This window comes from Hemicordylus capensis, chromosome 4 (assembly GCF_027244095.1).
Source record: "Hemicordylus capensis ecotype Gifberg chromosome 4, rHemCap1.1.pri, whole genome shotgun sequence".
Classification (NCBI taxonomy): Eukaryota; Metazoa; Chordata; class Lepidosauria; order Squamata; family Cordylidae; genus Hemicordylus; species Hemicordylus capensis.
This window is the reverse complement of record NC_069660.1, coordinates 189,217,334-189,361,512: the sequence shown is the minus strand read 5'-3', so window position 1 is coordinate 189,361,512 and position 144,179 is coordinate 189,217,334. Positions and strand designations below refer to the sequence as shown.

General features: G+C 44.2%; 1 protein-coding gene across 2 annotated transcripts; it reads right to left on the bottom strand.

Moving 5' to 3' along the window:
* Nucleotides 1-38,641: 38,641 nt before the first annotated feature.
* BASP1 (brain abundant membrane attached signal protein 1) lies at nucleotides 38,642-128,240 on the bottom strand. 2 transcript variants are annotated; one of them, XM_053248536.1, is made up of 2 exons: nucleotides 128,104-128,240; nucleotides 38,642-40,379 (listed from the first exon to the last, which is right to left on the bottom strand). In XM_053248536.1, exon 2 carries the CDS (start codon nucleotides 40,368-40,370, stop codon nucleotides 39,630-39,632), a length of 741 nt encoding a protein of 246 aa, XP_053104511.1. In that variant the 5' UTR covers nucleotides 40,371-40,379; nucleotides 128,104-128,240; the 3' UTR covers nucleotides 38,642-39,629. The 2 variants fall into 2 exon arrangements, with proteins under 2 accessions (XP_053104511.1, XP_053104510.1); XM_053248535.1 differs by lacking the exon at nucleotides 128,104-128,240 and adding an exon at nucleotides 127,603-127,841.
* Nucleotides 128,241-144,179: the final 15,939 nt, after the last annotated feature.

The window sequence follows — 144,179 nt, the reverse complement described above, 5'->3', positions numbered from 1 at the left end:
CCTGTGTAGGGATCGTACACAGGTACAGTTATTTACATGTTATGTTGAACATGGGTACAGCAAGTATGCTTCCTGTCTGTATCATGCATTTGAGAGGCCTGTACCCAGGTTCACTTTTTAAATGAATGCAGGTAGCACAACTTAATGGTGCAGTGGGAAAATGGCTTGACTACCATGCCAGAAGTTGCAGGTTCGAATCCCCGCTGGTATGTTTCCCAGACCATGGGAAACACCTATATCGGGCAGCAGCAATATAAGAAGATGCTGAAAGTCATCATCTCATAATGTGCAGGAGGAGACAATGGTAAATCCCTCTTGTATTCTACCAAAGACAACCACAGGGCTCTGTGGTCGCCAGGCGTTGACACCAACTCGACGGCACACTTAACCTTTAGAGCCATTCACACAAAAACATGCATGAGTATACAGACATCTGTACACTCAAACGTGTCTAAATAGGGCTATAGTGATGATGCACTCCAAACATAATTTAGAGTTCAGCTTAATTTTTCAGACATCCGAGAAATTAAACTGGTTACTCCAGATTAATTCTGGAATAGACTTTGCAAGTTTGTCCCATCACTAATCTTCATGTGTCCACTCACTTTTGCCCACTATCCTCCTCCTGTGTTTAGCAGGAATTAGACAGTTAGGGAATTATCAGACACTTTGCCACATCATGCTATATGATGTCGTACCCATGAAAGCAAGAGCTTTCTAGGTTTTTTAAAGGCAACTGAGTTAGATAGTGGCTTTTCTTCAGTTGCTGAATATAGATAAAACTTTAGCAAAGGAACTCAAGCCTGGTGCCCAGCTCTGCCCATCTTGGTGTCCCTGCTGCACCTATAGTTTTTGGGGGGTTTTAAAATCTATTTAGCTTTGGCTTCAATAGCAGTTGGGTTATGTGCCTCTGTGCTTTTTAACTGTGCCGAAACAAGCCCACTCTATCCTGTCTCTAAAATTGGGCATATTGGATTCCTTGGAGAGTATGCCTGCAGAATTCATGCAAGTTGGCTGGAAAACAGTGAAGTCAGAGAAAGAAGTATCACAGATTCTCCCATTGAAATAATGGAGAATGAACGAAAAGGACTGATTTTGTGATCATATACACATTATGTCAATGAATTAACAGCACAATGAATGAGGCTTTCAGCAACAAAAATGAATGGAAAAAACATTTTTATGTGCACATCTGTACAAACTTGCTGTCCTTTTCTGACAGAATCTGTCCTTTTCCGTCCTGATCCTCAAAAAGGCACCTATGTTAAGGTTTCACAACATGGAAATGTGTTTACTTTGAAACAAGAACCTAATCAGTTAAAAGCCAACTAATTTACTAAACATTTCTGATTGATTGATGGCTTAAGTCTGAAGCACGTCCAAGAACCTCTCCAGATATGCTGCACCCATATTAAGAAAGTTGGGTTAGTACAAACAATAACATGCAGGAAATCCATTCTACAGATCAGGTTAGATTATCTCAGTGGCTCCTTTTTAATGTTAACATAGTTACTGAAGGTATGCCATTATGCAAGATGTCAGCAGGATAATACTGCTGGCTAGGGGAGATTTCTTTATATAGCCAAGTCACTTTCTGTGGACCAGACATTGGAGTATCTGTTAATGTTATAAATGTGAGTGGATGGAGCTGGACAGATACGGAATCTTCTTATACACTGATATCATATTTACCCACAATTTCAGATTATCCTCTGACTAGCATTCCATGAGGTCACATAGCCACTGGGAGTGGATATAACCTCAGGTACCAATCTGGTTAAATGAAGCTTTTTAGATAGATAGATAGATAGATAGATAGATAGATAGATAGATAGATAGATAGATAAGGAGCCTTCTCCAGTAACACACAAAGGAGTTAGTACATTTTACCCCACACTAATCAAAACTTCATTCTTAGAATTCTGCTAACTGGGTGAAGAGGCACCTTTTTAATGTGGTGATTCTCTTTATTTAGCAGGGGGAGAGTAACTGGCCCTATCCACCCCCAGCACAGTTCCTCCAGTGACTGTTGCTGGTGTCTGTCTTATGTTTTCTTTTAGATTATGAGCCCTTTGGGGACAGGGATCTATCTTATTTATTTATTTGTTTATTATTTCTCTATGTTTATCTATATTTCTCTATTTGTTTATTATTTCACTTTGGAAACTTTTGTTGAAAAGTGGTATATAAATAAATATTTGTAACATTGTTACACATGAACTACTAGAAGCTAGGTTGCAGTGCAATCGCCAACCTGGACCATACAAGCAAGCCTTATGATATCAGTGGAACAATAATCATGACAAGAAGATATACACAGTCCAGATTACCTCTAGGGTGTTCAGTTTCTGTTCTGCTGTTTGTCCATGCAGCATGGGGATCAGGGATACAATTTGCCTGAAAAAGTTCGAAGTCAGATTTCCAGGTGATGCCCATAGCTCAGAGGTGCAGCATGCCTGCGTGCCCAGATTCAGTCCTCATCACCTCTAACTGAAAAAGAATCTCAACTAGGAGGTTCAATAAATAAATAAATAAATAAATAAATAAATAAATAAATAAATAAATCTAAAGCAAGCATGGGATACGTATAGCCCCATCCAGCCTGCTACAGCTTTCTGTCCAGCTCCTGCAGAAAGACCTCCTTGGTTTCCCCACTATTATCTGGGCTTGAGCACAAGGGGGTCAGGGAGGAGATGGAGTAAAACTTAAAGAGATCACACACAGTTTTCAGGGCATTTGATGCCTATCCCTATTCTAAGGTGTTTGTTTCTTCTTGGAGGATTTAAGATTGAGCATATCATATACTAAGTCAGACCAGATCAGTACTGTCGACACTGACTGGCAGTGGCTCTTCAGGCAGAATACGTTTCTCTGTAGAATACAGAAGTGAATTTGTGGTTGCAGGTGGTTTGCTGCCTGCATAATATCAAAAGGAACTGCCTAACCACGCATTTCACATGCCATTTAGTGTGGTAAGGCCAGCTAGCTGGAAGAGCATTCTGAGGAAAAGAAGGTATGCCCAAGGGAGCTAGTAAACCACTCTGTGAACCCTCCATCTTCAGAATGCCGGTATATGAAGAAGTTTCCAATGGCAGCAGCTGATCTATTGCTGATTATCAGGGTGGCTGTTTCACAACCTTGCTAGATTATCAGCTGGGAATCTTCATCGCTGAACCGTAAACCTCAGACTTTGAACATAACTCTTAAAGAGTGGGAGGAGAAAGTCTCCACTTCAGCTTCCTCAGTTATGCACTCTTCCTCTTTCTCTCCACCACTTCACCTCAGGAAAATGCCCAGGAACAACACGGCTGTCATACTCCCCAGTGATTTCCTTTCCTCACAACAGGCAGTAACAGCTCCAGTCATATCAGCTGCCCTTCACCAAACCTAGTTTAGAAGGGAATAGTATCCCCCCCCCTTCTCATTCCCGTTTGCTGTCTTTCAGTGAGACCTCGGCCTTTTCAGCTCCCCTCCACTTTCCCAGTGACACTGCCAGGGAAAGGAAGCAGCCCACAATCCTAGACCAGGGCTGCACAACCTGGGCCCTCCAGCTATTCTTGGACTATGACTCCCATCATTCCCAGCCACAGTGGACAATAGTCAGGGATTATGGGAGCTGTTGTCCAGCATCTGCAGGAGGGCTGAAGTTGTGCAGCCCTGACCTAGACAGAGAAAGAAGAACCTATGATATACATGTCTGGGAAGATGGTCGTCATTCTAAGGCCATGATGCTGAAGCAGCATCCGTGAGACACAAGCAGTCGGAGACGAAACCACCAAGCTAGGCAGTGGCAGGAGGGGGGGCAAGAAAGGAAAGAAGAGGGGCATCCCAGCAATGTGAGGTGGGGGAAATGAACAGCATGCCCCAGTGGAGTGAGGAGGAGCGGTGGCCCCTGCACCCCTCCCCATGCCTGCACCTGAGGCAACTGCCTCACCCTGCTTCATGGAAGGGCTGCCCCTGAATTCGCCCCACATACATATTCGTCTGCTATAGGTGCTGCCACTGGATGGTGGTGAAAATATGCAGCTAGAACTCTCGTCTGTGTGGTAACTCCCCTCCCCCCCCCGGTTGGGGCAGCAGTTGCAGCAAAGCAAGCGAAACCCTCCCCCCTCTCCACCCATCCAGTTGACGCTCTCACTCACATGGCTGCTTTAGGTTTGCTAGCCACACTAGGTGTTGCCCAGCTTAGGGTTGCACTGAGCAGCCCTGAGAATGGATGATAATTTGCACATAACTCTGAGTATGCGTGGCAATGCTGAGCACCTGGAACAACCCAGGGGGCATCGCCCTGACAACTCCTCATTTCCAACCACTCCAGGATGTCTTTCTCTTTGGACAACGTGTCTCCTTAAAAATCATCTGGATTGGTCAGCTGACACCTCCAAAAGCCAACTTCCTTGTAAAGTAGAAATATATGAGGCAAAAACATTCTGCAAAAGGGACTGCAGCCCAGAATATTTTGAATGCTTCATAAAGCTTTTTTCCATTGGTCCTGGAGGCCTTATCTAATCAGGCAGAGTTTCCACAACAGGGGGGGGGGGGAGAGAGAGTTGTTTTAATTTGCTAAATCACTGAAAAATTACCCAATGAGGCTGTGCCCATGAGCATCCCTGAGGTTAGGGCAGCCCTACATGGGTAGGGCTGATTTTGTGCAGTGCCGGGATCAAGGCCTATCCTGGCACGGCCTCCCCCATAAGCCTGAATTTTTAACCTGGGCATTTACCTGGGTTAAAAATGCCCTTTACTCCAGATCCGGAGTCATGTATATGCTTGGACTGTATGCAGCCCGAGCATCCATAGAGTCAGACACCTGGGTCCCTAACTGCACCATGCTGCTCGTGTGGTGCATTTCAGGATTTCTGGAGGCTGAGACTCGTTTTCTCAGCCTCTGGAGATCTGCACTGCCAGGAGCAACGTGGATTGTGTGTGTGCTGAAGAGGAGCATCCAGATCATCTGGTAGGATGGTAGGTTCAACCCTGCTTTCTGCCCCTCCCCACACCTGCCCTCCTCACCCAACCAACGGTCCGTGTGCTCAAACTCATTGAGTAGCACTGAGGGCAAGCTTGTAAAATGCTTCTTCAGACACCCACAGGCCAAATACTAGCCAAATACATTAAGATTAGCCACAAGGCAACTCTACAATCAGAAGACATACTTTTTGTTACTGTAGCAAAATACAGCAATACCCCTCCATCATGTAGGGGAAGGGACAAAAGTCTGAAGAAATCAGACTACAATCAAGCTGTGAGAGTTACTGGTCCCTTGTCAGTCTATTTTGCTGCACTAAGGGAAAGATGTCTATGAAAATGTGCAGAGGTCACTTCATTCTGTCTCCTCAGAGCCCCCAATCCTGCCTTGACAGGTACCCCCGCTAAATGGGCAAAGAGGCACCTTTTAAAAGTTCTATTTAGCTGGGGGAGAGCAACTGGCCCTATCCACCCCCAGCACAGTACCTCCAGTGACTGTTGCTGGTGTCTATCTCATGTTTCTTTTTAAATTGTGAGCCCTTTGAGGACAGGGAGCCATATTATTTATGTATTATTTCTCTACATAAACCACTTTGGGAACCTTTGTTGAAAAGCGATATATAAATTTTTGTTGTTGTTGTTTATCACAAACAAGATACATAAGATCATAAGAGCAGGAGAATGATTTGTGACTAGAGAGTAGATTTACCTTGAGTATATGGAGCCACAAATATAGCTATCTTGAAAAGAACAAGTCTAGGCTGCTAAATGCTTGCCATTTCATGAGATCGTTGCTTTTTTAAAATAGGAAACTGCCTCCTAATATAATTTCCTTATGCTGAGAGAAATTTGCCTCAGTCTACAAGTGCTAATAGGTACAGACAAGCAGCTTTCCAGAGTGCTCCATGACAGTGGACTGCTGCACCACCAAGAAGTGGTGCAACATCCCTGGGGTCCTAGATTTCCCCCTTTTCTCACTTTTAGGGATGCAGCGACTGTCTGGGATAGGTAGATACCCACTAATCTACCCTGAGACCTTACTGTCAATAATGGAAAAATTGCTTGCAGATCCTGTCAGTCCTATAGGTCCGCCCCTTCTCCTTTAATGGTCTCCACCTCTCTTTGCCCATGACCTCTCTTTAAATAAACAAATAACACAAGAAATAAAAGTACCTCTGAGCATCTGTAGAGTTTCGAGCATGCACAAACTTCTGAAGTTTGGGGAGACATCCCCCCACCCAGCCTTGTCCTGTAATTATTCTTTTAGTCTTTATAATATAATGAAGCATAGTTACCACTGGCCCCATTTGACTGTAATGGGAAACCAAAGGTGGAGGGTCCTGAGGTTGAATTTCTTGTACATCCAAATGTGTGCAACCGCAGTTCAGATACAAAAGCAACCCAAGGTTTCCCTCCCCAAACTTCAATTTGACCCTTAGTTTTGCAGTGAGTTTCACTGCTCCTACCTGAGGTTCCATTCCAGGATCATTACTTCTGAATGCTGCATGCTGAAGTAACCAGAGTCGAGGGAGCTAGTTCCTCCCTCACTCTGGCTATGATTGCGAGAGCAGGTGAGGAACAGGTGAGGGGACATGGGTGGGGAAGTGGAGTGGCTGTGGTCTATAAGGATAACATCTCCCTTACCAGGGTCCCTGTTAGGGTATCAGACCATATTGAATCTGTTTACCTGAGTTTGGAGACCAGGAATAGATTGGGACTTCTGTTGGTGTACCGATCGCCCCACTACCCAGTGGAATCCCTTACTGAGCTCACGGACTTGGTCGCAGAACTCACATTGGAGTCTCCCAGACTCTTGGTGGTGGGGGACTTCAATGTTCATTGCGGGACCAATCTGTCCGGCGTAGCTCAGGAGTTAATAGCGGCCATGACAACTATGTGCCTATTCCAAGTGGACCGACACATATTGCAGGTCACATGCTTGATTTGGTCTTTTACTCCAATCAGGGTGGTGTTCCATAGGTGGAGACTCCTGCGATTTCTCCATTGTCATGGATAGACCACCATCTGGTTAAGGTTGAACTTACAACCACTGCCCACCTCCGCAGGGGCGAGGAGCCTATTAGAATGGTCCGCCCGAAGAGGTAATTGGATCCAGCAAGATTCAAAGAAGCCTTGGAGGGATTCATTGTTGGCTTTGCTGGTGATCCTGTTGATGCCCTGGTTGGGAATTGGAACAACTTGCTCACCAGGGCAGTAGACACAATTGCTCCAAAGCGTCCCCTCTGACCCGCTTCAAAATTGGCCCCTTGGTATACAGAAGGTCTATGGGGGCTGAAGTGGCGAGGTAGGTAACTGGAGCGCAAGTGGAGGAAGACTCGACTCAAATCTGACAGATTGCAACATAGAGCACATCTAAAGATCTATGCTCAGGCAATACGTGCGGCAAAGAGGCGGTTCTTTTCTGCCTGTATTGCCTCTGCGAGTTCATGTCCAGTGGAGATGTTCAAGGTTGTGAGAGGATTAGTATCCCTCCCCCCCCCCACACACACACTTTGAACAAGAATTTGGAGTCATAAGTTACCGCTGCGATGCGTTTAAAGAGTTTTTCCGCAGATAAAATCTCTCGGATTCGGGCTGACCTAGATCGAGACTCCACAATTAATTTGATGTCTGAGCTTGTGGTGCCCAACAACTCCTCTTATGTGATTCAACTGGTTCGGTTTCAGTTTCTGACTCCTGAGGATGTGGACAAGCTGCTTGGAGCGGTGAGGCCTACCACTTGTTCTCTTGACCCTTGTCCAACATGGCTTGTTCGAACTAGCAGGGAGGCTGTTAGACAGCCTGGTGGAAATCATAAATGCTTCTCTGAGGGAGGGCAGGATGCCTCCTTGTCTTAAGGAGGCAATCATTAGACCTCTTCTAAAGAAGCCTGCATTAGATCGTTCAGAGTTGAGCAATTATAGGCCTGTTTCCAACCTCCCATGGCTGCGCAAGGTAATTGAGAGGGTGGTGGCCTCTCAGCAACAGGCGGTCTTGGAGGAAACTGATTATCTAGACCCATTTCAAACTGGTTTTCAGGTGGGCTATGGGGTGAAGACTGCCTTGGTCGGCCTGATGTATGATCTCCAATTGGGAATTGACAGAGGAAGTGTTACTCTGTTGGTCCTTTTGGATCTCTCTGCGGCTTTCGATACTATCAACCATAGTATCCTTCTGGAACATCTGAGAGTGTTGTGGATGGGAGAAACTGTTTTACAGTGGTTCTGCTCCTACCTCTCAGACAGATTCCAGATGGTGTTGATTGGAGATTGTTGCTCTTTGAAATTTGAGCTTAAGTATGGTGTCCCTCAAGGCTCCGTACTTTCTCCAATGCTTTTTAATATCTACATGAAACCACTGGGAGAGATCATCAGGGGATTTGGAGCTGGGAGTTACCAGTACGCTGATGATACCCAGATCTACTTCTCCATAACAACTTCTTCAGGAGTTGGCATATCCTCCTTAAATGCCTGCCTGGAAGCAGTAATGGGCTGGATTAAGTAGAATAAACTGAAGCTGAATCCAGATAAGACGAAGGTACTTATTGTGTGGGGTCAGAACTCTAGAGACTATTTTGATCTACCTGTTCTAGATGGGGTCACACTTCCTCAAAAGGAACAGGTTGGCAGTCTGGGAGTGAGCCAGCATGGTGTAGTGGTTAGAGTGCTGGACTAGGACCGGGGAGACCCGCGTTCAAATCCCCATTCAACCATGATACTAGCTGGGTGGCTCTGGGCCAATCATTTCTCTCTCAGCCTAACCTACTTCACAGGGTTGTTGTGAAAGAGAAACTCAAGTAAGTAGTACACTGCTCTGGGCTCCTTGGAGGAAGATCAGGATATAAATGTAATAATAATAATAATAATAATAATAATACTTCTGGATTCACACCTCTCCCTGGTTTCTTAGTTTGAGGTGGTGGCCAGAGGTACTTTCTATCAGCTCTGGCTCATATGCCTGCTGCGCCTGTTTCTCGAGATCAATGACCTCAAAACACTGGTACATCTGTTGGTAACCTCCAGACTTGACTTCTGTAATGCGCTCTATGTGGGGCTGCCTTGCTACATATCCGGAGACTTCAGCTGGTTCAGAACGCAGCAGCCAGGTTGGTCTCTGGGTCATCTCGGAGAGACCACGTTACTCCTTTACTGATGGAGCTACACTGGCTGCCAATAGGTTTCCGGACAAAATATAAAGTGCTAGTTAACCCTAAAGCCCTAAACAGCTTGGGCCCTGGGTATTTAAGAGAGCGTCTTCTTTACTACGAGCCCCACAGCCCATTGAGGTCATCTGAGGAGGTCCGTCTCCAGTTACCACCAACCCGTTTGGTGGCTACACAGAGAAGGGCCTTCTCAGTTGCTGCCCTGAGACTGTGGAATGCACTTCCTGCTGAGATACGATCCTCCCCATCTCTGGCAATTTTAAAAAACACTTGAGAACCCATCTTTTCGCCCGAGTTTTCTCAGCTTCCTAAATTTTTAGGTTTTAATTTCTGGTTTATTTTAAAATCATTTTTAGTTTTTGTATATGTTTTTAACTTGTTTTATGATATTACTAACTGCCCAGAGATGAAAGTTTGGGGCGGTGTACAAATTTGATAAATAAATTTAAAAAATAAATAGATAAATTGGCTGAAGAGTCTGTCCTTCATTCCAGAAGGAAGCCCACACAGCCAGTTCCCCTGCTCTCTGCAGCCTCCCTGACTGCATTTAGGGTCCTGCCAGTTATGTACAAATGTGGACAGGTAACCGCGTGGGTGGGCAGAACCATGCAAATGTGGTGACTGTCTTAGTGAAAGATTATGAACTGTGATGCTATGTTGATGCCTCAGGAATGAAAATGCTTTGTAATAGGCAGCTATGACAGTTATGAATATGAACACGATGAATATACCGCTTTTCCACAAAAGTTCTGAAAATGGTTTACATATAGATAGATAGATAGATAGATAGATAGATAGATAGATAGATAGATAGATAGATAGATAGATAGATAGATAGATTTGCTGGTCAATGACCGAATAAACTTATAGATAGATAGATAGATAGATAGATAGATAGATAGATAGATAGATAGATAGATAGATAGATAGATTCCCTATCCCCAAAGGGATCACAATCTAAAAAAGAAACCTAAGATAGACACCATCAACAGCCACTGGAGGGATGGTTTGCTGGGGATGGATAGGGCCAGTTGCTCTCCCCCTGCTAAATAAAGAGAATCACCACTTTTAAAATGTGCCTCTTTGCTCAGTTAGCAGGGGCTAACTTTGCTCAGTTAGTAGTGGATCTGGGAGTTCACCACACACATATCCACAGTGCCTTTTAATTCATGGGAGTCCAGAAAATGGAAGTGTTATGGATAAAGTAAAATTCAAAAGGCCTTGAACACAGGGCTGTGCTCAGAGATTGGATCAGGAACCCTGACAGTAGGCAGGGCAATAATCCTTTCCTTTACATTTATATCTGAACATGGATTCCATCCTGAGTCAAAATCCTTTGGTCCCTGAGCATATTACTGTTCCTTTAGATTGGGTCATACACGTATGCTCTCAACATTCATTGGGTTTAGCATCAAGAGTTGATTTGCATGTGTGAATGGGTCATCCAGGTTAATTTCCACAGGCAGAACTTCATAACACCAATGTGATGTCTTTGATAGACTTCAGAACTTGCATGAGAGAGACCTGGATTCATGTTCTTACTCAGTTATGAAGCTGACTGGTTAGTCTTGGGCCATGTGCTGTCTCTCAACCTATCTTAGTTTTTTGTGAAGTTACCTTCTGTATGCCACCTTCTGCTTCTTCAAGGAAGAGTACCGTACAAATGTGATCAATAAAATCAATGTCTTTGGTGGAACATTTCACACTTTCAATTGAAAGAAGTCAAATGCGAAGAAACCAGGAGATAGACATATAACTGGTGCCCTCCTTGCAAATGTACCCTTTTCTTACAAGTTATCCAAATGGTTGAAAATGCTAGTGAACAAATGTGCAACAACAAAGTGGCTGGTCTATTTCTCTTGTTTCCCTTGCATTAAGCAAAACCACACATTTTGCTTTGCACACTCTCTTGATCACACAGTGTATAAGAAACAATTGCTGCTACAGTTGTCTTCATATCTTCCCAGGATAATAACTGTTTTACATTACAGTTAGCAATTTTTAATTTGCCCATTAGTAGTTTCTAGGGAGAAACCAAGTGTTAGGCTAATGCACGTTGGCACGGAGCTGTGAACTTTCACAATGCAAGCCTGTGCAATTATGGTTAAGACTCTCTTTAACGAAGTGCATGTGCTGATTGAGTAGAACTGGTACAGCAAGTTGCCAACTTGCCATTATTAACTCTGCAAAAAACAAAAACCTGAAAAATTCCTTCTTCCTGGACACTGCTGATTGCTGAGCAATCCATGCTCTGTGAGCTGTTTTGTGCTCTGCTGGGCAAAGTAGTTGCCACACGGAAAGAAAATGTCCTGCACAATTCAAATTTGCATATTAAAAATAATAATGTAAACCCCAACATATATGTGTAGGTGTAATTTTAAACAATCAAAAACATGTAAAATTCACGAAAGGGTTTTATTAGAGATGGAGAAAAAGCCAAAGGCGTAAGAGTTTAAGGGACCTGAGCACCTAAGGATCACCTTTGCACACTCAGTTCTACATCTGAGGTGACCATGCCTGGAAATGTGGGGCAGTATCTACCAGAAGCAGGCCCTTTTCTGTAGTGGCCCCAACCCTGTGGCACTCCTTCCTGTTGGAGGCCTGCTTAATCTGCATACTACTCTCCTTCCATAGTTTAGTGCAGAGGTGGCTTTTTCACAAGTTGCTTAGCTTGGGATGAAGGCATCTGTTGTTTCTGGCTAACATTCTGCACAGTGTTAGAAGTATGGCGGTTGCCTCCTTGGAAGAGGCTGCATCAGAGCTCAGTCCAGAGTGCTGCTACATTTTCATTGCTCTTTCCTCCCTCCAAAAGTGCTTTTTGACTTCAGACAGAGGTCCCTGAGGGTTGCATGAGGGAACGAACAAAAGAAAATTGGTGCTGATTTAAAAATCTTACACTGTCTTTCTGGAAGCCTACTTGCTCCCCTCTGTTCACCTTGCATTTTTGTAAATAAATAGATATTCTGCTACCATAAGTCTCCAGCACTCTCTCAAACTGTCCTTGAGCAGGTTTGGTTGTCGGTCCCCAACACACAATGAGGATAGAGGGGATGCATGTCTCCTCTCTGCCAGCTGGCAAACTGTCTCTGCTCTGCAGTAAAGTGGATAGTGGAGTATCTGAATTGTGTCGGATTGTACCGTTGTAACATTTTAACTTTGTGGGCATGATGCACCAGGGTAAGGGGGAGACATGTGCACACTTGCTCTTAATCACAGGTTGGCTGGTTAGTCAGATAACAATTTTCTGAACCATCTTCTTGTAAAGGGCTGGCGTGAAACCTGCTACCCACTCGAGAAAGTGGGGCACTTAAACCAAATGCAAAATAAAACAGGACTTCATATAATGATAATACACTTTATTTGTTAGCTGCCCCATAACAAATTGTTCTCTTGGCGGCTCACAATACAGCATTAAAACATGAAATAGAAACACACAACACATTAAATCATAACAGATCAAAAGGTGGGGGAGAAAATACAGTACAAAATACAATACAAAGTAATTTTAAAACTTTTAAAATCAGTTAAAAATCAAAATTGAAAATCAAAATTTAAAGTCTGGTCTGGATATATAGATCTGGTCACTTTTAATCAGTGAAAGATGTGCAAATCAATTCGAGCTTGAATTGATTTGAGCTTGAAATGGGCCTTTTCAAGTGTTTTGAGCTCAAAACAAAATGCCCTTAAAATAAAGGACCTGTTCTAAATTCAAAAAGAAACAGCCCTGTATCGACTCAAAACATTCAAGTGTTTCAAGCTCCATTTTGAGGCCTGTTTTTCCAGGGAGAGCTGGTCTAACAATTGGGGTCAGCAGGTAGACCACTCCTCGGAGGTGGGCCAATGCACTAAGTCTGGAGTGAGAAACTGGTCCACCCACTGACCACAATTGGTAGACCAGCTCTCCCTGGAAAACAGCCCCATTTTTCCAGGGAGAGCTGATCTACATATTGCGGTCAGCAGGTAGATCAGCCCTCCTTGCCAACCTTAGCGCATCAGCCCACCTTGCAAGATTCATCTACCCAGTAGACCAGTCCTCCAAGGTAAGCTGATGCACCAAGTCAGAGCCAGCATGGTGTAGTGCTGGACTAGGACTGGGGAGACCCAAGTTCAAATCCCCATTCAGCCATGAAACTAGCTGGGTGACTCTGGGCCAGTCACTTCTCTCTCAGCCTAACCTACTTCACAGGGTTGTTGTGAGGAGAAACTCAAGTATGTAGCACACCATCCTGGGCTCCTTGGAGGAAAAGCGGGATATAAATGTAAATAAATAAATAAATAAGTCTGGGGAGGCGGGCTGGTCTACCCATCAAGTAGACAGTGCCTTGGCCCACCTCAGAGGACTGGTCTACCCACTGACCCCAATGGTAGACCAGATCTCCCTGGAAAAACAGGCCTCAAAATGGTGCTCAAAAGACTCAAGAACACTTAAAACATTTCGAGGTTGACTAGTTGAAACAGATGGCTTGGCCGTTGTTTCGATGAATTTATTTGAGGGTTTTGTGATTCATTTCGAGCTAGAAACAAATAGCAAAATCCGTTTCATGCTCATCTCTCTAATCAGCTGTATTTGATGGGTATAAATGTTGCGGTAAATATTTTATTCAGTTTTCCAAAATCAGATGATGAAAAGCTGCTATAAAATCCCTGTAATCTGTCATTAAGATACTGGATTCATGCTGAAGTAATTAGCATGCAGCAAGCAGTTGCAATCCATACTCAAATGTACAATAATTAGGTCAGTGCCAAGGCTCACAACATAATTCTCCAGCATCCAGCAATTTGTTGTTATTTATTATTATGTAAAATTATATTTTTGAGAATCTTTTTCATGCAGTTGTGTTAAACATAATTATGCTAAAGTGGAGGTTAAACGTTAGATTAATTCCTCCTAGTGGTGTTCTACAGATCTAAATTGTTGTTATGATTATTGGCTACTAGCTACGGTTAAACTCCACCTGCTCAGATGGGAGTGCAGTTTGGCAGTTGGGCCACTTCACATGTCACACTGAACCTGAAGTTTGGCAGAGTTGCCAGAGCCCCGGGAACAACTTCTACTGTCGGGAAGGATATGTCAACATTGGGCAAGTTATCCCAACCCACCATTTTTGGCATATTCTACCCTATTTATGGTATGGAAACCAATGTCTGTCCCACACTTCTTGATTATAGATGTTGGGTTCTGGACCATATGTAGAGTAGAGGTGTGCAAGAATCAGATTTTGTGATTCGTTTCAAGCTTGAAACAAATTGTGAAATCCTCCGATCAATCCATTGAACCAGCGGCCATTGCCATCACCTTGAAAAGATGTGAGTGATTTGGCCATAGAAACAATGGGGAACACAAACATCCCATTGTTCCCCATAGGTAGCTGCTAGGGACAGCAAAGTGGGTTGTGTGGTAGGACATGATGAGTGCTACCTACCACCCAACCCACAAAAGAAATGGGCAAGCATGAGCTTTTAAACAATTTTTAAACTTTTCCTCAAATCCCCCAGAAGATCCTACCCATGGGGAACGATTGGGTGTTTTGAGTTACCCATTGTTCTCTATGGCTGAAACAAGCAGAGTGCACACATTTTGCAACCCTGCCTTGAAAAACACTGCAGAACAGAAGCACACAGTCCCTCCCAACACAGAACACCACATTTTGCCAAACACAATCTATATGTGACCAAAAAAAGAATCACTGACAGTAATATAAACACAAATTGCTCTCTCCCACATAATTATGACTCCTTCAGCATTGTGACTGCTGCTACAGCAGCACCCTTAGCAGCAAGCATAGCCATAAGCTCAGCTACAGCAACTTCTTTAGCCACATTTTGACTGAATACACCCTGCAGTGCAGAATACAGATTGCAGAGCAGACCAGTGAATGAAGGATCCTTCCCTCTGATTACTTGTCTCCTACACTGGATGCAAGCAGCATGATATGTATCATCAGGGCGGAGCTCAAAGTGGTCCCGCACCAGGCTGCTATTGGTCCGGGACTGTTTCAGTGGTGGTGGTACTGGGGCTGCTGGTTCCTTCTAGAGGCCACTGCCCTCGATCCAGGGCTGCGAAGGTTTAGGAAGCAGAAGTATTTTATCCTGCTCCTCCTCAGTCTCAGATGGGGGGGGTGTCTCACTGCAAATGGAGATTGGGGAGGGTGGAGAGAGTGATCTGGCTGGGCTAGCAGCCAATGACACCTCCTCTTCCTCTGCCATAGGAAGAGCTTCTTCCCTGACAGTGGAGGACCTCCCCCGCAACTTCTATCTCAGCTGCCACAGGTAGCTGCACTGCAGGAACAGGCTCTTCTGGAAAGGAGAACCTTCACACAAGCATATCAACTGGAACGACTCAGGGAGTAGGTCTCTCTTGCTGTCACCCACCGACCAGAAGCATCTCCCCTTTCTCTGCCTGCCACTCTGCTCCTGGTTCTGTCTCACACCCTCCTGGACATCTTGGAGTTTTAAAAATTGAAGCCCTAACTCTGATTGTGAGGGGGGGGGGGGAGAGAAGAAGCACCTTTAAAATGGGTATTTTAAAAGGGGTGTGTGGGGTCAGGGTGGTCTATTTATGTCTTGTGTGCCACACACGGTGCTATCTATATCACTGGAGAGCCCAAACAGAAGTTAGAAAAATTTAATTCCCCCAAATAGAGAAGCAGGCTTCATGGGTGGGAGGCTTTTCTTGGAAGGGAGTGAGAAACAATGGGGTAAGTTTAAGGGAAGGGGAGGGAAAGGGCAGAGGAACACTGTGGCTTCTCTAAACCAAACCAACCCCTTCTGTCCTACAGTCCTACTAAAGGTAAAGGGTGCTGTCGAGTCGGTGTCAACTCCTGATGACCACAGAGCCCAGTATCGACCTAATCCCTCCTTTCACCAAACTAGGTCCTATTTAAAGAACTCTGTTCTATAACCTGACCAAGGTGGAGGTGGGGCTCACCTTACGGCATCTTTAGCTGGGGGCTTCCGGCATCTTTGGCCAGAGTCCGCCAGGTGTTGCTCTCAAATGCACTCTTGGGCTGAGCAAACAATGGGACTCAACATCTGGGGGGAGTCCCAGTCAGGCAAAGACTCAAAACAAAACAAAATGGGGGGGAGGGGGCAGAGAAAGCCTGGCAGGCTGGGCACCAGACAGAACACACCAGTGTACAAAAACAAAAAAATGAATCCAGGCACATAGCAGCAGCAAAGGTGCAGCTTTGGACTGCAAAAGAAAAATTTAAAAATCAGCACAGCACCCCGGTTATTAAAGCCACTGGGGGCTGGCTACAAGGAAGGAGAAGAAAATCCACAGAAGTAGAAAAAATTAAAAAGCGGCACCCAGTTAAAGCCACTAGGACTGCTGGTACATTTTTTAAAAAATTAGGGGGAAACTCAGCACAGCACCCGAGTTCTTAAAGCCACTGGGGGCTGGCTACAAACAACAACAAGAAGAAATCCAAAGAAGAAAAAGAAATTTAAAAAGCAGCATCCAGTGAAAGCCACTAAGGCTACTGGTACAATTAGAAATAAATTAGAAAAACAGTGAAAGCAGTTGTTCAAAAGAGAGAGAGAGAAGCAGGCACTCACTTTCTGTCTCTCATTGGGCCAAGCAGGCCCCAAGCCACCACTCTGCTGCTGTGGTGCTGCAACCTCTCTCCTTCCTCTGTATCCTTTCTCTTCAAGTGGCACTGGAACACCGTAAGGGCTCCCTGCCTCCCAGGCCCTTCAATATTTTTTGAAACTCTCTCCTTGGCCTCCCCATTCCCTACTCCCTCCCCTTTGCCAATGGGGGCACAGTTGCCCATGCCAACACTTGATTTGAATGATAACAAGCCATCCAAGAAGCAAGGAGATCTCAAGCCAACTGGAAGCCACTGCCAGAAAACCAATCAGCAACTTGGAAAAACGGGACTCAAAATGGTGCTCCAATCACTTGAATTGATTTGCCCTGCAAATGGCACCCCAAAATAGGAATATGGAGGAGCAGCGTCTGCCATAAGGCAGCAGACAATTTTGGGAACTCACCCCTTTGCACATGCCTGCCCCTCTTAAGATGTCTTTCCAACAACAATACTTGCTGACCAGTTTTACGGTAAACATCCCCTGCTAACTGGGCAAAGAGGCACCTTTTACCGTGGTGATTCTCTTTATTTAGCAGGGGGAGAGTAACTGGCCCTATCCACCCCCAGCACAGTACTTCCAGTGACTGTTGCTGGTGTATGTCTTATGTTTCTTTTTAGAATGTGAGCCCTTTGGGGACAGGGAGCCATCTTATTTGTTATTTCTCTTTGTAAACCGCCCTGAGCCATTTTTGGAAGGGCGGTATAGAAATCGAATTATTATTATTATTATTATTATTATTATTATTATTATTATTATTATTAAAACTCTAATTGGGGTAGCTTCGAGTCAAACTCAAACCAGGCCCTTTATTTCAAGGGTGTTTCAATTTGAGTTCAAATAACTCAAAACAGACTATTTCAAACTCAAAACAATTGAACTGAATCGATTTTCACATCTCTAATGTAAAGTAGAATATGCTAACATCGACAGGTTTGGACAACATGCCCAATGTTGGTATATCCTTCCCAACTCCAGAGGTTGGAGGCTGCACATTCCTGGGGCTTTGGCAGCTCCAGAAAACTTCAGGTTCAGCCTGACGTGTGAAGCCATCTTTTCAACATAGCCAGCAAAGGAAACAGAAGTCAGTTTTGTCATTCATTCATTCTTGTTTCTATACCGCCCTATCTATCAGCTGTGGGCGGTTCACAGCAACAAAACAAAGACATTGTCATTAAAAACAGAACAATAGAAACCCAAACTAATACAAAACAGTTTAAAACAATTGAAAAACAGTTTAAAAACATTTTATAAAGTTTTAAAACCCTGGAAGGCCGGACCAAAGAAACAAGATTTAAGGGCTCTCTTAAAGGCCAGTTATATTGCTAAGCCATGGATTTCTGCAGGGAGTGCATTCCACAAGCTAGGAGCAACTGCTGAGAAGGCTCAATCCCAAGTCACCACCAGACATACCAGTGGGTGGCAAGTGGAGGCAGACCTCCAGATGACCTTAATGTGCAGTGGGGATCTTGCAGAAGAAGGCACTGTCTAAGGTCAACAGACCTAGGCCGCTGAGGGCTTTAAAGGAAAAGGTAAAAACACTTTGAGCCGGGTCTTACGATCAGTGAGACCCGGTTCATAAGAGTGAGCGGGGAGAGAGGGCTAAGCCCGCTCTCCCCGCTCACGATCAGAGTGGGAGCCCTGGGTGGCTGGAGCAGCTGCCCACACGATTGCTGGCTCCATGACGGAGCTGTTAGGGGCTGGGGAGCTCGGGGGCCACATGGCCCCCGGAAGCTCCAGTATGCCCTGTACGTGTGCACAGGGCATACTGGGGAGACCCCCAGAGCCGGGAGGCGGCTTTTCACCTCCTCTATGGGGGTCTACTCGTGAGTAACCGTGGCTGTCTTTGGTAGGATACAGGAGAGGTTTACCATTGCTATCTCCCGTGCAGTGTGAGATGATGCCTTTCAGCATCTTCCTATATCACTGCTGTTCCTATATAGCTGTTTCCCATAGTCTGGGAAACATCCCAGCGGGGATTCGAACCAGCAACCTCTGGCTTGGTAGGCAAGTCATTTCCTCACTGTGCCATTAGGTGGCATACTTACCCCCAAAAGAGCTGCCCCTGGGCCATCCTACAACTCCAGGAAGTAGGGAGCCACAAAACAGCACACCTTCTGCAATCGTCGTCCAGAATATGAAGGGCTTCTAAAGCAGCATACTTTCAGTGATAAAACATTGAAAGAACAGTTAGGAAGGCATCACACACCGTGAAAGGTTATTTGGGTTTAATGGGGACGTAAATGGTTCTTTTATACTTTACTGGCTCAGAGCTACTGGAGTTCACTTTTTCAAACAGGAAAATGCTAGCTTGGTAATATATATCCCTTTAATGCAGAAAGAAAAAAAATGAGGTGCAGCTGACAAAGTTGGGCTAATCCGATCGAGCAGGCAGGCTTAAAACAACAATGTGTTTAGCTCACAGACATGTGATATCTTTTGAAATCTCTTCAGGGACGTGTCAGTTGGTTATGTGCTGTTTCAGAATCCAGGGGTTATCAGAAAATAAAAGCATTGCTCTTTTAAACTCGTGCTGATATGCATCAGCATTCGAGTCTTTAACCTCTGCCAGCCACGTGCACTACAGTAACATTTGACTTGCGTAGTAAGTAAAATCTCTGTGGATCATCTCCCCAGCACTCTAAAGTCAAACCACATTAGTAAGGCAGGAAAGCAAAACTGTAGTGATCGATACAATTCACCCACAATGGACTTCAGTGGTTTTCAGAGGGCCCTTTCCACGTTGACTACCCTGCTGAGGAGCCCTCTGCACATTTGCCACGAAATCCCTGCACATTGTAGAGGCTTGATCAGGACGCATCCATTTCACACAGTGCTGGCCACGCCCTTGTGCTTCACCGTCCCTTTGCATGAGCTGAGAGTGCATCCTAGAACACTGCTCGTGTGGAGAGCCAAGGAGGGTTTGGCGGGGAAAGCAGGATTGGCCTGCTCTCCCCACACATGAGCACTCCGCCATCCCTGGGCAGCTGCATCAGCCACCCACACGATTACTGGCTCCATCACAGAGGCAGTAGGGGTGGTGGGGATCGTGGGCCGCCCAGCCCCCAGAAGTCCCAGGATGCCACACACAAGTGTGCAGGGCATTCTGTGGAGACCCCCAATGTGGGGAGGCTTGTTGTTGCCTCCCGGTCAGGGGTCTCCTTGTGAGTCAGCGTGGCACAGAGCCCCGGTGCAGCAACTCATAATCAGAGAAATGGGGTTAGCAGAGCACTCGCTCTGCTAACCGTGTTTTAGAGGAAGAGGAATTAAGCGGGCTAGCCACCGGGCTCGCCTGCAAGCCCGGTGGTTCTCACAACCTCTGGAAAGCGGGCTGGCTTTGCCCACTTTCAGGCGGTCGTGAGAATAGCCTCAGTCAATGCAGCTGCAGATTTCAAAAGAAGATCAGTAGCAGTGGGCAAGCTGTGTTTCAAGGGAAAGTGTCTGCTGTTACTGATCTATTAACTGGTGTCCTCTCTTGCAGTCAAGAACCCACAAGGTCAGTAAGGCCAGATGAGGCAGGGCAGTCAGGGTTGCTGTGTTATAGTTGCTTCTCTCACAAACACAAAGTGATCATATATAGATTTAACCAAGAGTTTATTCAGAAACAACTCAATTTTCTCTTTCTCCTATCCCTCCCTTTTCCTTTCTGACTCCACCCCCACACTCTCTATGGGATCTCCACTGGGACAAACCTCTAAACAATAAAACAACGAGGCTATTCACACGAGCGTGCAATACTGGGCTAAGGGAGCCCAGCCCATTTTTGCATGCTCCTGTGAACCACCAGGATCACGCCCAATCCCGGTGGCTACATGGCGGAAAACCTGCTTAAGTAGCTTCCCTCTAAAATGAGGTTAAGGGAGTGAACGCTCCCTTAACCTCATTTGATCATGCTGAGGCTGGCACACTTGGGGAGGAGGGAGGATTCCAGTAATGCACCATGCACTTGTGCGGTGCATTATTGGGACTCCTGGGGGGTGGGGCAGGGCAGCACATGGTGGCGTGTCCTGGCACCCTGATCCCCGGAGCTGTCGGGCGAGCCACAGGCGAGCCACTGCTCATCCGGGCGGGCAATCTGCCCACCCTGGAATGAACAGAAGATTGTCTGCAGGGAGGGTAAGTGAAAACCGCTCTCCCCGCAGACCTCCGCGGAATTCTTCTCATTGATTGTGAGAAGAGCTCCACTAGACAGAATACAACAATTGCAGAACCCTGGAGAACACAAAGTGAGCAACTTCTTCTGACAAAGGCTGACCTGTTTCCAGTGCTGGTATGCAGACTTGGGAGAGTGCAAGATACTTGGCATAGAAGATACAGGTCCATTGGGAGGCTTAGGCTCAGGCTCAGTGAGTTCCAGTTCTGACGGCACAGGTCTTGGAGTTTCTGGCATCGGAGTCTTCCAGCTGACAGACCTAGGCCTGGTGCCGGGCCCTAAGGATGGGGCTAGGTGCAGGGCTGGCTTTTCTTTGCTGATTGCTCACCCCTCCAGATTGGATTCTATGCTCATGGCAGGGGGTCATGAGACCCGGATGACTCCTGACAAGCTTCCCAGCAATGATAGTGTTCGCTGGAATACAGCTGGAATTAATGTCATTCAAAGCCTTTCTTGCTGTCTTTTAAGCAATGGGATGGTCCATTCAAAGTCATTCTACTTGCTGTGGATGTTCAGGTTCTTAAAATGATTGTTCAGTTTAGGCTTCATTCTAGGGATTTGCAAAACATTTTGACTTTAAATGTTTCGACTCGGAATGGGCTGCTTCAAGTGTTTTGAGCTCAAAATGAAACGCCCTTTGAATAAAGAGTGTGTTTTGAGCTCGGAACAAAATAACCCCATTTTCATGTGAAACATTTCAACATTTTGAGTGCCATTTTGGAGGCCTCTTTTTCCCTTGCTGATTGTTTTTCTAGCACTAGCTTCTGATTGGCTTGCAATGTCCTTGCTTCTTGGTTGGCTTGTTATCAAACAAATCAAGCATAGTCATGGGCAACTGTGCCCCCAGTGGCTGGGGGGAGGACGAGGAGGTAGCCCAAAAGGAAGGAGTTTCAAAACGTATTCAAAGTGACTGGGAGGCACTTATAGCGTGCCTCTCTTGAAGACGATACATCAGGAGGAGAAGGAATTGAGGAAGATATGATTTTGTGGTTTTCTCAACATTGAGTATAGTATGCTGTGCTATTGCTGCTATAACTATCTGGTTTTGCTGGGTCTCAGATTGACAAAGGCAGAATTTGGGTGCCTCCTACCTTCCTTGAGTTGTGGTTTGGTTGGTTTGTGAGATAGTGTTGTGGTGAGAAATGGACAATGATGTGTGTGTGTGTGTGTGTGTGTGTGTGTGTGTGTGTGTGTGTGTGTGTGTAATATCTCTTGGTGATTGCTGTGATGAATGTCATGTCTGGCTTTGATATCAACTTATGCTTCACTCACTGTTCTGATCTGCATTGCAAGGTGTACTCAGTCAAAATGTAGTTGAAGTTGCTCTAGTTGAGCTTATGACTATGTTTGCTGCTAAGTAAGCATGTTGCTTTGGCAGCTGTTGCAATGCTACGAAATAACATAAAGAGGCGGGTCTCATGATAACATAAAGAGGCGGGTCTCATGATTTTGGCAGACTGTGTGACTAGCCTCCTTGAGTCATAATTGTGTGTGAGAGCAACTTGTGCCAATAATGTTACTGCAGTGCAGGCACTGTGGCTGGCAGTGGGTTCTGGGTCAGTGATTCTTTTCTTTTCTTTTCTTTTCTTTTCTTTTCTTTTCTTTTCTTTTCTTTTCTTTTCTTTTCTTTTCTTTACCATTTTTGGACTGTGTTTGAAATGTGTGTTCTGTGTTGGGAAAGACAGATTCCCTTTTACTGTGTGCTTCTGCAGTGTTTTTCAAGGCAGGGTTGCAAAACAGGGATGTGCATGAAACATGATTCAGAAACCGAATTGCAGCACATCTCTTTAAAATTGAGGGGCTATACATCCCCTTTAAAATGGAGGAGAGCCTGCTCCTTCTCTGCTGGCTGCCACTTCCATAATTACAGCGCTCGCCCCAGCTATTCTTGCACACCAGTAGAGTGTCTTCCTGCTGCTCCCGTGCAATCCTAGTATGCACATGGCCTTCACACATTCATGACGGCCATTTGCGTGACCATGCAAGTGGCTGCTGCACATTAGGCAGGTTACAATTTTGTTTAAAATTGCCCATTTATTTTGTGGGTTGGGTGGTAGGTAGCACCCATCATGCCCTACCACCCAATCCACTTTGATGTCCCTAGGAGCTACCCAAGAGGAATAATGGGGTGTTTTGACTTTCCCCATTGGTCCCTGTGGCTGAAACACTCGAAAGGTTTCAAGTTTTGTTTAGTCAAAACAACTGGGTTGACCGCTGTTTCGACCACGTGTTTGGGCCATTTTCATTTTGTTTTGAGCTCAAAACAAAATGCAAAATCTGTTTTGTGGACATCCCTACAGCATTCCTCACAATCATAGTGATGCTGGTTAAAGAGTTAAGTTGGATTGCTGAATCCCACGGAACTGGTTGTGAGAATGCAATTTCCCAGGCAGTCCTGGTCACACAGCTGTGGTTAAACTGCTTTGAACCAGGATAGATAACCAGGATCAGTTAATTAACTTAATCACTGAAAAGTTAAAATTATATGGGCTTGTCAATAGAATTTCTACTCCCCCTGGGCTATGATAATGCCAGGGTGATCCTTAAGCAGAGCATTATCGATATGGAACACCAGATAGATTTAGGCTGGGCATCAAGCTACAGGCGGTTTGCAGCAGTAAAGCCCTTGCAATTGCAAATACTAGCCAGCTACCTTTATTATCTAACATATCCAACCCACAGAAGAGTCCTGACACTAGCCCGGATGGATGTGATGCCCTCTGTAGTATTAGAGGGTAGGTTTAGGAGGGCCCTTTATTTGGAGAGATTGTGTCCTTGTGGGAATGGCGATGTTGAAACAGTTGGTCATGTGTTTTTGTATTGCTCTTTTTATCATGGTTTGCATCTTAGATTTATTGCTGCTTTTGTTTTGGGTCCCCCCCCCCTTGTCCTCTGCTAACTGAGGAAAGAGGTACCTTTTTAACGTGGTGATTCTCTTTATTTAGCAGGGGGAGAGTAACTGGCCCTATCCATCCCCAGCACAGTACTCCAGTGACTGTTGCTGGTGTCTATCTTATGTTTCCTTTTAGATTATGAGCCCTTTGGGGACAGGGATCCATCTTATTTATTTATTTGTTATTTCTCTATGTAAACCGTTTTGGAAACGTTTGTTGAAAAGTGGTATATAAATATTTGTTGTTGTTATTGTTTATAGATATCCAAATAACTCCGATGAGTTTTATATAAACTTATTTCTCTCTGATACATATACTGATGTCTCGTATCTGATAGCCAAATTCTGTACGGCTGCAATTAAGATCTGCACATGGTGTGTTGGAGATGGTTGATACAGGCTCTTAATTGTTTGTGTTGTTGTTATCTTATTCCATTTTATATTAATTTCATGTAATAGTTCTTAACTGTATATTTTATGTGTATACACACACACACACACACATTTGTGTCGATATTCACTTTAAATGACCCTCATGTCATAGATCTGTATATTGATCTATGATTGTAATAAACTGAATCTGAAATCAGGATCAGATCCAGGTTCTCTATCCTGGTTCAATGTGAATTAACCACAGTGGTTAATGTGCTGGCCTGGAGAAGGAAGGAAGTGAAGATAGATACAGAGGCGGATTTAGCCATGGACCTTGGGGACCAGGTCATTGGCCTCCTGCCTCCTGGGGGACCTCTGAATGATCGAGGGGCCTCCCAGAGCCCTGCTGCCCCACCTGCCGCTGAGTTGCCATGCCGCTGCCCAGCGCAGATATTGGTATCTCCAGCACCAAAGGGTGGGGGGTTGAGTGGCGAATGGGGCAGGCCTCCCCCTGCGGAGGCGGCCTGTCCAGTGAACACATCTGCACAGTGTGAATATGGAACATTGCATGCCAGTGATATAATGGTATGAGACGTTCCATATTTGCACGGTGCAGGCACTCCCACTGGACAGGCTGCCGCCACCACCACGCGGGAAAGTCTGCTCCGCTTGCTGCTAACTCCCCACCGGTGAAGATGGCAAATATTGGCGGGCAGCGGCGCAGTGGTGGGGCAGTGGTGGGATGGGTATGGTGCACGGGGCAGTGGCGAGGCTCTGGAGAGCCCCCCCCAATCAATTGGAGCGCCCTCCCCAGAGACAGGAGCAGCGGCAGTGGGGCAGCAGGAATTTATTTATTTTTATTAAGGTGGGCCTTGCAGAGGTGGGGCTCAGAAGCCCTTCAGGTCCAGGCTGCTTTTGGACCTAGATGCACCCCTGGATGGATGGATGGATGGATGGATAGATAGATAGATAGATAGCTAGATAGCTAGATAGATAGGAATTATGTGGTGGCTTTGTTACAACCCTCCTCCCCCATGTGTGCACTCCTGGGGGAGCAGAGTGCCTTGATTTAATTTTTTTTTTTTAAATGTAACTGTGCCTTGGGATGAAAAAAGTTCAGAAACACTGCTATATTCAGCTATGGAAGGACTTGCCACACATGGGTGGCATACCTTGACAAAATGCAAGAAAGCTAGCTGTGATGTCTGTTGTTATTTCTCCCGTGTCTGGAAAGTAGCAGTGTCCAGGTGCATCAAGTTAGCTCCTATCAAATATCTGACTTCATATGAAGACTGCCTTTTGAAAATGTACTAGTAGTGTTGACCCAAGATAAAGTAGCAGAAAACCAACAGAATTAGTCCATGGATTTGCAGGCCAAACATTTTCTTTCTTACTTTTTACAGTGTTCTGTGTTTTCGCTTCCAAGGCCTTTTATTTGATGGCATGAACAGCTCCTGCTCAGCAGATATTGGTATCTAGGGGCAACTTAAGATTTAAATTTTAAAGAAATTCATGTCTACTCGGGGGGGAAAAACACATTTCTTTGAAACTGGACATGTGATCATATTCCTGAATCAGACACATTTCCAGTCTTCCTCCTTCAGTGCTAAGATGCATTGGGTCACAAAGGAGAAATGTGGTGGTTATTTTTACTCCAGTCTTCACACAGTCAGAAGACTGCAAACTGGGGGACTTTCCAGACAGTCAATTGTCTAGAAAACCATTCAGCAACTAAATGTTGTTACTCACTGAGCATTCCTGTTCTGGTGTGGGGGCGGGGGGGGGAATCAGATTAGCAGGAGCCATACCTCTAGCTGCATACGCACCAACTGTTTCTGTTTCCCAGAGACAATTCATGTTTTCTGGAATCTTTTCCTGATAAGTCACTGTCACTATTTAGGGGCTCTTTTTGGTTCTTGGGGATGCCTTGTTCAGTGTTGTTCATGTGAGGTGCTAGCTGTCGATGTCTAGTTATCATTGTTGCTAGATGTAGATGTCAAGTTGTAGATGTATTGATGTAGATGTCCATCTATATCAATTGATGTAGGTGTATTGATGTAGATGTCCATCTACATGTATTGATGTAGATGTCGAGTTGCTAGATGTAGATGTTGAGTTATCATTCTTGAGGCTTCAGCTCCCTCCCTGGAGTCTCTAGCAATTCAGTCAAGTGGGTGGATGAGTGGGTGGGTCATGTCACGCCTGCATGTAAATAGGTGCACAGCACTAAGGCACTATGCAGCACACGGCATAAAGTAGGTGGAATCCAGTCTTCAGCAATGTGTAATAGTAGGTGGGGGGGGGCAGCAAGTCTTGGAATGAGAATTGCTTATTACCAGAATATCCCTATTTTTCCCCATGAAATGTTGGAGGGTGTTATTATAAAGTGTACATGGTTAGGTTTATCCACACACCAACCAGTGTTCCCTCTAACAGGGATTCCCAGATGTTGAGGCAGGTCTCACGATCCGTGAGACCCGCTTTTGTTAGAATTGCGGGGAGAGCGGACTAAGGGAGAGCTTTTGTTAGAACTGCGGGGAGAGCGGGCTGATTCCCCGCAGACGAATGGACAGGGAGCCCTGGGCGGCCGAATCAGCCGCCCACATGATGGCCGGCTCTGTGATGGAGCCGGCGGGGCCCCCGCAAGCCCCAGTATGCACTGTGCAAGTGTGCAGGGCATACTGGGGAGACCACCGAGCCGGGAGTCTACTCATGAGTAGGCGCGGTGCAAAGCCACGCTGCGGCTACTCACGATCCTAAAAAGCAGGTTTGCTGGACAGCTCGCTCTGCAAACCTGCTTTTTAGCAGGGGTTCTCGAGCGGGTTACCCGCTCAAGAACCACCGGGCTCGGCTGCAAGCCCGGTGGTTCTTACGACCAACAAAAATTGGGCTAGGCTCTCATAGCCCGACTTTTGTTGGTTGTGAGAATCGCCCCGTTGACTGCTACAACAAAGTCATTGCAGCTGGGGACTCTGGAAGTTGTAATCAACAACATCTGGGAATCCCTGTTAGAGGGAACACCGACACCAACCCTGTGAGATAGGTTAGGCTGAGGGAGAAGTGACTGGCCCAGAGTCACTTAGTCAGTTTCATGGCTGAAGGGGATTTGAATCCAGGTCTCCCTGGCCATAGTCCAATCGCTTTGGTAATTTGGTAATTTGGATGTGCTCTGCATCCACTTAATTACCTGCTTTCCATTTGTGGGATGCTTTAGTGGTAAGTTCACCACCCAGGATGCTTGGCCACATTTCCTTCACAGGCATCCTTTTTTCAGTGGTGAAATGTTGGATGGTAGATAAATACAAAATAATGAGGATTTGTCTGTGAGGGGCTTGTTTATGGTATCATGGGCACATCTAATAGGTGCCCATGACAGTAGCAAAGCCACCTCTCTCACATGTGCAGCAGTTGAGCTAGCTGGGGAAGGTTCAGGAATTGCTGCTAAACAGAAACTATAGTTCTCCCCCTCCCATTACATAACACTTTTCAATTTCTGCTGAAAAAAAAATTTGAGGCAGTGTGCTTCATCTGTGCTGTTTGGTGCACCACCATTAAAAACAGTTGATTGATTTTAATGGGTTTTTGAGTTATAAACGGCCTTGAGATTCCATTACTTTGGTGGTATAAAAATGTAATCAATACTACCTCATTCTCTACCCCAGGGTTTCTCAAACTTGGGTCCCCAGATGTTTTTGGACTACAACTCCCATAACCCCCAGCCACAAAAACCAAAGGCCATCGTAGTGAGCCCCTGGTGGCGCAGTGGTAAAACTGCCGCCCTGTAACCAGAAGGTTACAAGTTCGATCCTGACCAGGGGCTCAAGGTTGACTCAGCCTTCCATCCTTTCGAGGTCGGTAAAATGAGTACCCAGAATGTTGGGGGCAATATGCTAAATCATTGTAAACCGCTTAGAGAGCTTCGGCTATAGAGCGGTATATAAATGTAAGTGCTATTGCTATTGCTATTGCTATCGTAACTGGGGTGAAGGGAGTTGTAGTCTAGCACCGTCAGGAGTCCTAAGTTTGAGAATTCCTTCTTTACCACTCTTTCCCTGCAAAGTTTTTCTTTTGGAAGGAAGAATGATGTTTCTTCCTGCAGGGAAGACAAGAGTACTCGCCAATGCAAGTGATATCCATGCTAGTAAGAAATGCCTTTCCATCTAGAAAAGATCTAGGATACTATTTACCTATTTAGTAAATGTGATTTAGTTAAGCCAAGATAGATATAGGGGCTATTTTCACGATCAGGGAAAATCGGGCTAGGAAAGCCTAGCCTGATTTTCCCCGATCGTAAGAACCACCGGGCTCAGCTGCGAGCCCGGTGGTTCTCCAGCAGGTAACCCGCTTTGGTAGCCCTCCTCTTAGCCTGGGTTTATGGAGCGAGCGCTCTGCAAACCTGGGCTCTCTGCGGCTCCGTGCTGCGGCTACTCATGAGGAGACTCCCGGAGGGGCAGCGCCTCCCAGCTCCGGAGTATGCAGTATGCTTGCGCAGGGCATACTGGGGCTTCCGGGGGCCGCCCGGTCCCCAAGCTCCCCAGCCCCCACCGGCTCTGTCACGGAGCCAGCAATTGTGTGGGCAGCTGATACAGCCACCCAGGGCTTCTGCAGAGATCATCTGCGAGGAGAGCGGGCTTAGCCTGCTCTCTCCGCAGTTTCGGCAAAAGCAGGTCTCATTGATCATGAGACCTGTCTCTCTAACTTGTCATCTGCCTTGTTCAAAACTTCCCAGTTCTCTACAAAGCTAGTCAGATCAGATAGCAAATCTTCTATTTCCCTCTAGGTCTGCCAACTCTGACTTGCTATCCCTGGAGATCCTGCTCCCCATCACAATATTTTTCACAATATCAAGCCACTAAAATCTCCAGGATGGCTGACAACCCTACATTTGCTGCACACTGCAGTAGGGGAGAGAACTTTTGAAAGGTCTTATAACAGCACAGAAACAGCAAACATTTATGTACCACCCACACTGATGACTCTCCAGTACCACCTCCAAGTAGGGTTGCCATGTCCCCCAGAATTTAGGGAAGCCCCCAGATTTCAGCTCCTCCACCCGGCTGCTAAATTCCACCCAGATTTACATAGATTTCAAATGTGCCGTCCGGATTGCCCAAATTTTACTCTGGATCCAATCACATGGGAGGGCAGAGAAGGAGGGGAAAGGATACAAATCTGCCAAATAAATATATAAATTAAATGCAAATGAGTTGCCACATAATTTGCATAATTTGCCAATTAGGCCACCTGGATTTGGGAAGCTTGAATATGGCAACCCTACCTCCAAGTATCTGAAAAACTAACATTTGTACCTAGTCACTATATATATGTTGTTAGGGGTAGCCACTGGCAGCTGCTGGGCCAAATTCAGACCTCTGAGGAATCCCATCTGGCCCCACAATTGCCAAATCCAGAGACAAAAGAGAGGGGGCAAAGCAACAGGCTTTGCCAGTAGACCTTATGGGGTGGGGGATAAGGGTAAGAGCCTAGGCCCACCACTCTTTACTTCACAAAGTGGCTTCCAGCAAAACTAGTTGCTGATCAGGGGTTCAAATTCCAAGCTCAGCTAAAGCATATGAGGCCTTCAGGGAAGTGTCAAGATCAAACAGAAAATGAAGCAGCACTTCATGCCCTGCTACATCCATTTCATTGTAATGGAAGCATGAGCAGCAGAGCTGGTGCCAGCAAACATCCTGTTACTCCAAAGGAATGGCCACAGGCCCAGGACATTTTTCCAGAAGATTGTTTAAGAACTACATTGTGCCTTGATCAGTGAAATACCCGCGGCAACAGTGTTTGGCAATTTTCAAACCAAACACTAACAAGTAACAATTGATTCTCATTAGTTAACCCCCCCCCTCCACACATACCCCTTTTATTTATTTATTTTGGGGGGTCAGAGATTTCCTTAAAAGGTGTGGATTCTTTCCTGGATGTTTATTCAAAAGGTACGTTGAAGAATGAGGGCTACGCTCGGTCATTCTGTGCTTCCAACTGTTGGGGCAAGTGTCAGAAACAAACTCGGTGATAGATTAAACATCTCATGATTTCTTCCATGCTTATTCTTGTTTAGAAGGAGCAGCTAAGAAGGAGTCAGTGTGTAAGGACTGGAGCATATGGAGCGGGAGGGTGATCTTTTCCACCTGTGCCATTTTCCTGCCAAAAATCATCTCTCTGTAAAGCTGCTATTTGCTCCTGAAGTTGCCCTTTGCTGTAATGGCACTTTCCGGGGCAAATAGCAGTGTGATGGGGCAACTTTCAGTGGGAAGGTGATTCAGGAGAAAGAGTCAGATCTCCTCTCCTCACGTGCCATAATCCTAGTCTGGATCAGGGTCTCCACCACTTCTAAGGTAAAGTGTGCCATCAAGTCGACTTCGACTCCTGGCAGGCGCGGGCTGTGAACGCGCTTCCAGGGGGGGCGGGGGCGGCTTCTTTAAGTGTAAATGGAGCCGGTGCTCCGTGCTGCCCAGCAACCCCCGCGGTGGGGAATTGCCTCCACCACTCACCTGGCCGCCGGTGGTTGTCTTTGAAACCCCTCTTAGAAGAGGGTTTTACCATTGCCTCCCCACATGCAGTATGAAATGATGCCTTTCAGCATCTTCCTATATCGCTGCTGCCCGATATAGTACCAGTGGGGATTCAAACCGGCAACCATCTGCCTTGTTAGTCAAGCATTTCCCCACTGCATCACTTAAGGTGACTCCCACCACTACTTCTTCTACATAAAAACAAGCACAGGAGAAAGGTGTCATCTGGTTTGGTCCTTAGTGTTGCACTCACAGTTACTTGGGAAAGAAAGGTGAGTTTGTGAACAGGTCACTGCAAATCTGGGTTATTGAAAAGAAATTGGCTCTGCCCTCTAAACATTCTGCCCAGGCATTCTGGGTCAACCCAATGAGTCCATGTAGCTCAGCATTTTGTATCCCGACAGTGGCCAGCCAGATGATTTTGTGATGTTTATAAGCAAAACCTGATGGTGATAACTGCCCCAACTTCTAAAGGCAACTGATAATCAGAATGACTCTGGAAACTGAATTTGTGGTTTTAAGTCAGGGGTTGTAGGAGTGGCAAAGTCAGGCAAGTGATGCCCCTGTAAATTTACTTTACCTTAGCTATGTACTCTTTCACAACTGAACCATTCATTAATTTCAACAAAACCTTTGTCCCAGCTAACATATTCTGGATCAGGGCCCTGGTCACTAACAGGAGACTTGCAGAATTCTTATGTGAAAGGCTACAATGGCTGCTTTCTCATGAGCAGAATGATCACCGTTAAAGAGTTAACGGTGATCAGCAAGCCCCACATACTTCTGCACAATGAGGCGGGTCTCACGATCTGTGAGACCCGCTTTCTGCCAAACTGTGGGGAGAGCTGGCACAGATGACCGAGCAGGGAGCCCTGAGCTGCCAGATCGGCCGCCCACACGCTTGCCAGCTCTGTGACAGAGCCGGCGGCGGCTGGGGGGACCAGGGGCCACGCGGCCCCTGGAAGCCCCAGTATGCCCTGAGCGAGCATGCAGGGCATACTGGGGAGACCCCCAGAGCCGGGAGGCGGCTTTTCGCCTCCCAGTCGGGGGTCTACTCGTGAGTGGCTGCGGCGTGGAGCTGCACCGCAGCTACTCATGAGCAGATAGTTTGGGTTTGCGGAGCGCTCGCTCCGCAAACCCGGGCTAAAGGGTGGGCTACTTGAGCAGGTTAGCCACTCTATAACCACCCGGCTCACTTGCGAGCCCAGTGGTTCTTACGATTAACAAAAATCGGGCTAGGCTCTCCTAGCCCGATTTTTGTTAATCGTGAGAGTAGCCCCAGTGTGTTGTAAGAACCCAGAATTTCCAGGCAATCCCAGTTAAATTGCTGCTGTTACCAGCCCTTAACTGATAATCGGGATCAGATTCTGGTTAGCCATTCTAGTTAACTGCAGTGATTTAACTGGAATTGCCCAGAGATTCCAGGTACTCACGACACATTTAGCTTATTCACACAATTGAAAACTGTGTTCTACTGGGTTGGGGGGCTATGTGTACTCCCAATTTTCAATTTTGTGGCAGCAAGGTAAGAGGAAAACCTGGGTAGAAGTGGTTGTGTGGAAGCAAGGTAGGAGGTGGAGCTACCCAGGTTTTCCTCTTACCTTGCTTCCGCACAACTAAAAACTGAGAGCACACACAGCTCCCAAACCCGGGTAGAACACAAATTTTAATTGTGTAGATGACCTCATTCTGCGGGTGGCTCACCAATCGCAGTTAATTTTAACCACGATTGTTCTGCTCATAAGAATGCAGCCTAGATCAAGAGGTGCTTCACACATGTGTGAAGTGCCTGAGAGGGTTCTGTGGGGAGAGCAGGCTTAGCCTACTCTCCCTGCAGACGAGCAGCTGCTCGTAGCTGGGTGGCCGGATCGGACGCCCACATGACTGCCAGCTCTATCATGGAGCCAGCAGGGGCTGTGGGGATTGGGGGCCATGCGGCCCCCGGAAATTCCAGGATGCCCCACATGAGCGCATGGGGCATCCAGAGAGACCCCCCCCCAAGCCCAGGAGGCTGCTTGTAGCCTCCCAGCTGAGGGTCTACTCATGTGTCGCCACGCATCATGGCGATGCATGAGCAACGAAATGAGGTTAACAGAGCGCTCGCTCCGTTAACTTCTTTTAAGGGGAGGGGGGGGTAGGCGGGCTAGCCGCCTTGGGAGCACCAGGTGAGCCCGGTGGTTCCCGCGACAACTGGAAAGTGGGCTATGCTCCCTTGGCCCTCTTTCCAGTGATTGCGGGAATCACTTTCAATTCCTATTTGGTTTTGTCATCTGGAAAAATATGCACCTTGCATGTGATGTAGTAAAGCATGATCATGAAAGCAGATCCTATGATGGGAAAATAAAGGTGAAGGAATGGGGCTAGCACAAAGGAGGGTGAGGTTCCCAGTGGACCTCATTAGGTTTGGAGTACAAAATAAATAGACTATCATGGGTGTAGCTGTGGGGAATGGGGGCAAAATGTGCTACCAGGAAGGAAATCACAGGGCTTCTGTGGGTCATGCGAACAGAGCCTGGAGTTTATCCTTGTATCAGTTCTGAAGGAATATTCCTATTTAGGACTGAGTGGCCCATGACTTCCTTTTGTCATCATATGGCCTCTAGGAAGATCAAGTGAGTACTGCGACTGTGCTAAACCCAAACCTCAGTGTATGAGTGGTTCCATTTTTATGATTGATCAATGAAACAAAGAACAATTTTAACGATGACTCCTAAGCGTTATTTGACTTTTACATATTTTAAGGCAAACCATGTATTGCACTCATTAGATCAGAACTATGTAATCATTCAGTTAAGATGCATGTGCTTCTTTCTTTTTAAACAAATCTGTTCTAAATTTACATGTGTTATCTTTGGATATTCAAAGGTTGCATTCACTTCCTCATGAGACTGCCTGTTTGGCCTATGATATGAAAAGGGCCTTCAAGCTCAGTTAAGAGTTTGTAGAACTTTGGCTGGTATAATCTGACGTATTTTAAGCTTTGAGTGCTTGGATATCAGGGGGTCCAAAACAAGAACCTGATGATGACAGACCATCCCTATTTCCCCCCTGTAGATTTGGACTTTTGTGCTGGTTTGGACTTTGCATGTTTTCCCTGAGGGCAGTTCATATGCAGTCATACCTTCTACATTTTGATGGAGGCTGTGCTTCAGTTCCTGCTAAAGAAATAGGAACTGGGTGGTTCTCAAAATAGGACAGGACAAGTGTCCTAACCAAGTTCAGGAGGGCTGTGGGTGTGATGTGTGGGTGGGTGTTCAGTGATCATGTGCAAGACATCCTACCAAGCTGTTTCACAAGTTAGGAGGGAAAACCCTCCATACCCAACAGGGAGCCTTGCACATGATCTCTTCCCCCACCTCCTGCCTTGCTTTTTACAAGCATACAATTACAAAGTGGGAGCACAAGCAGCTCCCAAACTTGAGTAGGGCATTATTCCTACCCAAATAAGATAGTGTGAACTAGCCTTATCTTTAGATTCTGCTGACCTCAATAATTATAGGCAAATACCAAATTTACCATATGGGACAAAGTGCTTGAGAGACTGATGATCAGACAACTTTCGGTGTTCTTGGATGAAGCTCATCACCTAGATTCTTTTCAGTATGATTTTAGGTCTTTTGGACAAAGACTGCCTGGGCTGTCCCGGTTAACAGCCTTTCTGTGGATACTGGGCGAGTGTGACTCTGATGGTTCTCCTGGAGCTCTAGGCAGCTTGTAATACCATTGAGCATGGTAACATTTGAGATCTATCCAGGTTGGGAGTGGAGGTGACTATTTTGTAGAGGTTCTATTCCTTCCTGGAGAGCAGGTTCAGGTGGTGCTGGGAGGCTGCTGTTTCTCCCCAATGGGAAGTATTAGACAGAATTCCCCAAAGTTCAGTTTTGTCTCCCATGCTTTTTTAACATCTACATGAAGTCACAGGGAGAGGTTGTTCAAAAGTATGGAATGAGATATTTTCAGTATGCCGATGACACCCAGCTCTATTGCTCCTTTTCATCACATCCAGATGTGGTGGTTGCTTCCATGAAGAGTGTCCAGCAAATGTAATGGGCTCAATGAAACTTAGTCCTGACAAGTCTGAGATAATAATAGGAGATGCAGTGAACCAAGTAGTTAGGGGAAAGCCTGCTATGAATAGGATCAAACTGAGACTATTCTCACGATGGGGGGAAACCGGGCTAAGGGAGCCCAGCCCGGTTTTTCCCCATCGTGAGAACCACCGGGCTCGTGAGCAAGCCCAGTGGTTCAACGGTGGCTAGCCCACCAAAGCAGCCCTCCCCTTAAATGAGGTTAGCAGAGTGAGTGTTCCACTAACCCCGTTTTCCTGATCATGAGATGCCACGGTGTGGCTTCATGCTGTGGAGACTCATGAGGAGACCCTCGACCGGGAGGTTCCCCAAAGCCTCCTGGTATTGGCGGGGGGGCAGGGTCTTCTCAGAATGCCCCATGCACACGCACAGGGCATTCTTTGACTTCCGGGAGACAGGTGGCCCCCGATCCCTGCTGCCCCTACCGGCTCTGTGACAGAGCCAGTAATTGTGTGGGTGGCCCAAAATGCTCATGTACAGGGAAAGCGGGTCAAGCCTGTTCTCCCCACACAAGCCCTGAAGGCTCTTCACACTGCTTGTGTGGAGAGCCTCCCTGTATCCTAAGCAGGTTCTTATTTTGAGCATACCCTTAAACCTGACACTGCTGCTAGATTTTCAGATGGCAGCTTTGTTCTGAAGTGCTTTTATCAAGTTCAATTGATTCACCAGCTGCAAATGTTGCTGGAAGACAGAGACCTGGCTACTGTCAAGCATGCCTTGGTAACCTCTAGTAATGAACTTGTCAGGCCTCCCCACTGCTGACTGCAGCCACCCCAGGCCAGACCCAGGAGCAGTGACACAGAGGCCAACCTTACCAGGCAGAGGCAGAGACTCCCAGAGGAGAAGAAACACACCAGGTCCTACCTGAGTAGGTGGGCAGAGAGAGGACCAGGCCGAGATCTTGTGAGAACCTGAGATCTCCTGAGGCAGGATCTCAAACCCTCACGAGACCTGTTGTGACTCTGGAGAGGCATTTAAAGGGCGGGCCAGTTAAACAGATGGTGCTAACCTCCCCACTCTTCTTTGTGCTCCATTGCCTGCTGAGGTATAGCTCTACCTAACCATTTAGGGAGGACTGAGGGAGGCCGGGAGCCTCACAGCACTCTTTTGTGTGACTGCCTTTGAAAGTGACCTGGAAACTTACAACTGGTACAGAATGCCGCTCCCTGATTATTTACTAGTGTGAGTTGGTGAGAACATATTGCACCAATTCTGAAACATATACACTGGTTATCAATAGGTTTCCATGCCCCATTCAAGGTGCTAATTTTGATCTTTAAAGACCTAAAAGGCCAAGCCCTGACTATTTCACAAATTTCCTCCTCTCATATGGAAACACCCCAAGATTTTTAAATCTGCTGATGAAGCTTTGCTCCAAGCACCATCTTTCTAGGAGCTGAATTCACTTTAAGCAGGAGCAGAGCCTTCTCAGTTGTGGCTCTGGAACTGTAGAATGCACTCAAGAGAACCATCTCTGTTCTTCCTTGGTCTCATTTCTGAGACGAATGAAACATTTATTTCCCCAGGCATTTAGAATTTCAATTTATTTATTATTAATCATATTTTATAGCGCCTGTTATGTATATCTCTAGGCTTTTAAGCTTTTTGCAAAAAATAATTTATTTATTTATTGCAAAATTTTGCTTTTGAATTGTTTTACTAAATTGTGCTGTACATGTTAGACCTGTGCTTCGGCATGGCCAGAAAAGTTGTACCATCCCCTCAGTACCAAGAGGAATCTTCTGCTCCCAGCACAGCCACCTCCATGCAGTTCTGTTGCAAGGGGTTTCTTTTATGGGAAGCCAAGCCCTGTACCACCCCAGCGATGGCACTCAGGCAGGGCATGGTGGGAAGTGTGTGTGGGGAATGCTGGGAGGGGTAGTCCTTTAAAGCACGTTCCCCATGGAGGAGCAGTCTCCTCCCAGTACCAAGGGGATGATGCAACTTATTTGGATTTGGACATATAGAAGCACAATCCTACTTTATGCACTATATCTTTAAAATTGTGTTCTGGTATTGCAAAGCACGTAGGGATCATTTGTGTTAAACGGTGATACAGAAAAATAAATAAATAACTGAGGTCATTTTTCAGCTCATAGGAGAGAAAAAGAAAAGAGGATAGGTTAACATTCATCCTTAATACCTTCTACATGCTATTTAACTATAAACTTCAATTCCCACTTTTTATTTCACTATCCTACTCTTATTTCAATATTCCTCCTTCCATGGCTCATCTCTACCTTCTAAGCACAGAGCATAACGAACAGTTTTGTCGAAAGTTCATGTCACGCCACAGTACATCTGCACAATGAGAAAACCACCCTCATCTCACTTTTGCAACAGCCCAGAAAAGCATGATACAGACTGCCACTAAGCCAGCAGAATTCATTTGTTTTACCAACATATTATGCACATAGTTTCCTGAATGAGTTGGTTTTTGTAGAAGGTTTCCTGCAGCTCTTTCAATTGGAGCCCATTCACTGAAGCGGCAGCTTCTGCACCATGAAGGCAAGAACTGTGGTTGGCTGTGGGCTGACAAGGACCAAGCAAATACCTCAGGTAGGTTAACATGATGGTGATATCACTCTATAACTATCTCCAGTGACAAGTCACAGGCAGGCTATGGACCCTCTGGGAGCTAGGCCGGAGACATATCTGTGGGGAAAGACAGTGGGCCCAGAGTCTTACTGGCTCTTTGATTTCCTTCCCTCCTCTCCACTGTCGCTAGTCATTGCCCCTTCCTTCGACAAACTTCTCCTTCCTGTTAGCAGACTTTGGAGCTCTTCTCACAATCACAGAGAAGAGCTCCTTGGTGGTCTGTGGGGAGAGAGGGTTTGTCCGACCCTCCCCGCAGACAATCACTCACCCTTCCCTGGGTGGGCGGCTCACCTGGCAGCTCTGGCGGCCGGGTGCAGGGAAGCATCGCTGTGCCCCACTCCACCCCCTAGAGCCCAAGTAATGCACCCCCGTGACTGTGTGGTGTATTACTGGGATCCCCCCTCCCGCCGAGTGTGCCCGCCAACATGGTTTTTAAAAATGAGGCTAAGAGAACACTCGCTCCCTTAACCTCGTTTAACTAGGTGGCTACTTTGGCAGGTTTGCCGTCATGTAGTCAGCCGGAGTGGGGCCGATCCTGGTGGTTCACACGAGTGTGCAAAACCAGGCTGGGCTCCCTTAGCCCGGTTTTGCACGCTCGTCTGAATAGCCTCTTTGCAACAAAGCATACCACAGCTCCCCACCCTGCCTATTCCTCTTTTGCGTCTGGATTCTGCAAGCCACTCCCTCGTTCCTTGTACCTCCCAATCCTGCCTACATTTGTAATGCTATGTTTTTATCCCTCTCCCTCCCTCCCTCCTGGGAGCTCAGTGTGGCATACAAAGTTCTCTTCCCCTCTCCCCCTTTATTCTCCCAACAACCCTGTGGGCCAGGTTAGGCTGAGAAAACAACTAACCAAAGACTACCCAATGAGCATCATGACAGAGCAGGGACTGGGACTGGGGCTACAGTCTGACACACACTCCAGCAATTATACCACATTGTCTCTCACTCAACCCTCACTCTGCCTTCCTCTCTTGCCACACCTGCCTGGACTGCCTTTTGGAAACACTCAGTCTCAGTTTACCCTCTGGTTTTTCTTTGCCCTCTAATTAAACACCACAGTCTGACCAGCTTGCTGCAAAACAATCAATGCTGTGGAAATCCAGATCCTTCTACTTTACTGAGAATCCCTGCCCCCACAGAGGGTCATGGAATCCTTCTAGCCCATGACACCCAGCATTTAGTGGCCAAAAGTATGGTATTTTGGCTACCGTGGCCACTGACAAATCTCTCTCTCTACATATAACCAAGAGTAATTAACCTCAATAAATGTGCAATCACTAACACCTTAGATGTTTTTAAATTATTTAACTTTTATTACTGTTGCACCATTTATACAATTACATATAATTTCAATGCATCCATTGTACATTTTGCTTTTTCATTTTTTTTTCCAATGAGTGGTGTATTGGTGTCTGTGACACAGAATGGAAGAGAAACTGGAACTGCAATGAACGCAGACTTTTTTTTTTTCATTTTCACTGACCAATAAACAGAACTACAGGTGCACCCAACCACGGACATGCATTAAACTCGTCATGAGAAATCTAGGTAGGCTAAGTAGGATGACAATGCTTTTTAATTTTTTTTGTTTAACTCCCAAAAATATTTGGAGAGGAAGAAGAATAGGATTGGCATTGAGAAAAATGTGGACAGCTACGTGAGTTTTGTCTGAAAGTTGCCATTCATCCACTGCATAAAAAATACAAAATAATAAAGGCTGTAAATTTAAAAAAAAAAAAATAAACCACAGGAAATACTGCTTTCATAAAGATCTGATTGGTGTGGCACTGGCCCAGAGGGCAGAATCAATTACATAATCACTCCCAAACCCCATTAGAGAAAAAGAAGGAAGGAAAAGATCAAATACATCAGTGGAGTGCATTTACAGCAGTTCAGGTACAAAAAAGAGGTACTGCACTTTCAGACATCTGGGTTGTCTTCTTATTTTAATTACTGATTGTAATACAGGATTTTGCTTGTAAAGTTGGCAGAAAGTATATTAGATATTTCCCCCACAAAAATACTATTTGGATTCCCCTCCCCTTCCACAGGCACCACCCCTGCTCCCTCCCCGCTCCCTCAACTTAATGGGACAATCCATTATCTTATTTCTTTCCTTTTTTTTAAATTTTTCCTGGGCAATACATGTTGTTATTTCAATTCTGAAACAAGTTAGTAGAGCTGAAAAAAAGAAAATTAAAAAAAAAAAAGACACAGGTTGTTTTTAAGTGATTAAATTTTGTTTTGTTTTGCTTTGCTTCCCAATAGGTTGTCCAATTTAATCTTTCACTGCTATGGTTTGATCCGAATTATTCGCCGGAGCTTCAGATGATTTCACTTCCTCTGGTGGGGCTGCAGGCTCTGAGGCCTTCGGAGTAGAACTAGGTGTTTCTGTTGTTGCCGGGGTCTCCTTGGAAGAAGGCGCAGCCTCGCTGCTGCTAGGTTTTGAGTCTGAAGCTGGGGCCACTTCACTTTTAGTTTCTTGGGCTGCAGGTACTGCAGGAGCCTCAGTCTTTTTGGCTTCCCCTTCCTCTTTGCCCTTGTCATCTACTTTACTAGTAGCTGTGGCTTCTGAGGACTGGGAAGCTTTTGCATCGCTGCTGGGCTCAGAGGGTTTAGGCGCTTCGCTGCTGGCTGCAGGAGAAGCAGCTGAGCTCGGCTCCTCTGGCTTGGGCGCCTGCTGCTCCTGGTTCTTCGGCGGCTCTACTTTTGCATCAGCCGCAGTCTCCGGCTTCTCTGGCTCAGGCTTCTTGGGTTCTTCCTGGCTCGCTGCTTTCTCCTTCTCCCCTTCTTTGTCTTCCATCTGGTTAGCAGCCACCGGGGCCTCCGCGTCGCCCTTTTCCTCCTTGCTATTCTCCTTCCCCTCTGCGGTCTCCGTGGTGGTCTGCTGGCTCTGCTCGTTCTCTTTGGGAGCCTCCCCTTCCTCAGCAGCTGCCCCCTCAGCCTTCTTGTCTTTGTCTTTCACCTTTTCGTCGTTCACATTGTAGCCCTTCTTCTTCTTGCTCAGTTTGCCTCCCATGTTGGAGCTCTGAAAAGGAGAAAGGGGAGAGGGTTACCCCAAAGTGCCACCACCTCACATCACCGAGGACAACAAACATTAAATGAGTTTATTCTTCACAAACAAAAACGGTGGAGCAGTACTGGGATTTGCTATAGGAAGGGAAATAGGGATTTGACAACTGGAGACTGAGGGTACCACACTTTTTTTGGTTTTATACTGTCTTGGCTTCCCTCAAAGAAGTTTGTGTTTTAAAGGGAGTGCTGAGAGTTTTCTGTTAAAGAGATGCCTACCCCTCCCCTTACTACTTTTTCCAGAGTTCCTTGAGGAGAGGCCGTGATGGCGGAACAAAATCTCTAGTGTACACATGCCCTTAGCAAATAGCATGATCTACTTCAAAATGTATGCTCTGCTCAGATGCCTCTCTTGGAGGGTGCTTCCTATTCAATTTGTCCACATGCCATTCAAAGCATCATATCATAAGGAGGAAACTAATATTCTCCTTCAAATGCCAGCAGGAATAGTAAGAGGAACTACTTTTTTTTTCCCCTAGCCACAACTGTATACAATTACATTTGTGCAGAGACGTGCACCTCCCTTTCCTCTTGCCATCTCCTGATAGGGCTGGGGAAGACACAAAAGGTTGTTGCCAGTTACTGAGCTAGACTGACCAATGGATTCCCTCAGTGGCAACTTCCTATGGTCCCAAGTAACACAGAATCTCTGTCTTTCAGCAGTTTTAAAACCAATTTTATTTCCTTGCAAATAAAACCATGGGCATTTTAAAAAACTATATCATGATTTAAATGTAGTAGGAAACTTGGATGCCAAAGGAAACTGATTTGTAGACCAAGTCCAGCCCCCAGATCACCAATGGCCAGCCATTTTCTAGATAATTCCAGTCCACCTAATGGCGCAGCAGGGAAGTAACTTGCCTAGGGAGCAAGAGGTTGCTGGTTCAAATCTCTGCTGGTATGTTTCCCAGACTATGGGAAACACCTATATAGGGCAGCAGAGATACAGAAAGGTGCTGAAAGGCATCATCTCATACTGCACGGGAGGAGGCAATGGTAAACCCCTCCTGTATTCTACCAAAGAAAACCACAGGGCTCTGTAATTGCCAGGAGTCGACGCCAACTCAATGGCACAATCTATATTCCTTTATAAAGCAGCAGAGATTTGAATTAAATGCTTCAAGCAGGGAGGAGAGCTGATCTTGTGGTAGCAAGCATAACTTGTCCTCTTAGCTAAGCAGGGTCTGCCCTGGTTGCATATGAATGGGAGACTTGATGTGTGAGCACTGTAAGATATTCCCTTCAGGGGATGGAACCACTCTGGGAAGAGCAGAAGGTTCCAAGTTCAAGTTTCAAGTTCCCTCCCTGGCTTCTCCAAGACAGGGCTGAGAGAGATTCCTGCCTGCAACCTTGGAGAAGCCGCTGCCAGTCTGTGTAGACAATGCTGAGCTAGATGGACCAATGGTCTGACTCAGAATATGGCTGCTTCCTATGTTCCTCAAACCACTTATCCTGCCCAATAGCTCCTAGGTAGCAGCTTGGGTCTTCCAGAGGAAGAGATATAAGGATAACAGCTTTCAAGGAAGTAATTGAATAGTACAGTGGAATCAAAATGGGCCCCACACGGGCCACAAGAAAGAACAGCAATCCCACTTTGGTCTGGAACACAGTCATTGAAGCCTAATGACATTAGAGCCAGCCCAGTTCTCACAACGCGCACATGTAGGTCACTGTGTATTGCTCTAATGCTTATTATATAAAGAAAACAAAGTTTTCATGCCCATCCAGTCACATTGCACTTCAGAGCAATTTTGCAAATCAGCAGGAACAAAGATTTAAACAATAGCAAGCGCTATATTTGCTTCCAGATAGCCAATCCCCAATTAAGCCTCCATTTGTTTGCCTGGCAATGCTCAGATAACACAAACACGCTTTTGTTTGATGTGCCTCTTTCACTCTTTCAAGTTCTTGCTTTTTACATGACTTGCAAAATGCTTGTCATTAGGACTGGGTCTGGGGAAGGCTACGCATATATTTTTGTGCCACAACTGAAGGGGGCATAAAATGTCTTGGCCCAGCTACCCTACAGGGCCCCTGTCAGTAAAGTCTAGAAAACTCTGCCACCTCTACAGTGGGGTACCCAAGTGCACGACTCTGTTATTTCCCATAGGAGTAAATGGCAACCATACACTTATCTGAAATAAAGGGCCACTTAGGGTGGGGCATGACTGAGGTGACAGCCAAATTTGCCCCGCTTTCAAAACCAGTGTTCAGGGTTAGTTCCCAGTTTCATCCCCACCAGATCTGTGTCCCCAACAGTATCCATTCACTTATTTATTTAAAGGATTCTGGAACATCCAACCCTCCAGCCAGTTCTCATGGCTAATAACAATCACCCATCGAACTCAATGGCTCTCCCTGAGATATCTGGGATAAATTGAAAAGACTGCCTTCTGAAACAACTGTGGAAAGGGACAACGATGTCTAGTATCATTTCACAGTGGGAAGGAGGGGTATAGGTCAGAAGCAGCATGCGGCCTGTCTAGTGCCATTTCCCAAGTGATGTTAGAGCAGGCCTGCTCAGATTAGGCCCCCCCCATCTGTTTTTGGACTACATCTCCTATAACCCCCAACCACAGAGGCCAATAGCCAGGGATTAAGGGAGTTGTAGGCCAACATCTGCAGGAGGACCGAAGTTGAGCAGGCCTGGGTTAGAGGGAGCGATGCTGCCCAGGCCAAAAGCAACTCAGGATGTTCTTCTTTGTGACCTGACAGGCGCCCACAAAACAAGGTACAAACATTCTGGAACACATGCTGCTGTTCTTTAAGGCAGCTCACTGAACATGGTAAATGCCCCCGCCTTCCCTGCATTAATTTTTGGAAGCAGTCACCTTGTGGCTTGAGGCCATCACATCCTGAGTCTCCTGGCTCACCCAGCTGCTGCCAGGAGAGTAAAACCAGGGCATCAAGACTTGTAAAATGATGGCCACGATCCACATAGTAGCCATTTCCAAACATTGCGGGGCGGGCGGGGGGGATCAACCACCATGAAGACTCCATTTTAAACAGCACCTCCATGACTAAGATCATATATGCCTCTCTCCTAATTATGACCATGAGTCTCATTAACTTGTAGTAGCTGTAATAATAGATGTATGAAGCTGCCTTATACTGTGTCAGACCACTGGTCCATCTAGCCCAATGTGATTGCTCTGACTGAACGCAGCACTATCTAAGGCAGGGATGTACAAATGTAGTCCTCCAGCTGTTTTTGGCCTGCAATTTCCATCATCCCTGGCTACTGGCCACTGTAACTGGGCATGATGGGAGTTGTAGGCCAAAAACAGCTGAAGGCCCAGAGTTGGACACCCTGGTTCTAAGGTCTCAAGCAGAGAAGGGGTGGGACAGTAGTAAACCGACGAAATATGTCACCTGGTCAACTGGCTGGCTGTTATTCGACCAAATATCCTCTCTAATAAAACGCTTGGTGTCCGTCCGTGGACGGACACCAAGCGTGCGTTCGTGCCTGCCTGTTCTGGGCATGTGCCAAGCGCATGCCCAGAACAGAGCAGGGGAGTGACGAACAGCAGGACCCGGCAGCCATGTTGGGCTGCCAGAAGCGGCCGGCCCGAAGAAGTCGGTGAAGCCCGGCCGAGGTGGTGGCGGAACCACCGCCGAGGCCTGGCGGCGGCAACAAGGACTGGCAGCTGGGGACGGGCGGCACTATGGACGGGCAGCACTAAGGACGGGCGGCACTATGGGCGGCTGGGGCGTCACACAGACCAGTCGCGGGGAGCAGAGAAACAACGGTGGCGGCCCCGAGAGGCGGCGGGGGAAACTGGACGAGGCGGCGGCGGAGCCGCTGCTTCGGCCATGAGCTGCGGCGCGGCCGAGACAAGGCCGAAGCGCCCAGAAGCAGCGGACCCAGCAGCGAGGGAAACAAATAAAACTAAGACCGAGCTGGGGGACGGGGAAGCCGGGTGAGGTGGCGGCAAAGCCGCTACCGAGGCCTGGCCGCGCCGCAGCTCCCGCCCTCCCAGCTGCCCAAAATCACCTTCCCCGCTCCCCCCCAAAAGATTCCAGGCCAAAAACGCCCTTGAGAATTGCGCCGCCCCCGACTACCGCCCTCCCGCCCACCCAGCTGCCCAAACCCACCTTACCCACTCCAGCCCGCGGCAATCGGGCAAACAGAAAACATAATTTTCAAAGTAGAAGTGTGGAGCATGCGAAAAGAGCTCCTCCGTGTGCTAAGCCTCTGCCCAAACTGCCGCTATGGACGCGAAGGACGCCTATTGCGTCCTTCGCGTCCATTGCAACAGTATGGGCAGCAGCATACCACAGAGAGGAGCTCTTTTCGCATGCTCCACACTTCTACTTTGAAAATTATGCTTAATTTTCGCCTGATTGCCGCGGGATGGATCGGCGCCAGCAGAAAGCCAGAGAGACAGTGCCGGAAACTACAAAACATTAAAAAAAAAAAAAAAAAAAAACCAGTTACAATAAGCACTACAGAAATAGTAACAAAAAGTTACACAAAGCACAACACACACCCAGGAGACAACACTATGCAAAAAACCCCACACAGACTGGAGCAGCGGATAAAGACGGCAGAGAAAGCTAGCGCCCGTTATCATAACGGGCTTAAAAATACTAGCAGTCAAATATTCTATGAAGTCAGGAGTATTTTTGTTTAAGTGGCATCCTACCAGAGGTGAGCTGGTCTTGTGGTAACAAGCATGACTTGTCCCCTTAGCTAAGCAGGGTCTGCCCTGGTTGCATCTGAATGGGAGGCCACATGTGAGCACTGTAAGATATTCCCCTCAGGGGTGGAGCCGCTCTGGGAAGAGCTGGTTCCAAGTTCCCTCCCTGGCATCTCCAAGGCAGGGCTGAGAGAGATTCCTGCCTGCAACCTTGGAGAAGCCGCTGCCAGTCTATGTAGACAGTACTAAGCTAGATGGGCCTATGGTCTGACTCCGTATATGGCAGCTTCCTATGTACCTTTTTCATTACATCACAGGCTATTTAATAGCCATGGCAGAAGTGGGGGCTCCCTGTACCCCAGCCCCAAATGAGTCAGGGTCCTCATTTAGGAGCAGGTACCCCACCCTGCAACTTGCTACCCTTTCCTCTCTCAATTAAGCCAATAGCCTAGTTTTTACTGGTCACAAGTGATACTGCAGGCATCACCAAGCAGGATCACAAGCATCAGGAGGAAGCATGAAGCAAATAAACATATAGTCATCAGAACAGTTTGGCTAACCAAGGACTAATGACTACTATGTATCCATAGCTATTTAGAGAAGAGGCCTCCACATGACCATAGAGCATCTGTTAAATTTTTCCATTAAAGCTTCTGAGTGGGACCAGAGACAGATCGTATTTTGTAATTAGCATAATTCCCTCTCTTCTTTCTTACTGGTCTAATAAATTAACACATTACAATTTATGAGTAATCAGTTGACCAAGTTATTAATTATTATTAACATTAGTCAAATGCCGGTTCTAAGGTATTAGTCTGTCTCAGCCTTGCTAACTGAGACTCTTAACCGGAGATACCAAGTATTGAACTCAGGCCCTTCTGTATTACTACTACTACTACCGCCCTGAGCCTTTTGGAAGGGCGGTATAAAAATTTAAATATTTATTTATTTGATTGATTGATTGATTGATTGATTGATTGATTGATTTCTATACTGCCCTTCCAAAAATGGCTCAGGGTGGTTTACACAGAGAAATAATAAATAAATAAGAAGGAACCCTGTCCTCAAAGGCCTCACAATCTAAAAAGAAACACAAGATAGACACCAGCAACAGTCACTGGAGGTACTGTGCTGGGGGTGGAGAGGGCCAGCAGTTACTCTCAACCTGATAAATATAGAGAAACACCGTGTTAAAGGGTGGCTCTTTGCCAAGTTAGCAGTATGCAAAGCCCATGTTATCCCACTGAGAAATGGCTGCTGCTGTTGCACCATATTATCCTAATCCAATCCTCTTCCTCAGCCCCTTAGTCTCCCTGGGAGGTGCAGCATTGTTGCAGCAATCTCCAGATCTCTGATGGGCTCTAAAGATTCACAAGAATCTGTGCAGAGTTGCTTTCCACCTTTCCCTAGCAGTGCGAGGGGCACACACCAACATAACAGAACCAATGACTCCTGTGGTCTTTTGACAAGGTTGGGCACCAAGGCTGGAGAAAGCCTCTCCCCACACCTGCTGTCTCATACACAACTGCAAAAATTCCATTCCTTTCAAATGGGCCTGCCGCACTAGAGACTCCAGTAGGTTGTGCCCTAAAGCAATGTAGATGAAGCTGATTAAAGCATCTGGAGATGAAGACCATGGAAAACAACACAAGGCTCGGCTAACTCTGAACACTCTGGGCGGGCTATTATAAGCACAGCAAAGTTGCATTTCAATTGGAGTAACAATGAATAAAAAGAGCTTGTCGAATGCTCATAGTTCTGTGACTTCAAGGGTTTGTTTGAAAAATTAGATTTTCCACACAAGCTTCTAGAAATATGAAATATTGAGTGTGTTCCCAGCAATAGCTGACAAGGAGCAAAACAAAATACAAAGAAGTATTTAAATCAAATACTATGGTCCCCAACAAAAGTTCAGCTAATAATGATAAACAGTGTCTAAGCATGGCAGAGCTGATTGGGGGAATACTTTATTTGGGCCCAAAGGTCTGGGGTGTTCAATCTGGGCTGCAAGCCATTTATAAGGGGGGAAAATAGGGTTAACTTGTAAATCATTTCCCAGTGTCTAGACAAGGTGTCCAGTCTGTGTGAGATCTTGTGAGGTTTGCTGGAACTAAACAACCAGCATTCTGAACAGTAAGTCACCAAAACAGACATTCCTCTTGAGGGTGAGGGGGCACATGCACACGTGCAAGAGCACTTGTACAATAAATCCAGGATTTATAGTTCTAGAGATGGAGAGAAGTGTGCCTCCCCACATGATATACTCTCCCAAGAACTACAGATCCCAGAGTTCCTACAGGCATTATCCATGCACAGGCAGGAGAATTCAACAGGATGTGGCAGCTGATTGGCAGCAGGACGAAGAGATGAACACCATCATAACTGGAAATATTTGAGATCCTAGGGACCTTGGGAGCCAGTGCTGCTCAGATTTACAGGCCCTAGAAACTGATTAATGTGTGAGTAATTGAGTTAGACACCCATCCTACATCCTGCCTTGATCCCAAAGATGGAGCAGCATCTAGGAGGCATTTGTCAGTGCATCCACGTATAATAAATATGCATGCATACATACTATACCACCATGTTGTTCTTTAAATACAAATCAGGTGGCCATGAATGTAATGAGCTTAAACAAAGGGATGTAAAAAGAATTATATGACACCAAGCTAACCTCCAGTTTTCCAAAACGGATAAGATCTTTTGTGAGAGCAAAGGGGACCCAAATTATAAGCTTGTCCCAGGCCCAAGGAAATGATGCCTGGCCACTGATTACAAAGCAACAATCAGATGATAACCTTATTACGACCAACTACCATATCACAGATTAGTGAGCAAGCTGTCAAATTCACCAGAACTCTTCTTTGGGCTGGATATTAAGCAAAAACAAAACAAAGGCAGAGGAAGGGAATACGTTGCTAGGCACTATGAAAAAGCCCGAGTCTGCGGGTTGTTATAGTCATATAAATGAGCCAGCGTGGTGTAATGGTTAGAGTTCTGGACTAGGACCGGGAAGACCTGAGTTCAAATCCCCATTCAGCCATGAATCTAGCTGGGTGACTCTGGGCCAGTCACTTCTCTCTCAGCCTAACCTACTTCACAGGGTTGTTGTGAAAGAGAAACTCATGTATGTAGTACATCGCTCTGGGCTCCTTGGAGGAAGAGCAGGATATAAATATAAATATAATAATAATAATAATAATAATAATAATAATAATAATAATAATAATAGATAATGATGATAATAATACCATAAAATTGAAAAAGTTGAAGAAAATGAAGATGTAAAAATATTATGGGACTTCCGACTACAAACAGACAAACATCTGCCACACAATACACCAGATATCACTGTAGTCGAGAAGAAAGAAAAACAGGTTAAAATAATCAACATAGCAACCAGGGGATAGCAGAATAGAAGGAAAAGAAATAGAAAAAATCACCAAATACAAAGATCTACAAATTGAAATTGAAAGGCTGTGGCAGAAAAAGACCAAAATAATCCCAGTGGTAATTGGCACCCTGGGTGCAGTTCCAAAAGACCTTGAAGAGCACCTCAACACCATACGGGCCACAGAAATCACCATCAGCCAATTACAAAAAGCAGCTTTACTGGGAACAGCCTATATTCTGCGACAATATCTATAACAACAGCAACAACACTGACAATAAAATTCATCCATCCCAGGTCCTTGGGAAGGACTCGATGTTTGGATAAGACAAACCAGTCAATAACACCTGTCTGTGGAAATAAATAATAATAATATAGGTAAGTACCACAGATGGACTTGCCTATTTAGTTCTGCGGAGCAAAGAGCACTCCCGGGGTGGGGAGTAGTTCGAGGATAAAACCCACTCCAGCACTGCAGTTTGGATCCAAATCAGGGACTTCTACCACCAGAGCTGCTATCCATCCCTTAAAAGGAGACCCTCTTCACAGCTCTCCTACAGCATATTGATTTTGGCCCTTAAGACAAGATAGAGTAGGTGCTACTCAGATTTAATTAAGTTAGGCCATGCCAGGTGCAAAAAAAAAAAAATCTCAGGCACAAAGAAGCAATGGCTGCTGCCCCTTTGGAAATATGTCAGCAATTATGCCGACCTGTCTCCAACACTAATCGGAACGCTCTGCCCTTGAAAGGCAGAAAAGAGAAGTAAAGAAAAACATGGCATTTATTTTTCAGTGTTTGAGAAACACTTCACCATTTTCACCCCAAAATTCATCCATGGGGCCTCACAACAGAAATACAAAGACAGCCATAAAACAAAGATGTGGTTGTCCTTCTGTTAGCAAAGCTGGACATTAATTTTAGATGATGCATGAGGTACAGAGTCAATAGAAGCACAATTGGGTACTGTTTCCTGATTCCTTAATCTTATTAACCAGCAACAACTGTAGCAAGGTGGGGAAGATTAAAAACACTCTACCTATGTTTCAAAATTGTCCTCAAGCATTTGTGTTTTTTAGTACCATCAAACAGGTTTTCCAACAAGTCACCATCCCCTCAACACCACCACACACATACCCGCAACAGTTTAAGAGTGATAAAATGCAAAGGAGGACAGCAGTCTTGTATTTTTCCTGATCATGGAGAAGACGAAATGTTGGCAGGTGCAACTTGTCATGCAAAGACAAGACTCTGGCCCCCACAAACCTATGGTCTTAAGTACATTCAGAAGGAACATTTAAATATTCCACACTTAATTTCGATCACAATATATAGCTCCGTGTTTCACATCCGAGATACATAAGAAGTGCCTTTCCAGATAATCCCACGGATTGCTTTTTCAAATCTGTAGCGGGGAGATCACCCCCAGCTCTTCCTCCATCAGGACTGGGACATATAATAATGCTTCCACCATAGTGATAGGAAGGATTGCTGTTTAGTGAAAGTCTGTGAGAAGCATAGCTGTTCTCAACACCACTTACAGATCTTTTGCTTTGGTCCCCTGACCCTTCTTTTCTACACGCTGAAGTTCTCACAGTGCTGAAGCAGGATGAGCAAGTGAAGTTGGGATAGAAAGCAGGATAGGGCCAATGCATAGGTTGGAGTTCAGTCAAATATAGGGACGAAAGGGACAGGCCTGTAGCCAGCATCAAAAAAATAGGGTGAGGGATTGCAGAAGTCAGGGGAGGCAGGTTATAAACATTTCCGTGAAGACAGTCAGTGAGGCTGGGGAGGAAAGAGAATTTTTTTGGTGTGGCAGGTACACACCATGCCACCAGCTGGCTACGGGCCTGGGAAGGGAGTGGGTTTGCTCAACTGTCCTTCTTCGCTTTTCAAGGAACAGGTGCCAGTATGGCACAGAGGTTAGAGTGTCAGATTAGGAATGAAGAGAACCAGATAATCCCAACTCACCACAGATCTCACTGGGTGATCTTGGGCCAGTCACTATCTCTCAGCTCAATCTCTCTCACAGATTTGTTATGAGGATAAATGGAAAGATAAATGGAAATGTGAATGCTACCTTGGACGAAGGACAGGATTAAAATTAAATAAAAGACCAACCCTATCCTACTAGGAGCAATAAATCTGTTTAAAAGTACCTCACTGGCAGCTTTTCTCATCACAGTTCTACAGGGAGAAGACAAAGAACACAGAATCTTGGAGATCTGAATTACTATTGGTAGGGCATTTCAGTCCCACAGTAGAGGAGGAATGTTTAGTGAACAATCTATTGACTTTAGTGTGAATTCTGATTGCCAAACACTGGAAAAATCAAATCATACCAACTAAAGAGGACTGGATAAGAAGAACTTGGCAAACCCTAATTAACTTACCTCACTACAAAAGATAATGGGAGAATAAGCATGCTAAGCTTCTCAAATAACGGAAACCATTCCCTTATTTACTGGAGCAGAATTAAAAATGAAGGAGTTAAGATAGGAAATACTGGAAACAGTGTGATAGTTTCTCTCCCTTTGGTTTTATTACACAAATGGTTTTCTCTTGTTTATTACTTTCAATATACTATATATATTTCTTATTGGTATATGATCTGTAATCTTAATACATGCATTAAAACATAATGCAGTCATTTACAGTTCACTCCTAAGAGTTCCCCAGTGTCTGTGATGCTGACCACTGTGCTAGTCCAAGGTTCAGGACTCTAAATTTTTTGTCAGACCTGGTCGTCAGCCAGAATTTGTGTTTGCTACTCCCTGCCCTTCCTCACAGGAGGAGGGGAAGAGTCTTGCTTGAAATCACAGCCTCTGCCCTCCTTATCAGCTTTGATAAGTTTGTCCACGATGTGTTGAGCCTCAGAAACAACCAGAAAACAGCAAGAAGTCACATTGCTTTCAAGCATCTCTGAGGCTCAGTCGTTAGGGAGAAATCTCCACCTCCTCCAAGCCTAGGAAAAATGCAGGGACTGTCCATGATGCGGTATTCACAAATGGCAAGCTGATGTGTGTGTCTATGGACCCTGACAATGTTATGACATATTCCCTCTTGTAGTCACTGGAGGTCAATAAATCAGAACAAATATTTAGGTTTGGGATGCAGCTGTAGGGGTATGCACAAACCGCAGTTCGAGGACCATTTGAGAGCAGGGACCGAGAGCTTTAAGAAAGAGGGGGAGCAGGTCCTTACTGGCTCTCTGCCACCCCGTGCAGCTTCCCACTGGAGTGGTGCATGTCCCAAGAACCTCTGCATGGTGCCAGCACACACACGGCATCTGCGCATGCGCGAGCAATGCATGGTCAGCAACACTAAGCTGACCACACAAATGGCGCCTGCACATGCACGGACACCACGTGCATCCTGAATGCATGCTGCCCCAGCAGGAAGCTGCATGGGGGACAGAAGAGGAAATGCCAGAAGAGGGAATGGTCTCCACTGCATGAGGCAAGGAGGCATGAGGCAAGCAGGTAAGGACCTGCTCTTCTTTTTCTTAAAGCTCCTGGTCCTTTCTCCCAAGCTGTGATTTATGCACACCCCTAACAAGCTACTGTAAATGTATGGAGGAGAAGAGTGGAGACAGCCCCCGCCCACCTCAGCCAGTGTGCTATCTATTAATTGCACTAGGGGGCAACTAATCTAAATTGCACCTTAAAATGTGGATTATGTAATATATCTCCACCATCCAGCTCACCCACACTCCTGCCCCAAAGGGTTTATGCCAGCCGGTTTGGAGTATTGTTCAAACCAGCCCAAAGCCATAGCATACCTGCCAACATGTCCCTATTTTCCCATTCACCTAAATGGGCATATAGGGACAAGTTGGCAGGTACGCCATACCTCTCCAAATCTGGCAAAAACAACAACAACAAAAAATTCAGAGGGAAAACTGAAGTCTGTGTCAGAATGACAGACAAGAGATTCACACTGGGTGCTCAAAACCAGGTGAAGACTGCAAGTGAAGGAAGAGCTGAATGAAATGCCCATCTGAGCAAAGTTTCTAACATAAGCTGTTCAGATCAGATTGCCAGAAGAGGGAAAGGAGGAGTGCAAAGCAGGTGGCACTGGTGCTTAGAAGTCACCTGACCACTCTCGCTTAGCAGTTCCACCTTGATGAAGCACTTGGATGGGGCATGCTAGGTGGATCTCCCTACCTGGCCCACTGGCTTTGTGGTACAGAAGGTAGGACTGGCTGGCAGCTGACAGCCTGAGTTACAAGGAAAGATAGTTTTCTGAAGAGTTGGCTACACAATTACAAGTGAACAGACAGGTGGGGACAAAAGATTTACCATGCCAGTAGCACAGAACTGTCATGTAAACCTACTGTCAACAACTACTCTGTCTTAAACCGGAAAATTTAGAAAGCCTTTCTTCCCCCTGGCAGTTCTATGACTTCCTTTCTCTCTTGTTCTCTCTCCTGTGGCACCTCTGACGGACTGTATTTCTCCATATCCTCTTTCTTTGTTGCATTACACCTTGCTTTGGCCTGCATTTCCTCCTACTCACCTTTTTCATTTGCTTCCCAAAATAACCACAGTCACTTCTTTCCTCACACTGAAACCCCATGCTCCTCAGTGCCTTTCCCTTATCTGGGAAAGGTGTCCCCTGTCCATCAGATAACATGTTCATTTGGATTCTGAACTTTCCTTGTTACATGCCAATTTCTGCAGTTTCCAAGAAATACTGTAGATAGATAGATAGATAGATAGATAGATAGATAGATAGATAGATAGATAATTTTAAAACATTTCTATACCACTTTTCAACAAAGTCCCCAAAGTGGGTTATATAGCAAAAGAAAAGTTCCCTGTCCCAAAGGGGCTCACAAAATCTGAAAAGAAATGCAATCAACAGCCAAAGGGAGGGAGGCTGGGCTGGGCTGGGCTGAACAGGGACACATGCTCTCCTTCTGCTAAATATAAGAGAGCCACCCCTTTAAAAGGTGCCACATGCCCTGTTAGCAAAGGATAAATAATCTTCTGGCATTTGACAAAGGAAAATAGATTCACTTGCTTTGATTTACGTGAAGAAGGCCTTCACAGTGTGGCACTGAGCACAGGGTCAGTGGCATGTAGTGAAATGTTGCTGCTGCTGCTGTTGTTGTTATTAATTCGATTTCTATACCGCCCTTCCAAAAATGGCTCAAGGCAGTTTACATGGAGAAATAATAAATAAATAAGATGGATCCCTGTCCCCAAAGGGCTCACAATCTAAAAAGAAACACAAGATAGACACCAGCATCAGTCACTGGAGGTACTTTGCTGTGGGTGGGTAGGGCCAGTTACTCTCCCCCTGCTAAATAAAGAGAATCACCACGTTAAAAAGGTGCCTCTTTGCCCAGTTAGCAGGGGATGATTACCGTAAAACTGGTCAGCAAGTATTGTTGTTGGAAAGACATCTTAAGAGGGGCAGGCATGTGCAAAGGGGTGAGTTCCCAAAATTGTCTGCTGCCTTATGGCAGATGCTGCTCCTCCATATTCCTATTTTGGGGTGCCATTTGCAAGGCCAAATAGCACCCCAAAGGGCCAGAGTGCCACACCAGTGACATTGCATCTAACCAGATGGCTAGTACCTACCCATAAAGCTTCAACACACCAAGGCATCCTCCTCCTGGGGCCATAGGTCCCTTGTGTGCCAATACTGATCAGATAGGCACCAGCAGCTCAGTTTAGATATGACGCCAGCCTCACAGATCACCATACAGGTACGTCTTATAGAGGTCTCTAGCATCACATTTAAATCAGGCCTAAATGTCATTATGTGAAATTACGCAATGTCTTTTGACCCTTATGAAGAGTACCTCTTTTGAACCAGCACTCAGTTTACATTGGGGCAAGAGGTAGCACAAGCCCCTCCCCACCATGCAGGTGACTTATGGTGGGAGCCAAGCACTTCATCTACAAACACCTAATTGTACAAAGTCCAGTTTTGTTTGGGTTAGGTTGTCCAGTTGTCCCTATTGTCCAGTTTCGTTTCGTTTAGTGTTTTATCACTTTTTGAGACAGAAGAACAAAGCCCATGGAATCAGGAGTGCGCACGCAATGTTATTCATTGCTATTTGTTGTACATGACTACTGAAACAATACAACACAAATATTTTAATATCAATGTTATATTTGTAAGTTTGTGTCTGTCTATGTATTCACCTTAATTATTAAATTACAAATCTTTTAGCATCACATTCTCCTATGCATGTTTACTGGGAATAAAATCTCACTGAGTTCAAAGGGCTTTACTCTAATTATAAGTGAGTTTAAGATTGCAGCCACTTGCTAGGAAGCCCTGCCTATGACATCACCGGAGAGTTTAAAGGCTTATCCATCTGGTCCCCAATAAAGACCCCTCATCCTGCGCACACACACATACACACACTTATGCATCTAAGCCATTTTCTTCCAAGCTGAGGAACAGGCAAAGGGCTCTTTAAATTTCCCTTCTCCTGCAGGGTGAATAGCAAGAGAGGCTTCGACCGAATGCTTTCCTTATTACACAACTCAGTTTACTCCTGTGGGCAAGTGTTGTATTCTATCCAATATCTTTTACGCTTTGTTGTTTAGAAGTTTGTCCCAGTGGGGATCCTGTAGAGAGTGTGGAGCGTGGAGTCCGAAAGGAAAAGGGAGGGGAAGGAGAAGGAGGAAATGTGGGTTGTTTTTGAATAAACTCTTAGTTAAATCTGTATAAGATTACTTTGGGTTTGTGAGGGAAGCAGCACTAAAAGAACAAGTCAAGAGACAGCAAGGGGAATGACCAGCTGAAGTACCTAAAGGAAAAACTGTGCCAAAGTCTAGGAGCACCTCACTCTAGGCAGGAGAGGGTTAAAGAGCCCTTACCTGTAGGCATACTTGTGAGAGACTGAATAAGTGGGTGGAGCCAGCACTGGTGAGCTTTCAGTTCTTAACAGATCCAATGATACAATTGGGGGAAAAGATATAAGGAAAGGAATACATAAATGTAAACTATAGAATACGCTAAACATCAGTTGATCAAAAAAGGAGAACTATGTAATCCGTAATAGATATTACAACACAGTGATAAGCTGTTTCGAACTACTTTATCAAGTGTCCATATAAGTTCATTTAGCCATGTTGGAAAAGACATTTGATTTGAAGATATCACCCCATTCCCAATTCGTCACCTTTACAGTGGTAGATTTTGTTGCACCCCATTCCCAATTTGTTAATATTAGCATTTGCTTTTGGCCCTGGCAATTGTACCTTCTCACTGCAGAGAAAAGATTGAGTAAAGTTATCGATTTTTCCTCAGCTTCTCAATTTCTCTCTTTTTACACCCCAATAGATGTCTTCCTGATGCTTCAAATACATATAAGGGCTATTCACACAATTATCAAAATGAAGGTAAGAGCCCAGGTTTGCAGGCTAATGAGAACCTATGCAAACCCCTCCAATCCAACTTGCTCAAATATCGGTAGCCCAGCATCTGTTCCTTGTTCTTTACCGAGGTAGGAGGCAAGGGCCTCTGGAGGGGGGCAAGGGGAGGTGGTTGCCTCCCCTGGATTGAATCAGTCCCATTGAATTCAATGAGGCTTATTCGTAGTAATTGGGTATGGGATTACAGGCTTTGCAACCCACCCAGAAAAAATCCTGCAGACACCCATAGTAGGAGGGAAAGAGAGCTCCCCACCTCAACTTTTTGGTCACGCAGATCCATTTCCCTTTTGTAGCAGGTCCCAGGAACTGGCAGCCAGGATTGTAAGAGAGTGCTAAGGCTACAGGGGCTCACATCTGTGAATGTGCCACTCTGCAAAGCACACTCTTTGGTCCTTTGCTTGCAATATAGTCAGTAGGGCTGGTCCCACCTCCTGCCCTTTCATGGCCAATGAGGGGACAGCTGATGATGTAATGAGGGTTGCCATTCTACTGGCAGCACAATGCATGCCGAGAAGCCTGACTCAATCCTCCGAGGACCCAGCTCCCAGTTCTGCAATGGAGTCTGTGGCTGCCTCAATTGTGTGTGTCTGAGTTTGCAGAGTCAAACAGAGGGTCTGCTCATCTGTGGCTACCAGGGTAGGAGCGATTTACCCATCCACCCCCACCCCAACCACTCCCATATGATCGAGTGCAAGGCCCTATAGTGTATTGAGGTCATAAACATATCGGTCTCTCTCTCCCCCCAAGTAAAAAATTAGTCTCCCTCAAACCAAACACAGCATTTGTTACACCAGGTTGCTGGCTATGAATTATGGGCAGGCGATTAGGTGGGAGGATCAAGCCACACAGCTCAAATGCGGATGCTGGCTCTTTTTCTTCTTTCTTCCCTTGCCCCCTCTGACTGTTATTTCTGTAAGGCATGTTGCAATAGGCTGGCTCCTATAACTTGTTTCATCAAAATAAGCAAGGTCAGTGAAGAGTTGTAGGATGTCAAATGGCAGAAAAGCAATTTCCCATTCCCCACCATCTTTCTGTCCTGCAGCTCATCAGTCCTTACAGCAGGGCCTGACAGTTCCCAGGCACCAACTCACCATCGTGTCTGGAAACCTGAGCATTGTGCCTAAGCCAGGCGATGGATGGAAGCAACCAGGAGGTGGAGTAAACCAGCAAGGTAGGGGCAGCTTGTTCCCTCCTCTTCCTCCTGGTTGCATCAGTCCATAACCAACTTGAGCCAGGCGGATGCATCAAGAGGAGGGAGCAAGCAAGGGATGGCGACTGCTCCCCCACCCCCGGCCCTGAACAGGAGGGTGTTGCTGTGCAAAAGCAGCAAGGCAGAGGAAGGTAGTCTGGCACTTGAACGTTGAGGCTGGCTCCTAGAACCAAATCAGATTTGTCAAGGCCTGCCTTACAGATATTCTGGGAATCTTAATACTTGTTTTGTGAGGATTAGTTATGTAGTTTGTGCCTTTGCAGATGTTTAGTTCTTTGCATTTGTATTCTAACATGGCCATGAGGGAAACACAAAAGAGATGGGGAAATATTGAAAAAAGCTGATAATGAACAGCAACGTTGTTGTTGTTTTTTAAAGAAAGGAGCTATCTGTCCTAGCTACATTTAAGACTGGCTCACACAGGCATCTGCATCAGTTGATTTCTCTTCATGAGTCGTGACTCAAAGCTGACTGTGTGAACTGACTTTACTAAAAAGCATTGAGGGTGTTCTCATGCACAGGGGAAACCAGACTAAGCAAGCCCAGTGTTCCCTCTAAGGCGTGCACATGTGTGCACGCTCACAAATATTTTGATGTCTGCTCAGTTAATTTTGGACACTGCTCAGGTTGAATCGGGTAGGTCCCATTCCAAATGCAGGTGCACACACATTGCCTTGATACTGCTGCCCAGAACAAAATTCATTCCGCACACAGATGCTGCTTGCTCACACACACACACACACACACACACACACACACACCGGTGGTACCACAGCAGCAAGCCCACCTCCAAAATGAGGTTAAGGGAGCAAGCACTCCCTTGGCCTTGTTTTTAGGAACGTCGGATTGCAGCTGGGGCTGGGAGACTGCGAGGCTCGCGGCTGGTGTCAGGGGGATCCCCATAATGTGCCACACTAGTGCGGTGCATAGTGGGAGTTCCAGGGGATGGGGCAATGCACCCTGGCTCCTGACCCTCTGCACTGCCCAAGGTGTGCATGTCTGGGTGTGCAATCTCCATGCCGAGACCAGCAGCTCAGATTGTCTGTGGGGAGGTGAGCATTTCAAGGCTCTCTCCCCACTCGCCCTGTAGCCCTTTCTCACCCATTGTGAGAAAGGGCTCATTGTGTTTTCATGTTGTGAGGTGCTAGAGATTTTTATCTATGCTGTTGAATTTATGACGGCTCGTTCACACATGCAATTCACTGCTTGATTCATCAAGTGGTGTGTGTGTGTGTGTCTATGAAATGATCCTTGGGACAAACGTTTCACTGTATGTTGCTTGGTTGATTTGTCCGATCAGATCCATTGGTTTTCACAATAAAATGTATCCCGCCTGTACCCTTCATGCCTTCCAGCCCAACTCTAGCACCCTAGTACATAACGTGTGAATAACTGTACCTGCGTACAGATCTGTACACCTGCGTACTACTGAAACAAAATCGAAGTTAATGTAACTGCACTTGGCCATATTCTTTCCTCATTACCTTTGCCTGTCTCCTCTTTCCTTCTCCCTTTCTCTCAGACTTAGACAGCAAGCTCCTAGGAGCGCAGAATTTCATTTTTGCTCATGTTACATTACTCTGTCAAGCATCATCATTACATTATTCTGAATAGTAATAAAACCATTATTACATGAAACTGGCTGCTGCCTATGAAACTCATGCCACCATAAGCAAGCTATTCTTTGGTCTTATTCCACTAACAACCTAGCAAGACAATTCTTCCAGAACAAGCAACTGATGTTCTTGCAACACCACAGGCCAATGTATACAGTAAAAAGGAAAGGAAAGGGGGTGGGACATAATGCAGCTAGCATTTCTAAGTATTATTGTAATAAAATCCATTATTAATATAGTAAAGTTGGCATCTACATTCCATGTTAAGGTCAACCAGGAGGAAATTGAACTAAATGAGACCTTGGGCTGAACTAGTATTACTTTTTTAGGGAAAAAGTCAAAGCAATAAGACATTTTACAAGAAGGCTTGAGCCTTTAACACTACAAGTGTACAATTACAGGATGTCCTCAGTGATCTCCTAAGGAGATAAGGTTTTGTTTCCCAGAACCGCCTGGAACATGTGTTGTGTTTTATGATCCAGATGTTATATGTACTGCAGCTTTGTACCAGTGAATACTGCCATTTGTGGGGTCGTATTTCCCAAGTAAGTTGGGTGTTATTACTGTATTATTATGAGATTGCTTCAGCAGGTGGAAATATGAGGGAAGTACATATACAGTTCTTCAATAAACCAGCAAGATGGTCAGAAAGAGCAATGGCATAGTTGTAAGCAAGCCTCTCAGTTTCTGACTGTCTGCTCCAGTCAGACAGTTATAAGACTGGGGAAACCAATTTTTAATCCCAAAGCTTTCCCAAGCACTCAAAAGTATGCCACACACATAACTCCATTGTGCCATTTGTCTGAATTACAGCCATTAAGTATAGTATTGTGTGTAGTGCATGATCGGTCACGCCATGAAAGTGTGTACATTGGTACAGGGTGCTGAATTCCACATCCTCAGACCTTCAATTTCCTTTAAAAAAAAAAAAAGGAAATTTCTAGCCCTTAAAGCTACAACAGTGTACTGCAAAATGTGCAAACAATCCCTGGTGGAATCTTTTTTAAAAAAAAAAACACCACCAAAATTTCAGGGATTCCAAAGCTTGTACACCCTGCCCTTTCCCTTAAGAAACAGGATCAAAAAATGTAAGTATCATATTGTATTACATTCACACATGCACATTTGCTTAATTTGCATATATTATCCAAATTGCAGAATTTAGGTTACCTTGGCACCAGATGCAGATTTATTTATTTAGGCTTAGACTATACCATGGTGGCATTAGGCAACAGAGAATATAGATTTCATATTCCCAAAATCTTCTCAAATTGTGGCACCCTTACTATGATAGCATTCAATGCAATTATTTAACTTAGTAATTTTTTAACTTGGCTCTCATGCACATTTCAGAGCAATCCACATTAACACTGAGAGACAAGAAAATGAAATGACAGTTACCTGCTGACATGAGCAAGGTCGTGGTACCATAATGGATGGATTTAGTGGACTAGCAATGGAACACAGTGGAGAACCTAATGCTTACAGTCCCAACCAATTGTTAAACACTAGTAGTGATGATCCACTATCCAAGCATATCAACCGACCATGTCTAACTGCAGTCAAGTCATCACTTGGAAACTGCTGTCAGATCAAGATTGCTTTAAAAGGGGAAAAAAATGGGCATAATCCAGCCAAAAACCCCTATTGTGCCATCAGTATACACAGTATTTTACTGAGTAACATTAGTGGAAGATAGGTCTCTGCGCCAAAGTACTTACAATCTAAATTTACGCCAATGGAGAGAGGGAAAGAGATAACAGAGGGAGGGCAAGAAAGGAGAATCGAGGTCAATCAATTATGAAAATGAGCAAATGCACGTAACAAGGCTACTTTTCAGTGAGGATGAATTCAGTGGAACTGAAGATCGCTTAACTTTGGCTATATCATGCCCCAAACAGGGGATACACAAAATGTCCAGGCTTATTATGAAAGATCTGTATAAACTGAAGCTCTGCTGGGTGTGGTATGACAGTTATTTGTCAGCCACACTGGCGTCAAATCCCCACAACATTTCACAATGCCCTGAACGTTTGGAGAGCTACAAAACAAAGCATTTTATGCCCAGAAATGTCACTCATAGATTCACGTTCCAGATCAAGCAAGTAAAAAGGAAAAATTATGTCCTTCATGATTCACTTACAAAACTTCTAATGCATTTTCTATAAAAAGCCCTCTCTCGTTTTCCTTGTAAAAGACATGACTTGTGTTGCTGGGAGTAATATGCACATCTCAAGATTACTGTATTGCTACTGCACATATTACTGATGGCCTCTCAAATGTATACTAGGAACTGGACTTCAAGAGTCTTCTTTGGGATTATTAACCCATTATTAACCCCAGGCAAGCAGGTTGGTCATTTGGCTGGTTTCCCAACCCAGTGAATGACCAGCCCATGCACTTGGGGTGAATGCTGCAGCAGAACGAGGGCAAATTATGGTGAGAAGAGTGGGAATGAGCTGCACCTGTGCCTCACTCCCCACCACCCAGATGGGCCGCCACTGGCACATGCTTATATCTCTCCCACTGCACTTCATCATGGGACTTAATTAACCCCCCAACCACTTTTGTATTTCACTTTGGCTGGATTGTAAAGGTAAAGTAAAGTGTGGCGTCAAGTCGATTTCAACTCCTGATTCCCACAGAGCCCTGTGGTTTTCTTTGGTAGAATACAGGAGGGGTTTACCATTGCCTCCTCCAGCGCAGTGTGAGATGATGCCTTTCAACATCTTCCTATATCGCTGCTCCCCTATATAGCAGCAGCGGGGATTTGAACCGGCAACCTTCTGCTTGTTAGTCAAGCATTTCCTTGCTGCACCACTTAAGGTGACTGGATTGTACCCATAGTGACTTGCTGCAAGTTTTTTATACAAAAGTGTACTGAATGCTATAACTTCAAGGCCTTTCTAATGTTACTTTTGTGGAGTAATGTTACTACATTGGAAGTAACTAATGTTACTTCCAATGCCATGAAAATGTATGTATTTATTCTAAAACATTTTCCTCCTGGTTTCCTGTTGATATGTCCAAGAAGAAAACCATCCTCAAAGACAAAAATTCCATTACAGAGTAAAAGCCTAGTGGGAAAGAGATGTCTTTGCATGGGGGCAAAAAGCCATCACCAGCCTTTCTTGGAAGGGAGTTCCACAACTTGGGGGTGGCAGCACAAAAGGCTCTCTCCCACATCCCAGACAAATGCAATTCAGATGCTGGTGGGATGCAAAGGAGAGCCTCCCAAGTGGGATCTTAATGAATGGGCAGACTCATGTTAGAAGACAATGTCAGAAGCCTCAAACCCTATATGAGGAACCCACATTGCTGCACCTCCCTGCACCAGTGTTGTTTCTTCCAGAGACTGTTGCAGGTTATTGCACTGGGAGGAGTCACAGTGGGATTCCTTCCACGTGGCCTGGGGTTTCTGACAGGGACAGAACTGCACTACAGCAGCAACCATGCCGTGAAAGCAATGTGAAAGGGAACCCGTAGTCCACTATGGAGGTGCAAAGTTCGGACATGGCTGTCTTCCAATTAAAGAAATCTGACTTAGTTAAAAAATGAGTTTTAAGCAATTAAATCTGCATGTATTTGCATATAATTAAAAGATCAGTTTTGAAGAAGAAAACATCCTCTGTTGTACATGTATATGTTGCAGCATTTCCTGTTTGAAGATAAATGGGCAATGCCTCTTCTAAGATGGTGCTTGTCCTCTGCAGTTTTTGAAAGTACTTATTTTAACAATAATTAACCTCATGTTAGTTATTTTAATAATTAGCTTTTTTGTTATAGATGCCTTTTAGTCAGTTGAAAAGGATTTTAATCTTTCAATCTAACCAATTAATCAATTAAAGACACAGTCCTCATTTTGAAGGAATAAGCTCCTTTCTTATGTGATTCCTGAAGACTCGCCAGTTCCAAGTAACATTCTTTTATTGTTTTTCCATCAGCCTTGAGCAAAAACCTACAACTCAACTTTGTTTTAATTTAGAATTCAGCCTATTTACACACTTTGGTTGGTTCTCAATTGTGCACTTGAGGCCTTTCCCACCATACGAAGAGTGCTCTGCTGTGCGTGAAACTCAACATTACATGGAAAATAAGAAAATATTTGTACTAACTGAGAGCTATGAATAGGAGATGGCAAAAATAATTTGGTTCAACATGCCAAAAATGATTGGAACGTGATCGAGCCAAAGTTGTCCCTTTTAAGTTCCACTGATTTCAGTGGAAGCATGGGTGAAACTCTCTCCCACTAAAAATAAAAGAACTTTAAAGAGATTAACTTTGGCTGGATCCTGCCCAACGCTTGGAAGTGATGCATCCAAAAAGGCTTTGCATCCTTAGGATTTCTAAATTCTGAGTGGATATCCAGCTGTGCCACAAGAATGTTTATATGTCCACAAAGTAAACACTATTTAAAAGATGATTGTTTATTGAGAACATTTGAATAGGAGAGATTGGGCAAGAGGAAGTTCCAACCTGCGCAAAGCACCCAGTGCTAGCACAAAGTTACACAAGTTTTAAAAATTCTGAGTTAAGGTTCCATGTTCAACAGTAACAGTAATGCATATCCATAGGGCCATCCCTTTCCCTATAAGGTGTGCTAGTGAGGCTCCCGTATCCTTGCTCTGAGAAAAAGTTTACTTTAAAACCCAACAGCTTCAGCTTCACATTCTGAATTACTAGATTCTCAGTAGTTCAAAGCACTGTTGCTGTAAACATGCCACGGAGGATTTAGCTTTGTTTGAAATTGCATTCCCATCGTAATTGCAAAACAAGAGAACAGCATCAGTATTTCACTATTTCCTTCTGTTCTCTGGAAGTATGCAGCTTCAAGGAACATGCATGGGCTGACTCCCTGACTAAATTACTCAGTGGTACTACTCAGGAGTTATTCTAAGGAATGAATACATTTCAATAGGACTTCCTCTAGTAAATCCTCTAGTAAACCACCTAGGATGTCTGCCACTGTATCAGTGCTTCAAGGAGGTAGTATTTGTGCATGTTAGGCTAAGAGACAGGCGATTGGCCCAGAGTCACCCAGCAAGTTTCATGACTGAACGGGGATTTGAAGCCTGGTCTTCCTAGTCATAGTCAGATTTACTTAGAAGTAAACTTAATTTCAAATAGTTTTAAACTATTTGCTTTGGTTTTTAACTGTTCTGATTGTTATAATTGTTGTGGCCTTGGATTTTATGTTAACTGCCTTGAGACATACCTTGGTACACACATATGCTAAATAAATGTTACTTATTTCGGACAAATTATGTGAAGATCCAGCTCCTTTGAAAAGTCCATAATGCTGGGAAAAGCTGGAGGCAAGAGAAGAAGAGGATGTCCAGCAGCAAGGTGGATGGATTCGATTACGACAGCAATGAATGCACCACTGAGAGACCTTAAAGGCCAAGACGAAGACAGATCATCCTGGAGAGAATCTATCTATGTGGTCACTAAGAGTCTACACTGACTTGACAGCACTTAATCAATCAATCAATCACTTATTTCAATGGAACTTATGCTCATGTGCGCGTACACGGGCGAAGAGTTGAACAGCATGATCATGTCCTTGACTTTTACTCTCTGAGTGGGATAGGATTGCTCCCAAACTCCCTTGCACTGGCAGAACACAACACTATGCTGGTGGAGTGGAAATCATTCCAATGTCCTTGCACTGGTGGGAAGTTAGCACCAGTGTAGCTCTTTTGCTGTCGGGTCTTCACCAGCACACGTGGGAAAGCTGAATGGACTAGAGTGCATGAGGAGGAGGAAGAAGTGGCAATTAGCTGGAATCTATAATCACTCAAGGGCTGGCCTCACCCTCCATCCCCCAGTGCAAATAAAGATTGCACCTACAAAAGAAATAGCAGGTGTTAAAACATCTGACCAAAGTCAGTGGAAAATACAAAATGACCACCCCATCATCTTTGGTCTTCCTGTCCCTCCAGCCACAGTCTCTATAACAGGGGTTCTCAACCTTGGGTCCCCAGATGTTGTTGGACTTCAACTCCCATAATCCCCAACCAAAGGCCACTGGGGCTGGGGATTATGGGAGTTGAAGTCCAACAACATCTGGGGACCCAAGGTTGAGAATCCCTGCTCTATAAGATTCCAACTATAACTGTATCCAGGTGCTCACTCAGGTTCAAGGGGAACAGGAGTGCATTGGCTAGCCATGCCCCCTTCCCCTGGCACTAATGTGCTCCACACTCCTCAGCTTCCCCAAATTCAGTTTGTCTGAGAAGAGCAGCACTGAACCCAGGGGCACTTTCGCCAGGGATTGAGCACACTGGCCCATTCCTCCTTATAATGTCTGAATAACACTTAATTCTGCAGTCAATTACAGAATACCGCTAAGAGTGCATAACAATCAGCCAGGGAACATAAATTGTCTATATCTATAAAGCACCATCATCAGTCCACTTGGAGAACTAGGAGCACAGGAAGTGGAAGCTGGATGCTGAGATCTTTGGTGATGAATTTGCACATTCAGGGTTAGGGCACAAAGGGAGCATAAACATCCAATACCAAAAACCCACATAGAACAAAAAGTAATGGGCAGGATAATATACCTCCTCTGAACCCTTAAAGATACCCTGTTTGAGGACTAGGCACCAACACCCACCAGAAATCCCAACTCTACCACCACAGAAGGCAACAGCAGCATTCCCTGCCTCATGCAGACAACACTGGGTAGGGGTTCAGCATGCCATAAGGGGGTCTTGTTGACAGCAAAACTGAAATGCAGGTAAGCTCTCACCATGAACTGATGAAAGCATGGGGAGCACAGGCATCTCTGCTGGAGAATGCTCTACACGCACAACACAAGATTCTCCAGAGACTGAATTCCAATGCAGGTCCCTAGAGTATATGTGTATGTCTCAGTGACTACAGTATTTCCCCAGAACAGATGTAGGGGAAATGTAGGTTTCAGGGAGACTGCCAATGGGACAGTGGGGAACTAGCTGAAGCATGTAGAATGGAAGAGGACTTGGGTCCTTAAGACCCTTTTTTCATTTGCACTTGACAACCCCTAATGAGCATAGGGACTATGTTGCTGCTGTAACCATCACTCATTACTGCCCCCATATTCTTCCTCTCCCCACAGACAACAAGACCATTCAACATGCACAGGAGCAAGCCTGTGCCCTACACTTCATGCCATACAGGTACAAGCAAGACCTACCGCAGCAACAGTGACCAATGACCAAAATTAGCTGTTCTATTGTAGAGTTGCAGCCATTTTAGTCACTGTAGAGCTCCAGCGACTTTCCAGAGTGTATGTAATGCAATTTTTACCTTGAAATAAAAATTAGCTGCAGCAATGAGATGCAGTGATACGGGAGACTTTTTGCACCTTTGTCTGACATGCCACTTTCAAAGACACAAGGTCCTGCATGAAGTTGGCAGCCCCACTGGTCTGTGATGCTAATGGAATTCACCTGGTGCTGTTCAATAAAAACTGTGGCTCTTGGCCTCTCCCCTCGCCCCATTTCACTGCTTGTCCCAGATCTCTTCACAAGGGGGACACACAAACAAGTAAGGTGGGGAACGATAAAAGAAGGTGGGCTAAAGGTAGCAAAGCATTCCTAACTTATTGGCAAGCAGGTTTCCAGCAGACCATCTGGAACCAGGGCTACCCTCACCCAGCTCTTTGACATAGAGTTCTCAATCAATTGAGATGATGGGACTGTAGCCAATCAGGGTCTCAGAAACAGGTGAAGGTGAGATGATGGTCCTATTGCTTCCTAAACTTCCCATGCTGACAATGGGGCCAATCCCTTTGTCTTAAAAGACAGGGGCTCTGGCTGAGTGGGAGGCTGGTAATCTCCTCCTTCTCCCATAACACCAAGGAGTGAATTTTGCTAAACTTTGCTGCAGAACTGTATTATCTACAATCTGTTTTACAGTTGGTTGAAGAGATGATCTAAACCCAAAATGCTCCAAATGTACAAACTGGCAGTTCCATAGCTATTTTATTGGGGAACTGTTGATTGCAAAGACATATTGCAAAGACAATATAATACATTCCATTCTGGAAAAGCTCTAATTACGAGGACATGCTTATGCTTGTTAAGAGCACCCAGATTAACAGTGTGGCAGGCAGTGGAATGGATCCTAAGAGCCCAGTGTGTGTGTGGTGGGGGGGATGCATTGGTTAACACTGAGTGAGTCATACTCACTGGCTATCTGCCTATTGTAGAGCTAGGCTTATCATCTGTTTCTGATGTCTATCTGATGGCTCACATTGTGTGACAAGATCAAAGCACCCCAAGGTTATATCTGATGAGAAAAGACTTCTGCATTCCCAAAATCAGAATAATAATCACATTTGCAAGTTGGTCTTGGAGACTGATGGGCCACTTTGATGAAAGGGTGGGCTTGCTGCAATGTTTCCTTAGCCAAAGCCTCAACAGAATAGTCTGACCATTCTTTGGTGATTCACCACAGAGGGGAGATAATATATCAGATGTGCTGGAGTGTAATGAATGAAAGCCTTAGTAACAGACTAACAGCTTGAGCCTAAAGCCATGCCCGCACTCACCCTCTTAGCTCATTTCCAGTCCTAGTTTCTCTCTCTCTGTCCCAGAATCCATACTTATCTATTTTCACACACACACACACACACACACACACACACACACACACACACACCTCCTTATCCTGATTTATATGTTCAGATTTGGTTGCTGGTTTCTTAATCAATAGATGCCAGATTTGCGCTATTGTTATTAGGACATGATCAAAACTATTTACATACTACTGTTCAGCAAAAGAAATTCTCAGAGTGGTTCCATGGTAAAAGGAATGAGACTACTGCACTCTTGCATCCATAAATCTTCCCGCACATTTTATGCAGTTTGCTGACAAAGGAGAGTGGGGGGGGGGGGCAGGGCTGGGCTGCAAAGTAGTAGGCTTTCAGGTTGTGATGCAGATATTTGGTTTCTACTAGCAGACAGAATCAGCAGCTGTCCAGGTAAAATGGGAGCACAGGTTGCAATGGAGCAACTTCACCCTCAACACCACACAAAAAAAGGAAAAGGAAAAGGCTTCGATATTGGAGGACGAATGGGACAATGGTTAGGAAGCTGGTGCCTTGAGTGTGAATTAAAATACATAAAGTTTTAATCTCTTTAATGAGGTGCATTATTTGGGGGTGTTCATTTACACTTTCAACTTACTTTGATTTTACACCATCATAATTTCCCATACAGAATGATACTGAGCACTTTGGGAGTATGCAAAGCACTTCACATGTATACCTTGATGTAATCCTTACAACAACTCTATAAGGTAAGTACTGTATTATCATCCTCATAATGGAAACTGGGGGACTGAGAATGGAAGAGAGAAGCTTGTCTAAGTCTGGCTGTTAGGTTTATGACAGAGGTGAGAGACAAACCAAGGAATGCTTGCTTTTGATGTAGTCTCTGTGCTCCATCAGCTCAGGATGAAACTACATCTCAGGAACTGTAGTTTGATGAGAATGCTGAGAATTCTCAGACTCCCCAGTTCCCCTCACAGCACTACAAATGTCAGGGCTCCCAAGCAGAGGGAGTGACTATTCAACTAATTTAAGACAGATATCTCCTTTGTGACATAATACAAGGCAACAGAGCTTATCAGCAATAGATTGGGAGGAAAAGCAGGTCCTAACTGATTGTCACATGAATATCAGCCACAGGTTACATGAGAAAATGCAGGTGCAGTCATAGCCTAAGGTTTGCTGTGACCATCTGTAACAGGCTTGGGATGGATTATACCAATAATCATGCCAGTCCCTATCCCTAAAACACAATGGCCGACATGATGCACAGCCCAACACCAGCGTTTCCCTTTCACCAGAGCTGCTGCACATGCAAAATCTAGCTTCACCACAGTTGTGTAACAACACAGAAATTGGAACTTCCAATAGAGCTGAAAACAATGAAAGCTCTGTTGAGCAAATGCAGGCTCACATTGAGTCACTGCACAACTGCACTCTTGTGCAACTCTGCTGGAGCTATTGGCTCTAAAGGGATCATATCCCCACCCTAAACGTCAGCAGGAAGAAAGTTCCATTAAAATCTGCTGGATTTACTTGCAAATAAGTTTTCATGACTGGAGTGCAGATAATTCACACCCTTGTGATAAGTGGATTGGGGGTTCCAAATTACCCAAGAGTTTTCAAAAAAAATAATTCGCTCATGTTGAAGTAGTGTCATTTAAGACAATTAAAAAAACAGTTTTCTTTACAGTGGCCAGCATCCAGAATAATGAAGCACTTGTGTAGCAACGCTGCATATGTGCTACAGGGAGGGACAATTTTCACTGATCTACCCTTCCCTCTTGCTTTGACTCCTGGAAATACATCCCTGAGGGTCACACAGCCCCCAGGGACATATTTTCAAGAGTGCCTACAGAGGGAAAGTGATATCGACAAACATCATACCGCCTTCATAGCAAGTGCTGCAAGTTCATTACACACATGCTTGTTTTGTCTGGATATTGGTCAATATCTTCAAACAGAGTCAAATCCCATTCTTCCATACAACATGAAGTTTATAAAAGAATGTATGGTCAAACAGGGAGTAGTGGGGATTTTCCTTGCATAAAACCAACTGCAAAAACATTTCAAATGCTAGGTGAATCTCAGGAATATGAACTTTAATCGTTTTTAGAATTCTTAACATCTGCAATGAATCATCCCCAAACTCTGCCATTCATTCACCCAGAACACCCAGTTCCCTCACATTCTTGTCAGGTTCCAGGACACTCGCATATCAATATCACACTCCAAAAGCCCCTTGACACCTGTATCTGGGAAACTGTGACCCTTATTTTTACCTTTTGAGAAAATGTTGGCTTCTAAAAACGTGTTTACATGAGCTGCTGATGCACTGGTGCTAGCCATTCTATAGGTTTCAACTCCTTCTCCCATGTCTTTAGAAGTTAAACCCCTGAGTGTGATTACATGCCCATCATCTCCAATATGCATGATCCAATGTAGTATAATGGTTAGAGTGTTGGACTAGGACTGGGGAGACCCAAGTTCAAATCCCCACATAGCCATGAAACCCACTGGGTGACTCTGGGCTAGCCACCTATCTCTCAGCCTTACCTATCTCACAGGATTGTTGAGAGGATAAACATAACCATGCTCACTTTTTAGGCATCTCTAGGGTACATGTTTTGCAGCAATGGCCTAGGCCTAATGCATTAAATGTAATTTGACCTGATTATCTATTACAGGCCAAATACGAGATCATTTTTCTAGTATATTGTTCAGCAAAAGAACACTGTCTTTGCTTTGAATCACTGCAAGGCAGACAGTTGCAGAGAAAATGAGCACAACTTAACAGAACACAGAGAAAATCCTTCAGCAATATGTGATAGTAGGGAGGGGGCACTCAGGCAGTGATCCTTCGGATGGAAAATGGGGGTGTTACAAATACCCAAGATTGTTCCTATTTCCATCTGTGAACTGTTAGAGACCATGCAGTACTTGTTCAATTCCTCCACAGCTTACTTCCCTAGCTGAAGGACACCACTCCGCTTTCTACCTAAAGGTGATTTGGCAGCAGTATCCTGAATGAATGAATGAATGAATGTGATGGCCTTGTACTCAAGCTCCACTTGACATGGATAAACTAAGCCCTTAATCCCACTTGGGTATGCAATATATGATCAAGAGTGTAAAAAGGACCAGAGTAAAGAAAAAGCTTCAAACAGCTGCATGCTCCAAACCCATTTCCAAAGGGTTCCCACTTTGGATATTGCAGGGAAAGGTGCAGGGGAAAATGGAAAAGTAAATCTCTTCCTTATTCCTGTTCTTATGTGATGCAGGCATTGTGGATGCCACCAAAATACACTCTGCGTCCACACTGGAAAGCCATTTGTGTGAAAGATTTCACCAGGCAATTTTAATTTAAAAAAAGCAAAATTCCATAAGAAAGAAGGGCTGTGTTGTTGTGGTTAGAATCACCTGGACCATGCAGAGCTTCCCATACAATTCATGTTCTCAGCAGCAATTGTGTTACCATTACAATGTAAGTTTGGGTCCTCTGCTGTACCTGGGAGGAAATTTTGGAATGGGGTTGGCAGCACTGGCATCTGCAACAATGGTATGCCATCAATGAGCAGAAGCAAGAACAGCAGACACACTTCAGTGTTCCCATTGAGAAGTTCTGGGAGGAATGACAGCCCCAGGCAACCCTTGTGGTTTCCCAGCCTCCCCGCACTTGATCCCAGCATACCCTGCAGGGATCCCCACAGATGCTCCCAGCAAGACCTGCCCAGCCTCCCTGCTGCCAGTGCCTTGTGACTGACTGACTGCCTGCACATGGTGGCGGGAGGGAATTGTGCTATGGGGCATTTGATTAGCAGGCGATTCCACAAGTCTACTAAGCATCACTCTCATCAATCTGTTGTTGCTAGGGGCCAGGGCCGTTCCCACACCCAGAGGCTGGTCTGCAGGCACACAATTTGGCACAGTTACACGTAAGCAGGTCTCAACCTGGCCATTGCCTCAGTGGGAGACTGATTGGGAGTTCCATATAAGCCTTTCTCCACATCTCAGAAGAAGAGCAGGATAACAGAGGAGTAGAGTGGAGGGACACTGACCCACACTCTCATTTGTTCTTGATTTTGGAACGTGCTAGTCAGTTTGCTTGGTAGAAATACATAGCAATAACACCAAGTGTAATAAAAGCCCCCACTGTGTAATTCCCAGCCCAAGAGCTGTATTGCTGTATTATTGAACAGCAATTGTATTTGTTGCAACTTGGGAGTAGAAGCTCCAAAGGTATTCTTTATGAACCCTGGCTGCCACTGAGCCAAGTGATTTCCTTCCTCGCATATATCCAGTGAGGTAGCCAGCACATTTTATTCTAGGCATTATCAATAGGCTTTCTAATATTCACATTCCAGGTAAAATATCTTCCATGTGAACCTGGATATTTTTCCATTCATGTTAAGTTTGTGTATGCATCAGAGACCCACAACACTCGCAGTTTTCTTTTGTATTTCAGTTTTCAGTTATGTATGTTCTCTAATTACAGCAGAGCAATGCCAGGTTTTCTTCTGGTTGTGGCTGAAACCACTGCCCTTTGCTTACACCCATAACAGAAAAGAACAAGTTCCTCCCAAGGCTAAGGAATCCTGCCAGAGTTTCATGCTTGCATTGAAACCAGGTGATCTTTTTTGTCCATTTGCAATCATCAGAGGATCAAATTCCTTTATGGTATCCTTTCCCACATCTGTGTATGTTAGATTAAGGTTCACAGCTATCTGCTGGCTTGGACAGTTCAAGCATTAGGGATTGAATATCAAGCATTTTAAACTGCTTACAAACACACCTGGGCAGTAGAAGAGGATTTGGGGTACCTGGGAAAATGAGTGCGTCGATGATTTGTTAAGTGATAGTCAAGTGGAATTAAATCGTATAATACCTTCTATCTCAATATTAAATGGTGCAGAAAGACTGTGGGTGGCAGCAGCAACACCATCATGCAGATGGCATATTGTTCCTTCTCGCAGCAACCACTTATAGCATTACAGTGCTGCTGCTGCTGAAGCAAAGGAGTTCCCCTCTCCCAGTTCAAACAAGACTTCTCAAGCTATTAGTGAAGCTTATTCCCAACCCCATTAGGGGCTGTAGCTCATTGACAGAGCATATGCTTTGTCTGCAGAAGATCTCAAGTTCAATCCCTGACATCTCCAGGTAGTGGGAGCGGGGCGGGGGGAGCCCCGGAGCCCCGTCTGAAACCCTGGAGAACTGCTGCTGGGTCAGTGAAGACAATACTGACATAGACAGACCAGTGGTTTGTCTCAGCACATCCCGTGCTAACTTGGCAAAGAGGCACCTTTTAATGTGGTGATTCTCTTTATTTAGCAGGGGAGAGTAACTGGCCCTATCCACCCCCAGCACAGTACCTCCAGTGACTGTTGCTGGTGTGTATCTCATGTTTCTTTTTAGATTGTAAACCCTTTGGGGACAGCGTTCCATCTTATTTGTTTGTGCAAGCCACCCTGAGCCATTTTTGGAAGGGAGGTATAGAAATCGAATGAATGTTCATGATGCAGGAACTAGATTGGCAGGCATAAATGTGGAGACACCCATATCCTTATCTTTGCTTAGCCCTGAAGCTCACTGTGTACCCTTGGGCAAGTCACTACAGCTCCACACTAGTTGTGATGGTAATTTCTCCCAGCTCATTTGTGTGTGCGCGCACACACACACACACACACACAGAACCCTGCTCACATAAATCTGTGCAGTGTAATATTGGAGAAAGGTATGCATGGAAATGCCAGAAGTTGCTTTTAGGAGGAGTCTGCACTGGGGATGGAGATATCCCTGCTTTGCCCAGGTTGCAACTGAGGCTTTCGTGAATATCTCTGGCGAGTATTATGCTTCCCATACAAGCAGACCACACCCATGAGCAGTTCTTTTAATGAAAACGAACTGGAGAATGACTGTCTGAGGACTGATTTGGAGTCTAACCTATTCTACAGAACTGGTTGGAAGCTAAAATGTTTCCTTGAACACCTTGGAGGAATACAAATGTAAACATTAAAAAGTAAACAGTTGCCTTGACTGCCTTGATACTAATCAGAGTGCACATCTAGAGTGCAGGGAGGAGACAGGGAGAGGTGTGTTTGTTTTGATTTGGAAAGTGAAGTCTAGTATTTAAAGATGAAATGGAACAAGTTAAATGATAGCAGACTAGCAAAATGCTTGATTATTTTATTTGTCCGTGTAGGTGACCAATTTCCAGAAAAATGCTTCTGAGCAAGTCCTATTGAAATGTATGGAAGCTGTGCAAGTTGAAGGGCTTTTAGCCTCATGATGTGCTTTTGCTTCTTAAGAGAAGAAGAGGGTGAAGAAGTATGAGGCAGCAGGGAAAAGGTGGGCAACAGACATAAGAACATAAAAACAGCCCTGCTGGATCAGGCCCAGGGCCTATCTACAGTGGTGTTCTTATCCCTGGACTTAGGGGCCAAAGTCCAGGACCTCCACACTCCCGCCCCCCGCCCTCAATCCTCCTTAGTCTGTCCTTGGTGGTGTGGTCACTGCTGGCCTGCATTGTGCCAGGCAGCTGAGTGTGATTATGACCTGTGCCGGGTGCTTTAGAGACAGAGGGGGGAAGAAGTATGTGGGATGGGAATATGTTACATTTTGTGTTGAAACATTTCTGCTAATATATATTTGCATGAATATACCTGTTTTATATTCTGCCATTCTTGTGAGTTCAGTTGCTGTTTGTGCCCTCAAGAACTCCCATGTTAAAAATACTGTGTTTGTCACGAAGGCATGTCTCCTCACCTGCTGTTGCTCCCCTGCAGCGGGTATTCAAACAAGGGGTCCAAGAACAGACAGGAATAGGGGAGGGGACCAGGAGGTTCCAAACTGGTGTGGGGCATGGGTGAGTAACCTTTTTTTAAAAAAAGTATGCATTTGCTTCTGTTTGAAATCATTTCCATAAGATATGGTGACGGCAATCGTTTAGCTAGTTTTAAGAAAGGATTAGACCAAGGCTGTAAAACTTTGGCCCTCCTGCAGATGTTGGACTACAGCTCTCATAATCCCTGACTACTGGCCACTGTGGCTGGTTGATAGGAGACGTAGTCCAAAAGCAGCTGGAGAGCCAAAGTTGTGCAGCCCTGGATTAGACCAATATATGAATGAGATCAACAGATATTCGCCATGACAAGCCAAATGGAGCTTCCATTATTAGAATCTGATGGTAGGATGCTGAGCGTTAAAAAAGCACAGCTAAATCCATCCTACCCAGCCTATGAGCTTCCGGTGGCCTCTGACTAGCTACTTTTAATGGGCCCTTGGTCTGATCCAGCAGGGATCTTCTTATGTTGTCATGAAGGAGTTCAAAAAGAGCTAGTGCCCAGGGACCACTGAGGAGCACAAAAGGCAAGTGGGCGAGTCTAACAAAGCCCCAGCCAAGTCCACTTTGCTGCGCGTCTCCAGTTATGGCAATGGCTGGGTGAAGGGGCTTGAAAAAGGGCTTGAAAAAGACATGAAACTCAGTGAGGAGCCATCTCTAGTTCCAGGAACTCCATCCTCCAATGTGGGGAGAACATGTGCAGCCATTATAATATTTGCCCTAGAGCCCCAAATGCCCAGGGACAGCCTTGCATGTAAGAGTCTTTGGTTTCTCAGAGAAGTTGTTTTCTTCCTGCGAAATAACAGTCAGGCCCAATTTATATAAAATCCAGCTGGGTTCTACAGGCAGTGATCTGAACTGTAGAAAGAAATGCATGGATCTCTAAGCGCATCTATTTTATCATTGTTGACAGCAATAAATAGATTAATTCATCTCTTATCCTTATAAAGAGGTTGTCTTATTAAGTTTAATGGCCACATGGTGACATAAATCCAATGGAACAGATTACGGGCAATCAGGTACACATTTCCAGCACAAGCTCACATTCTGTTAGTAAGGATGGTGTAACTAACACAATCATACATGTGGACAGAGCTATGTAAGGAACTCTGGGTATTCCATTCCCACTAAAGTGAATAGAAATTGAACATTATGCCTCTTCTGGGTGACTTTTTAAAACTCAGCCATAAAATTAAATACACAGCTTTTAGGCTGGGAAGTTAATTTATCAGACACAGCTCAGTGGCTCTAGAATTCAGCACAAAAGAGACTGTGTTTTCAGGTCACTCAAACCTCATTTACTCTTTTCTTTCTGCTCAGTTTTCAAGTGGCATTTATCAGAAGTTCATGAATCATAAATGTGCAACATCTGAATGCTAAAGGGTAATAAAAATTGATGAATGCTAAAGGGTGATTTGTTATTTTCTGTCTTTTGGTGGCTTCAGTTCCCTTGGCACGTTAAGGCATTGCCACATTGCACTGGCCCTGTGTACAAGTCTCATGGTCAAAAATGCTTATTACTAAGGAATGTTTATTAAGACAAAAAATTCAAAATGCATACATGTCCATACAATGCTTCATGGACTGGGATGCATTCAGATGGTCATTATCATCTCACCACAAAATGGATATTTTTTAGTCACCTTGAGGTGAGATCCATGGGGAAACAGGTCATTTAAAAGGTTAACCCTACATATATTCAGTTCGGCTGTTTCAGCCAAAGCATTAAAAAAAAAAAAAAGAGGTCTGCTGTTGGACTCTGCTGGGAATGTGATCTCTGTAGTCCACAACCCCAAGGATTCCCTTAGATGCATGTTATGAAGTGTCTGCAAAAATCACCTGTAAAGAGTGAGGGCAGGGGCGGGGGAGTAGTATTTGAGGGAAAAGGTCAGAGAAAGTGTACAGAATAAATTAGCAACCAGACTCCTTCAGTAACAATTGGTTTGTTTACATGGTGCTTGGCCTGAATATAGGGAAATCTTTAGCAACCAACAGAAGGAAGTAGAGAGGGAAAATGAGTACAATACAGGAGTTCTATATGAACTTTATATATAAAATACATTATTTGAGAGGTGGACTTACCTCTGAAATAACTCTAGTCTAATTACTGATAATACTTAGGGATATTCTACACATTGCACTTCTGTAAGTCAGCACTTCAAAAGTAAAATATGAACAACATACAAATATATGCTTGCAAACTATGTATGATACACAAAATCCTAGAGAGGAGAGCTGGTCCTGTGGTAGCAAGCATGACTTGTCCCCTTAGCTAAGTAGGGTCTGCCCTAGTTGCATATGAATGGGAGGCTAGAAGTGTGAGCACTGTAAGATAGTCCCCTCAGGGGATGGAGCCACTCTGGGAAGAGAATCTTGGTTCCACGTTCCCTCCCTGGCTTCTCCAAGATAGGACAAGATGTTTTTGGTTTTTAATAGGACAAGATTTTTTTATTGAACCAACAAACTACCAAAGCATACAGTACGTTGCCAAAGCACAATTATATACAAAGTGGTTGTTTGTACATGATATATCTACAAAGATTTACACACAAGGATTCGGAAGCCCACAAGGTTATGAAGTATATGCAGGTAGTACTGTAACTCGGGGGTGGGGGATTTCAAGGCACATCAGGTAATCGGGGGGGGGGGGGTTTACAGTCCGATGTCCATTTCTACAAGTCGTCCCATTGCTGTTTAGAAGAGATACTCTTGTCTTTTTGCACATAACCATACAAACTTTTCCAGAAGAGATTTACTGTCTCATCTGCGTGAACCTCTTGGTCGTGTCTTCCCTCCCTATTCCTATGCAGGAGCACTGCATAAATGACATACAGGTTTACTAACCTGATTACGAGAAGGGGAATGTTCCAATTCCCTAGTATGAGGGCACCCGTTCCGTCCTGTTTCCTTGAAGGTTTCTTTCTGGGACCTCGAAAGGAGGTTCTATCGCTCAAACCCGAGGTTAGTTCTTCCCAAGTCTGTTTTTCCAAATCAGGCCGCTCCAACAGCTTGCTTACTCCCCGCCACACTCTTTTGGCTACCACACACTCTTTTAAGAAATGTGAGTGGGTTTCCCTGAATGTTTTGCCTAGCTCACTAGCTTTCTGTTTGCAGGTGATTTTAGGGCACTCTTGCTGGTCCTCTGGGAGCCATGGCTTAGCCGCATTAAGTGGTAGTACTTGATGGTATAAGTGCCACCTTGTTTCCCATAAATGGAAAGGGACTTTCTTCTCTTTAAAGATAGCGATAGGGTGATCGGGTTGCAACAAGTACTGTGAAGTACAGTGTTTGTAGCGTTTACGTTCTAAATCAGGTTTTAAGAAACCTACTTCTAGAATCTCTCCATAAATTGTTTTCCTTAGCTGCTTAACTGAGGAGGATCCTTTACATAGATCCAGTTCAACCTTCCATTTTTTAAGTGTGAATAACAAATCTCTCAAGTAGTCCGGGTGTTCTCTTTTTAATACTTGTGTGATATTACCATTGAAAGATCCTTTCCCCCACCATGCTATGCCCCATGCTGACTTGCGCCAATGCAGAGCGAAAAGCGAGACCCAGGTTTTTTGCAGGAGGTTGGACATATTATGGACATTCACGAAAATCCAGTTTCCAAAATTGTAGGTCATGAATTCAGTTACAAAATAGGGTTGCAGGGCAGGTAGGGCTAGGCCTCCCCGCTCAACCTCCTTAAATGCTACCGCACGGGCCAAAGGGAAGGACGCTGTGTGCCATATTAGACGGAAGATCTGGCTTTCAACTCTCCAAAGGAGATCGAGCGAGGGAGGATAAACTACCGCCAGGTTGTGCACCGGGGGTATCAGGTAAGTCCAGATGTAAACCGCTTTCTGGTACATGGCAAGGCTCAATTTTTTCCACATTTTTTCTCCAAGATAGGGCTGAGAGAGATTCCCTGCAACCTTGGAGAAGCCGCTGCCAGTCTGTGAAGACAATACTGAGCTAGATAGACCAATGGTCTGACTCAGTATATGAAGCTTCCTATGTTCCCTTGTTTAAAAAGCCACAATTGGTTCTGACTCTCTGTGGAGTCATCTATGCCTTTGGTATCAGCACAGGAAGAACCACACAAACAAGCCAATGGCAACAAGCTCCAGAGGGGCAACCATGAGGGCTTTTGCTTTTCAAATGGTTTTAAATTTAGCACATTTTCCTGTGTGAGGTTTAAATCATCTTTGGGCCTTTTTCCTGCTATCTATGTGAATATCTTTTCCTTGGAAATGCAGAAGAAAAGGATTTGTAATGTGAATGAGCTAACATAGGTCTTATATTTGCATTACAAACTGACTGAAGCAAAAACACCACAGAGTCATAGGAACATAGGAAGCTGTCATATACTGAGTCAGACCATTGGTCCATCTAGTTCATTATTGTCTACACAGACTGGCAGCAGCTTCTCCAAGGTTGCAGGCAGGAATCGCTCTCAGCCCTATCCCAGAGATGCCAGGGAGGGAACTTGAAACCTTCTGCTCTTTCCAGAGCAGCTCCACCCCTCAAGGGGAATATCTTAACAGTGTTCACACGTGTTCTCCCATTCAAATGCAACCAGGGTAGACCCTGCTTAGCTAAGGGACAAGTTGTGCTTGCTACTAAGGTATTAAAATTAAATATATTAAGGAGACTATTGTTTTGCTGCAACAGATTAGCAAGGGCGATAAAATCAAAAACCACTCTAAGCAGTGTTCCCTCTAACAAGGATTTCCAGATGTTGTTGACTACAACTCCCAGAATCCCCAGCTGCAATGGGTTTTGCTTGGGGATTGTGGGAGTTGTAGTCAACGACATCTGGAAATCCCTGTTAGAGGGAACACTGACTCCAAGCTCCATGGTGAAACCACCCTTAGTGCCTCTGAGTTTTCCCACAGTAGCAGTCTATTCCAAGCTGATTTAATATTAACCCTATTAGTAATATTCTGTTTCTTGGATTCTTAAGCATATGTGGGTACTTTGTAGTGAGTCAGACCACTGCTCTATCCAGCCTTGTATTGTACTGCAACCTTGTATTGCCTACTCTGACTAGTAGTGGATCTCCAAGATGTCAGGCTGAGATCCCTTTCCCCAAGCCTGCTGAGGCTTGAAAAACTGAAGACATGAGGGACTGAACCTGGGTTCTTATGCAGGGAAAGAAGCTATTCTCACAAGCGAGCAAAACTGGGCTGGGCTCCCTTAGCCTGGTTTTGCTCGCTCGTGAGAACCACTGGGCTCACGGGCGAGCCCAGTGGCTTCATGGCAGCAGGCCCACCTAAATACCCTCCCCCTTAAATGGGGTTAACAAAGCGAGTGCACATATAGGAGGAATACATTTAGGTGGTGAAGCTTCTCCAGAGGAGGGATGGGGAAAGCCTTACCTTTTAGAACAATTTGTTATGAGGGGCTAACAAATAAAGTTTATTATTATTATTAGGAAAACAAGGGTGTGAAAATATACTCTGGTGCTCTATTAACTGTAGTTTTGTTGAAGCCAGTGTAAGGGGGACTTGTACTTCTCTTGTCAGCAAAGTCAGGCCAAAATTGAAGCATTTGGACAACTGCACCTTTTGAGCCCAGATCTGTGCCTGGTTTCCAAAGTTAAAGTTAATCCTCTTTCCACAGAAGTCTTCTTATTAAAACAACAGGAGTGCATGAACCTTCTAATCTTTCGAGGCCACTACAGGCTGCCTTTTAAAAAGTCCATAGAACTGTACTGGTGCCAATACAAGATTTATTTTTTCCTCTCAGAAATGGCAGTAAACACATTAAAGTAAGCCCACAAAAATCAGATAAGGAAGTGAGAAGGGAAGCACTAAGATTGGAATGGTATTCTTGTGGTTTCTGAATATGACAGATTGGGGCACTGTGTTGGCCCAGCTGAAAAGAATAGGAATGCTGAGTGGCAGCAAGCATGTGGTTGGCCCATTTCTTTTTATTTCTTTTCTCCTTTGAGTCAGGATGGAAGAAACGATGGTGGGGATTCTTGAATTGATAAATTTGCCTCAGGAAAATACACAGAATGGGTTCTGAAGACTGCTTCCATGAACGCAAAAAAAAAAGCCCAAAAGCAAGACAAAAAATGGGCTGTGACTCAAGAGAAAAGCACAAACTTTAAGGCTCTACACATGATCAAAAGGGGTTCAGACAATCATTTGCCCCTCCCTGGGTGGGCGGATCGGCTGCCCAGATGAGCTGTGGCTCAGCCCCGGTGCTCCCGCGCTCAGCTGTGGCTTGCCCAGCAGCTCCGCGGGCCTTGCCAGATAAAAGATGGCACCCATAGTCTCGGGCTGAGATGAAATTTGAGCCCAAATTACTGAAATCCAAGTCTAATAGACTGTCCACTGGGTCTCAACTACAAACCATGCCAACTCTGCAGCCATGAATTGTGGGCACTTTTGCCCATAAGTTTATTTTATTACACTTGTAGCCATCAGAGCAACTTACAAATGGTTCCCAGGAAGTCTCCCATTCAGGCCGTTTACCTGCTTAGCTTCAGCAGTAAATCTATACCACAAGCTTTCTGTCTGTTTTCTGAATTTTGTATCAAGGAAGGGGAAGATTGCCTCATTTCTCTCCCTTCCTTACATCAACAATGCAATGTAGGCATGTGCTTTGCGCTGAACCAAGAGTCACTGAGCCATCCTGTATTCAAGCCCACATTGCTTGCATTAAGTGCAGCTGAGGAAGAAGAGGAGGAAGAGAAAGTTCACACCAGCCTCTTCCTCATTAAGCTGGCGTTAAGGCATATTGCAAATATCTCTGGAGAAAAAGAGCACTTCTTGGCCTTTCACCTCTATTTGGAATGACAAAATGAAGAGGGGAAATGTTTTCCCTGCTTTGGCCATAAAATCACTGCCAGAAGACTGGAACGACTGGAATGTATTCCAAACTAGAGTACCCTGGGGAGCAATCCCTCAAAGCAACTCCTGTCAGTGGTGAATGGCTACAAGCAGAGGGGAACATCACCCACATTCCAAGCATTTCGATGTCAGCACTTTTAAGTTGTAGCCTACATTAAGCTCCAAAAGACTTCCGCCTTTCAAGGAATTTTAGGAGCAAAAAAGAGAGATCAAACAGAAAGAATGAAAGGTACAAAGTGGGATTTACTGACAAAACAGGAAATCCAGTGCATTTTGTGCTAAAATAAGCTCTGTCAAAGAAAGCCTTTTACAGGAGCTGTGTTTTTCAATAGGGCCTGCTTTTGAACTAAATACCCACCTGATCAAGAGCTTATTCTAACTTGGTTACGTTCCCTGTTTTGTGAATAAACTCAGCTTTGCACCTATTACTAATTTTCTTTTGATCTGGATTAGTTGGGTGTTTTGTGTGTGTGTGTGTGTGTGTGTGTGTGTGTGTGTGTGTGAGAGAGAGAGAGAGAGAGAGAGAGAGAGAGAGAGTGTTAGTTCTAGTTAGCCGCTAGACTCAGTATTACCATAGTCTTCCCCCAACTCTCAATGTTATTCTAAATAATTTGCTCAAATCTGTTTGTAATTCAAAAGAAGCTGCAGAAGCAGCAACACCTTTGATTTCACACAATTTTTGCTTGTTTTCTACCTTATTCTTAAATATTCCAGCAGAACCCACATAGGAAGCTGCCATACACCAAGTCTGACCATTGGTCCATCTAGTTCAATATTGCCTACACAGTCTGGCAGCGGCTTCTCGAAGGCTGCAGGCAGGAATCTTTCTCAGCCCTATCGGGAGATGTCACAGAGGGAACTTGGAACCTTCTGCATGCAAGCATGCATGTGCTCTTCCCAGAGCGGTCCCATCCTCTAAGGGAAATATCTTAACAGTACTCACTTATAACTTGCTCATAAGCTTTCCCCATAACAGGAATCAAGGGAAGGGACTAATTCAAACAATAGGTCTACCAGCCCATCCTAAACACAAGGCAGAAGGGTAGGTGTGCATGTCTAACTCCACAAGGTATGCCATTCTATTGCCTCCTAATCGCACAAGGGGCAGGTGGTTTACCTGAACTGCTCCTAAACGCACAAATTAAATTTTACATTCATTTGCATGTTTAGGGCTGGTTTGGATGAACCACACATACTGCACAATTATGTGGCTGAGGGATGGCATGCTGGGTTGGAAGGAGACATGCACACCCATGCTCCTCCTCCACATATTTCGGATGGGCCAGCAAACATATCTTTCAAATCAATTCTCATTAAGGTGTAATGAGGATTTAGATGGAGGAGCCAAGATGTAGGAGCTAAGGTACCAAAAGTTTGGGAAATTATGAATGATTTCCAGCCTGGAAATGAAAAGTTGTTATCCAACTTGTGTTTCCATTCAATAAGAAAAGACATATTTTAATTAAAACAGAAAGATATCCAACAGCACAATCCTAAGCATATTTACTCAAAAGTAAGTCCCACTGAGTTCAAGGGGGCTTGCTTCCAAGTAACTGTGTGTAGGACTGCAGCTTTCAAGTGTTTTAAATAAAAGGTGATCTATGTTTTCACACTGTTAATCTTTTACCAGCGTTAATCTTTTATCTAGCATTAGTGCAATGTGATTTACTACTTTTTTCCAACTCATCTTAACGGCTCTGCAAGGTAGGTCATGGACATCATGTTCAAATCCTGCACAGCAATTTAAACACAGGGCTGTGAGTAGTCCGGGCTAAAAATTAAGATTCTAGGGAAGGCCCACACCTTAGCGAAAGATCATGTGCTTTCCACACAAAAACTGAGATATCTCAAATTAAAAGAACCTCAGGTAAAAGGCTGGGAAAGACCTTTTGCCTGAGACCTTGGAGAATCACTGCCAGTCCAAGTAGACAAGACGGGCCAATGTTCTAACTGTATAAGGCAGCTTTGAGTATTCAGGTTCTGTTTTGCAAAAAGGGACTTGGAAATGAAAACTAGAAACAATGAGTCTGTAATGATGATGATGATGATGAGAAACCTTAAACGCCAAGTTGAAGACAGATTATTCTGGAGAGAATCTATCTATGTGGTCACTAAGAGTTGACGGAACTTAATCAATCAATCAATCAATCAATCAATAATGATGAAGTTTGAATCAAGATCTCTCAAGTCCAACATCATTTCCTTGGATTTTTATTTTCAGAACTGTATTTAAATTTTATGTTGTTGCTCAGTGTTCTGAGCTGCTTTGGAAACTGATAGCAGAAAGATGGGATGTAAACGTTTAAGATATATTATAAAATAAAGTCTTACACTTGCTTTCACTAAATTGCCAACTCTTATTTGTATTTGAATGAAAACTGTCCTTTAAAATACACGTCTAAATATTAATTAAGATTAAATTGTCTAGGAAATTATAACATGTTTTTAGGGGGATAGAGGTTTCAAATGAAGATTTAAGATCACCTATGATATAGGAAGGTGCTGAAAGGCATCATCTCATCATAGAATGCAATGGCAAACCACTCCTGTATTCTATCAAGAAAACCACAGGGCCCTATGGTCACCAGGAGTCAACATGGACTCAACAGCACAACCTCTCCTTTCCTTTCCCTTCCATGACATTAAAAAGCATCCTTGAACCTCCCTCACACTATTAGTATGTGAATTTTTTAAATGTGGGACAGAAGGTAAGAGAGATTCATTTTTAAATCTAACACACAAACTAGGTAATATAAGTTTTATATTATAAAGCTGATTTAAGCAAAATCTGATTTAAGCTTCATATAGGAAAAGGCTCTACATTACAGGTTAAACTGAAAAATGAAAACAAATAACATCATATTACTATCCATTTTAAATATATATATATTAATGATCACATTCCGGAGCAGTTTTTTTGTTTTGTTTTTAACAGTTCCCACTCCACCCTACCCCAACATTTCAACACTTTTTGTTCTCTCTTCTGAGAAAACACTCACTTTCAGAGAAACACTTATGTGATAAACTGAACATGTTTCAGTTTATTGCACTGGTTCAGCAGGACGGGATGTCAGTGAACTAAAATTAAGTATTTGAAGTTTCTCCTACACATATTATAGGTAACCAAAGGTGTCAAAAGAAACTGTACGTTTGCTGCTGAAGTTTACACATCATAGTGAAAGAGGAAATAACACACAAGTATTTTCAGAAAGGGGTATTCTCTCTGCATTAGACAGTAGCAGCAACAGAATAATATTTTGCATGGGCACAGAAGAAAGATCTTTTGAGGGGAACCTTTGTCCCAAAAATTAGATTTTGGAAAGAAAAAATAATGGTGCATTTCACATTAATACTCCCATCCTAAACATAAATGCAATGGAAATGAGCCCATGAAATATATATGTTGGTTATTATAAAGAGAAAGTACTTGGAGCATATAAAAAGTGCTTTTTCTTTAATTTACCACAGCCAGTGGCAGAGACAAGCTACTTGTCTGAGAGGTGCTAGTCCCCCTCTGGCACCACCTATGGCAGGGATAGGCAGAAGGTAGACTGAGATCTACCCAAGAGATCACTGGTAGATCATCTGCAGTAGATTGGCAAGGGTTTCTGTCTTCCAATTGTTTAACAATAGCAACAACAAAAGGGCTGTTCTTGTCCAAATAAGGTTGCTATCTGTAGCAACTCAAATGTAGATTTGTACTTGTTCATGCAGATCATCTCAATGCTCTGCTCATGGTGTATAGAAGGAAACTGTCTCCACCCTCTGAGCCACCATTTTGCATCTGGCTCTGTCTCAGCCAATCACTGCTTTGCACCTGGCTCATTTGGTGGACCTCAGATTCTTGGAAGCAGATCCTACAAGCCTAAAGTCTGCCTATGTTTGATCTAGACTTCAGCCCACCATATCTTCCAGTGCCTACCACAGAAGCAAAAAAGCAAAACAAACAAAAGACAAAAACCTTTGGATCTAAGCTTGCTCCAGCTGGGACTCTCCCAGCTCATCTGCCCCTTGTCCCAGCCCCTACCCCTGCAGCCCTGCCCAGGTACAGACTTTTTGAAACGGCAAACTGGCCATCTTTCTCAGCTCCCCCAGTTTAAAAATACAGTATAAGTTTGCTCACGGCATTTTAACTGGTGGAAGCCTAGTAAAAGGGGCAGCAACAGCAGGAACATGTGAAACTTTAACAAGCCCTGGGGAGGCAACATCTGGCAGTGACTAGAAGGGATCAAACTCTATCACTTTGTGGAGGTTTTTGAGCAGATCTGAGATCCATAAAGGCTATTTTCACGAGCAGCCTAAGCCAGACTAGGGCAGCCCAGCCTGGGTTAGGCTGCTCGTGTGCAGTGCTGGGATCAAGGCCAATCCTGGCGCTGCCACCTCGCCTAACCCGACTTTTTACCCCAGCCTTTAGCGCACCCTTAACCCTGGCGCTGGAGTTGTGTGTATATAAGGCTATATATCTTGTGTATGTAAAGCTATATGCTCGAGCAGCCTGAGCAAACACAGAGTCAGGGGCTTAGAGACTCCCACAAGCCCCACAGATTGTGTGGGGGCACAGTGGTGCTCTGAGGATGTGAAAGGAGATTGTCTGTGGGGAAGGTAGGATCAAAGCTGAACCGCATACAAGCTAAGGAAGGCCTCCCCGCAACTGCCGCTACCCTCCCTGACCCCCCCCCCGGGGGGCGAGTCGTGCGACTAGCCTTATATAGTGCTGATTCTGGTCCATTTGTATCTTACCCAAATTTGTATACTGCATCCTATTTCAAGATTCCATTGTCATTCATTTAAAGACAGAATATCTTTGATAGTAGAATGCATTTAAACACACAAACCCTAGATTTGAAAGAATCTGTTTTTTAGTGGGGGAGGGAAACTAAGAGAATGAAATAATTGCAAAGGTCATTGGGTAATTACTAATTTATTTATTTATTGGTATAATTCAAACCAACTCATACCAATTATTATTTGCAGCAATTAGGATAGCCCCCCCACATCCGCAAAAGATAATTTCTCTATATTATTGAGAAATCACTATTTCACGGCACCAAACTGCTATTTCAGATCAACCTTTAGAAATCAGTTTGTTCTGGTTTCAGTTCACTTTCCCATGGCTCCACTAGGTGTGAAGAGAAGCAAGCACAACAGAGAATGAGTTGTGTTGTGAGTATGTCTCTGCCTGACATACATTTTTACTTGCAGGAAATTATTTCATAGACAGAGCATTTGAAACTGGCTCTGAATGATGTGAAATGGTACCATCCAACTCCACTCTACCACCTTGGGATACATTTGCCCATTCTGACTGAAACTATTTCTAGAGATTTCCACCAATATTTTATCCAGTGTATCACAAGATTAAGCCATTGGAATCTCCAAGATTATTTTCTATAATCACCCAAGGATTGATGCAGATTCCTGGAGACTGCAGGCCAATCCTGCAAAGTTGACAATCCAACTTTGTGATTATGACCACCCCAGGCCTGAAGGTGTTACACCACCTGCCAATTCCTCCTGTTTCTCCCTTTTGCAGACCGACAAAATATTATTTATTCATTCATTCATTCATTCGATTTTTAGACCACCCTTCCAAAATGGCTCAGGGTGGTTTACAATAGCCGGACAGTTCTCAATAAAAGGAGGGGAAAGGGGGAAACGTTGTTTTTTTAAAAAGATATTCCTAATTTCCCAAATGCAACCATTTTTAGTGCTAGAATTGGTAGTGCTGGACCTGGCCTGCAACTGCCACCAACTTCCCTGCAACAAAGCATATCCCAAGCAAGCAGTGCTGCTATACAGTGTGTTTACAGTGCGAGTGACTGAAGAATGATGGTGGCAGCAAAGGGAAAGGCTGTGGACAGAGAAAACAAGGCAGCAAAGAGGAAAAGGGCTCAGGCAAAGATGGGAGCCTGAGTCTTCTCTCCCTGCTCCATCAAACTTCAAAGAGTCAAGTGTGAAGACTACAAGGTCATTCACATGACCGTGGCAGCTGCGAGGAGCGGGGGGGAGGCAGGGTTGGACCTACCTTCCCCGAAGATGATCTGCAGCCTCCTCTTCGGTGTGCCATTGTGTGCCCACACAATCCACACTGCTTCTGACCGCGCTGATCACTGGAGGCTAGGAAAACGAGTCCTGGCTTCTAGGTATCCCACAATGCATCACACAAGTGCGGTGCATTGGGGGAATCCCCCATGAATCAGGTGCTCTAGGTGCCCAACTCTGTGTGTGCTCAGGCTGTGCGCTCACGCCCTTAACCCTGAATAAATGCCAGGGTGAAAAGCTGGGTTAGGAGGGGCGGAAGCACTGGAATCGTGAGTGATTCTGGAGCTCCACACAAGCAGCCTAACCCAGGCTGGGTTAGGCTGCTCGTGAGAATAGCCTCTACCTCTTGCAGAGCTGTAGGAACTATAAGCAGAGGAGTAGAAAGCTATTTTGTTTGTTTTTTTACTTACAGTGGGGCTCACAGAACAGAACTACATGCTGAAAAGATTGCAAGTTGGTCACCAAAAATATGTTCCTGCCTCCCACTCAATAACATCTAGTACAACTTAACCCCATGTCTTGACATGGTTACTCTGTGTGTGTTTTTCCACTACCACCCTGGCTATTACTGACAGTGAAACATACCTTGTTATGTCAGGATGCAGGGTAAGCTCAATTCTACATTACAGGAGGAAAGCTAGGGACAGAGTGGCCTGTGTTGGTGGCAACCCTGGATTATTTTTTATTTTTTTATTTAATGTTTTTTGACATTTTGTATTTTACATACATCTTTACCCGTTCCCCCCCTCCCTTCCCCCCATCCGCCCCAACCCCGAGCCCGACCTTCTCTCCCCTAGCCAGCCTTTGCGCATCACCCTTCCAGTGGATTACTGCTTGGGGAGGCTTATAAAAACAATAAAATAATTATTTGTAACATAGTTCTGCACCCAAAGGTGCTTGGTGGTCTGCATTTAATCTGTGGTCTACATACTGCCCACCTCTCACAAACCTCAGTGGAATATCCTCAGACAAATTCACAGAACTTGTGAGTCACCAAGCCAAACACAGTCCATGAGCCATATATTGTGGGCTGCTTGAGTGACACCTCCCACCCTTCTCTTTACTGCAGTCTCAGGCAGACAGGAAAAAAGGCGATTGCAGAGCTTTGCCAAACGTCCTCCAATAAAGTAGTGCTGGGGAAGCGGACAAGTATTTCCTGAAACAAAAGCTTACTTATGAAAATGTTCACCCCTTTCCAGTCATGTTTCCTATCACTGTTTCTCCTATCTGCTGCTACTTCAGCACCATTTTTAATTCTAATTACTGTCTCTTTCCCCCCTCCTTGGAGCAGTCATATGGGTCATCTCAGCCAATAGGAGATTGTGTAGCAAACACATTAATATCACAATGCTATATGATTAATCAGACTTTATTACATAACAATATCAGTGAGAAAAACAGATCCAGGGCAATGCTTCCTGGATCAATCACGTGCATGATTACAGCCAACTGGGGATCATCTAGCGAATGGGATCGCGTCTGACACTATGTAGCCAATAAGAATTGGCTATGTGCTGAATGGCTTAGGTCCGAGTTATCTAAGAGAGCACCTTCTTTTACATGATCCCCACCGCACGTTAAGGTCATCTGAGGAGGTCCGTCTCCAGTTGCCACCAGTTCGTCTGGTGGCAACGCAGAGGCGGGCCTTCTCTGTAGCTGCTCCTGGGCTATGGAATGCACTCCCAGCAGAAATCCGTAATCTGAGATCATTGCTGTCCTCCAAGAGAGCCCTTAAAACGTACTTATTTGGCCTGGCCTTCCAGAGTTTTAAATGATTAATTGTTTTAAACTGTTTTAAATTGCTGCCCTGATTTTCAGGGCTTTTAGCTGTTTTATTGGTTTTATTGTGTTTTAATAGTTTGATCTTAATTGTTAATTTGTTTTAATTGTTTTTATCAGGTTGTGAACCGCCCTGAGCCATATCGGAAGGGCGGTATATAAATCTAATAAATAAATAAATAAATAAATAAAATGTGCTGACATTCTCAATTCAGAGTGAGGATGATGTTTCCTGGATAGGTGAACACTTTCAAGGCAATCATCAACATTTTGTCAAAAGGGGGGTGACTTTCAGTGCTGCTGAAAATGTGCTCAAAAAGCAATGAGTACTTTTGACTCAGCCACAGAATTATCAAGCCCTTGGTGGGCTGCCATACATTAGTGGTGGACTATGTTCAGTCTGGTGAGTCACAAGTTGCACAGCCATGTTCTAAACATTTAGAAAACTACTAATTTGCACTGCAATATGTCATTTCAATACCGAATGTACTGTATTGTGTTTTGAGCTTCAGCATCAATGCTTTCTTTACCCCATGTCAAAGGATCATTCAACAAAAAGGTAAGTTAATATTAAAACACAAACACACATATATATACACACACACATACACACACTCAACTCAAAGTCCTGGCACGCAGATGTACTTGGCAACCACAACAATGGCTAGAGAGCAGCTGATACATTTAGAAACAACACACAAGGCAATGACACAAAGCAGATCTCTACAGTTTGGAATTCTGGGTTGTTTGCTACAGAATTTGCAGAGTGGGTCAGTGACCAACAACTTACGAGCAAAGTGACCCACAAGGAAGATGTGAATAATATAACCTAGCAATTGATTTCTGAACTAAAGAAGGAGAAGCTGGCTGATACAAACTTGGACCTTTATTTTATTTGTCCATACCCTGGCTCTTAACAGAAATGTGGTAAAGGCAGCTTACATTCAAATGTGACAATACACCAATATAAACTGACACACACAGCAAAATAAAAACAGATTCCATGGAGGCCACTTTAAACATCAAGAAATCTCCCCCAAACAATACTGCCTTTCTGAAGGGAGCTAATGAGGGGGGCAGGCATATCTCTCTACGGAGGTCATTCCATACCTTGGGCACCATAGCTGAGAAGGCCCAACCTTTCGTGGACACCTGCCATACCTTGTACAGTGGGAGGACACTGAGCCTAGGATTCTTAATCCAATCATCTACTTAATCAGGCACTAAATTTGACTGTGCAGGCCATGATGCGTGAGGGATAGTGCTATGGAAGTGGGGGGCAGGGGGTATTGTAGGGCAGGGCTTGTTGGGCCATTCTAGTTGCTATCATAACTGTGTAAAGCATATATGGTTCAATAATGCTTGAAGAGGGCTCTAATCCCAGGCCAATGAGGGTTTTAAAGCTTAAAACTAGCACTTTGAATTGAGCATGGAAACAACCTGTAAGAACCCTCAAGAGAAGGAACCTTAAAACAGTGTCATTGGGCTTTGGCTAGACTGTTCCAAAATGAGAAATACTGGATATAACCTAACCTTACATGATTGCTTCTTAAAAAAAAACAAAAGAACACCCTAAATCCTTTCCTAATAGAACTCTGGAGCACAATCCACCAGGAAAAGACTGGTTGAGATTAATAGGAGCTGTGCAGATCAAGTGATGAGATCCACATTAAGACTGAGCCCTCAGGAAGATTAACCATTGTTCCGTGGTGCCCACAACCGTTAATTAGAGTTAAGGCTAGCAGAAGAAGTTCACACTCAGGAGGGGAAGGGGCTGGGGAGAAAGAGCATGTCAACTTGAAGCTTATTCCAGATCTCTTAACCATGATTAATGGAGAGGCCACATCACACACACTCATACTAAGAACAGGTGACTGGAAGAGAAAGGGCTCTCTGGCTGCTTTATGATACAGTGAGCCCTTTCTCATGATTATGTGAGAGGACTTGAGGGTGGGCAGTGGGGAAGGGATGTCTTAAGACATACCTTCCCTGCAGAAGATTCCTCCGTCTTTGCTGGGTGCCAGCTGCCCCTGGCAGTACGGAGGGCTGCACGCTGCATTTTTGAGGATCCCCCCTGGCACTGGCCAGGAGCCTGCTCCTGAGTCGGCACAGTGCAGCCCCGATACCCGAGCACTTAGCCCAAGTTAAGGGCGCCCTTGTGCCTTTAACCGTGGTTAAGGAGAGGGCTCCCTAAGCAGATTTGCTGCCGTACCACCGCTGCTCACCTCCGGGCGGTTCACACGCACAGCCAAGAACAGGCTTGGCTGCCTTAGTCTGCTCTTGGCTGTGCATGTGAACAGCCTCAGTATTTAGAAAAGTCCATCTGCTAATCTGGAGGTAAGACTCTTCTCTGCCTTCACTCCATTATGTTTCACTGTACTGTTTTATCAAAATACACCATTAAACAGCGTGAACTAGTCAGACAAGGTAACTCTGTAATGCTTTCTCATATAGAGAAATTAGCAAAAACAAAAACAAAAAAACAGTCCATTGGTAATGTCAGCAATATTCTTCAGATAATGCATCAACACTGGTTTTTAGGGAAAGCCAAGCAATCCAAGTGAATGCAAGAGTTTTTCAGGGGGAAAGAAGTCTTTATGCTCCTCTAATTGGGTAGACACATCAGCCCTTGTTAGAGCACCTCACTGAATCGTTTTGTTGTTTACTGAGGCATGTGCTGGAAGATTTCACTGGCATGCTTTCAAGGGTCAACAAGGAACCTTTCCCATTGAAATTAAAATCTGAGTTGTCTTTAAAGGGCTTTTTGATTAACACCTTTTTGCATTTATTGGATACATGTCTTTTGGGGGGGTTGAAGCTGTTGGGTTTTTTAGTCCTAGAAAGCTGCTGAAGGTTATTCATGTAATCAGCTGTTTGACTCATATAGGCTTTTAACAGAAATTTAATATAGCTCATTTCAGGATGTCAACTTTTTTTTTTTTACTGGCTTCTACCTATGTGCCTTGAACTGCAGCTTGATCAACAGACATTAGCAGGTACAAGTGGTTTCCCCCATGTTTTGAAAAGTTTAGCAGCTGAATCCTAAACATCAAGCTGTTGTGAGAGGCACAGGAGTTGGGCAGGGCATTTTCTGGTCAATTGACAACCCTAACCTCATTGATTCCAAGTCTTCACACATCCATCCCCTTTTTTCCTATCCTGTAAAACAGATAATAAGAGCAATTAGGTCCTGTCCCAAAACTTCTAGAAACTTTTGACTACCACAAGTAGGTTTTAAATCAGATGGTGGGTCCTTCAAAGAAACTTAATACAGACATAGCAACTAGACAGTGGGCATTTTCTTCCCCAAACCCTTGACAAATGCCCAAAGCTTGATGCTCATTTCAGGCCCTGAACCAACTGCCTTCATCCAGACTATCATATTAGTTAGTGGTAGGTTTCTATTAGATATGTACTTAGCTTAGGGTTGCCAATCAACCTGAAAAAAACATGGCCCAGAAGGCTTTACCTCAAGGACAGTTGCCAGATTTTTGTGTGTAAAAGACAGAACTTTGGGCTAGTTATTATATTATTATTATTTCTTGTTTACACAGTCAGACAGGTGTTATTGACTGGTTTGTTTTATCCAGACATCGAGTCCTTCCCAAGGACCTGGGATGCCAGAATTTTATTGTCAACTGTTATAGATATCGTCGCAGAATATAGGCTGTTCCCAGTAAAGCTGCTTTTTGTAATTGGCTGATGGTGATTTCTGTGGCCCCTATGGTGTTGAGGTGCTCTTCAAGGTCTTTTGGAGAATAGTTTCGCATTATTGACCGTTTGAAGTGCATCTTCTTCACTGTCCTTGATATATTCTTCAAGGCCTCTTTTCTCCTCCTCTACTGTTTGATGGACTTGCAGCATTCCTCTTCCACCTGAGCTGCGAGGGAGGTATAGCCTATCGACATCACTGCAGGGGCGCAGAGCATGATTGATCGTCATGATTTTCCTGGTCTTACGATCCAGCGTCTCTAGCTCTGCCTGGGTCCATTCTATTATTCCTGCACTGTATCTGATAACAGGTATAGCCCAGGTGTTGATGGCTTGTATGGTGTTCCCGCCATTGAGTTTGGACTTGAGGATTTTTCTAACTCTCCTGATGTATTCACTTCCAATTTTTCTTTTAACTTCAGTGTGTGCGATGTTATCAGCCTGCAGAATGCCCAAGTATTTGTAAGTTTCTTTCTCTTCCAGGTTCTTGATCTTGCTTCCATTGGGCAGTTCTATTCCTTCTGTTTTTGTTATTTTCCCTCTGTTCATTATTAATGCAGCACACTTGTCTAGTCCAAACTCCACTGCTATATCGCTACTGAATATACGGACAGTGTTTAGCAGTGATTCGATTTCTGACTGGGACTTTCCATACAACTTCAGATCGTCCATGTACAGCAGATGGTTGATTTTACTTGATGTTTTAGATGTTTGGTATCCAAGGCATGTTTTGTTTAGTAATTGTGAAAGTGGGGTCGTGGCGATTACAAACAACAGAGGGGATAGTGAATCCCCTTGGAAAATGCCTCTTCTAATGCTAACCTGTCCAAGTGTCTCGCCATTGATTGTTAACTGTGTACTCCACATGCTCATTGCTTTTTTTATAAATATTGCTGACACCAGTTGTTTCTAAACATTTTAGTATCCATGTGTGAGGCAATGAATCAAAGGCTTTCTTGTAGTCAATCCATGCAACACTTAGATTTGTTTTTTTCTTTTGCAGTTTTCTAAAATCATTTTGTCAATCAGCAGCTGGTCTTTTGTGCCTCTGGTGTTCGGGCAATTTCCTTTCTGTTCAACTGGAAGCTGTTTTGTTGTTGTTATTAATTATTAATATTATATTTACATTTATATCCCACTCTCCCTCCAAGGAGCCCAGAGTGGTGTACATAATTAAGTTTCTTCTCACAACAACCCTGTGATGTAGGTTAAGCTGAGAGACAAGTGACTGGCCCAGAGTCACCCAGTAAGCATCATGGCTGAATGGGGATTTGAACTCGGGTCTCCCCAGACCTAGTCCAGCACTCTAACCACTACACCACGCTGGCTCTCTCTAGTTGCCAGAGTTTTTTTTAAGTAAACAGCAGCAGCATTTTCTCATCATAAACATGCCTAACAGTGCACAGTCTAAGGAGCTGGGTCATTTAGCTCAGCCCCAGCGCCAGCACTCTTGTATGTGAGATGGCTGTATGCATGTTTGAGATTCCTCTGTAGGTGCTCTCCATGGATCTTCAGAGCTGGGTGATTGTCCAAGGACCAGAAGAAAAATGCAGAGTAATACAGTGGTGTGGCAGACACTGACTGCTCCGATACTCTTCCATGTGCAGCCCCCTCTACTTGTTTTAAGACCTAAATGCGTGCTCAGACCATTATGTCTCCTATTACTATCTACAAGAGTAGAAAGCTTTTGCTATTAGCTCTGCCTCATTATCTACCAAGTCTCCTAAGCTCCACCTCCTGATTTGCACAAGACCCACCCAAGCACTAGGACTCATTAACATGCTGCAGTTCTCAGATTCCTTATGCTGGCGCCTTTCTTCTACTTTCAACAATTTACTGTTCACTCAGCGGGATGGGGTCCATAGCATTAATGGCTTCTTTGGGAGCCACCCCAATGGTGCTTCTGTTGAAAGGCAAAATTACACATTGGTGACTAGCCCATGAATGCTTTTCAGTCAGACTCCTAAACCTTCCATCCCAAGAAAACATGGCGGTATATATCCAATTTCTGCTGAAGGACTGCTTTTTGAGGTATGGATGTTTAAGATTTAAGGCTCAAAGATTCACTGCAGCAAAATTATTGCCAACTGCCACTTCTGTTTGCAGTAACTGGGAGTAAGAATGCTTTTCTGTAGACTCTCTGTTCTCCAGATGATTAAATGCTTTGGCCTCTGCGAGACAAAGTGGATGACTATTTCTCAAGGACTAAGCTAAGCATCTTAAATAAGTAAGCAGTTGATGAAAAGTCTGACTCAGTGTGTTTCACACCAGATGTTTACGCAACCAGCACAGCTGGGTTCTGTACATTCCTTCCCATAGTTTCATTCAGTCTGAACTACAAATGAGATAAGCGAAAGCCAGGGCTGTTCAGACATTTATGTACAGATATTTCCCACTGCTGTGAAGCTGCACAAGATGGCTGTGTTCCACCTAGTTTCGCCTGTGTCAAAGGGGTGGAGCCACCAGTGTCCCAAGGTGTTCTATGAACACGGCTCCTTGAGAAATTGGTTTTTGGGGAGGGCCCTGCTCACCGCTGCCTAGAAGCTCCACAGCCTGTCACCTGCTATGGAACAGAGTCTGGAGCCAGGAAACAGCAAGGAAAGGGTGGCGGTGGAGGAGGTGCTGGAGGCGCAGTCTCCAGCAGGCTTGCTGCCTCAGACCCAGGAGCAGCTGATAGGCAGATGGCAGTGCAAGTGCAGTAGAAGTCGCTGCCAGGTGCTTGGCGGGAGCAGGGAGAGGAAGGAGGGGGAGGCGAGTGGGGTGAAAGACGGCGGGGAGGTGCTCAATGGAGCTGGCAAGTGAGCCTGGAACTGCCGAGGAGGAGGCAGAGCAGGAGGGTGACAGAAAAATAGAATGTAAATGGGGGGCCGTGTACATTTGTGGAATACAGGCCTTCTCCAACCTTGCAATGCCACTGCTGTGTCGTTCACTACAGACAGGGGAATCGCATAAGCGCTTTGAGGACTTTGTCTACAACAGGATGTGCGAGGTTCACCAGGGTAGGAAATCTTTTAGCTTTCACTTTTGTTCGGCCAGGGACACAAGTATCACATGATGTGGTGCAGTGGAACTCCTAAATGTCATTCAGATTCACATGCCGTGCAGGAGCCTGTTCTTACATTACAGGAGAATTGTGGTTGCTATTCCCCTACTCCTACTTTGCACCACAGCGACTCACAAGAAGCTCCCCAACTGGGAGGCTACAAAAAGCCTGATGGTGTCAGGGGGCTCCCCAGAATGCCCCGCACACTAGCCTGTGGCCCCCAATCCCCGCTGCCCCAACCAGTTCCATGACGGAGCCGATAATCGTGTGGGCGGCTAATCTGCCTGATCGTCTGCGGGGAGAGCGGGTCAAGCCCGCTCTCCCCGCAGAACCCTCTTAGTCTCTCCACACTGTTTGTGTGGAGAGCCTTGAAGTAATTCTTAGGGCATACTATATATATATTCAAATATTCATTTTCAATTTTATCTAGGGAGGGTGGAGGCTTGTTCTTGAAGTCCTCAAAAAAATCAAAAACCACGGAAAACTCCATAGGTTTCACCATTTTCAATTTGCTAGGTGAAAACAGAGACAAGAACTTCCTAGATGAACTTGCATATAAACACTTGGGAACTGGTCATTTGTATTCTCCTACCAAGTGTTAAGGAAAATTTTGCTCCTGCTTTGCTTCCTCCCATTTCTGATCAGGTATGCAGGTGCACTAAAATTCTCCTCAGCATTTGGGAGAATAATACACAAAACCAGTTTCCCAAAGGGAAACACACTGAAGAAAACTACCATTCAGTCAATGATCATTTGTATTCAACCTCTGATGTTTCCTGTGACAACTAATCTGGCATCCCAAGATTTACCTACCATCAGCTGCTGGAATAGCAACATTGTTAGATTTTTCATTATATGTTTGCACCTGTTTGAACCAATCTTGCCCTCAGGAGCTTCATGCTTACTTAAACATATTTGTCCCAGTGTGGACTGTTGTCGCCTGGAGGAATGAATGGGTAAATCAATTTTCCAGTGTAATCAGACTTTTTGCTATTGACTGTAATGGATTAGAGAGGAGCTGGGAGCACTGTTCTTAGTTTTCAACTGTTAAAGATGAGGCTGGCAAACTGGTGTTTTGGCTAATTCTCTACCTCAGTTTTGCATGTGCACAGCAGAGTTTATGTAAGAGCAGTTGAAAGTGCATAATGCTATGACATCACAGTGGCACATCCAAAGAGTGGCTGAAACAGTGATATGGGGGGGATGACATTTCTGGGTAATACTTCCTGCTAACTGAACAAAGGGATGCCTTTTAAACGTGGTGATTTTCTTTATTGAGCATGGGGAGAGCAACTGGCCCTATCCAACCTCAGGACAGCATCCCTCCAATGGCTGTTGCTAGTGTTTATCTTGTGTTTCTTTTTAGATTGTGAGCTCTTTGGGGACAGGGAGCCATCTTTATTAATTTGTTTTTATTTCTCTATGTAAACTGCTTTGGAAACTTTTGTTGAAAAGTAGTATATAAATATGTGTAGTAGTAGTAGTAATCACATAAAGCACCCAATACATCTATCAAGGACCATTAAAAGGAGGGGTAGGCTATATGCAAAATTCTGTCAGCTTACTAAAACAATCTGCTCTCCTGCTACATGTTTCTGTTTATTCTGAACCAATGTATATGAAGAAAACACTGGAGAGGAGAATTATGAAAAAGTGCATGGTAAGCGTATGACACAAGTTCCCCATTGGGGTTTTACTGAAGTTTGCACAGGCTTTTGAATCCAGAGTAAACTTTACTATGGCTCCCATGTTTTCAGAATTCCCATCTTCATACTGGGGTTGCCTAAAGTCACTTTCATGTGGTAAGTACTGAGATGAGGTGATCAAGATTTAAAATCTTTAAAACAGTCCAGTAAAGTGGGGGGTGGAGTGGTTATAAGAGAAAAGCAGCTTGCTAAGACCATTTAAAAAGAAAAAGAAAAAAAGAGGGAAGATCGAAAGAGACCACAATGAAGACATAGGATGTCCAGTCCTCCACCTAAAACATCAGCAAGACTATATGCTAGCTAATTCTGACTCAGCAGTACTTTGAGTACAGTTGAGCTAAATTGGAGTAATTCGTGAGCATTTTAAGCTATATGCTGAAATATTCCTCCCTTTTTCAGATTGCCAACCCCTCCCCACTGCAAAAATGTTCACTTATTCATGTACACTGCCATCTCCAGGGGTGTAGTTACAATTGAATGAGGGAAGGGGGGGACAAGTGTACTTGGGTCCCTGAAGAAGCCCCCCACCCCCGGCACTGGCTGGGAGACGGGGAGAGCTGGTCTTATGGTAGTAAGCATGACTTGTCCCCTTAGCTAAGCTGGGTCCACCCTGGTTGCATTTGAATGGGAGACTAGAAGTGTGAGCACTGAAGATATTCTCCTTAGGGGATGGAGCTGCTCTGGGAAGAGTCTCTAGGTTCCAAGTTCCCTCTCGGGCATCTCCAAGATAGGGCTGAGAGAGATTCCTGCCTGCAACCTTGGAGAAGCTGCTGCCAGTCTATGTAGACAATACTGAGCTAGACAGACCAAGGTCTGATTCAGTATATGGCAGGTTCCTATGTTCCTATGCTCTCTTCTCCCCCCACACCATTCTGAACTAAAATGTGAGGCAGGCAGGGGTTCATCTTCACTTTTTGTGGCAGGGCCCACTCTAACCTTACTACACCCCTGGTCATCTCATCTACATAATCATGTAGCCAAACATGTTTTGGCTAAGGAACATTGTGAAGTTATCCCACTGGTTGCATGATCCAGGGGCATAGCTAGGGGAAAGGACGCTCATGTTTGCCCGTCTCCCCGGTGGTCCTCTGGAGCAAGGGAGATAATGAAGAAAATAGGGAGGGGTGGAGCTGATCCTTGATTTAGTGGGATCAGCCTTATAGTTATTCCAGGAAGATGATAAAAAGCTGCAGCCAAGGGATAACATGGTTCTATACAAAATTTAGAGACTAGCCACTCAATCACAAGAACATTTCTACCCAGCCAATATTATTTGTTTTCCCCTGAAGACTGATAATATTCAGCGCAGCTCTCCTTTCAAGCAGAAAATCCTAAACAAAAAACATCCTGACTGCATGATATTATTCCATGGATCAGGCCAAAAGTCTGTAAAGCTTCCTATCCTAAAAGAACACTGCAAATGGCCAATATGAAAGCAAAGGCAGGGATGAAGGTTAAATAAATATCATGTCTATGTGAGGGACAAAAGGAATACAGGTGAAACTAGTTGTGTGACACTACATACCCACTAGAAAGAATTGCTCTGAAACTCGGGAGGTGGGGGGGGGGCGCTTGAGCAGTACACCTGGCTGGAAAGTGGGCTGGCCAGAGGGGCATTGCCTGTTCAAACAACTTAAGAGCACAGATGAGCAATTCCCTTCTTGTCCCAAGTGCAGCTTTCAAAGCAACTGCAGCCACTATTAAGTTTAATTAGCCATGTGTGCCAAATTTTTGAATATAGCTTAGTTTTCAATAACTCTGTTTCCCTGCAGATTTCTTGCATGAGTATTTCTTTTGTCAGTTGGGACTATGTTTTTTGTCATATAATCCCACCCCCCACAATGTATACTGAGTTGAGCAACCAGACCTCAAAATGATATTGAAGGTTCAGGAATAAGCAGTACAATGTACGAAAACATTGCGGGGTGAAGGGGAAACATGGCAATGCTGAGTTTGGACAATCCTTACATCCTCTATATAGTATGAATATTACTGGGGGAGAAGGAGTAGTTTGTCACTTTATACTGTGCTTATGAGATACAGCCTTACTCTAAACTTAATTTACTTGGCAAAATCTGGTAACTATTTGCCACAGCTGGTTATGACTAAAGCTCTACTGGAAGATGGGCAGTACAAGAAGAAATTGCTAACTCATTAACTGACATCCTGACTGAATTTACTAGAGGAAGTCCTATTAACATTAGGAGTTCTTTAGTGTAACTCCTTTAGCGTGACTTTAGTAGTAGAACTACTATTGAGTAACTTAGCTGGATGTCAGCCCCACATTGTGCATTTTCAGAAAACGTTCTCTCCCTCTGCCTATTGATGCTATGTGTGTGACTCAACACACATTTTTGCTGGGGCATTCCATTTTTTCACATGGACTTTTCCTTTTCCTTTTCAAGCTCTCTTATATTATATTATCTTATATCTTATACTGTCACTAATCAGTTTAATATAGTGTCCCTCTGAGTAACTGTTACTTCTTTTTTGATTGGGAGTCCCTTTTGTATTGCCAAATTTTGTGCTACTGCACATAACATTTGCCAAGAAATTGTAAAAGCTTCCTGTTCTAGCAGCCTTAGTAGTCTAAAGTGATATCATTCTCCCTAAATAGCATAAACAATTTAATTTACTTTACAAATATATCCCTAAATAGCATAAGCAATTTGATTTACTTAAAGTAAATTAAATTGTTTATGCTATTTAGGGATATTTTGTAATATATTAGAATGATATCACTTTAGACTACTAAGGTTGCTTTAGATGATGGGATTGTGATTGGTTAATTGTGATGTATTCTGGTCAATATCCTTGATATCTGCAAAAAGGACTCTCATCCTGTATGACACCACAGGATTGCTGAGTTCGTGTTGCAGGCATATGCAGATCTAAATAGCTATTCAAGAATGCTACTGTGCATAGCTCCCATTCCTTTCAAAGGGACTTGCACAAGACAACTTTCCCATGGATTGTGTCCTTTGTCTCAGTTTCCTGGATTTTCAGAAATTGGCAGATAACATAATCACAGCATAGGCTTATGTGTGCTAAAGAATGTACACCATTTGTGTAAATTCTGCTTGCCAGCATCATTCCCTGCCTTCAGAATAAGTATTTATTGGATACTGAAATGGATGCTCTCTCCTTTGTAGCCACCAATGCCAGATGCTGAACCAATTCCTGCCTTTGGAAGCAAGGCAACTGAAGCAAATATGATTTTATGCTCTTCCTTACCTGGGGGCAAGATTGATCCTCTTCCTTGGGTTTGTTTATTTCACTCGCTCAGAAGTAGAGGAAGAACCATGCACGTAAAATGGCCATTACATTGTCACCCCATCAAGTACAGAGGCTGTATTCTAATTGAGCATGATGAGAGTGTCAAGCAGTTCAGGAGAACCTGAAATAGGTATGCTGCTGCCTGAACTCAAGCTATTAAAATGCAAGCCAGCAAAGCATCAGAAAGGGACTTTAATGAATGTGCAGTCTTGCGGAGCCACTGCTTGGCAAGGAAAGCCTCTCGACTCTAATGTGATGGCTGTTTCTGCTTGGGAAGTGTTTTGACAGCCACTGTAGCATGGTTAATTTGCAACTGTTCTGTGATTGGCTGAACAGACTACAAAAATCGCACAGGTGTTACTCCTCTGGAATAGAACATGCCAGTCTCTGTGTGCCAAGGAGGGCTGTCCTACCCATTAGGCACTTGGGCCATTTGCCCTGAAAGGAAGAGCTCTGCTCTTGGGACACTAGCAAATGCAGTCCGCTTACTTCCTTTAAAAAAAACCGATTTAAACAGTTGTATCCAGAAAGCAGCTAACAAAAATTACTTGGTGTCTTGCACATTTTAATTGGGGTGGTTTTCCACATGTATATACCTGTTTTTCCCTCAGAAAGCTTAGGGTGGCACTGACCGAGCTTGGCTGTGCGATTTTACACTAAACCAGACGTGCCAAAAGCAGGTACAAAAACAAAAACAAACCAAAAAGAGGCTCAAGGCTGTGCAGCAATTCCATTCATGCCCTTATTTGGACTGTGCTAACAAAGCTGGGCTTGCAAATGCCCTGGACTGTATTTTGAACTAATGAGGATCCACACAGAAATCAGCAGCATTCCTGCATGAATTGCGGTTGGGGATCACTTCTGCTGCTGAACCAATGTATATGACTCCTAAGAAATCCCCCTTCTGGAAGTGACCTAACAGTGGGATGAGTTGCTCTGTTTATCCTGGGGAAAGCTTGACTAAGTCTTCTTTAAGATGCCACATAGCACAGGCCCCACTGCATCATATGTCCGAGAGCTCTACGCATAGGTTCACCCAGCCAGATATCTCACTAATATTACAGTTTTGAACCATCTGAGAGCATTCTTGCTGGTGCATCAGCTCACCTTGAGGGGAGATTTCCGAACATTCCATATCATGAGCACATTTGTCCGTGCAACTCAGTTGTGGTGGAAACAGTGCTGCATGTGCCTTTCTACTGCTCTTACTATCTAACTATCCAGGTTACTTACCCTAACTGTTTAGGCAGATTAGGTGAGTTTTATTTTACATTGCTAGTATCAGATTGGGATTCCTCTGCTACTGTCAGAGTTGCAAAATTTGTGGCAGCTACATTTATGTATTTATTTTCTATACCACCCTTCCAAAAATGGCTCAGGGCGGTTACACATAGAAATAATTAGGGGTGTGCAATTTGGTAGTTTCGGTCCGGACCCGAACCGAAACACCCCTGTTCTGTTCTGTGCCCGAATTTTGCTCACCCGAATCACCCCCGATTCGGTTCAGATTCAGATTTACCCGAATCTGAATGGATTTGGGTAAGAAAAATGGGTCCTGGGGCCAAAAAAGTGGGGTGGGGTGGTAGTGCCCAATGGGTGGAGGCTACCACCCAAATTTCAGGGGGATTGGGCAAAGGGCTGATTTTTGGTGATTTTTTGAAGTTTTAGTGTCTTTGGGGCAGATCGGGGGCAGAAAGTGGGATCTGGGCCAGAAGAGTGGGGTGGTAGTGCCTAATGGGTGGAGGCTACCACCCCAATTGCAGAGTGATTGGGCAGAGGGCTGATTTTTGGTGAATTTCTGAAGTTTACGCATTTTTAAGGTTTTCCCCCATTAGGTAGAATGGGGGGTGTATCGCTTCACGTCAGGGGGAAAGGGGTGGCCTAGAGCAGTGTGGGGTTGGTGGTAGTGCCGGGTAGGGGCAAGGAAGCTACCTGAATTTTTTCAAAGGATTTGGGCAGAGGGCTGATTTTTGGTTAATTGTTGAAGTTCATGTCTTTAAGGTTTAGATTCATGGTGTGTCATTGAAAATCTCATTTGCTATCATAGAATCCACACTCAGAATACCTCAGAAACAACAGAACCCTGTATGCCATGGGTTAGAAACCCATGGGAGTGGTTGGCACCCTATGTGCACTACACCACCACTCGCTCTGGGCCACCCCAACACCCCCCAAGTGCACTTATGGGGCTGCTGAAAGCTCCATTCTATTATAACTTATGAGGAAAAACCTTAAAGACGCGTAAACTTCAACAATTAACCAAAAATCAGCCCTCTGCCCAAATCCTTTGAAAAAATTCAGGTAGCTTCCTTGCCCCTACCCGGCACTACCACCAACCCCACACCGCTCTAGGCCACCCCTTTCCCCCCGAAGTGAAGCGATACACCCTCCATTATACTTAATGGGGGGAAACCTTAAAGACGCGTAAACTTCAGAAATTCACCAAAAATCAGCCCTCTGCCCAATCACTCTGCAATTGGGGTGGTAGCCTCCACCCATTAGGCACTACCACCCCACTCCACTCTTTTGGCCCCAGGACCTTTTCAATTAAAGTAAAAGGAAAGCAATTTCTGCATTGAAATCAATGGAGGCAAAAAGGCGAGAAATTCAAAGAGACGTCAAACTGAAAACGGAGGGGGAAGAAGAAGACAAGGCTGGCACTTTTCTAGGGCACAAAAAGGAGGCCCGAAACACCCGAAAAATTCGGACCCGAAACAGGGGTGATTCGTTTTGGGTCCGAAAATTATCGGGTCTCATCATGGGTGATTCGGTTCGGCTCCAAATCAGCCGAAATTGGTCGTTTGGGGCACAGATCGTTCTGTGCCCAAAACATTTTGCACATCCCTAGAAATAATAAATAAGATGGATCCCTGTCCCCAAAGGGCTCACAATCTAAAAGAAACATAAGATAGACACCAGCAACAGTTACTGGAGGTACTGTGCTGGGTGTGGATAGGGCCAGTTACTCTCCCCCTGCTAAATAAAGAGAATCACCACATTAAAAGGTGCCTCTTTGCCAAGTTAGCAGGGGGTAACTTGGTTATTAGTATCGGGCACAAGGATAACTGAACTATTTCCTGGATTATTGTGTATGACTCCTTGCGTTTTATCTGTCTATGTTTCTGTATATTTCTCTTGCTGGTCCATTTACCATAACCATAAAGTTTAACCTGGCTAAAGCTAAATAGTCTGTATTATTTCAGTGGAAATTCTAGGTGCCAACTTAGCTAACTTTCACTGGAATAGAGTGAAAATTGCTACATTTTGGATTGTGCTCTCCTAGAGCATCTATGAACAATAAAGAGAGAGTCATCAATCTTCTACCAACTCAGCAAAAATCTCTCATATTGAAGTGTTTAAAGGGCCACAGTTCAAAGAAGATTATATGTTGTGGTGTTCTAGGACTACCAGCAAGTGAAGAGTTCCCTACCAGGGAGATTTCAAGCTGTTAAGCCTGCTATCTTATATTGCAGAATCAGAAACCAGTAGCTTTTGCAAGATATTCGGATGCCGCTTAAGTCAGCTACATGCGACCCCATTGCAGGGCGAGCTGTGCAACGTGTGCTCCATAAACACAAAGCAAGACAATGGCTGGGCTACAAAGTTCACTCTGGAGACATGCAGGATAAACATGACCTTGTGTCCACTACAATTTTGACACATGTTCACAGAATATAGGCAGCACAGAATCAGCCCTGGGCCAAATCCTAATGAGCTGAGTAGGGATTTCTTTCAGTGAAAGATCACCCAAGACATTTTGGTGCCTGCATACTACTCTTCCATGGTGGAGTAGTCCTTTAGTGGTGTGCTGTCCTTTCCTACCACTAAAGGACAGGACATTAACTGGTTTATTAACAACATCCTGCCCTTCTGTGGTACCCCAATATCTGACACCTAAAGTGGTGTGCCTCCCCCTGCCTAATGTTAACTCTGGCCTACTTTCAGTTATAAGTGTGGGTATCTGAAGTCTTCATTCTTGTATGTCTGGGGTAGGGTGGGGAATCTGATCTTGACTGTGAACTAAAACTTGTCCATCTAGAAACCCTGGTCATGCGAGATTCTGAAGACATTTTACAGATGGTAAAAATGAAGGTGTATTTCTTTGGTCTGATTTTTTTTTTAAAGAAAGCCAAACAAGAACAAAGCAAAGAAAAATATTAACTACAAAAGCCCACAGGGGACGAGGGAAGTTGGACAGGTCCCAAAGAACAGGAGAAATTTATGGTCCAGTAATTTATTGGACAGAAATAAGCTGATCTGACCAGAGATGGATGATGCATTTATTTGTCTCTGCTTTGTAATTTATCATATGGCTATCCTCTCTCACATATGATATTTATCATATTTTGACATCATTGTAATAAAGCCAAACTAAAAATCTCCAAGGTGTTGATGGCATTTCTTCACAGTACCGATTACCATTACATTTATCATTTTCAACCATTCTTAAGGAAGAGTAAACTAACTCCTACATATCAAAATGGAGTATTATTAAAATGGAGAATTATTAAACAGATTCCTTGTTTCTTAGAAAAGAGAAATAATATATGCTAAAATGACCTTTCCCTTACGTTTTTCTCTTTTCAATGGGCACACTCTAGACAACATTAAGCACATTTAAGCACAGTTGATCAATTTGGAGCTAAGCATGTGCTTCTCTCTCCCCTGTTAAAATCAATGGGACTTAAATGTGCTTAACTATGGCAGAACCGAGCCCCATATGGACATGATCCTGCCAAAGTTTTAAGTCTCATTTATTTTCATTGGCCAACATGATGTGTAATGCAACACCAGTTCTGGCCATTGTCCAGTGCTGCTACACATGTGACAAGCAGCCCCAGCAGTTTTCTGCAAGTGGACAGATGAACAACTATTTAACACTGCACACCCACAGTTGTGCAGTGCTACTTACACTGGAAACAATGTAAGTAGTGTTACACAACTGTGGACGTACAGTGTTAAGTAGTTGCGCAGCCCCCAAGGGCTGCTTGTTGGGGTTGCTGTAAGCAGCACAGCCCGATGGCCAATGTCACCATTGTGTTGCAACATCATGTCAGCCACTGGAATTGCTGAAATAATGCAAGTGAAGCACTTTGAATGCTTAAAACAGGCTATATGGATGTTAAGTATTATGGGAGAGCTGAAATCAATGAGAATTAAAACTAGCTGGATCATAGTTATAATTCAAAAACCACTAACTTTAAAAAAACTTCCATTTAAAATACTTCCATACTAGAAATGACTCAGATCTATACTAGACAGTTCGTATGGAATAAAACATATTCAACCCCTAGAGCTTTCAGGTTATTTGCACAGACCGATTTGACTGCTAAATTGGTTTGAGAAGAGGAAAAAACAGCCTTGTTATCCACTGTTGACAGATTATGCTTGTGCAGTAGGCCTGAAGCAAAAAGCCTTCTTAGACTTAATATGGACTTGGATCCACATCAGTATGTTGCTCTGAAGGCCATTCCCCTCCTTGGGAAGCTTTTTGACAGTGATAGTTGAGTCCTGCTTTACAGTATTAAAAGCTTTTCTGGGCCTGTTAACTGCTTAGGCCTTCAGCTGGTGTAAAATGTCTCAAATTCTGATTGTTCTTGGGCCAAGCTACTTCACTCTTTTACATGGCAACAAACTACATCCTTATTTGTGCTGGCTACTTCATCTCATCCCACTTTACTCCTTTTCTTGTCCAAATGTCCATCTTGTCCTTGCATCACCAGATCTAGTACCTGCTTCCTGTGCTGCTCTAACCTTTCTTGGTCTTTGCTTTATTTCCTGCTCAGTCTTCCTAAATCTCATATTGGTTCATTCAATCCTCCAGTCTGCTCTCAAAGACAGATCTCCCAGATTTGGCCCTTTAGTCTTATACCCATGATTCAGCATCTACTTCTTGGTGATTTTTTTTAGAAGGTAGTGGGTGACAGTTCAAGTATCAATCTTCTTTCCTCCAAACAGGCCTACTGCTAAGACCCCGTGTGCTGTTGCCACAGATACGACTAATTCACCTATCTTTTGCATCAGGGGTTGGCAATTCGGGAGCCAAACAGATGGCCCTCCTCAAAGGGCCAAATTTATATATTATTGGCTTGTCACTTTGTGATCCTTTATATTCAATCTTCCCATCCAAGAAAACAAACTGATAACAAACCAGTCCCTCTGAGTTGCTGAGAACCTACTCCCACTGACACCTGCTGCTGGCCATGATCCCATAGAGACTCTCCACACCTCAGTTCCTCACAGGTCCAGATTTTGAGAGTGACAACTGGCACATACTGATATTAATAATTTTAGAGATATTTCCAGAATAGGTTCTGTAAGTGGGTTAAGTTAAAATTGGGGGGGGGGGTTAGGTTCCCACACTGCCCATAATTGTCCCCAAAAGGAAGAAATGGCAAATAAAGTACCCTACCATGCTCCCCTTCAAGAGTCCAAGGATGCCCGCCAAGAGTAAGAAAATTGCCCCCAAATCGTGTTTTCCCCTCCATTTTTGTGTGTGAAATGAGTCATAAAATGGCTCCCAATCTCAAAATGGCACCATATCACACGCCATCCTCGTGCATTAATCATGTTCTGAAAATGACCCCCAACCTGCAGATTTATCACTTTTTATGCCAATTTCTCTCTCTCCATGTATACCAAGGTCGGGTATCCATTACCCAACCACGAATACATGAAACCGTGGGTACTGGACCTGTGATTAAGGAGGTTCTCCAGTAATCAAAAATTTTCAAATCAATTATTTAGGCTCTTGTTTGCAACTGGCCTCAACTCTGCATAACTAAGGTGGTGCCTCTGCAGGAACCTAGCCCAGCTGTAGGCCCCTTGGCTAACAGCTGCTGTCATGTGTGAAACAACCCTCAGGGTCACAGTGCAAATGTATCATGGGCCAAATCCCTTTACCTCAATGTCTGAACAGGTTCAGCAATTTGTTTCTGGGCCCATTCTTTCAGATGAGCTGTTATGAAGCCAACATTAGACAGAAGTTATCTGCATACAAGGTTTTTTTGCTAACCAGAAAAGTTCAGATGGGTTGGGTTTTTTGGCTATAAAATCTAGGTAACAATACTTTCTGAAAAGAAGCTGGCAGGAAGATGTGTTAACATTACCCAGTCAAGTTCAAGCACTTGAAGACAATTACTGCCAAGCACAGAGAACGGCCTTCAACCAAATAGCCCCAAGAGATGACTGAGAGGACAGTATGCCTTAATGGACTCTTGTCAATACACTGCATTGTTTGGGCCAAGTTCTAAGTTGCCACAAGAAGCCCTGCAGTTCAGTTGCCATCACTATCAATAATTTGTTTAGAAATCAGTTTGTCAGGGAGACTGACTCATCAGGAGAAGTACATGACAGCTGAACTCCCAGTGACCTGGTAATTATTCAAATGTCTGTGAAAAGCTACTGTGCCTCACATTTTCGGGAGACTCACTGGAGTCTTTATTCAAGGTTCTATGAATAGAATTACCAAAGCACATTCCAGTGAACCACAGCACATCACTGTCCCTGCCAGACACCACTGAATGTAGCTTCTCAAATCATATTATGTTTGGTGGTGAGACAGAGCTTAGAAGTTAAGGCAAGCCTTCCTATAATTTCCCTTCATGTCCTTCAATCCATTCTTCTTCAGCGGTTGGACTGGAAGCCACAAATGGTCCTGCCCTGTCCTAAGGTGAATCATATCAGTGGCACCACCTCCATTGTCTCTTTCTTAAGGTTTTGAAGAATAGGGAGAGAAAGAGAAGGAGAAAAATCAACAAAAGAAGAGGGCATACATGGTAAACAAGTAAAAATGAGTTCAGAAGTATAGGCTGGGATAAAGGTGGGCCCTGGGTTTGAAACGCTTGAGGGATACTGTGCTAATCAGTAGTCTCAATGTTCTTCTACCTCAGCTTCGTGAAAGAGCAAAGGGCAGCACTTTCAAGTGCACCATTCATCACTCTGAGCACCAATTCACACCATCATTTTGGCTTCTAGCTTGCTGTGCTCACATTCTTTATTTTATCTGCAGCAAAGTGGCCACTTTACAGGCACTTCTGAGTGCTCACTGGTGATCTATGCTTATGATAGAGCATTTAGATGGCCAGCTGACACAGACATAGTGAACACAAGCCAAGCAAGCCTCATGTTACCATGTAGAATCATTGTGTAAACTGATCCCACATTGCACCAGTTAAGTTATCTGTATTCATCAAGATGGGCAGTATCTAAAATACAAGTAGTGAAAATACATATTTGCAATACTTTTGTATTTTGAATCTAAAATACATTTGCTCAGGTATTTTGTATTTTTAAAAATACATTGCTGAAACCAAAATACATCTCAGCCCATCATTGCTTTGCTTTCTTGCTTCAGGAGCTGCCTTTTTATTGCAAACAGGCAGCCTACAGGAAAGGTTTCCTTCCAGTACAGGAGATCCTTGTGTGTGTGCTCTGTTCCTCCCTCTCACCACCTGAAGTTTGAATAGTTCTACTCTGCTGCTGACTGGTCAGTCAGCCAAGTTTGAAAATCAAAGTGGGGGGGAGAGACTGTCCCTGTGGGTAAAATGAGAAATGAGGGGTGAGAGTGGCATGGGAGTCCGGGCGGATGGGGAGGGGAGAGCAGCTTCCCCCCACCCCTGGATTTTGGATGCAAGAGAACTCCCTACCTCACAGCTCTCTTGCTTTAAAGTTTCTCTGTCCCTCTAGCTGCAACACAGCAACTAGAAACCTAACCTGACTTGAAGTGCCTGAAGTTCTTCTGGTCCAATCTCTGTGTAAATTTGTAAGTCGCCTAAGGCTTAGGCAGGTTGTTTTGCAGAGTAGTTTACAAATATCTTCCTGTCCCCTATTGTTTACTGTGACTGACTAATGGTAGCAAATGTCCATTTCGTTCCTCTCTGCGAAACAAAGCATCAGCATACTCTCTGTCTGAAGTTTACCTTTAGAGAGCTTTATGTTCAGATTGCTGGAAGGCATGCAAAGTGCTTAGCTGGCTTTCCAGGTTACCTGGCTGTGGTGGGAATGGGACACAATGAATTGATTCTCATGATCACTGAAAGCAGAGCTTTTAACTCACCTTCCCCCCAGATGACCAAGCCCTGGGTCTTCCGCACACCTCTCATGTGCCCAGCTATGCGGCACTACACGGGGAGCATGGAGTGATATGAGGCCAGAACTCACTATTCCAGCTGCCATATATCCCACAATGCACCATGAGTGGTGCATTTGGGGATTCCCCCATCTCTGTTTCTCCTTGGGCTGTAGGCAGTTGGGTCAAGGGTGTGCTCGCATCCTTAACCTAGGCTAACAGCTTGTTTTAGTAAGTGGGTCAGGCTGCACAAGAGCACCGGAATCCACGGAGATCCCGACGCTTCACACAACCATCCTAACCCTGGCTGGCCTGCCCTAGCCTAGATTAGGCTGGTCATGAGAACAGCTTCTGTATCACTGAGGGACCCACAGAACAATACAGGAAAACAAGCAGCCATGCTTTCTTAGACTAGATTAAAAGCTTCTAAAGTTTTAAAAGCCATGTTTTTCCTCACAACAGCCTGTGGGGAGGGAGGGAGATAAAGAGCCAGCCTCACAGGAGCTGATGACTCCGTGCACAATATCCCAAGTTTGTTTTCCCCCATTTTATCCTCCCAACAATTCTTTGAGGTAGGCTAGGCTGAAAAATAGTGAGTGGGCAAGATCACTCAGTGATCTGACTGAGTGAGGGCTTCAACCTGGGTCTCCCAGTCCTCATCCAACAACCTAATCACTACACCACATTGGCTTATGGGGCAGTTAGATTCTTCTTTCTTTTCTGATTTGTAGGATGATATACAAATGAATCCTTTTGATTTGTATATAAACTAGAAGCTTTCTTTCACTTCCTTACTGAATAACAGCTTGGGTTTAGAGGAATCCTTCTGATTTATTCCAGTAAAACACACACACACCAATTGATCTCAGGGCTTCAAGAATAGCATAGAGAGTAAAGGAGGAGTGGATTAAATGGGGTAAAAGCAATTGTTCTCCTCCCCATATGATTTGACCATATGATTGCTTCACCATAAATACAACGCTGTTCATTTGACTATGCCACAGCTATAGGATTGCAGCCTTTGTCATGACTAACCTTCAGCTATTTCAGTGGGTCTACTCTAAGCAGGATTAACACTGGATACACCCTGTTGTGTTTTTTTAAAAAGTCTGTAGACGCCCATGGAGGGTGGTGAAAATGGAGAAACACAGCAAACATAGCAAAAAGAAAGAGGATATTATGTTGTTTGGGAATTATTGAGCTGATTGAGTGCTTAAAAAGCTGGAAATACTCCGGTTTTTGCAAGTCAAATCCAAGCACATTATGTTGGATGGGTATCCCACTGTCCAATGGCTACTGTTTTAGATATAATACAAATCTAACATCAAGTGGTCCTGTTGAACAGTTATTTTCCTTTGCTGGGATAATTTACATCCTCAGAAGGCACAACTTGAGTGGTTTAATCTTTGGTGGGGGGGGGGAATTATTGCTTAAAGGAAATGAAAACAAGTTTGGATAAGTAACAAACATCTCAAAATGGTTTCTTCTTTTCAGGCATTGTATTTTAAGGTGTATTTTAAAATACTATTTTCTATTTTGTATTGGTATTGGTTGTTTACCAAGAATTTTGTATCTAAAATACATTTGCTCAGGTATTTTGTATCTAAAATACTTTTTAGAAGTATTTTGCCCATCTCTGTGTATTCATACCATCTGACTGATAGGTGTTGGTCAGTAAACACATATCTGCTTTAAATGAGCAAATCCTGGATTGGATGATTTGCATTCTAGGGTACTAAAAGAATATACAAAAGTACTCTCAGAACCTCTGTCTATCATCTTTGAAATATCCTGGAGAATAGGTAAGGTGCCACAAGAGTGGAGACAACCTAATCTACCAATCTTCAAATAAGGGGAATGGAGAATTTGGTAAATTACAACCATTCAGTTCATTTACCTCAATACCAGGTATATATGCGGAACAGATCTCAGAATTGCAGTCAACCACAAACTGAAGAGTCAGCTGTGTTATGAAGCTTCAAAAAAGGCTAATGCAATTTCAGGCCACATTAATAGAACCACAGTTTCCAAGTAATGAGAAGTAATAGTTCCACTTTATTCCACACAGGTCATACCTATCTGGAGTAATATATCCAGTTCTGAGTGCCACACTTTAAGAAAAATGTAGACAAAGTGGTTAAGAAGAGGGCAACAAATATGGTTAGGGATCTGGAAATCAAGCACTATGAGGAAAGACTGAAGGAAAGAGTATGTTTAGCTCAAAGAAGCGAAGATGGAGGGAGAACATGATAACACACTTCAAAGACCTGAAGGGCTGTCTCATAGAAGACAAAAACTTGTTCTCTTTTGCCTAGAAAGCAGGACTAGATCTAATGGACCTAAGTTACAGGAGGGAGTTATCATTCCTGCTTCTTACCATTAAGAAGCAGGAGTTACTGCTTCTTAATTGTAACAGCAGTTCGGCAATGGGACCAATTGCCTGAGGGAGGGTGGGTAACTCTCTCACTGGAGATCTTCAAGGCTGGATAGTCATCTCTCAGGAATGTGCTAGTTCTAGATTTCCTAGAACTGGAACCAGAAGGGGGCTGGACTACATGGATTACAAGGTCCCTTTCAACTCTACAATTCTCTGAGTCATGGAGCTGAAACTGGGAAATTAATCTCAAACAGTATGGGTCCATGTGTTCCATAAATCATATCCACAGAAAGAGATAACAGCACTGCGGTGCACACTACAGTACCTATATGTGGTGTAGGTTTTGCCTCTAGTCCACTGCATTAGAGAGTATGGAAAAAATGAGGCAAGCAGGAGCGTAGACCTGACTCTGTGCAGTCACTGTCCAGGCATGACACAAACTCCGTTGCCACAGAAACCTGCAGTACCAACACTACAGGTTTGCCACTCATGTTAAAGCACATGACAATGCCCCCTTCTTTGATGTTCTGTTCTGTTGCATACTAAGAAGGAGCAGCACTCTTCTCCACTCTAATGCCTTCTGTCTGAATAATGACAAAATCCATTCAGTACAAAAGGACTTGTTTAGACCAGTGTGATGGCATTGCCCAGTGCAGTCTGTGTCATAGCGAAGTATGGACAGCATCCAGTTGTTATATCTTTCAAATCTTTATTGTAGTAGCTGTAGGCTATAGCAAATACATGTCAAAACAATAAAATAGTATATCATTTCACTGTGGCAAGCGATAACTTTTGACAACTTTGATCAATTGTCTCAAAAATGTCAGGGTATGCTTCAGGAATGCCATAGCAACAAAACCTTCATAAGCTGATGAACATGAACAAAATTACCACATTCATACCACAAACTTCTTGATATGCAAACGAATCATAGAGAAAATTCTGGTTCGTGCATTTTTCAGATGCTAGAATGATGCCATGTTGCACAAAACAGAAGACACTGATTTGAGGGTGATAGATGAGTGGAGTTCAATGTTATGGGGCAATCAGGAGTGGCTAACACACTGACTGACAACAACAAAAACTTGGGAGTCGGCAGAATAACTCTTTTTCCTCTTTAGGGCAAGCGTATACATATTGGGACCTACCAAGCAGAATGCAGTCTTGTTCTATGATCTTCCAAGAATCAAAAGCTCTGACAGACCTGAAGAGGAAAGAATGAGCAGGAGCTAAAAGAAAACCCATACTGTTCCACATCAATCTACATTCGGGTCTATTTTCTCTATTGGCATGGGCTTTACTTACCACTCCAAAGTAAGATAGCGGGGCTATTCTGACGATCAGGAAAAATCAGGCTAGGAAAGCCTAGCCCGATTTTTCCCATCGTAAGAACCATTGGGCTCAGCTGCGATCCCAGTGGCTCCTAGGCGGGTAACCCGCTTTGGTAGCCAGCCCCTTAGCTCGGGTTTGCAGAGCGAGCACTTCGCAAACCCGGGCTATCGGATCGTGAGTAGCCGCGGTGCAGCTCTGCGCCACAGCTACTCACGAAGAGACCCCCGGGGAGAAGGTGAAAAGCCACCTCCTGGCTCCAGGGGTCTAGCCAGCATGCCCTGCGCACTCGCGCAGGGCATGCTGGAGCTTGCGGGGGCCAATCGGCCCCCACTCCCCCCAGCCCCCGCCGGCTCCATCATGGAGCCAGCAATAGTGTGGGAGGCCGATACGACCGCCCAGGGTCCCTACAGAGATCATCTGAGGGGAGAGCAGGCTTAGCCCGCTCTCCCCGCAGTTTCACCAAAAGCGGGTCTCACAGATTATGAGACCCGCCTCAATAAGTACAGAGAAGCAGCAGGTTCTTCTCCAAGGAGCATTAGTTAATTGTTGGGGTATCTGCTTCCAGGATTTCAACAGAGTATCCTTTCTCCTCTCTACCTGTGGTTTGATCATGGGGTCCATTCTTCTATTATGCAAGCTAGCATGATAGAGATGTTTTCAGAAGAACATTTCCTGCTTCTGTGCAGATTACTGGTCTATATGACCTGTGAGACCCTTTCAGATATGATTCCATAAATAAGCAGGAATTAGAGAGACAGGAAGAAATTATTTATCTTCTTGGGAGCGTTCACTACGTCTTTGTGAATTACTTCAGCCATGTGCAGAAAAATCTTAATGTGCATTCGTTGCTAGCACTGAGGCGCTGGCACTGAGGCGACCAGTGTGAAGCGCCAGATGGGGTTGGGCGGAGAGAGCAGACTTAGCCCACTCTCTCTGCAGACGATCAACAGGCAATCCTGGGCGGCCGGATCGGCTGCCCACACGACTGCCAGCTCTGTCATGGAACCAGCAAGGGCTGCGGGGATCGGGGGGCCGCGTGGCTCCCAGAAGTTCCAGGATGCCCCACGCAAACAGGTGGGGCATCCTGGAGAGACCCCCGAGCACGGGAGGCTGCTTGCAGCCTCCTGGCGGGGGTCTCCTCGTGTGTCGTTATGGCACGGAGCTGCACCGTGGCAGCACACAATTGGAAAACCCGGGTTAGCGGAGCGGTCACTCCGCTCACCTGGGCTAAGGGTAGGACTACTTTGGTGGGCTAGCCGCCAGAGAACCACCGGGCTCACCCATGAGCCCGCTGGTTCTCACAATGGGGGGAAATTGGGCTGGGCTTCTTTAGCCCGGTTTCCCCCATCGTGAGAATAGCCTCATTTTCTTCCTCACAAGAGGGAGAAATTTAAAATCTGGGGTGGGGACTCAGCAATAATCAATTGTTTTTATTTTATTTCATTTTTCATTGGCTTTTTGCCCAGGCATTTATTTGATTCTCTGCTGCTGCTCTTTATACTCTGTATTGCTTTTATGCTTTTGTTTTAAATTTTTAATCAGATTTGTTTAATATTTTTCACTTAATATTTTAATTGTGTCTTTTTTACCATCTTGTGTTTAAATTTTTGCTGTAAACCGCCTTGGGGTTGTTTTAATGAAAGGCAGCATATACATTTAACAATTAAATAAATAAATAAATAAATAAATTTACAAAAGCAATGGAATAAATACTCTTACCAACCCTAATATAGTTTTCCCAGGAATGTGCCATAAAATGAAATGCTGAGATACATACAGTGTATTTAATACAAGAGTTGTGGTCCAGAACACAATTCCATAGCAGTGACTCAGTTAATTGTCCAACTGAAACATCTCATTATAAGTTTAGGTGCCACCTTCTTCTTTATCCCCATCTTCTCTTTATCTCCATGTATTACATTTGTTTTTCTTAGGAGCTGTCTTATATGAAGTTAGACCATCAAGCTCAGGACAGTCAACCCTAACTGGCAGCAGAGATTTTTCTAGCTCTGCTTCCTGATACTCTTTCAAATGGAGATACCAAGTATTTGATCTGGGGTCTTTATTTAACAAGTATATGCTGTAACTGATATGTAGGTTTGAAGCATCTCAGTTTTTTCTTTATTTGATGTACCTGAATATGATGTACATAGGCTTTGTTATCACATCTTTGTGATGATTTATGCATTTTTGGGTTCCTGATTTTTAAGTGATTCTTCCAGAACATTTTAAAAAAAAATCAACTTTTGCCATCCACAGGTGGACTTACTATTTTATAAACATTCCAGTCCTATGAATACCTACAACAAAGTAATCAGCAGCCAAGGCGCACTTTATGCATGCCCAGTGATTTTTTTTTAACTTTGAAGGATAGATGCCCCTGCCCCACATATTAATTGCTTATGAAACAGTTTCAATAAAAGCTTGCCATGAAGAATGTGGGACTTCTGTTTAAGAAACACAAGTCCAAACTTCTCCTGGATGAAGTGTTCTTTGGATGCAGAACATTGACTTGCACTGCCACAGGTACAGTGAGGCACAGCTAGTTGACTCCAACCCTCATCCCAGATTTCCCTGGTCATGTTCACATGTCAACACACCAAACATTTATATCAAAGAAGGAAAAATAACCCACCATTCCGAAATGAAGAAGAGAGGAGCCCTGTGGGACTGAACTCAAATACATGCCAACTTAATTACCCAGCAAGCCTCATGCCACAGAATGTGTTGTGCATTTACCACTGGACAGTTAATGTGAACTGAGCTGCAAACAGGCCACATGGTGAAGAAATCACAAGCACTTCACCAGATGCTGAACTCTGCCTGGATCCTCTCCACCCACATTCTCAACATGCTTCACTAACACAGATCGGTCAAAGGTAAAGGGATATCACGAGTTTGATGCAGGAAGGAGAAAGGGAAGCTGACAAAGAACTGGAGATCTGATGATACACTTTACTGAAGATATAGGATTTGATAAAACAAATTCAAAGTGGGATGGTTCAGAGGATACCTTACCAGCCCACATGGTTAGGAAAGGGACACACCAAGAGTGCACCCACTGTGAATTATTCTCCAGACATTGCGATGCCTTTTCTGGCATAAACATCAAATAAAGTTTTTGCTATTGTTGTTGCTATTAAGGTTGATATTATGTTGAGGGGGGCTGTTTGGACAGTCTTCCTCCACTTACAAAAAAGAACATGCCAGGAAGGCATCAGGATGTCTGCAGAAGATGGCACAATGGGTGTTCTCTTTCTTTAATTGTGTGGCCCAGTAAGGTATAATCCAAACTGGCCCAGTGAAGTGATACATATCCTTGATGGACAAAAACAAGAGGACTAACTTTAGGTACAGGAATTATGATGGAAGAGGCAAAGGAGGAGGAGGAGGGCAACAGAGATCACTTTTAATGAGGAGCAGAGGGCATAGAAACTGGGATAAGAAGAACTGAAAGACACAGTTCCCCTTATCCCAGTTGGAGCACAGCAAAGGAGAGCTTTAGGGCAAATCCACATTATAAGTGAATGTATATTTTTATACCAGTTTAGCTGTCATAGCTTCTCCCAAAGAATTGTGGGAATTTGCTGAATATTTCCAAAGATCCCTAACCCGTCTCTGAGATCTACAGTTTCCAGAATTCTCTGGTGAAGGAACTATTAAATCAATGAGTGCAATGTAATTATACTGTAACAAGAGAAGATGGGAGACTATGGAGAGTCATCCATGGATATTAGATGTTAGCAGAGGCATTATGAATTGACTACAGAAGAGCAGAATATAAAAAAGTTCTAGTGCTACCACTACAAATAGTAAAGATGAAATGTGAGAGGGCTAGCAATGAAAAGACTGAACAAGACAAAATAAATCTAAGACACAGGCAAGAATTTTAGTACCTGTAAAACAAATGAAACAGCAGCTTTGTGGAGAGGTTGAAGGAAAAGAGGTACAGCATCAGAATTTGTCAAGGGTCTTAAAGTGGTTGAAGATGGTGAAAAGGGAGGAATTGAAGATGTCACCCAATCTCTGTGCTAAGAAAAAGCAGGAAGAAGAGGAGGAGGAAGAGTCAGGAGATACTGGTTTAAGCAACAACAACCACAAAAAGGGAACTCCACAAAACATTCATCAGCAAAACCAAGAGAAAGAGAAAGGAAGATGAGAGAGGGAGAGCAGAAGGAAAGGGAAAAGAAGAGAGTTTATGAGTTCCATACTAGACTGGGTCAGTTTTAGCCCTAAATGAGAAAATGAGAGCAAAAAAAAAAAGATATTTGAGGGAAAGGTTTTGAACATTCAGAGATTCCCTGAAATGGGTCTTTGCCAGGCACAGGGCTCCAGTGACTAAGCCAACTTACTAACCCCATTATTTCCTGCTGTACTGTAGTTGCTAAGCAATTGAGCTATGAACAAGGATCTCCCTCAGCCATGTACTCTTTCAGACAGCCTTAGGCAAGCCACAGTTTCTCAGTCTCAGCACCCCATCTGCAATATGGGGGTAATAATACTGACCTGTTGTAGAGGGTGTTGTAAGAGATGCTGAGATAATTGTGTTGAAATGTGCTATGTAAGTGCCAAGAATTATTACTACCATAAAGTTATGTGGTGCAAGTAATGGACAAGTTAAAAAATATATATTTCAACCTTGTGTGTATTTTGCTTATATAATACAAGGAATAGGGGATGGATTATTAAGTTTTCCACTTTATCATGAGGGAAAGATTTACTTTTCATTTATTGTGCTGACACCATATATGTTATCTTTAAAAACTAACTCCTCATGAGGTCTGCCATATTAATAAAATATATTTTATTAATCTCTTCCTATCTCTTCCCACCCAGAAGGGTGGGAAGAGAAAGGGACTGAATGAAACCCCTCTCGTTATTTTGATATAAATACTTCAATGCTTCTGTTGAATCTTGAGTAAAAGAATGGGGAAACAACTGGTGTATATACACTCATAGTCAGACTGTGAGGTCATTCACACAACCGGAATCTGTGTCCTACCCAAGTTTGGAAGCTGTGTGTGCTCCCAATTTTTGGTTGTGTGGGTGCAAACAATTAGGGAGGAAGAGGAGGGAGAAGTGCTTGTGTAGAATCAAGGAAAGGTTACCCAGTTTTTCCACCTACATTGATTCCACACAATCACTTCTTCCTCCTCCTACCTAGTTGTTTGCACCCACACAACCAAAAATTGGGAGCGCACACAGCTCCCAAACCTGGGAAGGACACAGTTTCCAGTTGTGTAGATGAGCTGTGTGTCATTTGACCAAACAGGGAATCTGGCATCTGATGCAAAGATCTAAGGAAAACCCCTTTGATCCCCCAGGCCATATGGCTCTTGAGGAGGACATAAAAAACACATGAGCACTGTGAAGAAATCACAGGGTGCTTTGGGCAAAGCTTCTGTATCCTCTACAATTTCTCCCATTTCTCTTCACACATTACATTTGTACAGCCAAGATGTGTTATGTGTAAAGTGTGACCGCAACAAACACGTATTTGGAAACTAAGGCATCATTACATAAACACAATACAGAACTAGAATTGGCTGTGGATCCCTGCTGAGTGCACATTATGCTTTGCAAATCCAGTTTTGCCATCCAAAGTGTAAAAAGACACCTGATCTCTCAGTCAGTTGCCTAGGGAAGCTACTGAATCTCCTTCCTTGGAGAAGAAGCTGGACAAGAATTTGTGAGGGCTGTCTTTTTAAGGAATCTTGTCTGACACTAATTTACACCACACGGGCTCTTCTTCCATCTCGGGTTGGGATGCCAGGCCAGAACACAGCCAAATATTGTCAAAAATTCTATGAAGTCAAGAAAATGCTTCTGTAAGTAGCACCATACCTTTTTTAATGCATCACAGGGTCATCTGATAGCAATGGAACGAGAAGCCCCTTTATCCTCCAGCCATACAGAAGTCAGCATCACATACTTCTCATTTAGGAACAGTTCTTCCCTCATCCTTAAGCTTTCTCCAGATATGTTCTGCCCTCTCTCCTCCCAATTAAGCCACATGGCCTAATTCTGCCTGCTGGTCGTGTGCTGCTGCCAGAAGTATCTTTCCACAGGCAGTCAGGGTTCAGAAGAAAGCAAGCACATATAAGCAGTCATCACATTCTATCCATAGCAATCCAGTGGCTACACAGCAGGAGGTAGAGAATGAAGCAAAACTGTAGGATCTGTGATTTATAAGAAGTTACATTTGCTTGTAGGGGACATTACTGCAAAGAGCTCTGGGGTATTCTACAAATACAGATGACAAAAGCAAGCCACAGAGATCCATGCAATATTGCTAACTTTAATAAATGCTATTTTATAAGATATGGGTATGTACATATTTAAACACTCACCCTTTGTCCTGAAGCTTTTGTCCAAGCACTACAAAATCCACCCGCCATATTTACCTACAGTGGGGGATTAAAATATTTACAACTTCTATCATCTCAGTGGCCCAAGGCACAAATGCTCAGGTGACAGGACTACCCTCTACTCCACTGCATTTCCTGTTGGTGGGAAGAGATGCTACCTGGTGTGGTATTCTGAAAGCTTCGGGGGGGGGGGGGGAATGTGTGTGTGGGTAATTGGACTCTGAAGTCTTCTATAAGACAGTAGATTTTATAAATATAATTTATCTTAGTTTTTTGCCAGTATTGTAAAAATTGTTACTTCACTATTTTTAAATATACCTGATCAATCTTTGACTGGTCAATTGGGCAAGTTCTTTGTGGAGAAGGGAACTGATTGAATGCCAGTCCTACTTTCAACTCTGTGGTCTAGTGAGACAGTAAGCCTATGGGCAGCTTGACGGCACCTGAAGTTTGCACAAGAATCTGCTGCCCCAGAAGCATATGCCTCCCCCACCCACTGCACCATCCCTGCATGAGCTTCTTCTACTTCCCACCAATCTTGGCATATCCTGACCTACTTCTGTCAGGAAATGTGATGTCTGTAACTGAGATTTGAAGTAAGTTGCAGATGTTGGGTTCCTTGACAGAAATAGGGCAGGATGTGCTAAGACTGGTGGCTTCGTATGTCATGAACAATATCAGCATATCAGAACTTGCACAGGAAGCCGAGGCTCTCAAGGGGATGAGGGGAATACACACTCGTGGGACTGCAGATGCACTCATGAACCTCAGATGCGGCCATTCTGTGTGAAGCCGTCCTATCTTTGGGCTACACTACTTCACACTGCAGATGGGGACAGCATGCTTCTTCATACAAAAAGTTCTCTCTACACAGAAAATTAGATGTCAGGGAGAAGGGTTCTAGCCTAACCTTCTCCCTGATATGTTGGCTTTCTCTGTGAAACAGTCTAGTTTTCTTTGCATATGGAAGCATTCCATCATGTGAGTCCCCATCCGAAATCTGAATCGACATGGATTTCATTTTTAAAATACTGGGCACAATCAAGTGAAAATCGTATTTTTGTCCCACTGCTTTTGGTGGAAGAAATTTAAGCATGCTCTTATCTATACCACTGAAATTAAAGTTTCAGTGGAATAGATGAAATTTAAATGTGCTAAAAAGTGTCTGAATTGTAGGCATTCACAGTAATTAACTACGAATATCTATATATTTGCATGCTGTGCACACTCTAATTTTCTTGACACCTAAAGAGAAGGAGCCCTTGTTTCCGACATGCATGAAAAGATCAAAGTAGCATTTTATTTTTCAAAATGTAGCAAAATTGCAAGATAAAACAATCCCCTCCACAACACATGGTCCAAATAGATTCAACAGGAATAGATTCAATTTTCTGTTTGTTTCATTTACTCCACAAAACCAACAGCTACAATTTGTAGTTAATCTAACATTATCTCCCTTTAAATAAGATGTTTAGATGCTATCACTGCCTGGAACACAAGAAAGTTGTGGCATGCAAGATCTCAAAATGCTGCAGGGAAGAGATTAATCTTACAAGTGCTTTCCATTCTCTGAAGGCATTTCCCCCTCATACCATATCTTGAAAGCATTTCTTAATGCATTAGGCCTCCATTATGTTGCATATGGTTTCTATTTTCAAATCTCTGATGCTTTTAGGAATTTGTTCCTTGACTTCATTCATTGTTGCCTAGCTGCAATTCAAATTGATTGACAAGAAAAAGGCCAACCAGTTCTCTCTCCCTCGCCCTACTTCCCAAATTTTCTATTCCCCAACTCAGTTCAACAACTTAATCCAAAACATTCATCATTTGGAAGGGACTGTTGTCGGGGAGGGAGACATCTTCTCTCTCCTCGTCCAGTCTTTCACTTTTTTTTTCCTTCACAAGATGGAGACAGACCAGAAATAAAAGCCAAATACTAGGTACATGAAGTGTCTATGAAAAAGTATTTATATTGTTAATTTTATTACCGGAGGGGGGGGTACTTTAAAAGGGAGCAAATCTATTGTTCATTTTATTGCATATGATGTTTAAAGATCTGCATTAATATATGGTTTTTCACAATTGTTTTCCACCAAATGCGGTAAACTGCATCATTTCCAGGTGCTTTGCAGTAAATTCCACACATACAAGAAAACAGGGCAATGTGCATACATTTTACCACATATCTGCACCTAATGTGTGGCAAAAATCTTCTTTATCATTTGGCAGGATTGCCAAGCTACCTTAGAGCAAGAAAGCTCACTCCACGTTCCTTTTATGATCTGTACAGGCTCACCATGAAATCATAGTGTTAGGCTCCTGCCACACGTAGCCTGATATAGCCAGATTAACACACTATATTAGTCAGAAATTCCCATATATAACTCTCAACCTGAGGACCAGTGCACGTGCTTGCTGAGGAATGCTATGAAATACTATGTCAAGTTCTCCAACCCTATGATTTATGTAACACTTACAGGCACTGATCACTACTGTAATGCCAGTATCACACTAAGAGGTCATTCACACAAAAACTGTGTTCTACCCGGGTTTTAGAGCTGTCTGGAAGCAAGGTAGGAGGAAAAAATGGGTAGAAGTGATTGTGTGGAAGCAAGATAGGAGGAAAAGCTACCCAGATTTTCCCCTACCTTGCTTCCACACAATCACTTTTACCCAGGTTTTCCTCTTACCTTACTTCTACACAACCGAAAATTAGGAGCACACACAGCTCCCAATCCCAGGTAGAACTCCATTTCTGACTGTGAGAATGACCTCTAAGTTTACATGCCACAGCTCCACAGTCCTGACAGCCTCTGCAAGTGGTGTCCGGACTCACAGCTTTGTGGTGGTGCCCTATGCAATAAAGTACTCCTACACATTATAGTAGGGGATTGGAGAACTTGCCAAGGTGGCATCATCCCCATGGTAACTGTAACATGTGCTCCAGCCTTGTGGCAAGGCTTCTCCCCATCATCTTAAAGATGGCAGTTTCTCTTCTCATGTCGGAGATTGAGGGTAAAGGGAAACATCTACAGAATTCCATCATTGGCTTAAAATCCTGGATCATGTCTAAGGGAAATGTAATGCATAAAAGCCCTGCAAAAAAAAGAAGAAGAAGAAGAAGGGCAGGCACTGCACTAGTGGCTAATTTCTAACACCACAGACACAGAGGACTGCTTCCCAGATGTGTGGAGGCTGACCCTACTTCAGTTTCCACCGAAACTGCACATTCGGTGGGCATGCTGTTATTAATTCTCATGTTCTGAGAGAGCATGGACACTGGAAAATGGTCCCAGGGTTGAATTCTGATTCAGATTAAAGGCATACATGTTTATACTATGGGTTTCAGCAAATACTAAGAGCCACAGCCTGATAATACCTTTATTTATGACCAACCACAATGACACAAAGTTGTGAGCAGCAAGCTTTCAAGTTTTCTAGCTAAGTTGTTTTGGTTGGTTTTAATAAAGGTATTACCAGAATTTGGCTTTTGGATTTTTAATTGACCTACATTATCTATGATTTTTGTGCTCTTTGGAGAAAATATATTTACCCAAATAAAACTATGCACTACACAAAATAATTAGTTAAAAGAAAAGATCACAGTACCAGTTGTACTGAGGAACTGCACGCGAGACAGAAAAAAACAGGAAACTGCAGAAAATACATTTTATTTGTAGCTTCCAGTTGCAGTACTAATGCTGCTGTTTTCATGCAGTGGCAATGACATCAGAGCGTACGTGGCACTAGCGGAAATTGAAAGGGGCTCTTGAAACTTATTATTAGCATTCTTTAAAAAGAGTTTAAAATATTTCTTATCTTATAGTATTTTTTAAACACATCATATTTAAAGGAGGGGGGAAGAGAAAAGCAGGCAAGAGTATCAACATTATTTCAAGCAAACAAAGTTTGAATAGCTTTATACCATTTGAGCAAGATTTCAACAGGACACAATTGGAGGATTTCAACAGGACACACAGCTGGATCAGTTTTATAGAGGCATGGTGAGCTTCCTCAACAGTTATTTCACTAACAAATTTCCTGACTTACCCAATCAGCTGTTTTGACACATTAACAAGTGCCACTGAGGTGCGGGGCGGGGGGGGGGAGGCGGGCTTGTGGTTTCCTCTTTGGTAGCTTTATTTGACTGTGGAATGCAGCATTCTGCACCTGAGACTAAAACCCCCTATAATTAAAAACACAAGTGTTTTGCAATAACAACCCAAAAACACCCTTTTGGTCATTAACATGCTGAGCCATTAATGGGGACATAGTCATATCACTAACATGCTGAGCCATTAATGGGGACAACAATAAGCAGGAAAAATTATTTGTCTTCTGGTTATATTCCTATTCAACTTCCAAAACTCCATTTTCGAACTGTGTCCCCAGGATCAGGTGCTGTTTTAGAGAAGGTGGGACAATACCCCTCTTCAGTGTTTCAGATGAGACCACCTGAAATTATTTCTCAGAAGAGCCTATATTTTTGGTCAATTCATTTGTTCTAGTTACTGAGTGATTATTGGGCCTTTGTATTAAGTATGCCAAAGCCACAAACCCCTTTGCTTTTTTAAAAAATAACTGTCTGACCTGTGATGATAGTTGCTATAGTTATCTTGAGGAATAAAACTTAACCAGACTTAAAGCATATGGCTTTTTGGCAATCTAAATGCTGGATATATCCAACAATAGACCTTTAAATTTCCTGAGATTACCCTGCCCTTCAGTATATCTTGCTCTTCCCCCACACAGAAATCTGATGGCTTTCAGATAGTTACTGTCACTAGTCTATTATGTCCCACAGTCAAGAAGATACTATCTTGTTGAATGAATGACTGATTCTGAGGCCTGCCAGAATTCCAATAGACATCTAATGTGGTATAGTGGTGAAAGTGTTGGATTAGGACTGTGGAGACCCAAGACTTCAGACTGGTCACTGTCTCTCAGTCTAACCTACCTCACAGGGTTGCTGTGAGGACAGAAAAGATGGAGGGAAAATCATGTATGACAACCTAAGCTCCTTGAAGGAAGTGGGGGATACACATACAATAATTTTATAAGAACCAGGGGTTTGGCAGGAAGGTATTTATTTGAATTGGTCTTGGAAATTGTGGTTCTCTTCAAATGTGACAGTTCCTCTCTTTTGACAAACATTTGAATAGACATCCACACTAGTATGGATCTGATAATTCAGCCAGTTCATTGATATCATTTCCCTTTTGCTCTGATATTAATATATCCACATAAACTACCCCAGGTCAAATGTTGTCAGCCTCCCATGTGGTAATTTTGCCATACATAGGGTACAGATACGCGGTAAAATTGTCACCTGAAATTCTCATCTGCAATGAGCACAGAATTTTTGTATCTCTCGAACTAAGCCGATGTTAATTGTGCAAATCCTTCCCCCTGACCCTTAGTAGATTAAAAAACAAACAAACTGTACACTCCCAGAATCTACTATGGTACCAGCATTTTCATAGGGAACCATACCTCAAGCCTGTATAGATTACCAAACTACTCTGGGATAAACTCAATCATCTGTATATCCTGCCAAATGGCAAGGAAGATTTTACCAGGCACGAGTTGCAGATGTGTAGTAAAATGGTCAACTGTATACCCACCCCTATAGCTTGGTAAATCATACTTCTTTAAAAGAGTCCAGAGAAGAGTGGGAAGAAGAGAAATGACAAACCAGATGTCAAGAGGAGACCACCCAAACATGAGAGATTTCAAATATCTTTCACAGGTTTTCCCCAGAGCAAAAGATTATAGGAGAAAACTGGAGACCCTCCATCTAGGTGGAGAAATTTGGTAGGCAGTGTCCATCCAAGTGCCTCCTACAGCAGCAGCAGCTTCTTCACAGAATATCATTAAATGTGGAATTTAATTGTATGAGCTATGCTGAAGTTGCCTGATTGTCCTCTTCTAAGGGATCAGTCCAATTAGCCAAGCTCATCTATTAGCCTCCATGTCTGCAGACAAGATGGCCAGCTTAGCAGATACTAGACAGTGAATGGAGGAATAGAGTGAAATGGTTGCCCCTATTCTCAACCCCCTTGCTTGAAAGCCATTTTGCAAGATACTCGAGAGCGGAGATCTGCCAGAGCCTAGACCCACCCTATTCATTTCTGCACCCTTATTTTTGTCATAAACTAATAGCAGATTGCAAGCATTTTTGCTCCCACAGAGGAAAAAGGACTGGTGGCAGCATGTTGTACTGATGACAATATTAACAATCTAATAATAATCTTTTCCCTTTAATGTTAAACATAATTTCATCCAAATGGAACTGTAGATTGGATACTGAGACTGAAATCTTTACGTGCGCGCGCACACACAGCATTTAACAGTATGCTTATACAGAATAGAACTACTGGCAGATGGATTTCCTACAGATCCTCATATGATTATTATCTCAAGACGCCTGCCTTTGTTCCTCCGACTCTGATATGAGCCTGACTAACGATGGAGTGACTTGCCTCGTCCTCTTCCACACCCTGCTCTCCTACGCATGCGTTAGATGAAGACAAAGGAATAGGTAATTACAGGAGAATTTCATTCATTTCCCCTGCAGTATTGCAAAAGAGAAAACAAATTGGAGGGCTTTCTCACCTACCTACCTACCTGATATGGCAGACTCTGTGTGTGTGGTGTGTGTGTGTGTGTGTGTGCGTGCGTGCATGTTCATGCATGCATATGTGTACACATCAGTGACCGCCACTTCCAAAGCATCCTAAAAGAGATGGTGGCATCTAGGCAGAACGCACATTTAATGTGCGGTGATCCTGTACGGCAGGGGGTGGAGAATGAAGCAAAACTGCAGAATCCATAATTTACACGAAGCCACATTTGCTTGAGTGTGGAGGAAACAGCAGTTGAGATGTGGAGAAGGGGCTTTATGAATACAGATCCATGCAATATCTCTAACCTTAATAAAGGCTAGTTTCGAAGATGCCCGTGGGTCTGCCTTTTTTTTTTTTTTTAATGTGCTGTCTCGCACCTTTTGCCCAGGAACTGCTAAGCTCCCCAAATTTGCATTTATCCAGGCGAGGGATTAAAATTGCTGCCGTGACTGCTATCATTTTGTTTTGTTTTGTTCTTTAAAAACACTCGTGACTGCTAATAAAGCTGTAAGCTCTTTTCCTTACGATCGCCTAAACAAGAACAATCGCACTGTTACATGCCACAATGGTTGAAACTGGCAGGCGTCCATTTACAAGGACCGTATCTCCCCCACCCCACCCCACCCCACCCACACATTGACTAAAAACTAAAAGAGGAATGGTAGTGTTTTTTTAAATGTAAACATTTTAATCGATGATCACGCACGGATCCTTTGGCGTTTTCTACCAAGTGTTCCACAGGTAATACTGTGAAAACCATCCTTTCAGACTCAAGATGAGACAGACGATCGTTCCATGTTATCTCGCTAGACGCTCTCCCTTCTTCCTCCCCCCCTCCCCTACGTGATCTTAAAATGGATGCATTTCTCCCCATATGTCTTCACCAGGATGCGAAGAACGCTTATGGTATAATACATCCCAAAAGGACAGTCTTCCCTCCCACCGCCCCCAAGAAGCCTCTAATTTTTTTTTCCTAGAAAGAGGGGTGACACCCCCCCCCAAAAAAAAGCCAGTTCAAAAGTCACCCACCCCGATTTCCCCCAAGCGTCTTCTCATCATACAATCTTCCTACAGACATTTCATGTATGGAACAGATTTCAGTGCACGCACCCAAACGCCTATCAATGCAAACAGCTCTTCTCCCTTACATAGTAACCCATCACCCTCACGACACGTGTGGACTACTATCATGATAGGGAAGGTCTACTTCTCCCTTTTTACTGTAGAGCATTTTAAAACATTTGTTAGAAACACACAATGTTTCGAGATAACAGCGTGGAAACGGACTGCGGGGAGAAAAGAGTCGAGCGGAATGGCTGGCGTGTGAACCAAGGTCTCGAGTCTCCGAGGGCGATCCGGCTGCGGCTCTTACCTTCTTCCTTCGCTCTTCGGTCCCCCTTTGTGCGGGTGTCTGGAGGGTCTGGGGTCACAAAGAGAGAGTCCCGGCTAGCTCTGTGTCCACTGAGCCGCCGGAGATCTCTCTCGCTCGGTTGCTGGGAGTGGAGTGGCTGGGACTGGCTGATTGGAGCAACGCCGGCGCCGCCGCTCCTGCTACTGCCGCTGCTGCTGCCTCTGCATTTCTCTCCCTGCCTCCCTCCTCCCTCCTCCCTGCTTCTCTCTGTGACAATCTGTGGGCAGTTCAAAAGCCACACATGCGCGCGCACACGCACACACACACAGAAGCTCAACGGGTTTGGGTTTTCTTTTTTCTTTTAGAAAAAAAAAACAACACACCACTATTTCTGCTTCCCAAAGCTAGTCCGCCGCAAGAGATGCGTTCGCTCGCCCTTAGGGGGCGTCTTGAGCCAAGGTTTTAAATAGAGGCTTTGCCTGCTCCAAGAGGAGTCTTGTTTTGGAAGATGCATAAACATACCTTGCAAGCTTCAAAGCCCCACGTGAAAGAGTCGAGATCCCAAAGAAGGATCTCGTCTGGTGGATTGCCTCCTTGCCCAGGAGCTCTTTCAGCCCTCCAGAGGTAATTAGTACTTTCTCCGTCTTAGATATTGAAGCCTGCTTTCTTTTTTTCTTTCTTTCTTTCTTTTTGGTGGTGATTATTGTTGATATGCTGCACTGCCTTTGGTCACTGAATTGGATCTGAGATAGAAAGAGACCAACAAAAGAACATGCTGCACGCTCTCCTGACGAGAGGAGCCCGCAACCAAGCCAACAAAAGCGGATCATAAGATCACCGTTCCGGGGAGCTCCATGCTGGAGTGCGCAGCGCGCTGGGAAGCGGCTCTCCATCTGCAAGGCGACTGGGATGGCTGCCTTCAAGAAGTTCCACTTTGGGGGCAATTAAGAAAGAAAGCCACTTTCCAATTCTCCGTCCAGTGATGGGGCATCTCCGAGATGACAAAGGGGAGATAGAGCGCGCCAGCCTCCTGTCAAACTCTCCTTCAGAAACCATGGGAGCAACTCTTCTCTGCAGGATGCTAATAAAGGAGAGGCGGCATGTTTCTAAGTTCTGACAGGATTCTTTGTCATGCTCAAGGACTGACACAGCCTGATAGATCGGCACCCCCATAGGCACCTTCCCTCCCCCCGCCCTTATATCAAAATCCAATAAAGGTTGCAGATATTCTACCACCTCGTGAGTTTTCCCCAGCACATAAATATGAAGGCAACGACTTTTATTTTTCTGGTGGAACAAGGGCTGCGTCTCTCTAGCATGCCGTGGACAGACCTTCTTGTGGTGGGGGATGGAGGTCTATTTGTAGATCTGTGGCGCCCTCTGCTCTTTAAATGAGGGTATAGCAGGAGACGCTTTTTAAGAATTAAAAGAAGTTAAATCCATTTTAAGAAATACGTTGCAGCAGTACTTGTGCCCTGGGTGCTATGAAAACCGGTATCGACAGGTATGCCAGCATATTAAAGGGTACTGTGCAGACTTATTTAATTAACCTTTGATAAAGTGATCTGTTTTGAGGGTTTAATCTCAGGTTTCTTATTCCACAGGACTGTGAATATTACATGACCTTAAGGCTGTGACAGGATGCACATGAAAGGTGGTTTCACACATGACACCCAAAGTGTTTACATTTCCTGTCTCTGTAATATGAATGTAAAACTGACTCGAACATATATTTAACTTTAGAATGGCTTTCTATCTTGCATTAAACGGCCTTCAGAAATGTACACCCCAAATGGTCAAGAAACTCAATGGAGCTTTGTTTCCTTAGAAGTAAGTCTCATTTTGTTCAATGGGACTTTCCCCCTAGTAAGTATACTTAAGACTGCAGACTCACAGCACCATCTGAAAATGTTTAAGAAGTCACCTCCACTACATTTAATAGGGTTCTTGCTCCCAGGTAAGTGTGCAGCCTCAACAGCATGTATGCAACACACCCTAGCATAAGTTCTACTAAAATAGGAACATAGGAAACTGCCATATACTGAGTCAGACCATTGGTCTATCTAGCTCAGTATTGTCTTCACAGACTGGCAGCGGCTTCTCCAAGGTTGCAGGCAGAAATCTCTCTCAGCCTTCAGGGAAACGGGACGGAACAGCTGCCCTCATACTAGGGAACTGGAACGTTCCCCTTCTTGTAATCAGGTTAGTAAACCTTTTATTTATGCAATGTCATTTATGCAATGCTCCTGCATAGGAATAGGGAGGGAAGACGCAACCAAGGCGTTCATGTGGATGAGACAGTAAATCTCTTCTGGAAAAGTTTGTATGGTTATGTGCAAAAAGACAAGTGTATCTCTTCTAAACAGCAATGGGACGAATTATGGAAATAGACGTTGGACGTAACCCCCCCCCCCCGATTACCTGATGTGCCTTGTAATCCCCCATCCCTGAATTACAGTACTGCCTGCATATACTTTATAACCTTGTGGGTCTCCAAATCCTTGTGTGTAAATCTTTGTACAAACAACTACTTTGTATATAATTATGCTTTGGCAACGTACTGTATGCTTTGGTAGTTTGTTGGTTCAATAAAAAAATCTTGTCCTATAAAAATCTTGTCCTATCTTGGAGAAGACTTGCTTCATCCCCTGAGGGGAATATCTTGCAGTGCTCACACATCAAGTCTCCCATTCATATGCAACCAGGGCAGACCCTGCCTAGCTATGGGGACAAGTCATGCCTGCTACCACAAGACCAGCTCTCCTCTCCAACCAGCTCTCCTCTCCAGGGGTAAGGGTCTTATGTCAATAGGCTCTGATGAAAGTTTGCACAGAGGGGTAGCGGGAAATATTAGGCATCTTGAAAGGAAGAAAATTGCTATTAAGCATTCATATCACAATGGAGAGTGATCGCCAGAGCTGGAACAAATAGTTCAATTCAAATTCATAAACTCAGACTTACTATTAATTTACTCAGAAATATACTAGGGTTTATACCATAAGGTTTGTCAGATCTAGAGAATTCTGAAAGTATTAGTGAACAGATCAGTGTAAAAGACAACAGGACGTCAAAAGGTACCAGATACAGTACATGTTACTACACCTTCTTCCAAAGATCTCTGATAGAAAAATGTTTGTATAATGCCATAAATATCCATTGTTTTAGTGTTCACAGACTGCAGGAACAACAAACCTGTCTAGCACAGTTTACCCAAAGTTATCAAAAAAATGTATTTATCTGTATACAATTTCACCATTCCCAAGCCTATTAATAAAAAAATAAATAGCATAGATTGTAGAGAAGAAAAATGGCATGACAGACATGCAGTTCCATTTTCCTGGAGATAAAACATTTAGAAATCATTAATTCCTTAGTTAAGTGTGCTAGACAAATCAAACTGCCAGTAGTTAGGCCAATAAATATACACCTAATTTGGTATCTCATAATTTTTAATGTGACAACTAGCCAGTGTTCTGAAGTCATGCACACAACCAACTGGCTGAATTTAAATATCTTCATTCTGATTAAACTGCCTCTTTAATTTAGAATTTGCCATGCTACATCATTCCTCAAAATTCACACGTACTAAGAAGCTGGCTCTGTTCTCTTAACGGAGACAGCAAGCCCAGAGACAGCGTGATTGGAATATAGATCCACACATTGCTATGGAAACGAGAGACAAAGCCTGCATCAGGATTAAGAAATGCAAATCCACCAGAATGTGGAATGTGCTTTACTATTAAGCTGTTCCTGCATAGGCTATAAAAGAGCCATAATATGTTTATGTACGACTAAATGGCTGGTATGAATTGATAAACTGTTAACTTCATTATTCACATTATTGTAAATCAGTGCTTAATGTCATTTATTTGTTTCTACTTGTCACCAATGTACAGTTAACAACCTTGTAAAATGTCTTTAGAAGTGTCCTAAGCATAAATAGCTAACATGCTATGTATTGGCCTTTTAAATATTATTTTGAGAAGGTTTTCCTACAGCTATAACTACTAGACTTCCATCGATCAACTACTACTTTTTCCTCTGAAAACTAACTGCGTTTTGATTAGTTTCCTGGGCTCTGACTAGTCTCAATGTACAATTTAGCTCAAGGTTTTTAAGTCTGAGCCAAAAAAGGGCAATTAAAATTCAAGTTTTACAGGGTTACAAGTAATTATATATGTGTATTAGCCAACTGCTCACCAGATGGTAGGAATATGTATTGTGGATGACTGTGGATGGCAACTAATTTTTAAAGAAAAGCTAGCAACATTGGCTCCGCTAGTGACTTACTCTTATTCAAGCCAAGGAACAGGCAAAGGGCACTTTCAGCTTTACACTCTCCTGAAACTGAAGTTTGGCTAGAGATCCCTCCCTGCTTTATGCATCTCAGTTCTTCCCTCTCATTTCTCTGAGTGTGTGGACATGTGGGTGAGTGTGAACAGCCTGAGGTACAAAAGGGAGAACTCTTGACAAAGCATATTGCTGCCCATATTGGGGAGGAGACTGAAGTGGATGAGCTACATAACAAGAGTGTACATATCAAGGAGAGCTTGGAATCAGAGGCTATGTAGGGGAGAGATTTGGCCCCCAACCTTCCAGATGGCTCTCCCCAGTGGTTGGCCTAGGACCAGAGAGGCCTGCGTTCGAATCCCCACTCAGCCATGACACTCACTGGGTGCTCTTAGGCGGTCATTCTCTCTCAGCATAACCATCCTCACAGGGTAGTTTTGAGGTTTAAAGGGGGTACTCCACACATGCTGCCCTGAGGTTCTTGAAGGAAGGGGGATGAAGAAGAAGGAGGAGGAGGAGGGCCAGGCAAGTGCCAGTCATAACATGCCTTCCCAGCTGGCTTTGCCCCAACCTTTCTTCCCCCTGGCCCCTGCTTCCTTCCTCCATCTGCTCCTTGGGTCCCTTCTCTCTGTCCACCACCTGCACACTTCCTCTTGTCCCTTCTGCACACTTCCCTTCAAGTCTATCACTTCCCTTCAAGTCTAGGCTCTAGCTTATCCCTGTGGTGTGGTCACCAAACAGTGAGAATGTGTATGGAAATATGGGCTAGCATTTATCAGTGCTTTTGTATTTTGTACTTTGTCAGTTTTACAGAATGTATCACCAGCTCCTGCGTGGTCACTTAATTGGGTTCCAAACTGTAACTGTGCTGGTTATTGCCCAGCCTCTGTATCCCACATGTTTCAACCTTTATTCTCAGCCTGCCAAGCACAGTGATATTTACTCCTTTCCTTAATGTGAGTGGTATTGATTGCTAGACTTGCAAATAAGCCTGAAATGAGGCTGAGAAGTTGGTAACATTACTGGTGGTGTCACAAAGCCACTGCTGTTACTTTCGGCTCCCTTTCAGCTTTCTGACAGTACCTCTCTCATCTATTCCAGCAAAGCTGTCCAAGAGGAGAAGACAAAAAAGGGTATGAAACATTGCTGAGAGGCTGGTTGAGACAATGTGTTTGCTGACTTTCTCAAACACGTAGGGAAGGAATATGTGTGCCCATATCCTACCCATCTGGGGAACTGTCTTACTTCTACTTAATTGGGGCCGGGGGCAGTTCATCCAAACCACCTCCCAAATGCATGAGAAATGCTGATGGGGAAGTTTGGACAAATAATCTCCCCCACAACAATCAAGTGGCAGCAAGGCAGAGTGCTGGATGGAGTGGAGATGTGTGTGTCCATTCTCTCCTCCCACACATTTGAGAGGGTCTGTGGGTATATCCTCCAAAGCAGCACATGGAAGTTTCCTAGACACAAACAAATTTAAAAAACCAGGAGAGTAGCTACCATTAGACAAGGCGGGGGAGCATCCCTAGGCTGCCAGGTTCGGGGGGCACCACGGCACCCCTCCCTTCTCCCCCAAGGCCCCCTTGCCCTCTCCTGCACCCAGCTAGTGAATGTTCACAAACCCCACATCTGATGTCAGACACAGGAGTTGTGTCTGGGGCACAAAGCGTGGCCCCTGAGGGGTGGTGGCCCAGGTTCTTTGGACCTGTCCCCTCAATAGTGGCTCTGCCCCTGACGCTCTCTGGCTGGGAGTGCAAGGCATTCCCTTCTCCTGCCCAGCTGGTGTTTGGCTGGGCAGCAGGGGCGTAACTATAATAGGGCAAGGGGAGACAGTTGTCTGGGGGCCCACTGCCTTGGGGCCCCCCCAGAGGCGAGTAACAATATTGACTCCCCCAGCCGTGCACCCGCCCGGGCTTCCTTCAGTTGTATTTATCCTCTGAAATTGATGTGAGTGTTAAGACCTGGAGCTACCAGAACAGCATGTCTTTCTCTAGGACCATTAAATGATTTGCATCATCCACAATTTACAAAACCTTTTAAAAAATAATTTAGGGTGATGTTCTATACACACACACTACTATGCTTTTTGTTACCACTATTCAGCCTCATTTAAGATTTCTTTACTTCATGAGATGAGCTACAGTGAGGGGGGGGGGCATTTTAAAATCTTGTCTCTGGGCCCACTACAACCTTGATATGCTTCTGCTGGGCAGGAGAGGCTGGCTGGAGGCTTTCCCCCCTGCCTCGTTCCTAGTGAGAAAGGAACCCGCAGCCAGTCAGCATTGAACAAAGCATCGACTGGGGAGGATTGGGAGAAGGGCCGAGCAACCCCTTTCTGGTACTGCTCATGCCTCCCTGTGTCGATGGCAGTTGCAGGGGGCATGACCAGCATCAGGAGTGGGGTTGCTCAGCCTTGGTCACCAGGCAGTGCTTCCTTCATGAACAAATACTTGAACGAAGTTCTGAGCGACCCTGTTGATGCAGGGGACATGGTTAGGGTGTACATGCAAGGAGGGGGTCTCCAGCATGAGCTTATCCCCCAGCGAGCTTCCTGTGCCTTTGATGGACAAGTTTTTATATATGCCTCTTTTGCCAAAAACAATAACTTTTTGAAAATGGCACCACTAACATGCATTTATCCAGATGCACATTAATGGTGTGCATCCATGCTCTTCTCCCATACATTTGAGAAGGCCTGTGGGTGTATCATCTTAAGAGTCCCACTTAATTTTCACTTTGCGCTAGTCTTTGGGCCCTTTCTCACAATCTGTGAGGAAGGGCTTGGGGAGGAAGACTGTAAAACCTTACCTCCCCCCTAGACGATGGTCCCGTCTGTGCTGGGTGTGTGGATCATGTGCCCACACAGACACCAGCTCTCCCTGGCAATGGCGGATGGTCAGGGCATGTCACCCCACCCTCCAGAAATCCCATCATTCACCACGCAAGTGCAGGCTAAGAGAGCACACACTCCCTTAACCTCATTTTGGAGGCATTCTCCAGAGGCAGGTTTGCTCCCATGCCACCACCGGGAGTTGCACGGCTCCCAAGAGTTCACACGCACAGCAAAGATTGGGCTAAGGCAGCCAAGCCTGATCTTTGCTGCACATGTCAACAGCCTCTTTCTTTAATTAGCAAACATGTCACTGAAAAGTATAGGCTATATATTCCTAAGTGAAATTAAGGGGAAACACATTTCTTGCTGCACATACTGTTTTTTCTCCTAGTCTGGCTTTTGGTATCTTCCTGAGCACTGATGCTCACTGATGATCCCAAGGGGTTTATCTACTCTGCCACTAAATAAAGGGGAGTAAGCTCTCAGTCCAATCCAGCCTTCTACAGGGAAGGGGAACTTGAGATGCACTCAAGAGGGCAAGCCTAATTTTGTCTCCTAATATGACCTCTGAGAGAAGCATAACTTATGGCTAAATATTCCAGTGAAGTAGGTACAATGGCAGCACCACCGTACTCTCACAATGCGAATGTGACAAATATTTATATACTGCTTTTCAACAAAAGTTCCCAGAGAGATATCTTACATAGAGATATCAAAATAAGTAAAGATGGCTTCCTGTCCCCAAAGGGCTCACAAGCTAAAAAGAAACATAAGATAGACACCAGCAACAGCCACTGGAGGGATGCTGTGCTGGGGATGGATAAGGCCAGTTGCTCTCCCCCTGCTAAATAAAGAGAACCGCCACTTTAAAAAGGTGCCTCTTTGCTCAGTTAGCAGGGAACTGATATTCCCAACATATATAGGGGACTTAAAACACAATACATTGTGTATTGCAATGCAGGTAATACACAATAATTGCTATAAAGCCAGTGGAGATGACTATATCAAGTGCAGCATGGGTGGGCACAAAGGACTTCTGAACCTTTCCCTAGCCTGCATTCCCCCCACCCCACCCCCAGTTTGCCCTGGTAGCTGCTTCTGCCCTGCTATTTTTCATCCAAAGGAACTCCATTAGGGAAAACAATGAAAAGTTCGGGGGGGGGGCTGTTGCCGATGGGGGAAGGATTCAGCATGCCTATCTATGCTCACTCTAAAACACCTCACCCCTTTGCTTTACAGGAAATTGCTGTCAAGCTGATCCTGACACATAGGCCTGCATTGATTGATTGATTGAGATTGATTGATTGATTGATTGATTGAAATTTTCTTATATTCCACCTCATCACATCTAAGTTCCCCCCAAACTTGAGATATTTCACATCATCAATAAATATACACTGCTCCATTTTAATTCTATCCCTTCAATACTGAGCTCTCCAGCAAAATTCAAAATGCTGTTAACTACCATAGCTATATAATCGAATCAAACTTTAAATGCAGGTGTCTTGCTACAGAAAACCTCAAGAGGGCACAGTCCACTTACTAAACACAGTTAAGTACTGCATCTAGAATAGAATAGTTACTTCTGTTCTCTGAGGGTAATGTGAGGAGAAGTGTAACCAGGCAGGGAAATAGTAATCGGCTTCTGACGCTGCCTGTAGCATGTATACATGTTAAAGGAACAGGGAGAATGAACATGTTTATTTTCAGATGGGCAGTCATTCATCATACTAAAAGATGTGATCGTGAAGACAGTGGGAAATAGGGTTACTACTGCCTTCTTATAGCTCCTGCTGTTGGGAATGTAACAACAGCCTCCAGCATGCAGAAATGTAGAAAGTGGGACTTTTCCTAGGAAAAAGATGGAATCGTTAATAGTCTGAGAGGGCATGGCTGGAAGGTACATGAAGTGGCCACTTTGCTGATGGAACTAGATCTGGCTGCTCACATGGGACACAGTCCGGGAAGTTTATATTCACTGCCTTGAGTTCCATGATGGAAGAAAGGTAATACAATAAAATAATGAGGGATTCTGCAATACTTAGATTGCCAGGAATTTAAAGCACTCTACATAATCACGTCTTCAAAAAGAAAGAAAGAAATTGAATCATCCCACCCATGCCTAGACATCCAATTCAAAGTGTTTCAGATAATAGGTTGAAAAGATCTTAGCCTGCATCCTGTGATGCTAAGAATGTTGCTGGATCTTCTCCTCTTTCACTCCTGCAAAAAAAAAAGGGGGGGGTGGAGGAGAACAGAACAACAAAAGAACAGAGGAACTATTTCCAGGATTGGCCTCATGGTCCACCCAACACATTTTCCTGCTCCTAAATTGTCATGCTTCCCCTTGTTACAATAGTAAAAGTAAAGTTGTGCCATTGAGTCGGTGTCGACTCCAGGCGCCCACAGAGCCCTGTGATTTTCTTTTGGAAGAATACAGGAGGGGTTTACCATTGCCATCTCCCTCACAGTATGAGATGATGCCTTTCAGCATCTTCCTATATCACTGCTGCCTGATATAGGTGTTTCCCATGGTCTGGGAAACATACCAGCGGGGATTCAAACCAGCAACCTCTTGTTCACTAGACAAGTAACTTCCCCACTGCACCATTAGGTGGACTGCGCCATTAGGTTGTACAATACATCCTGCATAGCTGGATTTGTTTGTTTGTTTGCTTGCTTGCTTGCTTGTTTGTTGGATTCTTATACCACCTTTCATTAAAATAATCTCAAGGCAGTTTACAAAACATTCAACAATATAAAACCATAAAAATTACACAATAAGAATTAAAATGGATTATAAAAATACAAATTGAATGAAAAGTTTAAAAAAACGTGTACAACATAACCATTCGGATACATGTCACTTGGTGGATAAGCCATTCATATCTATTCCAACTCAGACTTTAAATTAATGTTGGTGCCAAGTGACTTGCCTCAGGCACCGCCTGGTTCTGTTGTACTGGATATGTTTTGAAATTTGCATTGCCTGAGGTCAGTGCCAGCTCATTGCCTGCTTTCACTTAAGGTGACCGACAACAAGCCACTCTGCCCCATCATCAGCCTGGCGACTTGTGACAGAGCCAGTGCTGACATCACCCCATTCCTTTGCTGACCACCCCCTGCCCATGTCCCTGTCCCTCCCCACCCCAGAAACCAGCCTCTTCCCCCCTTGCCACCCAATGGGGTGCACTGCCACTGCTTGCTGCTTGCACACCGTGAGACAGTGGTTAGCAAGCACTACTCGCTTTGCATGCTGACCTCTCTTCTTCACTGCTGCACTAGCGCCAGCTTCTCTTCCTCTCTTTCTCCCACTGTCCAGTATCAAACGTGTCTAGCAAGAAAATGGAAATGTTTTGTGATTGGGGAGGAGAGTCAGCAGGAGCGGGGAATGGGTGGGGGAAGAAGAAGGAGGTCGGTCAAGTTGTTCTAGATGGGGTTGCACTGTCTCTGGAGGAACAGGTGGGCAACCTGGGGATTCTTCTGGACTCAGCATTGCTCCAGGAGGCCCAAGTGGCTGCCGTGGCCAGACGGACTTTTTTTGTACAGCTTTGGATTTTGCACCAACTGTGATCCCTTTCTGAGGAAGCAAAAATTCAGACATTATGCTGCACGAGTGTATAGATGTCTGTACAGTCGTACATATGTTTGTGTGATTGACTGTACCTGTGTTCATTTTAAAAGTGAACCTAGATACAGGCCCTTCAAATGCATGGTATAGATAGGAAGTGTATTTCTGTATCTGCATTCAGCATAACATAAGAACATAAGAAGAGCCCTGCTGGATCAGGCCCAAGGCCCATCTAGTCCAGCATCCTGTTTCACACAGTGGCCCACCAGATGCCTGTGGGGAGCCCACAGGCAAGAGGTATGTGCATGCCCTCTCTCCTGCTGTTGCTCCCCTGAAACTGATATTGAAAGGCATCATGCCTCTGAGGCCAGAGGTGGCCCACAGCCACCAGACTAGTAACCACTGATAGACCTGTCCTCCATGAATCTGTCTAAGCCCCTTTTAAAGCCATCCAAGCTGGTGGCCATCACCACACCCCACAGCAAAGAATTCCATATATTAATTATGCACTGTGTGAAAAAGTACTTCCTCTTGTCGGACCTAAACTCCCTAACCTTCAGTTTCAGGGGGTCACATCAGCAACACGTGAACGTGAACTGCATACAGATCTGTACCTGCATACACTGTATACTCATTGCATGAGTGTTGAACGTAATGAGTGCTGAACATATCAATGAGCCAAAAGCAAATCTGGTTATTGTTACCTATGTCTTATTATTACCATATGTATCCATTCATTCATTTATTCATTCATTACTCCCGTGATCCAGCCCTCCCACCCCCACACGGCTTCAGTTCCATCCCTAGACCCTCTCCATCACCCCCAGGATCACAGGAGACACCAAACCAGGGCCAAGCATCAGCAGGGGGAGGCCAGCTCAGGTGCCTTCCTTCAATCAGAGCCAGTCTGAGCTCCAGTATGAGGTGGGGCTCCTGGTTCCCATATACAATTTGGGTTCCCTGGTTCCCAAATACAAGGTGCTGGTTATTACCTATAAAACCCCAAACAGCTTAGGCCCTGGGTAATTAAAAGAACGTCTTCTTCACCATGAGCCCCCCGCCTGTTAAGATCATCTGGAGAGGTCATAGAAACATAGGAAACTGCCATATACTGCGTCAGACCATAGGTCCATCTAGCTCAGTATTGTCTACACAGACTGGCAGCTGTGTCTGTCTGAGGTTGCCACCAACTCGTTTGGCGGCTACTCAGGAGTGGACCTTCTTCATAGAAGAAGCATAGAAGAAGCTGCCCCTAGATTTTGGAATGTGCTCCCTGTTGAAACAAGAGCCTCCCCATCTCTGGCAACTTTTTAAAAGGCACTGAAGACACATTTATTCACCCAGGCTTTAAATTAGATTAATGGTTTTACATTTTTAATGTTGGTTTTAAATTATTTTTATGTTAATGATTTTAATGTTTAAATGATTTTAATTGTTTAATTGGTTTGTGTTTTTTTTATTTTAATTGTTAATTGTTTTTATATTGATGTAAACCAGCCTGAGCCATTTTTGTAAGGGTGGTATATAAATCAAATAAATAAAATAAAATAAATATAAACTTTTCATCCATGGCCTGGCCTTCATTGGTACAATAGCTCCATATGGAGCTCCTCATATAGTCCAGCTCTAGCTTTGGCTGTTGATTTTTATTCATTTTTATTTCTTTCACAGATTTTTATACCACCCCATATGCAAGTTCATGGATGGTTCACAATCTAAAAACACAACAATTAATGTGTTTAATTGTTTATAGTTTATAAACAAGTTGGGCTTTTAGTTTATAGTTCAAGAAGTTTTAGGTTTTAGACTTTTTATCTGTATTTTAAACTGTTTTGATTGTTTTAATAAAAACAATTTAAAATACAGATAACAACTCTAAAACTTAAAACTTTTTAAACTATAAACTAAAGGCCTGACTAAACAGGTACGTCTTCAGGCAAGTCTTCCTTTTAAAAAACATCCAGAGAAGGGGAGGCTCTAATTCCATTAAGAAGTGCATTCCAAAGTCCTGGGGGCACTTTAGAAAAGGCCTGGTATTGAGTCACCATCAAGTGAGCTGGTGACAACTGCAACGGGACCTCCCCAGATGATCTTAATAGGTGGTGGAGTTCATGAAGAACAAGAAGGCGCTCGAATACCCTGGGCCAAGGCATTCAGTGCTTTATAGGTAATAACTAGCACTTACTATTTAGCCTGGAAACTTATTGACAGCCAGTGTGGTTCTTTTAAAATGGGTGTAATATGATCTCTTTGGGTAACCCTGGAGACCAGCCTGGCTGCTGCATTCTGTATCAGCTGCAGTTTCTGGACTACGTACAAAGGCAGCCCAACGTAGAGAGGACATTATAATAGTGAAGTTAGTAGTCAAGTCTGCAGTAGTCAAGTAGTAATGTGTTACCAGCATATGCACCACTGTTTTAAGGTTGATTATCTCCAGAAATGGACATAGCTGGTATAGCAGCCAAAGCTGAAAGAAAGCCCCCTGACCACTGCCTCAACCTGATAAACCAGGGAGAGGTTTAGGTCAAGAAGTACTCCCAGGCTAAATACCTACTCTTTCTGTGGGAGTGTAACCCCATCCAGAATGGGCAGATCTAATCCACTTCCTAAGTTCTGACCTCCCACAATGAGTACCTTTGTCTTGCTTGGATTCAGCATCAGTTAGATCTCCCTCAGCCAGCCCATTACCACCTCCAGGCAAGCATTTAGGAAGTTAGGCCATTTCCTGATTAAACTGACATGTAGAAATAGATTTGGGTGTCATCAGCATTTTGATAACACCCTTGACCAAATCCCCTGATGATCTCTCCCAGCGGTTTCATGTAGATGTTAAAAAGCATTGGAGATAGCATTGAGCCTTGCAGGACCCCATACAATAGCTCTCATTCTGAAGAGCAACAATCTTCAAGTGACACCATCTGGAACCTACCTGAGAGTTAAGAGCGGAACCACTTCAAAGCAGTGCCTCTCGCTTCCAATGCTTTCAGGCACTCCAGAAGGAGACAATGGTCAATGGTATTGAAAGCCACAGAGAAATCCAAAAGGATCAACAGAGTCACACTCCCCTTGTTGATTCCTAATTGGAGATCATCCAACAGGCCGGCCAAAGCCGTCTCAACCCCATAGCCTGCCTGAAAGCCAGTTTGAAATGGGTTAAATTAATCTGCTTCTTCTAAGACTGCCTGGAACTGAAATGCCACCACCCTCTCAATCACCTTGTCCAACTATGGGAGGTTAGAGACAGGCCTATAATTGCCTGATTCTGAGGGATCCAATGCAGGTTTCTTCAACAGTGTTCTAATAATTGCCTCTTTGAGACAAGGAGGCATCCTGCCCTCCCTCATAGAAGCATTAATGATCTTAACAAGACTTTCTCCAATGACCTCCATGCTAGATCGTATAAGCCATGTCAGGCAAGGATCAAGAGGACAGGTAGTAAGGCAAAGTGCACATCTTATCAAAATAAGTAGCTTGTCCACATCCACGGGAGTCACAAACTGAAGTTGATCCAATTTAACCATCCATGAGGAGCTTCTGGACACCATACCAGAAAAGCTGCTAGATTCTTACCGTTTTCTGGTAAGAATCCCTCCCTGTTCCTGACTTCACCTGCTTCATGGCCTTGCGCCCCAAAAACAATAAAACAGCAATATAAAAACATAATATCAAAACCAGAGACAGAGGCAGCAGATTAAAAATTATGTTAAATTGAATATAAAATGTCAGAAATCAGGAATGTGAATGTTTGAGGCACAAGTGGGAACTGATCTGATCTGGACCAAATTTGGTACAGTTGTAGGGACACATAGGGACACCTCAAAAGCATAGTTTGAATGATGATGTTGTCAACCCCGATTCAAGACGGTGAATATGTGAACGTTTGAGGCACAAGTGGGCTAACTTGTGGACCATCTAATTAATTTGAACCCAATTTGCTACAGTTGTAGGGACACATAGGGACACCCTCAATGGTGTAGCTTGTGATGATATCACAATTCAATTCAATTCAATTCAATTCAAAATGGCAATTCAATTCAAATGACAATTCAATTCAAAATGGCAGACTCATGAACATTTGAGGTGTAACTGGGCTAACTTAAGAACTGCCCAACCAATTTGAACCAAACTTGTTACAGCTGTAGGGACACATAGGGACACCTCAGTGGCATACCTTGTGATGATGTTATCCACCCCAATTCAAGATGGTAGACATGTGGACGTTTGAGGCACAAGTGGGAACTGATTTGGACCAAATTTGGTACAGTCGTAGGGACACATAGGGACACCTCAAAGGCATAGTTTGTGATGATGTCACCCATCCCAATACAAAATGGCAGACACATGAACATTTGAGGAGCAAATGGGTTAACTTGTGGGCTTGCATGTGTGATCACTGAGCTACAACCTCTGAAAGTCACCCTAGCACAAGATATCTCTGCTGCTGCCACTAAGACCTGTTTTGGAAAGATCTGAGCCCCAAATCACACTTCTCCCTCTGATTTATTGCTTTGTAATGTCAGTTGTGTATTTCAGTGACATGGAAGAGGAAAGAAAATGTTCTTACACCTTATTCATGCTGAAATAACTGGTTTTATTTCACTTAAGCTTATTCAGTGGTTGTTGCACAAGTTCTTAAAGCATATGGTTTCAGGCATTAATTGTATATATAAGTGTAGTGGTTTCAGGGTTTGAACATAAACGTGTAACTTACAGCGATGCTGATGTTTTAAAGATGATAAACAGTTGTTATTCTTTCCTTGTGTCTTTTCTCCTTTTGGAGTTAGTGAGGGTGCCTTGCTTGGCTACTTGGTTTCTGACCTGCCTCTGCTCTGAGGACTATCAGGTCTTCCCCTGAACAGGCAAAGGGCTTTCCTCTAGAGAGCAGACTTACCCTTTCGTCTACCTCAGCCCTCAGGTCTCTGTTCGAGAAGCCCCTGTCCTGTGGATTACTCCTTCACTCCCCAAGCCTACAGCTCACCCAGGAGTGTAGCTAGCAGAGAGGGGGCCCGTGTTCATCCTTCTCCATGGTGGCTACTCGGAGTGAGGGAGATAATGAAGAAAATAGGAAGGGGTGGAGCTAGGGGGCCCTTAGGAGCTGGGGGGGCAAGGTTCTTTAAACCCACCCACTCATTATAGCTACCTTGAGCTCACCCTTTCTCAACCTTCTTGACCATCATCTGTCATCTAGCAACTAACTGTTCTCCTCCCCACCCACCACTCAATTTCTTCTCCCCTCCTGCATTCTAAACATAATTCTTGATCTTTCCTGCAGGGGTTCCACTGCTGCTGCTGCCTCCTGTCAATCAAACTCCCTCCTGCACATACTTACATTGTATTGCATTACTCCTTTACCCAGTTCTATAGCCAAAACTTTGAAACATATATACATAACATCTGTAAATAAACACTTCTAACAGAAATACAAAATACACAGCTCCTCCCATAAAGAAAGAGCCACCCTATCCCCCTGAACAGGGCTGGCTCAGGATATGAACTTGGGACCTGCTGCAGGATTTTGACAATGTCCATGAAGACAGAGAAATATAAAGTATGCTTCAGCCTTTAGGTTCCATTTGGAACCTAACCTAAGTTGAGTTGAGACTGAACTTAGAGAAATCTATTGGGTTGTCTGTCTGACTGATTAAATACTCGTTTCCTTCCCCAGGAAATCGTTAATGCTGAGCCAGTTTTACTGTTCCTGAGGTAATTATTTCTTGTAATTGCTGTAGCTGTGGCAAGAACTTAATGAACGAGTACTTCACCCACCTGATTTGTAAAGGTAATTATTACAAGAGTATGGCAAAGGGCAAGGACACAATTTTTCTTTGAGTATTAGGGCAGGGGGAAGTTTCTTCTCCACTTCATGTTCAGTTTTTACAGTCTGGAGAAATGTATATTGTC

Excerpts from the sequence above, each read along its gene's own strand:
- BASP1 (XM_053248536.1), bottom strand. The coding sequence starts at position 40,370 with ATGGGAGGCAAACTGAGCAAGAAGAAGAAGGGCTACAATGTGAACGAC.